General features: G+C 31.9%; 5 protein-coding genes, 1 long non-coding RNA gene and 1 pseudogene across 14 annotated transcripts; 2 read left to right on the forward strand and 5 right to left on the reverse strand.

Annotated features, from left to right (window-relative positions):
• Nucleotides 1-13,225: 13,225 nt before the first annotated feature.
• LOC137837325 (NAC domain-containing protein 2) lies at nucleotides 13,226-15,472 on the reverse strand. The gene is made up of 3 exons (XM_068646304.2): nucleotides 15,167-15,472; nucleotides 14,549-14,844; nucleotides 13,226-14,253 (listed from the first exon to the last, which is right to left on the reverse strand). The coding sequence occupies exons 1-3, from the start codon at nucleotides 15,330-15,332 to the stop codon at nucleotides 13,684-13,686; spliced, it is 1,032 nt and encodes a 343-aa protein (XP_068502405.1). The 5' UTR covers nucleotides 15,333-15,472; the 3' UTR covers nucleotides 13,226-13,683.
• Nucleotides 15,473-37,280: 21,808 nt separating this feature from the next.
• On the reverse strand, nucleotides 37,281-39,917 carry LOC137807807 (uncharacterized). Its single transcript, XR_011080602.2, has 4 exons — nucleotides 39,522-39,917; nucleotides 39,107-39,183; nucleotides 37,735-37,780; nucleotides 37,281-37,643 (listed from the first exon to the last, which is right to left on the reverse strand). It is a non-coding gene; the product is annotated as an uncharacterized LOC137807807 (long non-coding RNA).
• A 6,204-nt stretch (nucleotides 39,918-46,121) lies between these two features.
• On the reverse strand, nucleotides 46,122-61,107 carry LOC137837326 (apyrase 2). Of its 5 annotated transcripts, none has more exons than XR_016520499.1 (9): nucleotides 60,317-61,107; nucleotides 56,244-56,372; nucleotides 56,115-56,171; nucleotides 55,931-56,009; nucleotides 47,497-47,702; nucleotides 47,269-47,381; nucleotides 46,974-47,191; nucleotides 46,685-46,874; nucleotides 46,122-46,539 (listed from the first exon to the last, which is right to left on the reverse strand). XR_016520499.1 is itself a non-coding variant. In XM_068646305.2 (9 exons), the coding sequence occupies exons 1-9, from the start codon at nucleotides 60,629-60,631 to the stop codon at nucleotides 46,424-46,426; spliced, it is 1,416 nt and encodes a 471-aa protein (XP_068502406.2). In that variant the 5' UTR covers nucleotides 60,632-61,107; the 3' UTR covers nucleotides 46,122-46,423. The 5 variants fall into 5 exon arrangements, 2 of the variants coding, with proteins under 2 accessions (XP_068502406.2, XP_090157665.1); XR_016520497.1 differs by having other exon boundaries at nucleotides 55,917-56,009; XM_068646305.2 differs by having other exon boundaries at nucleotides 47,269-47,360; nucleotides 55,917-56,009.
• Nucleotides 61,108-64,430: 3,323 nt separating this feature from the next.
• On the reverse strand, nucleotides 64,431-64,536 carry LOC137838950 (small nucleolar RNA R71; annotated as a pseudogene).
• Nucleotides 64,537-74,637: 10,101 nt separating this feature from the next.
• LOC137837327 (aquaporin SIP1-1) lies at nucleotides 74,638-79,840 on the reverse strand. 2 transcript variants are annotated; one of them, XM_068646307.2, is made up of 4 exons: nucleotides 79,324-79,802; nucleotides 78,637-78,709; nucleotides 77,873-78,145; nucleotides 74,638-74,910 (listed from the first exon to the last, which is right to left on the reverse strand). In XM_068646307.2, the coding sequence occupies exons 1-4, from the start codon at nucleotides 79,518-79,520 to the stop codon at nucleotides 74,755-74,757; spliced, it is 699 nt and encodes a 232-aa protein (XP_068502408.2). In that variant the 5' UTR covers nucleotides 79,521-79,802; the 3' UTR covers nucleotides 74,638-74,754. The 2 variants fall into 2 exon arrangements, with proteins under 2 accessions (XP_068502408.2, XP_068502407.2); XM_068646306.2 differs by lacking the exon at nucleotides 78,637-78,709 and having other exon boundaries at nucleotides 79,324-79,840.
• Nucleotides 79,841-93,182: 13,342 nt separating this feature from the next.
• SYP111 (syntaxin of plants 111) lies at nucleotides 93,183-95,006 on the forward strand. Its single transcript, XM_068646308.2, has 2 exons — nucleotides 93,183-93,867; nucleotides 94,293-95,006. Exons 1-2 carry the CDS (start codon nucleotides 93,341-93,343, stop codon nucleotides 94,717-94,719), a joined length of 954 nt encoding a protein of 317 aa, XP_068502409.2. The 5' UTR covers nucleotides 93,183-93,340; the 3' UTR covers nucleotides 94,720-95,006.
• Nucleotides 95,007-106,946: 11,940 nt separating this feature from the next.
• Nucleotides 106,947-126,595, forward strand: LOC137837329 (TatD related DNase). Of its 4 annotated transcripts, XM_090301376.1 has the most exons (8): nucleotides 107,007-107,283; nucleotides 107,380-107,461; nucleotides 111,494-111,557; nucleotides 122,795-122,845; nucleotides 123,667-123,767; nucleotides 125,214-125,367; nucleotides 125,464-125,700; nucleotides 126,276-126,595. In XM_090301376.1, exons 5-8 carry the CDS (start codon nucleotides 123,763-123,765, stop codon nucleotides 126,390-126,392), a joined length of 513 nt encoding a protein of 170 aa, XP_090157502.1. In that variant the 5' UTR covers nucleotides 107,007-107,283; nucleotides 107,380-107,461; nucleotides 111,494-111,557; nucleotides 122,795-122,845; nucleotides 123,667-123,762; the 3' UTR covers nucleotides 126,393-126,595. The 4 variants fall into 4 exon arrangements, 3 of the variants coding, with proteins under 3 accessions (XP_068502410.2, XP_090157502.1, XP_090157503.1); XM_068646309.2 differs by lacking the exon at nucleotides 111,494-111,557 and having other exon boundaries at nucleotides 106,947-107,283; XR_016520442.1 differs by lacking the exons at nucleotides 111,494-111,557; nucleotides 125,214-125,367 and having other exon boundaries at nucleotides 106,968-107,283.
• Nucleotides 126,596-144,179: the final 17,584 nt, after the last annotated feature.

Raw genomic sequence — 144,179 nt, forward strand, 5'->3', positions numbered from 1 at the left:
CCCAAAGTAATGATTTCATCCTAGCATTATTGCTACCTCATTTGACAAGTCGAAGTCATACACCTGCATGATCCGTGTTATCAAAATTGCATACAGCAAAGGCATGTTATTATCCCGGCATTTAATCATGTGTTGCATGATGTAATGAGGCAAATTAATCATTATATTATTTTTTATGCACCACTTCATGAAAATATCTTCATTCAATAGTTGTGCGAAGTTGCTCCCACGAGGGCACAACATGTGCACCCATGTGTAATGTAATAGTTGGTCATTCATTTTCAGACTATCGGCATTTCTAATATTTTGACCTTGAACATCTTCACGAATCATGGACGATAATGCTAGTGCTCGATCAAAATTTACTTTCTCAGGGATCGTCATAGGGGTTAACTTAACACCGTCATACCTAAGATTTGCAATGTTCATCCAATACATTTAATTAATGTGTATTCGCTTTGAGCAGATCTTAATAGAAAGGTCACCAATAGGTGTGATCTTTATATTTGTATAAAATAGTCTGACAAAGTCCTCATAATACGAAAGTTTCATTCCAAGGAAAGGTTGTAAACCTTGGAAATTCATAAGGTTTTGGAATTGAAACCCCGGTGCAAAAAAAAACGAAGAATGAATAGCTTTTGGTGATAAGTCTGGTCTGCTGTGAAACATTTTTTCAAACACCATCATTTGACGTTTTGTACTGAAGTATCTTGAATAATCAAGAACTTCTTCAATCCCCGTTCCTTGGGTAGGAGCTTTACCCTTACGGGTTTTGTGGCGTTTCTGGGATGATGATGCCATGGATAATGCAATTATAACCTTGTATAAAAAGAATGAAATGTTCATTATTGAACTTAAAGCTTTGATGTCTCCAAATCCATGAAGATTGCTTGAAGACTAGGTTGTTGCTAGTGGGCATGGATCTGGGTAGATTAGAATTTGTCAATCCACTCTTAGCTTAATCCAAAACTGAATCACTCAAGTTCTTTCAAAAGAAAAGTGTTTTTTCAAAGTAGTGAAAAACAACTTGTTGATTTATCATTTCACTTTGGAGGTCCAAATAGAAGAATAAGCTAAATTAGGGTGTACTCAGTATAAATTGGGCTTGTGCCAAAGCCCACCTTAACCTAGCTTCTAGAAACATACTCATTTGCCACCCATGTGCTCACCTTTGACCTAGATTCTATAAGACTCCCCCATGTGCTCACATTTGACCTAGTTTCTAGAAGCTTGTAGTCATTTACACCCCTACCCTTCCCCTCTTCCTCTCTAAGGCACTCATCTCTCTATATATAGTGATGGGTTGATACCAAAAGATGGGTTGTTCTTCTTGGAGATTTGAAAAGGGTGGCAGAAGCAATGGATGTGATGGATCAAGGAGGGCTCATATAGAGCTATGGCTTCCTTGTAGGTGCATGAAAGGTATGGAGAGTGATTGGTTGGGCCATATCACTTGGAGAAAGGTGGAGGTGAAGATCAAAGTGTCTAACCTAGAGAGACTAGACAAGGGAGTAGAAGCTTGCAATATTTGGGAGCAATTTACTCATAAAATTGATCTTACAAAACATGAGCCAAGCACCCCATTATATAGGTGCAAGTGCCTTGGAGAATAAGGAGTAAGGATAGGAAGGGGAATACATAAAAGAGCGGCTGCTAGGGTTTTGACTAAAGTCAATGCCGCACCCTAGGATGAAACTTCTAAAAGCTAGGTTAACTTTTTACCCTAAAAGGCTTTACTCAAGCTACAATGATAAGCACACCCCCCCCCCCCCCCATTATGCTAAAGGAACCCTAATCTACTAAGATTACAAATAAAGAAACTAGCTTTCATGGCTTGGGCTTTACTTCTCGTGGTCCTCTTTGAACATATGAAGAAACATTTCTCTGCCATCAGTAGTAGAGTCCCAATCTTCTTGAATCCTCTTTGCCATGGACCTAGTTGTTGGGCTTGAACTAGGGCCCAAGGTTGGGCCTCTTCCATCATATAGGGTGCCTCCCCTTTTGTAAATCACACATTGAATTTTGAATAGAAAAGAAACTCCACGGGAGTGTTTAGTGAGCTTTGTCTCCTAAAAATTGGTTCTTATCTTGGGTGTTTGTGCACTTCAAGTGGCAGCTCTTCACCACACTTCTTGGAGTCTTCTCCCCCTCGAAGTGGCGTGATTCCTTATTCCATAAGCATCTCTTAATCTCTTCATCTTTTTGTTTTTCTTTCCTTTTCCTTACGTCATTCTTCCATACTTTTATTCCTTTATGTTCATGTGTTCATCTTTGTCTATTCAGTTTCCATATTCTTTCTTTCCCTTATATGCTCTTTAATTTCACACCTTTTCATCATCAACAATATATAATTGTGTTTTCTCTTTGCCCTTTAAAAGGAAACCTTCACACTTACTTAACGTCGTTCATGCCAATTTAACATAAGAGACCAAATTGCATACTTTTAAAAAAAAAACTTGGGACCAAATTGATTTTTTTAAAAACCATTATAGTAAATCGAATATTAAACCTTAAATAATTTAAGTCTTTGCAAGGTAAACGCTCAACTCTATCTCTTATCTCAAGGCTCAATCAACTTAAGAACCTAGAGATGGTGGTATTTGTTGAACAAGGTGATAAGTTTATCTTTTATTTTTATTTTTTTTTAGTTTTATTATTTTATTCTAAGTATTTTTTTTAACTTTTTTTTTATTCTTAGTTTTTCTTTTACGTAGCTTTTTGTTTTTTGTTATATATTTCTTATTTTTTTTTTGAATTTTTTTCTCTTATTTTTTATTTTTCTCTTTTTATTTTTCTTTTTAGTTTTATTTAGTTAACTTTAATCATACACTTCTTGTTTTGTTTTTCTTTTTTCTTTTTTTTATTATTATTATTATTTAAAATAGTTATTTTTTCTTTATTTTAAATTTTCTGTTTTTTGTTTATTTTTTATATAATATTTTTTTTATATAATATATTTTTTATTTGCTTTTTGTGTTATTTGAATTTTTATATGATATATGATATTAAGAGGACATGTTTCTAGAGATTAATTGCAGTTAAATATAGGAATTGAAAATACAACTAAGAAGAATAGAAGTAAGAAAAGTAAAGTATGAGGAAGTTAGAAAAGAATTTTCAACCATGTCTACCTCTCACATTGAGATAATTCAAGAAGAAAGTAACATGAATGAGGAAGGACAACCACCACCTAGAAGAACACTTGTTAAATCCTATGTAGCAGTGAAGTTGGAGGACCCAGTGTCACACAAAAGTTGGGTAGTCAATGGTCAAAGGTCGAAGCCTTATTTAGGGGGCAAAATTGAAAGGATCATCACAGTGGTTTTGTTGTGGGAGTTATAAAGAAACAGACCTCAAGCTATATGACGTTAAACAAGCGTTTGGTTGGAGGCAACCCAATATTTTAACTATTATGTTTTATTTTTGTGTTTTGTTTAGTTTTTGTTTAAGTTGTGTGTTATATAGGGAAACTAGGTTTGATGACCCCATAACAGTTCGAATCGTATGTTGCATGACATAAGGACATATATTATTTTTCTATAGGGGAAAGTCCAGCAGATGAAGCAAGACCATCCACATCTATGGATGAGGATTTTAACACTGAGTTTGATGAGTTGTGAAGAAGAGATGATTAAACACAAAATATGGTTTTATCATTCTAGTTATTTCCTTTCAATTTGTTTAATTTGTTTTTTTAGTTGTTTAATTTGCTTATATTTTTAGTTTTATTTCATTTGTTGAGTTGTCTTTTCTAGTTTATTTTGTTTTTAAATATTATTGTGAGAATTGGAATATTAATTTGAATTGTGGAGAAATTATTAATCAAACTTTGTGTTTAAAGATTAGAATAGTGATATGATATAAACACGGGTTGGAAAAGAAATTATTTTGAATCCATTTTCAAATTTAGTTGAGATTGTGGTACATGAAAATTTAACAAGATGATTAGTTGGAACTGAAAATGACAAGCAATAAGGAATCTTAAACAATTTGAGAGTTTCACTCATCAATTGAAAGTTGTGGTTGCTTGATTTTTTATTTTATGTTACATCATGAAAGAGCAACATGAAAATGATTAAGGCATTTATATTACTTCAAAATCCAAGGCCAAATAGTTAACCTTTATTTAAATTAATTATATCTTTGTGATAGTCCTTTCTGAGCCAAGAATATTTTTGTTATTATTATTGCATCCTCAACCTTAACTAATATATTTTCCTACCTATTGGTATGTTTAAGGAAGGAAAACATAGATGCAATTTATATATAGGGATTGTTGGCTTTGATTGTTTTAAAGTTTAAATAATTTATTTGGTTGGAAATAGGAATAATATATTTCTATTATCATTTATTGAAAAAAAATATAAAAAAAAAATAAAGTAAAAAATAAGAAAAAAGTTCATGTTGAAATCATGAATAAGTAAAGAAAATGGGCAAAAGTATGAAAGTCAAAGAAATTGGTGATTGGATAACACATTGTAGGTATGTTCTTCTTCTTTTAAATGTGTATTTTGTTATCTGAAAAATCAATATATCTTTGGAAGCTCAACCTCATTATAACCCTACAAAAGACCTTAAGATTCACGTTTCTAATGTGATTGTGATATGAAGATGAAATGAAAAGCAATTATGATTTGTTAGGATTCAATGGAAATAGAGAGAAACACTTACTTGTGAGAATATGAGAAGAAATTCCTTGATAAATTGTCATTTCATTGTTTCAGTTGTTATCCTGGAAGTTGATTGTATCTATATCTTGTTATATTTGAAGTTGGAAACACCATAAGTTTCTAATTTAATCTGTTGTTTAGTAAATAAAGTTGTTTTGATATTTGGACTCAAATATGATTTATTTATATTCATTTACTTTGCTTGAGGACAAGCAAGATTCTAAGTTGGGGGAGTTGATAAATGCCATAATTCAGTAATATTTCATACAAAAATATAGACATTATGGACTTTAATTGATAAAATAATTATATTTCAACTTTTAATTTAGGAATTTGAACATTTTTACATATTTTGGGATTATGAGATGAATAAGAATGATTTATTCCCAATTTTGTGTTATTTTCAGGAATTTAAGGAGAGATGAAGCAAAATGATATATTATGCCTAAATATGTCATTTAGCCCAAACCCAATTAGGTTAAATAGAAGACGTGAGGCATAACCCTAAACATCATTAGGAGGAAGCAAAGGAAGAAAACTCTAAAGGAGGTAGACATCATGGAGAAACGCTCTGGATCTTCTTTTCTTATTGTCCATGCTTGTAATAGCCACCATGAGTAGTTAATTCTTTTCTTTGAGATTGAGAATAATTTGTTCAAACTCTTATATATTGAGATGATATTTATCTATAATATTCATTTCTTGATTGATGATTGATATTATCATTTTATTCTCAAAGCTTGCGCTATTAATAATGTTTCTTATTTGTAGTTATCTATGCTTGTGCAAATAATCAATCAACTAGAAGCATACTAGATTATATTGTTCTAGTTATGTTTCTATAAACAACTTAAAATAAAATCGATTATTTGTTAACATAAGTTATTAAGTCATACACAAAATGTATACTGTAAAGTGTTTTCAATGCTTGGAAGAGTTCATATTACTTTCAAATTTATTACTTACAAATATTCTAGAAACTATATAAGAAATTCTAATATATGTGAAAACATTACTCTTATTATAAGATAAAATCCAAGGTCTTTTTGATGATATTTTTGTTTTCCTATTCATGGATTATAATTTTGTGATGTATAACTATCAAACAATAACTTTCGTAAACTTTGTGATTTTTGTAATACATTTGCTTGGTGTAGAGTGCATATGCATTCTTGTTATTTCTCTCAAGGTTGTTCAAGGGATTCTAGGTGAATTACTTTTAGTGTGGCTGTAATCTAAATATTTCATGATAGTGGAAATAATCACTTTAAGGTTAAGTTGAATGATACCAGATGCAAAATCAATTTATTCAAACTGGTTATTTTAAGCAAACTTTCTATATTTATCTCTCTTATACTTGAATATAGGTTTTTGCTTTATTTTTTGTAAGAATCCTAACTTTAACTTTTGAATCAAGTGCTTCAAGAAAATATTTTTTTTATAATATGTTAATTGAAAAAAAGGTTTCTAAAAACACCAATTCACCCCCTCATGGTATTGAACAACTTATTTTTATTTACAACAACAATACTCTAGAATGACAGGTTAAATAGAGTCTTAAGACTTTTTGCACTAGACATAGAACTCTTAAATGGTTCTCATTAAAAAGAATGTGTATGTGGTGGTATTTTTTTTTTTTGTGTATAAAGTGATGTTTATAAACGTCACAATATACGTGTGTGGCAGTTCTGTGTACCCCACACATCTATCCGCCACAAAGTATAATGTGGGTGTCTATTGCGAACCGCCACAACACACCATATAATACCTTGTATAAAGTGGCATTTTTAAGCTTGTAATTTATGTTAGTTATAAATGTCGTAATTTTCTAACTGGTAAAACAATTTCAGCATAAATAATGATGGTTTTAAACGCCACTTTATACTTTATAGTACGACGTTTGTAATCGTCATTATTATATTAAATTGTGAATTATTTTACGTTAGTTACAACTGTCGTAATTCGAGTATTAAATATTTTAATTTAATATTATAGTTTTTAAAATTTTATTGAATTCTATTTTTGTAATTTAATTTCTTAATATACTTAAACTTCATAGTATAATTAAACTTTATAACAGATTAATTTCATAATAGAATTAATTTTTTTTATAAAGTTTTCATGTTAGGTATCACTATGCAACTTCAAATCTTAGCTAGGCTGACACTTCAAGTAACAACAATCATCTATCATCACGTGAAAGAAAAAGAAAAAAGAAAGAAAATACAAAAAAAAAATATGGGGAACTAGACCAAAACTCATATGTTAACGAAAACGATACATAGGTAGACTATACCTATTCATAAATAATTCTAAAAAGAGACTAGATGGAAGCTTATTATACCAATGAAACGATTCTCTACGAATAAATCCTAAATTAGCCAACTTATCAGCACATGCATTCCTTTCACGAAAAATATGAGTAACCATAAACTTGATTTTCCCACAGTAATTAAGACAAGTATTCCATCGACTACAAAACATTCACGTAAAATTAGTCCTAGTAATAAAAACAGCACAAATCAAAGTAGAAATACATTCAAGTCATACATTAGTAAGCCCCATCTTTTGAGCTTCCTCCATAGCATGTATAACTCCATAAAACTCACAACTAAAGTAGTCTGAACGTCAAGAAACATAGAGAAACCATCAATAACTACCTCATACTCCCACAAAAAATACCTCCACAAGTAGCAAGACCAGGATAACCCCTAGCCGCCTCATCAGTGTTAATTTTAACCCAGCCTGGTGAAGGGAACTCTCATCTAACAGGAAAAAGGACGAAGAACTTTACCAGTACGAGTATTAATACCAAAAAATTTAATGACGTTGAAATCCAACGTATCATTCTTCATTGAAGCTTTAGACGAATTTCCCACGAGATAGGTTAAATCTTTAATTACCGAAATAGCCCTAGAAACATCAATCTTATTCTAAAATCTAGCATAATTCCTCATACGCCATATCATCCAAATAGAAAAGGTTATCACAACAAGCTTAAGCAATTTAACCAAAGGACTACCATCTGTCACACATATCCCAAATTTGTTTTGCATACCAACAATTAAAGAATAAGTGACTTATAAATTCATCTTAATTAGCACACAAAACACAAGAAAGATTAGAAATGGAAATGTGTCTCTTAAAGAGACTGTCTAATGTTGCTATTTTATTTTGTAGCAACCTCGAAACAAACATTTGAGTAGAAGGTAGAACTTTAGAATTCCATAAGCTAACAAAAAAGTTCTCATCTCCCCCAGAGATATGGTTTTGTAACACCTTATAAGTAGATTTTACAGTGAAACAATCTTTGTCATCCTCTTTCCAGGACCAAACATGTGTTGTTGGTTAGTTAAAAGGACTAATATAAGGTGTTAGTCGAATTCATCGACTAGTGTTTTCTCCTATTCAAATCATTGTCTCCTCCATCTGAAAACCCAAGACCAAAAATTACCGTGACAGCTCCCCAGATCCCCTATATTGAGCCCTTTTCGTTCAGAGTTATTATATATTCTTAGATATTTGACTCTTAAAGGAGTATCTTCTAACCACACATCATCCCAGAACAGAATCCTTTTACCATCCCCTACTCACCATAGGATATTATCCATGAACCAATTTCCATTTTCCTTACAACCACAAACTTTCTTAAGATCTCTCCAGCATATAGATTCACCCATGTTATCTTTATTTTCCATTAAAGAACGCCAATAATCATATTTTGATTTTATAATATCGACCCACAATCCACTGGCTTCTTTTCCCAATCTCCAAGCCCACTTTCCTAATAAAGCTTTGTTGAAGCAGCTCAGTTCTTTAATACCTAGACCACCAACATGTTTCTGTTTACAAAAGGAATTCCAACTAATCCATGATATTTTCCTGCCCTGATGACCCCAACCCCAAAGAAAATCTCTCTGAATGCAAACAATTTCATTTGAAAGAGTCTTAGGCATTTCAAACACCGAAAGATAGTAAAAAGGTATAGCAGATAACACAGATTTTATCAGGGTGACTCTTCCTGCAAACGAAATATGTTTTCCTTTCCATTTGGCTAGTCTTTTTTTTTTTCAATCATATCCTTCCATAAAGCTCTCCTTTTGTGGTTTCCTCCAATTGGCATACCAAGATAAATAAAAGGAATAAACATTGTGCGATAATTTAGGATCTTAGAAAATCTAAGCATATTTGTATGGTCCACTCCCAACCCACCTATTTCATTCTTGAGGAAATTAACCTTTAAACTAGACACTAATTCAAAACATCTAAGAATTTTTTTAATCACCAAAATGTTTTCAAAGAGAGACTTACAAAAAAGCAAAGTGTCATCAAAAAATTGTAACATATTGACTTTGACATCCTTGTGACCTACACATATACCTTATTGTAACATCTTTTTATTCTTAGTCTATCTCATAGCCCATGCTAAACCTCTGCGACAATTGGGAATAAAAAAGGAGCCAACAAATCCCTTGTCTTAAACCCTTTTCTAACTTGAATTCTTCCATGGTGTTAGAATGTATGGCTTTAAACTAGAGGGGGGGTGAATGGTTTAAAGAGAGTTTTCGCAAACATTTTAAGATAGAATGAAATTCTTTGCAAGAAACCAAATTTAGGAATTCAGTTTGCCAAGAACAAAGCTCAAAACAAAAAAACACCAGAAAAACAATCGGTTGTTTATACCAGTAAAAATAACAACTGAAATTAAAGAGATTAAGGAAGAGAGAAATGCACAAATAGTTTATACTGGTTCACTCTTAACCCAAGAGCTACATCCAGTTTCCCACAAACCACTAGGGAATCCACTAGGTAATCAAATCCAAATTACATGCATACACCACCAAAGAAGTGACCTTGATCCCCTCAAGACACACACTTCCTTTGGCTCATCACATACACACCAAAAATGTTGATCTTGACAACCTCAAGACACACACTTCCTTTGGCTCAGCACATACACACCAAAAATGTTGATCTTGACAACCTCAAGAGCACACAACCCTTCTTGGATTTACAACACCAGAATGTACACAAATCACAGAACGAATTACACTGTTACAAAATCAAATGAAATCAATACAGAGTAATCCTATTCCACTTCTCTCTTGAATAACCAAAGGTCAAAGTGAAAACTCAAATGCTTAAAAACTCTATGAAAAAATCAAATCTGTTTTTCTTTCTTGTTGTTTGTTATAAAACAGTAACAAACTATTTATAGTATTCAAATCTTGGTCAAAGCATTTAAAGCAATAGCGTATTCAGTTATGAAATCAATTAAAGCTCTTTTAACAAACATAATTGTTTCTGTTAGGATTTCAAACAAACAATTGGTTGAAATAGCGAATCAATCGGTTGTTTTGGTTTGACAGCAAGTCAACCATCCAAAACAGTTTTCAAACTTTTTCAAAAAGACCTAAGTATAAAACAATCGATTGTTTCAACAAAACAACAGGTTGTTTTTCACTTAGTTTGAAAAACACTTTGAACTTAAAAGATTTGAAAACACTTAAGCTTTAGATTCAACAAAGAGTGGATTACATATATAATCTACCCCAGATCCTATTCTAAAGCACCTCAGCAACATCAAGCACCTCCAGCCTTCCATCAAACGCTTAGGATTTGGATTCTTCAAAGCTTGAACACACTTGATTCAACACATAGGACTACCATTCACGAGAATAGAAACAGTTGAAGACTCAAGACAACCTTTTATCCACATAATCCACTTATTACTAAAGCCTAATCTTCCCATCATATTAGTTAAAAAATTCCAATTTACAGAGTCATAAGCCTTTTCAAAGTCTATTTTCAAGACAATACATTCTGTTTTCCTTTTTTTTACATCATCAATAGTTTCATTGGCCAGAATTACACTATCTAAAAGTCATTTTCTTTATAGAAAGTTTGATTGCTTAAAATCTATGACTTTATGAAGAACCTTTTGTAATCTTTTCGTGAGGATTTTAGGCACATTTTCCAATTTTTGTGAATTATCAATTTTAGGAATGAGGCTTATGAAAAAACATTAGTTCCTTTTGACCACTTACCTAAGTAGAAACATTTAATAACTTTTTTTTATGTCCTGATGAAGGGTAAGCCAGTTCTTCTTGATAAAGTTAAAATTGTACCCATTTGGACCTAGAATTTTTGTCCATCACAATTCCAAAATGTGTCCTTAATCATCTCCTTGTTTATGATCTAAACAGTTAGACAATCATTATCTTCTTGAGATAGGGTGGGGAAATCGACATTATCCAATCTAATGTTAATGTTATCTTGTTTGGAAAATCTGGACTTAAACTATTAAAGACTTTTTTCTTAATTGTTTCTTCACACCATTCACCATCAATGATAATTCCTTTAAACATGTTTTGTACCCTCCTCCATTTAATGCTACTATGATTTTTTTTTATCTAAGTCCCCCTTCCACAAGCCAATTCATCCTTTTGCTTTTCTAAATTCTCTTGTTTAAACACCAATTTGTTTAGATCTGCAAGAATTTATTTCCTATTGTTCGTGTCTCCTTCCTCCAAACCATATTCTTCATCTTTCAAGTCTAACTCTTTTAAATTATGAATAAGTCTTTCCTTATTTTTATGAAGATTACCAAAAACTGTTATGCATTCTTTAATGCTTATCTTGATAGATAAATATTTTCTTTGACAATCAAAGCTAGCCCGATTTCTTTTTTACCATTTCAGAGAGGTCTATAAGAGAATTCCACACGTAAAAGGATCTAAAAGGACTTGGCTCCAATCAACTAGGTTATTTTTAAGGACTAACTGACAGTAATAAGAGATAGATCTATCTAACACATACTATTTTCTATCAGCCCAATAATTTAACCATTCTTGAGAAACCATAATTCTATCAATTCTATTTTTTCGGAACCATTTGTTATATAACATATCATATGTTTATGGATGGTTTATTCTTGATTTTTTTGAGAGAGAAATAAAAATAAATAAATTTAACTTCATAAATTAAAATTAACTTATGTACAAGTTAAAAAAATAGAAAAAAAATAGAAAAGAGAGATGATACAATTTAACACATGCATAAATTAATTTCAATTCATGAAAAAAAAAAGTAATTTCAATATGTTTTTTTCTTTCCTAAGAGAAACTTTTTGGAGAATTTCATTAAAAACAAGTTTTTACAGCAACTACAAAATATATATATATATATATATATATATATATATATTATTTACTAAAGCTCTCTATACAAATATTTGCAAACTAAAATTAGTCTTTCAATAAATTGAAATTAATTTAGTTATGAGTTAATTTATACAATTTCTCTCATAAATGAAATCAACTTCTTTAAAAGCTTAATTTTAACTTCAAAATTTTGTATATCACTCTTTGAAATTTTGTTATGGAAAAGAAATTATTTAAATGGAGTCCGTATAATGAAACGATGTTTTCTACTTGATACACAACAATCTATAAAAAGGAAAAAAAGAAAGAAAATTGTGTTTACCGTATAGAAAAGATACTACATATAAAGTAGATATTATTTACCTATATATTTGAATACATAAAAAATTAAATATACGTGTACTGGACCAAACCTCTGACATCGGCGTCGGCATCAGACATCGGCACCTGTGGAGTAGGTTGTGTCGCGTTAATGGGCCACGTATGTGGGCCCCCAGAGATGCGTGTGTTGAAGCCCGTATATACGAAAGGCCTAGTCAGCAAAAAAGCGCATGCATGTGGTGTGTATAGTACATTTGGGTCTAGAACAAGTAAATATTCCTTGAAGGCACCAAGGCCCAAGAGCGTTAGGGTTTTTCGGGAAAGCTGCATGCATTATACGTGAAGGACTAGGGCACCTACAAAACATATGAGGCCGTAACGCTGGTACATGAGTTGGTACCCTGACGGTCATGCTGTTAAGATTATGCACTCCAAAGAGGAAGATTTTGTGCGGTTGTTGTGCTAAGATTGGGTAACAACATAACAAAATGTTCTCCCAGTAAACCTAATTTCATTAGAGATAAGGCTCTGGTGAGAGGGGGTTGTTACAATGAGATAACCTAAAAGCAGCCTATAAAAAGTAGTTGAGATATCTAGTAAAGGTACACCGCTTGCCTTTGAAGTCAACCAGCGACTAGGACCGAAGAGGACAATACGAAAATGAAAGATTCATATTTTTTATTTAATTTTTTTTTAAAGAAAAAGAAGTTATCCCAAAAAAGTTACACAAATCTTATAAAAATACTAACTAAATCAACCACAACTGAAAAATATATATGCCTTCGGAATAATGCATAATTGTACTTTTTTTAAAAAGTAAGATAAACTTTGTATATAAAGAATACATAGAAACTTTAATTTTATATTGCTCTTTTCTAATATTTAGATATTTGGCTATTTTTTTAACTTTTGATATTGACTCCAATTGAAGATAAACTTAAACAGATAAAGTCTTACAAAATAAAAAAAATTGGATCTAAAATCTTACAAAATGGGAAGCTGAAGATAAAACTTAAACACAAAATATATACAAAATTACAAATGGTGATAATGCAATAGTCCAAAAGAAAATTTAAAACATTTCCGAAAAAAGAATATAATAATATCACAATCCAACCAATACAAAGTCTACAAAGTACACGTAATCAAAACTAATTTGCCAACCCAACACGTACAAATGAACATTTTGTACATAAATTGAGGGTCATTTTTTACCGTTCAATACTGAAACCTAACCTTCTTGTTCCGTATCTAACTATTCTCTGTTTTTTTTTTCCATGAACACGTTACCAAGACTTCCTCTTAGACGAATATACTTCGAATAAAAATAAAATCATTTTTTCCATATTTTCAACAAAAGAAAAAAAAAAGCAAAAGAAATAAATATTTTCCCCTGTGCTAATCCTTACGTAGTGAACAGGTTTACATGTGGCAGATATTTTACTCTATTTTTTTTTTTTAATTTTGTCCCCTATTTTTCTAATTTTTTTGTGACTCGCATGATGTTTTTTTTTTTTGTTTTGCTATTTTCACTGAAATTGAAGATATTGAGGACCCGGAAGTAGCTGGTGATTCATGTGAGGCTGCTTGAACATGAAGTTCCATTGGGGGTTCTGATTTTGGAGGGTGGTGTTTGGAAAATTGCAAGAGGAACCATGGTGTTGCTTTGAAGGGTGCATGATGTCCTCATCTATGTTTGAAAGGTGGTGTTTGGGCAATATGTGGGTAATCAGTGAAGGGTTCTTCTGAACATTATTAAAACTATTGTTGTTGGTGTAGTAGTTTTGTGGGGTTTCATGATCCAGATTCTCACAACCGAACAAAGGTTCATTTGTGTTTGGGTAATTGGAGTACTGGTTCTCAGATAAGATGGTGCTAAGCATGGAAAAGTCTGTGGCATCCAAGAGGTTAGAGAATGATAGAGATTTTTGAGATATGAGTGTGGCCTGTGGAGGAGGGACAAGAGTTGTTGTAGTGTTGGAGATTGGTAAAAGGGTGTCTTTGATTTGTTCCTCAAGAGTTGTCTGTGCTGCCTCTGTGATTGAAGATAGACTGTGTTTGGACTTTTTGTATATCCGGCATAGAACCCAGTCATCCAACTAACAAACAAAACAAAATTATCAGTTAATTAGTTATTAATAGTAAAACTAATATCCCTTCTAAATCAAATGAAATAAAGTATTTTACTCATTAGAAATTTTGATTGACCATATTTAGTAATTTTTTTAATCAATTTTTAATCAAAAAAATTGTAAAAGTCAAACTTTTATTTAAAGGGTCAAGATCTTTTGAGAGATGAAGAATACACATTATAGAAATTATTAAAGTAATAAGTTTTGATGATCCATGGTTTATATCTTGAATGTTATTATGATAAAAATGCATGGGACTCACTCTCATGGAAGTGTCTTTGATCCTAACAGGTTTATTGGTGTCAACAAGGCGATATTCATGCATGATCCAATTGGTCTTGACACCCTTTGGGGGTCTTCCTTTGTAGAAAACCAAAGCCTTCTTCACACCAAAATGTTCTCTCACTCCTCCTGCCAATGATGCTACTATGTTCTTATCAGTGCCTGTTGCCTTCCAATACCCTGAAGCAGCTGCCCTGTTTGGCCTCGCTCCATTTGGGTACTTCCGATCTCTTGGACTGAAAAAGTACCACTCTTTCTCCCCAAACGCGGCCTTAGCTGTTAAACAAATCAAAACCAAAACAATCTCTCCCATCACATACTAACAAAAACAAGAGAAAAAAAAAAAGTCCAACCAGACTTCCATGCTAGATATACACCTTAATCATCTTTATAAATCAACAACAAAAACTAAAAACTTTAAGTCATGAATATTTTTTTCACTCCTCACGTTAAAAAAAATTTATCACGTAAAAGATACTGTTAAAACTATTGATAGTTTTAAAACATCTAAGAATAAGGATGAAAATTAATTTCATATTGTAATAAAAGAATGTAAAATATATTTTAAAAAAATATGGTAATAGAAAAGGTGAGAAACCTGGTAACTCCCATGGATCACACTTGTAGATATCAACCTCAGCAATGATGGAAACTGCCAAAGGAATAGAGGCGACCTTTTTCCTTAGGTAGTGAAGAATGAGCTCTTCATCTGTAGGGTGGAATCTAAACCCTGGTGGCAAGTTGTTGGATTGTGGGGTTCCCATGACCCTAATTCAACTAAATAACAAAGAAAATATATGTAAGGAGAAAGAATGTTTGTGTGTAAGGTTGGGTGGGTTTAAAGAAAATGAACAGAGAAAGAGAAGCTAATGTTGAGATATGATTGAAATTTTTGGGGTTTGAAGAGGTGAAGGCCTTTTATGGGTGTGGAAATTTGTGGTGATGTGGGGGAAGAGATTAGGCCAAGGCACAAAGGGGGATGAAGGTTCAAAGTTTTCCAAAGTAGGGACCATTTCTAGAGAGAGAAAGCAATGTGGTGGATGGGCAAAGTTGGAGAGAGAAGGAGGGACACTTTGGCACACCAAGGAAGTCACACTTCTGTTTTGTCGTTTGTAGGAAATCTATGACCTTGAAAGGAGGGTCGTGATAGTGGCAGGTAAGTGACTTAATCATCATTGAGATAAGCTTGTGCCACACGTGTCCACCAAAATCAAGCTACAATCATTGCTGGGTAACATTGTTTTGGAATAATTTTCATTCTTTTTTTTCCAAATATACCATACATGTGTTCTTGTTTCTCCCACGTAATATATTGTGTTTTGTATTTACATAGATAATATAGTTTTCTCAGGTTAGGATTCAATCTTGGAAAGTCGAATGATCTTGGATTGGTTGAGTTGGTATCGAAAAACAGTCAAAGTTTGAGAAGATATTTCAATTTATTTTTTTATTATTAAATAATTAATTGGAAGAGTAAATTTAGGACAAAATTATAAAAATAATTAATTAAATAGAATTATTTGGGAAAAATCATTGAAATTAATTTTTAAAATAATAGTAATAATAACTAATTATATTTAGTGAGCTTCCAGGATTTAATTATTTAGAGAAATAAAAAAAATTAGATAAAGCAGTATTTAAAAATAGATATTTTTAAAACGTAGATTGAATTTTTAAAGAAGAGAAATTTTCTTGAAAAAAAATAAAGGATTGTGAGAAAATAATGAAATGTTTGTGATATAATTAAATTCAGTGAGTCGTGTAAAATATATTAATTTTAAGAAATAAGTTTATGTTATGCAACATATAAATTTAGAGAAATAATTTTTTTCATAAATAAGGAATTTAAAGTACACATATTTTAAGGAAATGTAAATTTAAAAAATATGTAAAGAAGTAAAATTTATGAATAGTACGTACTTGTAAAAAATATTATTGAAAAGTTTTTCATGTATTTGAAATTACTGAGTTGTGTATAATCAATATTTCAAAAAAAATTGATGAATTGAAAAATATTTTAAAAATATTGATAGAAAGAAAAATAAAAACGTATAGAAATAAATTTTCCAAGTATAATACTGATAAATATAAACAAGTTGATGGGATTTTGATCATGATGGGATTATTTTTTTTTCTTTTTACCAAAAATGGGGTTCGTTTAAAAAAATCAAATTTAGGCAAGTCTTGCCAATTCGGCACGACTTAATATGCACAAATCGTCCCAATTAAACACGACTCTGTCATGTTATAATGAAATCGTGCCAACTTAGCACGACTTCTGCCACGTCATATATATATATTTTAAAAAAAAATTATTGTTTATATATTAGGTACTAAGTTATGTAATGTTAAAAATTAATTTCATACATAATTTTCTAAGAGTGTTAGTTAATCACATTCTTTTTTAAAAAATTTCATCAAAAAAATATACCTAGATAAGGAACAAAAAATTGGATAATCGTGTATGGATCATGTTTGGATAATCAGCTTATTCAAACTTTAAGCCATTAACTTTTGAGGACATTGCCAACAGACATGGTTTCCCACTAGTCAAAAAGTATATTTTGATATTTAATATCTAATGTATGCAATATTTTTGATATTTTGATATTTAATGGGGTCGGACATGATCCATACACGATTATTCAATTTTTTGTTCCTTAAAACTAACACTCTTAGAAAGTTATGTATCAAATTAATTTTTAACATTACATAACTTACTACCCAATATATAAACAATAAAATCAAAAATATATATATATATATATATATATATATATATATATAACACGACTTCAGTATGACATGGCAAAAGTCGTGCCAAGTTGGCACGACTTCAGTTTGACAGGGCAGAAGTCGTGCCAAGTTGACACGACTTCAGTATGACATGGCAAAGTCATACCAAATTAGAACGATTTGTACATATGAAGTCGTGCCGAATTGACACGACTTGCCTAAATTTGTAATTTTTTTCAAACGGACCCCATTTTGGTAAAAAGCAAAAAAAAAATAACCTCATCATGGTCAAAAACCCACAAGTTGACATTTGTATAATCAATAAATTGAAAATTGGGTTGAAAAAATGTATTATGGGTTATACATGTTATGGAGAAAGCTTAAAAGATGTGGCTTACTAATGTCTAGCTGGAATATGATTCTGCTTTAGTTTGTGTTGCGTTTACAGTTAATACAATTAATGTCACCCCGAAGTAATACAGTTAATGTCTCCCCGAAGTAAAGTATTGCTTACATAGAAGTGATGATGTTAGGATTTCTGGAAAAGGTTGGAATTGGTAGGTTTAAAAGTGTCATAATTTGTTCTATAGATCTTGTGAACTTGGCTTACAATTCAATGAACGTACTCAAAGGAAAATAAAAGTTACAAGCTATCATTTGTACATGGACATTTGTTGAAATCTGAGTACCAAACATGGTTGGTCTAGTATTTGGTGCTCCATCCATTCTTAGCTCAACTGAAGCCCTTCATCTTGTAGGATTATTGTTCATTCTCCAATTGAGAAATGAAATGTGTGTGTCTCTGGTCTCGACCTTTCTACCAAACATGTCACCAAACCATGATCAACCTTTAGATGCCTCAGTTTTGCGATCTCATTAAACCTTGCTTGCTCTAGAATGGCAACTACTAAAGAGTATGGATCAGGCATTGAATATCAGTAAGACGATATAATGCTTCCTTCTGGATCCTAATTATGCAAAGAAAATTAGCCAAACTTTAAATGTCAAACTATTGAACAACTAAGCCAATGACATATAAATTAAGTTACCATGAAACTAATCTAGGCAGATCTATGTTCGTGTTGCTTCCACAACAACATATTACGGTGGTTGAAGGAACTTACAAACAATGAAGTTGATGTATGAAATTTAGGTTTGCTTGTAATGTCTCGATTATGAAGTTAAGAGGGTGTAACATGAACATTGGACCTATATATAGAAGAATGCGGAAGTAAGTGGTCTAGATTTATAAGTTGAATACTATACATTCAATCCTATGTGTTCATCTGAAGGCACATTTAATCTAGACCATCCATTAAAAGGTGACGCACTAATTGTTAGAAAAGATGGCTTTAAACTAGAGGGGGGGTGAATTGTTTAAAAGGGTTTTCGCAAATATTTCAAAAACTAGAATGAATTTATCTCAGGAACCAAATGATTCAGCAATTCAGTTAGCCAAAACAGCAAGCAAAAGATATAGACCAGAAAAACAATCGGTTGTTTCGTAGAAACAATCGGTTGTTTATACCAGTAAACAACAAACAAACTGAATTTAAAGAGTTAGAGGTAGAGAGATTGTACACAGTTGTTTATACTGGTTCACTCCAAATCCAGAGCTACATCCAGTCTTCTCAGAAACCCTGAGGATATCCACTAAGCAATCACCACTTGATCACTTACACAACAACCAAGAGAATGACCTTGAACACCTCAAGAAACACACTCTCCTTGGCCAACACTAAGATTGCTGATCTTGAACACCTCAAGAACACACAACCAATCTTAGCAAACACAGAAACGAAATTGTTCAACAGAGTACAAGGATTACACTTGTTACAGAAGATAATCTGAAATCAATACAAGCAGAATCCTATTCCAGCACTTTGATCAATCATAAACAACTTAGCAATCTCAACACTTTAAAAAACTCTCTTAGGAAAACTTTGTCAAAGATTCTTAATTCTTAAATCTGTTTTTCTGAATATATTCAAAGATGTAGTTTGTTATCAAATCTTAACAAACTCTTAAATTGCATTAAAAGATTGGTCAAAGCATTTAATGACTGGAGCGTAAACAGTTAAATCATTTAAAGCTCAGTCAAAGAAAACAGTTTTTCTGTTATGGTCCCAAAACAAACAATCGGTTGTTTCCTCGAATCAATCGGTTGTTTTGGTACTTAACAGTTTAACCATTCAAAACAGTTTTCAAACTTTTTCTCAAAACACCTAAGTACAAACAATCGGTTGTTTCGACAAAACAATCGGTTGTTTTTACTTAGTTTGAAATCATTTTGTTTTTACAAAGATTAAGAATGTTAATGCTTTAGATTTAATCATAGGGTGGATTACAACATATAAACTACCCCATAACAAAGCTTAAACCAACACAACAACATCAAGCACAGCAGAGGCTTCAACATCCTTCAAAGGATTTTGGATTCTTCAAAGCTTGAACATCACTTGGTTCAACACTAATATATGCACTATGTGACTCTGAAAAAGTTTGAAAAGGTCATAAATGTTTCTCAAGTCTTGTTCAGTGTGATGTTCAATTTTGTGTGTTCATTTGAATGCCCATTTAATATGGACCATCTTTTAAAAGATTGTGCACTAATATAAGCAATGTGACTTTGAAAAAGCATGAAAAGGTCATAAATGTGTTTCGGGTCTCGTTCATTGTGATCTTCAATTTTGAGCATTCATTTGAAGACCCATTTAATCTTAACCATTCATTAAAAGGTGGTGTACTGATCTATGCACTTTGTGACTTTGAGAAAGCCTGAAAAGGTTATAAATATGTCTTAAGTCCCATTCAATGTGATGGTCAATCCTATGTGTATTTGAAGGCCCATTTAATCTTGACCATCCATTAAAAGGTGATGCACTGATTTATGCGTTGTGTCACTCTCATAAAACCTTAAAGGATTATCAATAAAACCTTAAAGGATTATCGATGAAGTGTCAAATGTCATATGTTAAAAATCATGGTCTATAAATTTACCACCTCTTAAGTTAATGTTAGTCATCCTTAAGTGAAAAAATAGTTAATACAGTTATTCCGTTGTACCTTCACATTATACATGGCAATGTTAAATACTTCTTTGGACAATATCAACAACTTAAGTGTACCAGTTTTCCATTTCAATGGTCATTTTGCATCCACACAGAAGGGATTATGCTTCAAATATTGTACTCCTAAAGTTATGAGGATTTGATATGATTGTTCCCTTTGTACTTTGATTCAATCAGTGTGCAATGCATTTGGAGTTCATTGTGATTCCCAGCTACTTAATTATATTACTGCCAACCATAGTTCATAGATGCAGATACTTTTTCATACGACGTTACTAAAATACTAATTGATGAAGACTTATTCAACATGATTAAATGAAGAATAAATCCAATTGCAATAGTTTTATGAAATTAAACACAACATTTACAAGGTATGTTGATGAAATAATGTTCCTTTTGCATCCGCCAATGAACGAAATATCAATGACTCCATGAAATGTCAATATTTTTTATATACTATTTTGCATATGCCATTGTTATTTGTTTGATTATTCAGCTTTAACACAAGTTGTTATTGTGCTTGTGTATAATAGATCATAGTAATGAATAAGATAGTTGTCAATATTCCAATCCAATCAACTAACTCAACACCTAAATAGACATGACTTCTACAATTTTTACTGCATTGGTATATTACAACGACAACATCATTACAAACGATAAGTACTCTGCCCGCTATGTCAATTCACACAAAGCTTGGATTAGTATAAAAAACGTAATGACAATGTTCGAGATGAAGCAAGTGTATGTTGTGACTTGCAATATAGGTATCCGATCTAAGTCTCTAACACCATATGATCATATCATTCATGTAAGATTTTTGAAGATGAGGATGTAGAACATTTGTTCTTTATGGCAACAAAACAGACTTCCCAAGTTCAGGTCGAGATAATGACACATATTTGTGAACACAACCCACACCTAACCTCTTTTATGTCTTTCTATGAAATGGAAAAGAAGTTAAATGATTCTCTGATGTTAAAGTGATGTTGTCGTGAATAAAAATGTACTATGGACTTTAAATTGGTGTTTAACTTATCTTTATTACGAACATTATTTTGTCTTTAATATTGAAGAGCAATGTTTATTAATGACCACCATTTTCTATGTGAAGTATCATGACCATCTATCACATCAACGTTAGCTCTATACTAACATTTTCAGTCTTTGTCAATGTACCAGCCTTTAACGCACTGTCACCATTACCACTTGTGTCATCATTTACATGTGTTGCAAACCTTGCCTTATCAGTCATTGGTGTTATGAGTGCCCCCATTAATTATCACTCGACTCACATGATTGACTCACTCACATGTCCACATAAAATCTTGCACAACTCACATGATTGTCTAAAGGTTTGTGCTTCATCACATGACCACTAAAATTCTCGTGTCACTTACATAACTACCTAATCTTGTGCCACTGACATGACTACCTAAACTCTTGTGCCACTCAAGTGATTGTCTAAACTCTCTTACCATCCTCGTGATTATCTAAACTCTTGTGTCATTCACATAATTATCTAAACTCGCGTGACACTTACATGATTGTTTAAACTCTGTCACTCACATGACTACCTAAACTCTTATGTCACTCTCATGCTCACATAAACAAACATATCATCATAAGTCTTACCACAACTTTCCACACCAATTCCTCCTCACTTCATACTTTCTTCTTCTTTCTAATATTTTAGGATTACTTTCTCAATCTTATCTCTATCATTTGAGAGTTCCACAGATTATCTTTCTTTTTATTTTATTTAAGATGACTTTAATAATTTGAGCAATCATCTATCATAATTGTCAAAAGGTTGAACAAATAAACGTGATAATTATTATAATTTTTATATTTATCCCTGTTGTTTAAATTGTTAAAGTGTTCCACAATTTAATTTATTTAAACTTCCTATCCAACTTTCTTTCCATTAAAACTGACGCACGTAAATGTTGCATTTATATTTATCAAAGTACTATGTTACCAAATTAGAGTTCATAGCGTGAATGAATTCATTTAAGATTAAATTAAAAATAAATTTAGTGAATACACATAAAAATTGTGTACTTTTGGTAATATTAGAGGGTGGTAACTAATGCAATATTATTCAAGGATTTTCTTTTTTAAGTTTCTTAAAAGATATTTCCGTTTTGGAAACTGTAATTATTTTACTGCTGGAATTTTCAATATTTTATAAATATTTCATGAAATTCTATAGAATTCATAGAAAATTCATTTTCTCCATATTTTATATAAAAAAACTAATAGAAAAGGTTTTACAACAATATGAAAAATTTAATAATGTTTTTTTATTAAAGATAAATCTAGTCAAGATATATAATATTACCCTAAATAATAATAAAAATATGAATATTTAAGGCATTTTCATATCTAATATCCAGATTTAAAACTCTACAAAAATATGTTATTATTTTCATATTAAAATTGAATATTAGTTTATTTGAAGTTCTACCTAAGCTATTGTTTTCAAAAAAAAAAATTGTTGCAATAATTGTATTATTGTATTCAAATTTAAATAATACTTTTATATTTTTATATTAATTTAGGAGTGAATACAAGTTTAAATAATATTTAAGACATTACTCAGAATTGCCTGCGATTTTAAATACTCAAAAATTAGTTAAAAATATTACAAATCTCAAAAGAACTGAACATAATTTATTTTAATAAACAAACATATAAAAGGTATTGTGTATTTTGATCATTTCCTTTACCTCTTTATTTTTTATGGTATTATCATATGTGCTAACTTAAAGAAAAAAAATCACTATATCTAATTAAATCTAAAAAAAAAGATTTTTAAACAAGTAAATACTTTAAGGTACAAAGTCGTGTTTATCGGATTCTATCATGCTAAATAAAGGATAAAGAGACTTCAACATATTGTTTGATATATAAAACTATGGAATGAATAACCAATATTTACAATTTTTTTTTTAAATGATACTAAAAGCAGAGTTAAACACTTCCTTTTTATATTTTGAGTTATATATATATATATATATATATATATATATATAAACAAACTTCTTTAATTTTATAATTTTTTATGAATATTTTTGTTTAAATGCTTTATTTGCAAAAGGGCATTCTTCTAACTTTTGATATATCCGTTTTTATTATTAAATAATTGGGATTAAGAAAGTTATAGAAAATGGAAACATACCAGATCAAGATTTTTTTTCATATATTTTTTGACCATTGACCAACTCGCAGTTTTTTTTTGCTCGACCTTCAAGTATTGTGAAAGTGTTTTTCAATAATTTGATAACGTTAATATTGGCTATGTTTGCAGCATTACTCATTCTCATCACGCAAAAATCTTCACAGAATGAGACGCAATAAAAGAAGATATTTTCTAACAAAATCTTAAAACAAAAAGCGACATTCTTCAAAAGAATTGGTCCACATGTCGTTCATGAAACTAAAGTGGTATAATCCAATTTTGTGAGTGCTATATTGTTACATAATATCGAAAATATATGAAAGTGCTTTCATGTGGTCTAAAATAACTGCTTATTTGACTGTTCAATACTTTGCTTAATTGGAAAGAAAAGTTTTATTATTGCTCAAAATATCATCATGCACACAAAACTTACAAATATATCACGTGTGGAAAATTTAAAGTTAATTATGTCTATTTCTATACTTTTTTTTCCCCTAATTGTCAAATAGAAATTTGGCTTGGATTTTTCAAATCTAGGATTTGAATATAATTTATTTACATGGTATAGGTTATGTTTTGCAAAAAGTACCTAAAATATAAGCTTATTACATGGTATAGGTTATGTTTTGCAAAAAGTACCTAAAATATAAGCTTAAAACTATAAAGTTTGCTAAAACTTGAAAGTGTGGTTAATAGTTGTTGAAGATCCCACATTGACGAGAGATAAGGACATTTCATTGTATATAAGTTGGTGCAAACCTCACCCCATTGAGCCGGTTTTATGGGATTGAGTTAGGCCTAAAGTCCATAATAATAGTCAAAAAAATTTAAGTTACTCTTTAACATTATAAAATCTAATAAAGTTTTGATAAAAACTACTATATGTTGAAATAGTTAGCAAATATAAAAGGGTAAATATAGCCGTGTTTGAATAATATTTTTATGTGAATTTTAACTCTCTTTTTTTACTTATAAAATATATTCTAGTTTTATATCTACTGAAATTTTTTATTTGGGTTAATTATTTCAATGATATTGTTTTTTTAATTTCAATTTGTTTTATATTATGTATTTTATTATTAATTCTAATATTACACCTTAACATTTTCAATTAAGCTTAAAATAAAGTAAATGTTTAACTATGTTTTTAATCCGTATAAAATTTACTAGTTTTTATTTTATTTTTGTTACTATAAAACTCTTTCATTGCTTTTTTTATTCATGTAGAATTTGAAACATGTGTTTAGTTTCTGTTTTAACCCTATAAAGTATTTTTATTTTTTTTTATTTTCATTTATCTAAAATTTTAACTCACTATTTTTAATTTGTAATATTTATTTTAAGATAGATAAATAACATGTTTTTTTATCTATTTTTAAAAGTCACAAGTTGATAATATATTACGATAATACACTACAAAGAAAATCATCAAATAGAAACCAATTTTTAGAGACCAAAATAATTAGTTGTAATAGTAACTAAATTAGAGATCATTTTAGAAACTAAAACAAAAATTGGTTTCTAAATTAGTTTCTATTATTTTCTATTTTTGTTAAATAGTTTCTAAATTGGTATCTAATTAGCAACCAATGTTTTATCTACCAATTATTTAGTTTCTAAATTTAGTCTCTAAAACCTTGGTTGCTAATTAGAGATCAATTTAGAAACTATTTAACAATAATAGAAAATAATAGAAACTAATTTAGAAACCAATTTTTGTTTTAGTTTTCCAAAATGGTCTATAATTTAGTTACTATTGCAACTAATTATTTTGGTCTCTAAAAATTGGTTTCTATTTCTTGATTTTCTTGTAGTGATAGTGAATCATTTGGAATTAGGGATGTCAAAAAAATATTTGAATTGTTTATCAAATTGACAATAATTCAAAACATTCATATAATTAAAGTAATTTATAATAATTTAATTTAGTTTAATTTATTCAAATCACAATACAATTTAGTTTAATCACTATATAACAATCCAGTTCAGTTTTTTTTCTTCTCAAAATTACTTTTAAAGTTTAGTTTAATTGTATGGTAATTCACTTTAATTTAGACATTTTTATTCAACACTTAGATTAAAAATAATAATTTTTAATTTTAAAGGAACTAAAAACAAAAACAAAAATTATATAGTCTAAAATCAAAATTCAATCATTTTACATAAACTAAAAATATATTTTAATCTAAAGTTCATCAACATATATTTATAAAGTAAATTAACATAAATTTAAGTACAAGTATATCTTTCTTGTATGTTTGATTTACAACATCTTTAAAGTATAATGTTTCAACAATATGAAAAATATTATAAATTAAACACTTCCATAAAAATTATTTCATTTACTATAAACATAATATTGAGTTTTTATAGAGCATATAGGTTTTCAAAATACAATTTAAATATTTACAATATATATATATATATATATATTTTTTGACAATAGGAGAGTCAAAAGAAAATCTTTAGTCTAGATAAAATCTTTACTCTTTTCTAAATATAGATAAAAAAAATGAAAAAAAAATGTATATAAAAGGAAACATTTTAATTAACAATCAACAAAAAATGAATTTCAATCAAAATGTGAACATAAAAAAGACATATAAATCACTATATATCAAATGGAAACGTCTTCCAGAAAACTCATTAAGTATGTCCCATCAAAAACTAACATCTGTTAATGGATCTGAATAAGTTCATTACCACACAAGTCATACATCTAGACATATCTCGTGTGAAACTCCTCATTTAGCTTCTCATCACCTAATATCTTACTTTATGTCACTTAAATTATTAGTTCAATAAGAGAATCTTTGTTAAAATATAGGTGTAATTATTTAATACATAATTCAAATAATGGTTCACATATCATTCTAGATTTATGACTTCAAATTCACACAATCGACAACTATTTTCATACAATATAATTCTTTTAAATATAATTATAAATTAATTAATATACAAATTAATATTAATTTTTACATTTATAATAAACATTCACATTCAAATCATTCAAATCATTCAAATCATTAAAGATACTAAAAGAAAAGAAGGATTTGTGAGGAGAACAAAAATATGTTTAAACAACACACAACCTACGTAAATGGAAACTATATTGAATTTGCACCATGTGAGAAAACTTATTAGGAAAATGGAAACCACAATAAGAAGAGGAAAATTAGCATTGAACTGGAAAAAAATGTAATGGGACAAAATAAATAAATTATGTAAAAAGAGAAAAAATAAAATAAAATACAATATTAGCTTTTATTAAAAATAATAATAAATAATTTAAGGGTAAAAAGGAGAATACCATATATCTATAAACTATAAAACTGTTATTTAAAAAAACACTAATATAAATAGCTTCTCGACAAGTTACTTCAATTAGTTTCTATTTTCTTTATTAATTAGAAAACTGGTCTGACCTTAATAGTGTAAAATTTGTAACATTTTTTAATATTTACTCACTTTTCATTGTTAAATTGTTTATTAATTAAGCTTCTCTTTTAATTTTTTATATAAGGTAATATTTTAGTGTATATGTATATATTTTTCTTTTCTTTTCTTCACCTAGGATATTAGTAAATTTTATTTTTATTTTTTACCTTTTCATTAAAAACAAGTTCCTAATTAGAATAACATATAAAAAAAAATGAAACATTAACATCAGTTACATTCACTTCTCACCTAAATAAATTATTATTTTATTATAATATAATATTTTATTTTAAAAGGTAGTTGTAAAATAATTGTTTTTATTATTTTCAGTGTCAAACGAACTTTTATTCTATAATAATTGTTTGTTACCAAATTTGTAAGAGAAAACTCTCTTTTTAACTAGAAAAATGTGCACTTGAAAATATCCGCAAACAAAATTATATATGTAATTTCAATAGTTTATAGTCCAAAAATATAAATCCAAATACTTTTAACTTCAAATATATTTATAAGGTTATGTAGCTCCTATTAAACTCAAAGTTTATGGACAATTTTATGGGTGATGTTGGTTTTATAAATACTCATCTAAAAATAAATAATTTGACTTTTAGACTTTATTTAGTTTATTCTAATATAGATATTATAAAAAATTATTAAATAAAAATTAGTTTTAGAGATAAAAAATAATTAATCACTATAGTCAATAATTGATAATATAAATCATTAATAGATAAGCATTAAGTGTTTTCAACTAGTTGATAAGATAAATCAATTTGTCAAAAATACTTACTATAGTCAAAAAACTTGAATATAAATAATTTCAACTAATTAAAACATGAATCAACTAATTAAAAAATATACAGATTTAGAAAATAAAACTTTTCAAGAAGATTACTTTCAAATAAGTTGGATCATAATGTAATACAAAGTTATATAACAAGATCTACTTAATTAAACACACACAACTTTAAGTCTTTAAGATAGATTGGATTCATCAAAATTAATTGGTAAATATACTTAATAAGTGGTATTAGGAAGAACAAATTTGGGGAGCTGATTTGGTAATGATGAGGGGTTTGGGGAGCACTAGAAATTTGGAGAACACGAAGGTAAGATAGATAATTAGGATAGAGAAAAATAAAATTTATAAACATGTGTAATTTCAAATGTGATAATCTTTTGTTTTATTTTTTTTTTCATTAAACCACTATGTGTCTGCTAAGCAGACACACTAATCCTATTCACCACTGCATGCTAAAATTGACACTAATCTGCACTAACAATTATTTCTTTACCTCAATTTAAGTGACACATAAGTATAGCGTCTTTTAATGTGTATTTAGCCCATGCTAATATTTTATAGTTCAACTAACATCTCTTTAGTCAACGTAAATAAAGTTAGTTTTTATAACCACACTAATTTATGACAACTAATCTTCGATGTTCTTATAGTACAAGTTATAACTTAATTTCATTATTATAACAAGCTACGAGTAAAAAAAATAGCTCCCTACGGTTTATACAAATAAAATAATACATTAAAAAACTTAATCTAACTTATTCAGTCAATAAATAAGTAATATAGTCAAATTTAATGCATGAGCTAGTTTCTTTATATAAACTAGTTTAAGATTAAGATATGGTTGGACGAGTTTCTTTATAAATAGTTTTATGAAGAAAAAAGTAACTTTAAATAAGTTAGTTTGTAAAAAATTTATTATAATTTTTTCTAAATTTCTATTTTAAACTTGTGTATAGTCCGAAATAATTAGTTTATAAAAAAATTATTTTTTAAAAATATTTATGAAGAACGTTGTATAAACTCTTGATTAATTGTCTTCTATCTATATCTTCTTTAGTGTCATTGGCGAATCTTCAGTATGATTAATTATTATGTACTATTTGTTGGTTTCATTAAAACCTCAGACGCGACAGACCAAATTTGTGTTGGATGCATGCATGCTTCTTGTAGTTGGCATTCATGCAATGACCCAAATTGTCTGAACGTGTTCCTAACGTGTTTTAGTTGTCCAGGTTTATTTCCATGGTGGGTGACAGACATTACTTCTCACATGTGAAATCAATCTTACACATGTCGTTTTTTTCTCCCTCCAATTTAACAGATACCAAATGTACTTGCTATGTTGGTGGTAGAAATTTAACTAACTCAACTCATGATTTGTTACTCAGTTAAAACTCAAGTCAGTCTATTTTTTGCGAGTAAAATTTTCTGTAATCAGTTCAACCCACCAACTCATGGTAGATTAAATGAATTGACTCATTTAAGAGTATTTTGGCTTTTTAATTTGTTTCATGTATTTACTGTAAATAGCATTAAAATGGATTGACTTGATCTACTAGTTGTTGTAGTTGGTGGAAGAACTCAAACTCAAATCCCTTAGAATGGCGAATAAACTTTCACCACAACACTTGACAATTTTTATGTTATATTATCTATATTATTATATTAATATTTTAATATTATTAATTTTATAATGTTAATAGTATGTATACTTATTAACTTTAATCCGTAGATAATATTTATTAACCCATATTCATGGGTAATACTCACTAACGCTAGTCTGTACTTACTAATTCTAGTTCATAAGTTTATTTTTTCTAGTTCATAGGTAATGTTCACTAACTCTAATAATACCCACCAAATTTAGTCGGTAAGTATTACCTATCCATTGGGGTTCGTAAGTAATATCCATCAATTTGAGTTAGTAGGTAATACTCACCAACTTGAGTTAGTAGGTAATACCCACCAACTTGAGTTAGTTTTTTTTTTTATCAGCAAAAAACAAAATGAATGAATAGAGGTATTTCAGGGATACCTCAACCCGTATACAACAGACCTACTTAACGCTCAAATTACTGACACCTACGCTTAAGAAATAAAATTCCTAGAAAAATTAACAGACACCATACAAACCATTGAATTTACCTACTGATTCATATTTGTGGATAATGTCCGTAGATAATAAAAAGATTTATTTATAGATTTAGATACGTGAATAATAATTTGTCGACAAATCTGATTATTTTTATAGTGTTGGTTTAACCCTAAACCCTAAATTAAGTGAGTAAAATTGAATTTGATTCATATTTTAAAAATTATTTTTTTAATCCAACCTAATTCAATATAATATTATATCACAATATATATATATATGAATGAATGAATTGATTATATTAATTGGTTCTACTCTACCATGTTTAAATACTGTTATTAATTTTATTCAATCCTTTTAATTAAGTTTCTCTCTCAAATTCTGAAGTATCAGGTAAGTTTAAGGTTTGGTTTTACAAGACTAGTCTTCCATTTTGGACTTAATTAAGTCTAAAAAGTTGACTATTTCTTCTTAATGATATATTATAAAAATTGAACTCAAGTCTTTCCAATTTTGGTAATAAATTTTAAAGTTATATTAAAGAGTAAAAATACAAACTTTTTGAAATTTATATAGTTATATATAAAAAAAAGTTAAATTTAACATTTGAGGTAATATTTTTATCACACTATCTAATATATGACTACCTTTAATAAAATTCTTTCTTACATATGGTATATCATACAATTCAAATTTTAATTAGAAATAATCTATGGTTTGTTTTAATTATATTATTATTCTAATTGGCTTATTTTAGTGGAGACGTCAAAAGGAGTGAATAAAGTAGGACTAATGTCTTTTTTATTTTCCTATATAATAATTACAATAAAGAAAGAAATTAACACTTTTGAAAATTGTAATAATTTTTTGATGTCTTTTTTTTCTAGAAAAATGTTCATAGTTATCCATCCACAACAACTCTTTGACTGACCAATAATTATTCTTCAAAGATGCTTTCATTCGAACTAAGCCATCTTCATACTATTTTCGGTATTTTTGAATGCACACGTTTGCTTCAATATTGGGTTATAGGTCAGCCATGAGGTCAGAAGAGGTACTCAATGCTTGATTTTGATTTGTAAAAGGACCATTCCTTTTATTAACATAAAAGAGTATCCTTAACCATATGTTCAATTCATATTGCATTTTATACAGACTTTATATTATTTTAATATTTTTCATAGAAACTTATCATAAAATAGATCTTAGAGTTGTTGCTTCAAATTTATTTCAAAATTTCTTCTAGAGTGTGAAGAAGTTCTACATGTATTAAAAGTTGTGGGTAATAATATTTTATTAAAACTCTCAATTCTTAATCCTACAAAAATGAGTTTTTGAATTTAAATGATGACACTAACTATATTAATAACTTTAAAGTATATTAAGAATATCACATTACTTAATGAAGACTAATAAATAATTTATAGATATCATTCTTATTAATTAGGTTTAATAGTACTTTTTTTTCTTATTTTTGTTCCTATATTTTTGTTCTTTAGTTTTTAATTTGTTCAATCTAATCTCAATTACTTTTGAATAATGATTCAATGTGGTCTTTTATGTTAGATTGTTTTTTACCGTATTAAGTGGGTGATAACTTGACACACAACTTGATACACATGAAATTTCATATTTGAAATACTTGTATAGTGACAAAATTATTGGAGTGGTATTTGTCTCTTTTTATGTAGTTGTTACTCTCTTCTTTTAAGTGTGTTCTTCTTCTCTTTTGTTGGGTTGAGGGTTTTACTTCAATATTCTTTGAATTGGTGAAGAATGTAGTCACAATGTTTTGGGGTATTGTTACTAGAAACCCCTTCATAGTAAGATTATTATGTGAGTTGCGACATTACTACGTATAGCACCACACTAGTTGAAATGCTACCATTTTGTTGTTTTGGTTTGTTCCTTCCCCTTTTTAGTGGAAAAGGTAGTACCTTTATGGATGGAATTTTGATGGGTTTCTCTTGTTTTACTTGTGTGGAGTGGGAGAAACTGGGGTTATTTTGTGTTTTCTTTGTTGTGTTTTACTTGTGTAGAATGGGAGAACCTAAGGTTCTTTTATTTTTTGTTTTTTGTTCGTGTGGTAAGTAGTAATATGTTGCAGTGTATGGACCAATTTGTGTTACTTCCTTAATGTTTGTTGCCATAAAAATTGTTTTTTTTGTGATTCAAGGTTGAAGATTGGTATCTAACTATTCTCTCAATCAAGTAGAAGAGAAGAAGAACACACTCAAAATAAAGGAAGATGACCTAGACAACCACATAAAAGGGACAAATTATTTTTCCGTGGTAAGGGTGTTCTAAATGAAATTTCATGTGTATCACTATGTGTGCCAAGTGACACCTACTTAATGTCATCAAACACAATCTAAGATAAATGATTATGTTGAGTCATTTCAAAATTTGTTGAAACCATATTAAGCCATAAACTCTAACCTTCATTTAAGGGTATCTTCCACTTTTCAAAGAATTCAAGCGTAGACAAAAGTAATAAAACATTTACATTATTTATTTATTTTTTCATCACATGTTTTTTTTTTATCTATTTTTCTTCTCCACACTTATTTAACACTCTATGATGGGATGTGAGAAAATTTTGTCTAATTTTAATGCTATGGATACTTTAAAAACTTTATGTTAAATAACTATACAAGTTTGATAAGTCTAGGATTCCAATACATTCTGGTATCCTGGTTTGTTTGTTTCTGTTCAAATTTATTAGATTGATGTATCTGTAATTAGATGTTAGGATTTTGTATAAAAGTTGGAAGACCACAATATTATCCACAGTATGTTTACCATTTAACTGAAGATGAAAAATTCGAGTATGGTCTTTTACATTGAAGTTCCCAAGGTTCTTCATGCGTTTTTTGGTATATTTTTTTTTTTATAATAAAATTTCATGCCTGTGTTTGCTAGAATGCATGTTAACAAATTATTTGGGTATTAATTATTTTCTTTTTAGTCCCTTTAAGTTTTTAATACACATAATAATTAATCATTTTAGAAAATATTAGATAGAGATTCAAATCAATCGGTTTACAAGGAAATAAATATCTTAAAGACTAAAAATAATAACAAAAAAATTGTAGAAACAAATTCAAAATAAAAGCAAAACAATGTTATATTTCATAAATCAACCATATAATTAGGTTTTTTATTTTTCTAAAATTTATACTACATCTAACCAAGTAAATTTAAATAAAATCCTATGTTAGAGATCTCACATGAAGACATTTTCTAGTATATGAATAAGTATAAACATCACCTTATAAGTCAATTTTGTCAGATTGAGTTAAACTTAAATTCACTTCTTAATATGATATTAAATTTATTTAGAGTCTATTATAATGATAGTTTGTTAAATTTATCATGTCACATGTTGACTAAAAATAAATACATTTAACAGTATTTAAATTCATACAAACATGCTGATTTTAAATCCACTTCTTATTAGACTATTATCACCCTCGTTAACTTAAAAACTTACTAGAAGAAGTTATGAATTTTTTTATATATTAATTTGTAGAGTTTTCTATTCAATATGAAATATTCCAACTCAAGTTGAATTACTAAAGCATAACATGAAAATTGGAGTGGATAGGAGTGATTAAATGTGAGGATGTAGGACCATTGTAAAGTAAAAAGTTTGTGGAGAATAATATAACATGCGAATGAGATTTGCTTGAAATGCTTCTGAGATGTTAGTCGCTTTCGTGACTCTCCACGTTGGCTTCTAAAGTTGCAATCCAATTCATAAATGGACGAGAACAAAAGACAACTCATTGAATGCACAGAAAGACTGAATCAATTATTATTTCTCTTTTTTTTGTCTATTTATTTTTAGAACATGTATTTACTTAGCATGCTTGAGTTACTTTTAGAACATGTATTTAAAATTTTTATTAATAGTATTTTTATGAGCTTTTAAATTAAAAATAAAGGATATTCTAAAAGACAACTACAACAATAAAGCTCATACCTCACATAATAAGATCGCACTGCACTGTTGAATTTGGCAAAATCAACTTTTTAGAGATAATCTTAGGAAAATAAATAAAAACAATAATAAAAGGGTTCGACGACTAAATTATAATATATTTTTATTTTTTTTTAATTTTGATTCATATTTTGGTGGTCTTTTTTCTTTTGTCCTTTTGTCATTACATTTTTAAAAAGAAATCTGAAGTTTTGGTTCAAACTTCAACTTTAGACATGCTTTATTTCATTTTGATTAACTATATTATTTCATTACTTATAATTAGGTCTAAGATTCAATAGTCTAAATATAAAAAAAAAAACATGAAAAAAAATTGATAATTAGATCAAATTATGATTTTTAAAATATATAAATACTAAAATGACAGAAAAAGTTAGGAGAATCAAAATTGCGGATAAAAATTAAAGAGGGTCGAAATTATAACTTAACAAAAAAAAAATACAAATTATAAAGTATAAATGAAATGGTTGATTTTAATATATTTTGAAATTTTTTATTACAAAGTGAACTTTAAACCTAAATCAATTCCATAAAATCAACTTTTGGAATTAGATTTGCACTTATTTATATATAATGAAATGCCTTAATTTCCAGTCGAAGTGGGATCTTCAACCTTCTTAATAACATAATCATTGTAATTTATCAAATCTAGTCTTGAGAATAAATTAAAAAAAAAGTACATCTTTATAAATGGGATCTTTATAAATGGGAGTGATTAAGTGAATATGAATTAATATCTGTATTAGACTGAATCCTTATCAATGTATGAATGGACTGAAATAATAAAAAGGAAAATGAGACTTAATTAAAATTTGAGATATGGATTAAAGGCAACACTCAATAAAAACCTGATTCCTTGAGTTGTGTTCCTTGTTTTGGATGTGTGCAGGACTTAGGGCAAGTTGAAGAGAATTCATTGGATGTAATGACAGTGAGTTTGTTAGAAAGTTTGACTGAAAATTATGTGCTCCAAAGTGGTGAAGGAGATGGCCACCACCATTCCAATATGAATGAAATTCAGAGAATTTGGTTGGTCTCATCTGCCATACAAATATCTTCACTTACCTTGCCACTAATGTAGTTTTCCACGTGCACTTTACCTAATTCAAACAAAGAATCAATTGCACTTATCCATTCTCAAAGATACCACTCTTCTTTCTTCTTACTTTCTCATTTCTAATTCCTCAAAAACTTATGTAAGTCTTATTTCTTCTGTTCATAATTTTAATTTTGATTTTGTAATAATGAACTATGGAGTAAATTGTAATGACATTCTTTATTTTTTTTTTTAAAAAAATTACTAATGACTAAACATTTTGAAAAACTTTCAACTTGTACTTGGATTTTTAATAATTTCTCCTTTGTTAGAATTTTTTGAGGGATACCTATTGGTTATTTTAAAAGTTAAAGAAAACTAATTCTAAAAAAATAAATTTGGATAATTAGAATCCTAGTATTAATAACATAATAATATTATAAGGGTAAAATGAGAAGCTTATCAAATTAGAATACACTTATTCTTTTTCATCATTAAGCTGGTATTTTTTTTTTTTATCTTAGGGTAGATGCATATATAATATTTTTAAAACTTATGAGTGTGTATATGTAATATGAAAGAGTATCAATATAATATTTTAAAATAAAAGGAAGGCTTGTGAATTTGAAAAAATCTTGGTTTAATTTGAGAAAATCTCATACAATTATAGTATTTAAAAGTCTCCTAGAGTTAAAAGGAATAATAATTTATATTTATATTTTTTTTTTCTTTTTCAATCTTTCCTATGTTTTAAGAAAAAAATATGATAAAGTTAACAAATGCTAATGTTTTTTTTATAATATTTCGGATGTAATTACATTATTATAAGGCAAATCTCTAAATATCAAGAAAATCATGCAGGTTGAGGTTTTTGTAATTTTCTTAATATGTATTCAATTATTAAGGATAAAATAAATTATTAAATCTAACTAAAAAGCTGAGATAAAAAAAATTATGATTCCGTGTTCAAAAAAATTCTTATGGATTTTCATATATTATAATAATAATGATAATAATAATAATAATAATAATAATAATAATAAAACTGTGTAATAAAAAAATTTAAATTGTCTGACGTAACTCTTACATAAGGAAAATTAAGTAACAATTACGTAGCATCTATTTAGCTGGATTTAAAATTTTGAAAAATGTTAATTGGTTGTAAAACAAGAGCTTAGATAATTCTTTGAGAATATGCTATCGCTGTAATGAATAATGCATTGTGCCTAACCTCAAACTATTGAACTATAACTTTATTCTTCGATCTGCACACGAGCAACGAATTTTCTTTATTAGGTACAAGAAATAAGTCAGTAAAAGTTAGGAGATAATAGTATACCACTATATGTGATATATAATAGAATTTATGTTTTAAAGAGTACAGTATATAATATAACGTTGGGAAAATTATAAATAATTATATCTTTTTATACAAATGGACATTTGTGAAAACAACAAGTAAATAATAGAAAAATAGAATAATGACATCGAAATTTTTTAATGTGGGAAAACTTTCTCAACTTGAGAAATAAAAACCCACAATACGTATTCCAAAAAAATGTTTCTACTATGAAAGTAGGATTACAATATTTGTTTCTCTCACTCTGTGAGAATAATACATCTCACCCAACAAGGATGGAATACAATGTCTCTCTAGCCTTTAACTAAGATTTCTAATATCACACTATCACTACAAAAAAACGTGTATGTGGTGGCGGTTATTTTCGTAAATACTGGCATTTTTAACCGTCACATTATACATCAGTGGCGGTACCGCGTACTGCCAGAATTCTTGCCGCCACAAAGTTTAATATGGCGGTCAATTGAGAACCGTTGTAGCGGACGCCATATTATGCATTGTATAAAGTGACGGTTTTAAGCGTGTAATTTACGTCAGTTATAAATGTCATAATGTTAAAATTGGTTAAACTAATTCTAGAGTAAATAGTGGCAGTTCTAACCGCCACTTAATACAGTATAGTATGGCATTTATAATACCCTTTATAACTGTCATAATTCGAATATTAAATATTTAATTTTATTTATTTTTAATATTTATAATAATTTATTTAATTCTATTATATAATTTAATTTCATAATATTATTTAATTTCATATCATAATTAAACTTTAATTTAATTTCATAATATTATTTAATTTGATATCATAATTAAATTCATTTCGTGAATATAATACATATACATTAATTCAGAGTTATTTTCTTGAGATTTTTCTATAGCCAAATTACCCAATTTCATGTCTAATTTATTCAATTAATTTAGTTTCAAACTTTTCCAATTCATCCATCACCAATCCAATTTCACAATAAACAATAAGCTCAAGAAATAATAATTAAATAATTAATTTTCATATCCATCATTGTCAAACAAGAAGGCGAATTAAGGAAACAAGTTATAAGCACTAGCTTAAAACAATAATCCAATTTCCTTTCGATAAGGAGTTTTCTAGTTTCATATATATGCATATTTATGGTAAGAAAATAAAACCATTATTAGTTTTATACAATTATAATTCTTCAAACATCATGTACTTAGAACAATTTAAAACTTTGCAGTAGGTCGATTCTCCATAAATGCACTCAAGAACTGCGATGACTCCAAAAACAAAGGTTTGATCCATCCAGGTTTCACCACCACATTACACAAAACCTTGCTTTCCATCAATATCTCCACTTCTTTATTCACCACAACCTATATATAAATGGACCAAACACATATTTATTATTGTCATGTTATATATAATTTACAGAAAAAAAACCTTAAGACTTGAAAGATAGCGTACCTAGGCAATTACTGGGCAACATCAGCTATAGCCTCTACTTCTCCCACTGTTTCACCAGTTAGTTGCAAAAGGAACATTGCACAGGGAATGGAGCAGTTTATAAGATCAACAATGTAAAGAAAAGTAAAGAGAAAAGGAGCAACTAAGCAATTATGAGAGTTGAAGGGTTGTTTATTTCATGCTTTACCTAGCTATATAAACATCAATAATTTATAATCCAAGGGATTGAAACTAAAAACCAAAAATAAAACCAACAGAAAAAAAAAATTCTAGCTAATGAAAGAAAACCTGCAGAGGGAAAAGATGTTGAGAAAGATATCACTTGCAAAATAAAAATACAGAGATACCTAAACATTGGCCAAAAAAAACTTTGAACAGAATTGAGATACACCAGGCTTTGAAATTGGCAATAAACATATATGAAGACCTTACTGAAAACAAAAGAAACTACAAAACATAGAAAATATAAATTGTGGAGAATGGGGATACGTAACTAAAATATATAATATAACCAATGAGGAAAATGGAGAAAGAAAATAAAAGAGTAGAACCTGTTTGATACAAATATAGAAAGGTTATACAGAATGCAGTACTTTCCATGTAAGCTAATATCATCCATGTAGAATGCAGTACTTTTCATGATGAAGAAATTGTACCCAAAATGCATTATTACTTTACACCAAAATAACTAGGCACAAGGTAGTAAACCTAACATCCCTATGTAGCTAACAATCAAAACAAAAAACTACACCCTAAAAATGATGCAGTAGCACTTGCGGTAGCTTCAAAGAACTAACTGCACCAACAACTTCTAAAGCAAAATAGAAACTATACTAATCCAAAAACACTACAACACTACAACCAAACTAGCTAAATGGAAAATGCAACAACCAAATGAAAAGAGATAACTTACTATACCCACACCCTTTCACCAAAAAAACCAGCGAAACCCAAAACAAAACAAAAATGTTGCAGTAATACCAGTTGGTTTGGAACTCCACATACTGCCATTTTTTTCTTCCTTTTTCACTAATACCAGTTGGGAGAAATATTTCTTAGGTTCTCAATGGCCTAGTGGGTGGCACATTTAATTTTTTGAATAATATTAGACATATATTGTTCAGAACTAGTTTCCAACAATTTAAAGTAACTTAGGCAATATAGTCCTAATCAAATGTGAATAAAATGGTTATTACAAGTTCCAAGCACTTAGGCTTGACAATATTTAGCAGTGGTAAAATATACAATACCACAAACAAGAATTATCCACTTTTTCTTGACCTAGAAAATTTGAAGACAAATACAAAGGACAGTAGGCACATCAAGGTGAATATTTAACAAAATAAAAATATTTTAAAAATTAATTATTTACCTAGAACCAACACCCAGTTCCAATAGCAATAAAATCACCAGGACGCACTTGAGTTGCATAAGCCATAACACCGTAAGCTGTAAAAACAACAAATCCGACCATGAGTTGAATTTATCAAAAACACAAGCAATACATAACAAGAACACATAGTTTAAGGAACAAAAATCACAACAAATTAAGTTATAAGTTCATTTGATTGAAACTAAAACAACTTATTTATTTTAAAACCCTATTTACACCTTTTTCGCATTATCAAATTTGAAGAGAAACTACTTGCACTTTCAATCAATTAAAAACAGAGTATATAAAAGGGTAAAACACGAATTAGGGTAGGGATAAGAGAAAAAAGAGGAACGACAAAAAGACATCAAAAGCTAAGAGAAAATGGAGTGTGGGTTGAGGAAGTGAAGAATACCCTCTTCAATTATTTTCTCGCAAAGTTCCTTTCGATAAGCATTGGTGGGGTTCATGACCTTACCACCCTTCGTCGTCTTCATTGTGGAAGAGTGAACCCTCTCTTTCACAAGCTCCTTAGTATTAATATTCCTCTTCTGAAATCGAAATCATTTCCCCCTTTCCTTATTTCTCTTTCGATTCACAAATGGAAGGGTTTGGGAAATGATAGTCACCGAGTGACTTTAGGGGAGGAGTGTGGAGAAAGAGTTGGAAAGAATGCTCTATGTGAGGAGGGGTGGGAGGGTTTGCGGTAATGAGAGTGAGAAGATTTAGGGTTTAGTGAGAGGGTTCGAAAGACTGTTCTTTGTGAGGTGTGAATAGGTCAGGTTTCCAAAGAGGTAAAAGTGAGGTTTTCAAAGGGTCAAAAGAAAAAAAAAATTGAAAAAAAAAGGAATGGTATGGAGGGAAGAAAATGCGGGAGAGTGAATATTTCGAAGGAAAATTGTGGTGGTTCTAAATGACACAGTTTGACGGAGAATTCTGGCAGTTATTAAACTGTCGTATTATACAGAAAATTGTGGCAGTGTTTAGTAACCGCCATATTAAAATCGCCATTATATACACGTTTTTTTGTAGTGTATGGTGGATATCAACTCTCTCTTTTACTTTCTATGTTGCTATTCTCACTTGCTTGCATTTCTCTTCCTCAGAAGTTCCTTTTATATAAAGAATGAGAGGAAGACTTCTTCACAAATAGATAGTGGAAATTAATGCTCATTACATTTTCAAACTAGTTGTCCTGTGTATGAGCCTTCTCTAGTTGCAACTCTTCATCCTCCAAAGCATTTCGTATCCAATGATAACAATAATCAATGTGCTTTGTCCGAGAATGAAATGTAGGATTCTTAGCTAGGTGGATTGCACTTTGGTTGTCACAATGGAGAACATATCTTTCTTGAACATGACCCAATTCATGTAAGAGATTTTTCATATATTTTACCTCTTTGCCAGCTTTAGATACGACAATGTACTCTGCTTCAGTTGTTGATAAAGCAACACATCTTTGTAAATTGGATTGCCAAGATACAACTCCCCTTGCAAAACTAGTTAAATATCCTGATGTGGATTTTATGGAATCTACATCTTCAGCCATGTCTGCATCTGTGTATCCTACCAACATAGGATCCTACCAACATAGGATCTTCATTACCAAAACATAAACATTTTTCAAGATTGGACAAGAATCGACTCACAACACCAACTGCATGGGCAATATCTGGTCTTGTGCAAATCATGGCATACATTAGGCTTCCTATCACAAAAGAATAGGGCACTTTGCTCATCTCTTTCTTTTTTTCTTCACTAGTCGGACATTGCATTGTGCTTAACTTGAAATGTTTGGCAAGTGGAACACTGATAGATTATGCCTTATTCATGTTGAATCTCTTGAGAACTTTCTCAATGTACTTCTCTTGTGATAGCCATATCAACTTCTAGGAGCAATCTCTGATCACCTTCATCCCAAAGATTTTCTTTGCAGGACCTAAGTCTTTCATGGAAAAAGACTTGCTTAAAGCATTCTTCAAACCAACAATCTTGGTTTTACTTTGTCTAATGATCAACATATCATTGACATATAATAGTAGGATAATAAATTTTCCATCTTCATACCTCTTGATGAACACACAATGATCAAGATTTGTCTTCTTGAAACTGTGTTTGGTCATGAAGGATTCAAACTTCTTATACCATTGTCTGGGTGCTTGTTTCAGACCATAAAAAACTCTTCTTCAGATGACACATTAAGTGTTCCTTTTCTGGTTCTTCATAGCCTTCGGGCTGCTCCATATAGATTTCTTCTTTGATGTCTCCATGTAGGAAAGTTGTTTTGACATCAAGTTGTTCAACTTCAAGGTCTAGGCTAGCTGTTATACCTAATGCTACTCTTATGGAGGAATACTTCACCACTGGTGAGAATATCTCATCAAAATCAACTCCTTTCTTTTGATTGCACCCTTTCACAACAATTCGAGCTTTATACCTTGGTCTTGAGCTTCCTTCAATTTTAAGCTTATACACCCATTTGTTTTTCAAGGCTTTTCTTCCTTTAGGTAGCTCCACCAGATCATAAGTATGGTTCTCATGTAAAGAGTTAATCTCTTATTCCATGACTTTGATCCACTCCCCTTTCTCAATTGACTCCATAGCCTTTGAGAAGTTTTAAGGTTCACCATTATTTTTCAAAGTAATATAATCTTCTTCAGGATACTTTGATGATGACTTTCTTCTTCTTTCAGAGCATCTCAATTCAACTTGCATTTGTTGCTCAAAGGCTAAGGTTCTTGTTGTATTTGAGGGTTTAACATTATTTGATCATGATGTGGTTGTTCATCAGTCTGGTCAGGAACTGGGTGAGCAGGATTTGTTTGTTGGTCTATTTGATCAGGATCTATCTGTTGAGGAGTCTCTCCCCCTGAATCAATGCGATCTCTGGACTTGCATTAATTTTTCCCTTAACTATCTTTGATTGTTTGATCCTCAAAGAACACAACATCTCTGCTTCTAACAATTTTCTTCTTTATAGGATCCCACAATCTGTACCCAAATTCATCCTTTGAGGACCCAAGGGTATATGCACTCATTAGCCTTAACATCTTGCTTTTTTATTTCATCCTTTGGAATATGAACAAAGGCTCCGCATCCAAATACTCCCAGAAGAATGCCTTCTTCTCGTACCACATTTCCTCTGGAATCTTTCCATCTAGAGGTTTTGAAGGTGTCAGGTTTATGAGATCAATGTAGTCTTTATTGCTTCACCCCAGAAAGACTTGGGGGTGGTTAACACATTGTAACATGCATATGACTTTCTCTTCAATAGTACGATGCCTTTTTTCGGCTACTCCATTTAGTTGAGGAGTCTTTGGTGGTGTCTTTATCATTTTAATGCCATACATCTTGCAATAGGCTTCAAAAGGACCACGATACTCTCCACCATTGTCGTCTTTCAGACACTGAAGCTTTTTCCTAGTTTCACGCTCTACAAGAGCATGAAATTCTTTAAATGTTGATAATACCCGATCTTTGGTTTTCAACAAGTAAACCCATACTCTTCTTGAGTGATCATCAATAAATGTGACAAAGTGGTAGGCTCCATCAAGAGATTTTTAAGATGGTGCACAAACATCTGCATGTACAAGTTCAATTACCTCTTGTCTCCTTGAGGGATCACCTGATCTCTGAAAATCGACTCTGCGCTATTTACCATAAATGCAATCAGTACAGGATTCCAAGATTTGACCCTTTATATTTGACAAGTGGTTTTTGGTGAGCATGTGGAGTGCTTTCTCCCTCATATGCCCCAATCGTCTGTGCCAAACATCTTTGGAGTGTGTAGCAACATTTGCTTCTCTAAAACAAATTCTTCCTTGCATAATGTAAAGGGATCCTTCCTTTAAACCTCTGGCAATGACAAGGTTCCCTTTTTCTAGTTTCCACTTTTCAGTACTAAAGTGGCTTATAAAACTAGCATCATCCAACTTACCCGTTGAGACAAGGTTAAAACGCATTTCTGGAACATGCCTCACTTCCTTCATTCAAGCTTGTTTCATGTGTCTGTTAGTAACACGATATCACCAATGCCTATAATCTTGCTTGTAACATGGTTTCCCATTTTCACAGTACCATAGTCACCTTTCTTGTAATTTGAAAAGAAATCTTCATGTAGACTTACATGGAAAGAGGCACTAGAATCAACAATCCAAGAGCAATCACCATATGAAACATTTAGGTAATTGTCTTCTCCAATAAGAAAAACATTATCGTCAACAACGACGAATGTGGTTGGAGTACAATCCTTCTTCTTTGGATCAACTAAGTTCGGATGGACACTTCCGACTTTCTGATCTTTCTTCAAAAATCAACATTCAAATCTCTTATGACCTTCTTCGCTACAATAATAACATATTGTTCTTGTGCGAGATTGAGAACGACCTTTAGCTTTGCTTTTGTTTCTTCCACGGGATTCATTTTTCCCACGGGTTTCACCTCTTCCTCGATTCTTAATAACATTTGCTTCATATTGAAAATTTGTACCTCTTTCTTTCCTTCTAGATTCTTTATTCAATAGATTGTCTGAAACAGTGTCCATTGAGATCTTCCCATCAGGGATTGAGTTGTTGAGCGTGACTAATGGTGTCTCCCAACTCTCGCGCAACGAAATGAGTAGAAAAAGTGCCTGAAACTCATCATCAATCTTCATATCCATCTTTGTCAATTGATTGACAAGTCCCTTGAAGGAATTTAAGTGCTCCATCATACTTTGACCATCCGTGTAGTCAAGTTTTACCAGTCTTCTAACAAGATATGCTTTATTTCTTAGAGTTTTCTTTTGAATCATAGATTCAAGTTTGGACCATAACTCATACACATTTGTGTATGTGGACATATGCTCAAACAAACTTCTATCAATATACTTTCGAATCATTGTAACAATTTTTCGATTCAAAAGTTCCCAATTTTTATCACTCTTACCTTCTGGCTTGTCTATGTAAGAAATTGACTCATGCATATCCTTACAGTATAAGTGATCCTCCATCATGGGCTTCCAATAGGAATAGGTCTTCGTTGTCAACTTGAACATGTCTCCATCATAAATGGTTCCTTCCATCTTGTATTAGAGCCAAGCTATGATACCACTGTTGGGAAAATTAGAATTAATTCTCCCTCTTTGGTGTAGATACAAAATGTGCACTTGCGGAAGCAATAAGCAAATAATAGAAAAATAGAGAAAAAAATAGAATAATGACACAAAAAATTATAACGTGGGAAAACTTCTTCAACTTGAGAAATAAAAACCCAAAATGAACAACAACTTAGACAAACCAAAAGCATGTGAAAGCTCATAAGACAATCACTAAAGTTTGCACATGACAGACGATCACTAAAGTTTGCACATGACAGACGATCATCTCCTCTTCTGCACATCAGGCGGTCTACTATATCAAGGGGAGTCCATACTTGACTTTTACATTCTTAGAATATTTTATAACACTTCTTATATATATGTTTTTCAATCTTATTTGACATTCTTAACTCATATAAAACACATTTTTCAAATAAGATTAATGGTTAAATAATTTTTTGAAAGTTTTCTTGTTTGAGAATGTAATATAAAGCACACTAAAAATCTCAAACATTATGTGCTTCATGTTGATATTCAAGATTGCATTGAGTTATATTAAATCATGGAGGATGAAGATTGTGGTTGTCTTAACATGTGTATTGATTTAATTTTGATGTAATTTGTATGTTTCTTAAATAATTCATTAGGATCCAAGAACAAAGATTTTAAATTGTTTTTTAACTTTCCAGAACCTACTATTAGTGTTAAGGAAATTTCCTTGAAATTCTATTTTAATATGTTAAAATTACTTAAAACCTTCAAAAGTTTTGAAGAGATGTTTAATTTATTAAAACCTATTACTTGTTATGTGTTTAAAATATTTTCGTTTTTAAGACGTTGTTACTTGTTATGTGTTTAAAATATCAAAGACTTGAATTAATATACTATTTTCACTTAAGTGAAATCAATTAGTTGAATCAATTTTTTAATCCACTAAAAATGATAGAGCAATTGATAATCTACTTTGAGGTTTATAAAAATATATTTTGAAAATCTTTATGAGAAGAATTCTTACAATTTTGAAGAGAGAGTTAAGTGATTTTTTTAGAGCACTTTTACTTTGAATAAATACTTTTAATTCTTGGAGCATTCTTGAATTACATATCTTGATTGAAGAAGTTCTTCCTGAATTTCCAGGACCTAGTTGTTTTTGCTATAATTCAGGTGTAGTTGTTTCTTGATTCTTTTGTTTCTAAGGTCCTTGTATAGAAATTGGATAAGATTTTTTATTTCTTTAAAGGAATAGGGTCTTGCTTGTGATATAGATCATTCTTGTAGGGTTCAAGAGTGATTGTATTGTGAGTCTTGTTCGTAAAAATTCTTTGATATAATGTTCTCTTAATTGGTATGGCTGAAAAATTGGATGTACCTCTTGAGAAAGAGGGAACAAGTGTAAAAAATTATATATGATTTTTTTTTATCTCTTTATATTTTTGTAATATGATTTTAAGTGTTTCTTGTGTGTTAAAAAATTGAACTAGTTAATTGTGTGATCTTGCATAAATTAACTAATTAGATGTATTGACACTATTAGATGCCACTATTGGATAATTTGTAGTTCTTTTTAATAATGTGTTAACTAAACGTAGTAGATATAAATAACTTATCATCATTAAAATAATAATTTTACTATTTCATCAATTAAAATATTTCTTTTATCTATCACACTCATTAAATCACTAAGAAACTTTCTTTCATCTTCTTTCACTTTTCACTTTATTTTTATCCAAACAATCTTACTTTTCCCTTATTTCCATCATTTTTCGAATTCACTCTTTTTTTAAAACAAAAGAAGCATTAGGGCTCTTATACTCTCTCTAGTTTACTCTTTTATTTCTTGAAGTGTCTCCACTTTTTAAGTTAAACTTTTATTGCAACCTAAATAAGATCCAATAAATACGCTTTTCCAAGAGCATGTGAAGTCTGGTCAAGAAATAAGAAACAGTGGCGGAATGAATAAAAAATGAATGCTACCATCATTACCTTTTTGTTCATCTCTAAAACATCTCCAAAAGACTAAAAAAATAGATGAACAAAAATGAATTGAATCTGTCTAGTTACAACTGAAAAATAATGAAGCTATCTTCTACTTATTCTTGAAATGTAGCTCCTTATCTACTCTTAATTTGACCTGATAAAGCCATTTCTGATCATCATGAATTGAGGCAGCTTCACCTAAAAAAACTTGTGACAACTCATCTCGCGAGATTTCGGGTGAGTAAATAATTATTATACTCGTGTCAGTATGTAGATGATACAGCTTCTATGGCGCTGCCTAAGGGCCATGCAGCTTCAACAAGAGCATCGTGGTATTTAACTTTCTTCACTAACGTGATCTGTTGCCATGGATCTAGGCCTGCCAAAACAAGAATCCAGTCAGTGCAGGAAGATAACAATATTCTCAAGATTTTGCAGAAAGATTGACCAAAAAAAAACGAAAAAGATTTCGCAGAAACCATCATTATCATGAATAACTGTTCCAACACCATTACAAAACCTACCGAATCCATCAACAAGCAATGCATACTGGTATAAGAGATCCATGCATAAATATGGACGGTTCCCTTCCTCAACACGTGGATAAAAGGATTTGACATCTTCAATCTTTGTTCGACAAGCTTGCTTAGATGCAGCCTCGAAATCCACCGGACGAACCTTCACAACGGGTGACTTTGGGTCGGCAAAACCAGCCTAAGAATAAATAAAATTATTAGCATGGCAAAGTTGCATTAAATGAAGGGATTAATATCAGTATTTGGTCCAAGGGTGAATAAAGTAATGAATATATACCTCAGCTGCTCGGTCAAAGAAAAATGAGGCAACAAAAAGATTTTTCTGTCCATCACCCCCACCACCATTCCATATCCCAGCAAAAGTGCACTTCATATGTGCACATTTTGACTGGTTAACCTTGAAAGCATTAAGAGCTATGTTTTTGCATTCATTCAAGCTTGCACCAGAAGGATAGGATGAAGCCTTAAACGACTTTCCTCCATAATTGTAAGACCCTGAGGATGTTATAAATAGAACTTATTATTGGCATAAAAATAGAACCAAGCATGCAGAAAACCGAGATAATATTCACCGTTAAAGCCATCTAAGATGCAAGGGTTTCCAAAATCATCTGAAAACTTTAAAATCTTCGCACGAGCTGCTAGCAAACCATAGCCCAAGTAACTGAAAGCAAAATGCTAAAACCTATTGACCATGAAGATGGAATTGTATTACGGAATATCTATCTATCTGAAAATCACTGCCAGATCCCGTAAAATATAACTTCTCAAAATGGCATGTCATGAGCAAGGAGGAAAACCTGTGAACATAGAGGTAATATTTCCTTCCCCTAAGGAACATCTCCTTGACATATGGGTCCTCTCCAACTGATACATTTGGAGCCTCGGCAGCATTTGTTTCTGAGATGGCATATGCCATCTGAACAGATCCACCTCCAAGATCAACTACCCCAACTGTCTCTGAATAATCTCTTCCTAAGTTTCCCAGTAGATAGTTGATAGTCACCTAAATAAAACAAAATGCATGACCATGACTAATAAAATACTGTAGAGGAGAGTGTACACAACATCTTAACTTAATTTCCATTCTGCTTACACTTGATCTTAAAAATTTTAGTCACTTTTGAACCATGCAAATGATTTCTAGCAGTGTATAATTTTAGTTTCTATGAAATGGAATCTAAGCAGATATCATATACCAAGAACTTGAAATAACAGGTTAGAACTCAAGCTTTCCAGGATCCCAAAATTAGCATTCACCAAGTAATCTATATTGTATTTCCAACATGTCTGATATATCCAATCATTGCTCCCATTACTCTTCAAATAAAGAAAAAAACTATTAATAAAAAAAATTGTATTAAGCAGTTGACAGCCAATGTTGAACTTTGTCAAATCTTTACGATACAGACAGATGATGTGATGTGATTATGCATACGATGGGTCATTATACAAGAATAACATGTATGGTGTATAGTGTCAATTGCAAGGCAACCACTTCATTGGCCTCCCAGTGTAGTTTAAAATAAGCAAGGATTTGCCCATCTTTGTGAACATGCATGGCAAAGAAGCTAGTTTATAATATTGATTCATTTAGATCTTAGAAATTAGAATAGCACTTCCAGGAAAATGAATAGAAATAGATAGCACCATGATTAGGAGGAAAATTAACTTTTAGTGCTTAAAAGAATATGTAGGAGAAAAGGCTAGGGAATCGGATACTATGTTTTAAGCTTTGGTACAAAAGCAAAGTAAGATCCAGAAATGTTATATTATAAAGCATTTGATTATAATATAAAGTGCATGCATAAAAGAAAAGAACTCACTTATTACGAAGAATCCAAGGAACATTAGTCATAGTAGTAAATGCAGCACAATCACATTAACCAGAGAGACCCATCTTTTTAGCTTCTTTAGTGGCATATATAACTTCATAAAAATCAGCAACCAAAGCATTCTGAATATCAGGGAAAGCAGAGAAACCACCAATGAATTCCCCATACTCCCACAAAAAATACCACCACAAGCAGCAAGACCAGGAAAACCCCTAGCAGCACCATCAGTACTAGAGGTGCGATAGCTAGGGCTTCTTAGCTGTTGAACGTTGTTGCCTTCGTTGGGCAAGCGGATTGGTCTTGTGCGTGGGGGCAAGCATTGTGCATCACGTGGCTACTTCCAAGAGGTGCAGTGGTGTGTGCAGTTTGAAGATTGAAGAAATTCTACGTTGTAGTGCTTGGTTGCAGTGCTACATTGTCTACGTTGAGGTTCTTGATCTTGCATTGGTACGTGAAGTGGGTCTTCGTGGAGGGCAAGTGCTGCGATAGTGGGTTGGGGGGAGTTGTTGGTGCAGGTTTCTTGCACGCTAACGGGGCAGGGCTCTCCAAAGAGGCTCATCGTTAGAATGCAAGGGGTTTCGTGGCCAAATCTAGGAGGGTGAGTGCGGGTGCAGTCTTGTTGCATTTGTCTACGTGGAGGGCCTAAGGTGTGCAATGTCGACGTGTGGAGCGGGGCAGGAAGCACCTTTTGGTGCAATGCAAAGGTGCAATTCTCCTTGGTGGTTCTTGGCGTTGGACGTTTCCAAGTGTGGGAGTCTTGGAAGTTCAAGAATGGCAGAGGCCTTTGCAGGTTTCTTGATACCTTGGGGTTGTTTGTAAGAGCAAGAAGTGGTTTCAATTAAGAAGTCATATGCTTCACAAGCGCAAAGGAAAACCTTTGGCCAGGCCTTGGACAATACATGTGACATCTCATTGTCCCAATTGTCTACACCTTGTATCAAGGGAGACATGGTTGTTGTTCGGGTTCAAGAGGAAAATTACTTGTCGGGTCTTAAAGACTGCAAGAATTACCTACATGGGAGAACTTTTTAACTAAGGGTGATCATACCCTCCCACACCTTGAACTGATGAAAAACTTGCAGCTTGTGTGGAAAGTTCTCGGACCATGGAAAGCTATACGCTTTGGTAAGGGTTTTTATGAGTTCGAGTTTTCATCTTTAGAGGACATGAGGAGGGTTCTAGGGGTTGGTTCATGGCAGTTATCTCTTGGCTTATTGAGGTCGTTTGCCTGGACAAAAGATTTTGTCCCATCTACTATGAAAACACTAAAACCCAGGCCTGGGTTCGAATTTACAATTTGCTTCTAGAATATTGGAAACCGAGGGCTATATTTTCTATTACTAGAGGAATTGGTACCTCTTTAACTTTGGATGAGCATACTATGTGTTGCATAATTAGGAGATAATTATTTCGTAATTAAGTGCAGATTTCATTCTCTATTTATTAAGACAGATTTGATATCTTTTAGTGATTTGATTTGATTTGTATAACTTTAATTACCTATTATTTCTTGTTTTCATTACCTATTATTTCTTTTCTTAATTAGGTTGTAAATAGTCTATAAATTGAGACTGTAATCACATTTGTAAACACATCTCAGAAATACATTTCATCTATTTCTTTCAACTTGGTATCAGAGCTCCTGACCTAGGAGACTTTGCTTCTGCAATCTTTTTTTTTAGTAGCCTTCATTGTTGCAATTATTTTTATTTTTCTAGGTAGTCTTCACTGCTGCAACTTTTTTTTCTCTCCGTTGACCACCACTCTGTGTCGTTGACTGCCACTACCACCGTTGGCCGCCAACCACAGTCGTTGACTGCCGCAGCCGAAAAAAAAATCCGGCGATTATTTTCCAACCAGGACCACCACCAGTTTTTTTCCGATCTGCAAAGCCCAATCTGTTTTGTCTTATTGTTGTCAACTCTTACTGATATCGGCTAAAAATACAACCCTTCTTAGCTCCAATGATCTGCAGGTGTTGCAAAGCAACTATCGTCTTGATGGAAGCAACTGCCTATAATGGGCCCAGTTGGTTCGTGCTACCCTCAAGGGAAGGAAGAAATTGAATCACCTGTGTCGGAAACCCTCCAGCCAATACCGATCCTAAATATGAAGATTGGGACGATGAAGACTCTCTTATCATGACCTGGTTATGGAATTCTATGACACCAAAGATTAGCCGAAATTGTATGTTCTTCTCCACTGCTAAGGAGATTTGGAAAAATCTTTGTCAGATGTGCTCTATGAAGAAGGATACTACAACATGTTACGAGATAGAAAACAAGATCTTCAACATCAACCAAGGGAGCCTTTCAGTAACAAACTACTATGGTATGTTGAATGGTTAATGGATTGAGTTAGATCAATATCAAAATGTGAAAATGAAGTGCACAAATGACTCTATTACACTAGCACAATTCCTTGAAAGGGTACGAATATTTAAATTTCTTTCTAGATTGAACTCTGAATTTGATCCAATTCGGATTCAGATTTTGGGTAAGGAAAACCTCCCTTCTCTCTCATAAGTTTTTCACATTGTACTAGGGGAAGAAACTCGGAGGTTAGTAATGTTGGATGGGGGCAACTCCGTTGATAGTTTAGCTCTGGTTGTTGGCAACTCTGTTAATAGTTCAACTTTGGCTACTAGCAAGGGCCCTATAAGAGGTTCATTCCCTTCATTTGAAAAGCCTCCTACAAAGGCTAATCGTGATGATCATTGGTGCAGCTATTGTAAGAAGACAAGTTATACTAAAGAAAGGTGCTTCAAACTTCATGGAAAGGAGAAGGTTTTGGAACATACTGGAGGATTTCATTCTTAGGGAAAATGATACAGACCCTGCACCAGCATCATTACCAGAGAAGAAGAATAAGGACAAATATTTTGGGAAACAATATCAGCGAAGGCAACAAGAACTCTAGATGATTTACCTAATGCCTTGAGAAAAGAAAGAAGATCTTGTGTCAAATATCTTATATCCCAATTTGTGTCTACAGAAAAATTTTCCATGCAGCACCGGAGTTTTCTTTTAGCTATTGATTCTATCAGAATCCCTACATCAGTACAAGAAGTCTTAAAAGACAAGAACTGTATTTGAGCCATGAATGAAGAAATAAATGCATTAGAAAGGAATGAGACTTGGGAGATTGTAGAGAGACCAAAAAATAAGAAGGCAATGGGTTGTAGATGGATTTATACACAGTTAAATATTAGTCTGATGAATTTATACCAAAATATTTTAATATGAAATTAAACTCCTACGAGTTTACGAGTCGAGTCTACGGAGCTCTCACGAGTCTACGTAGACTCGCGAGTTTGACAACCTTGTGTTTTAGCATTGCAGGGGTATATGGAGCTATGATTGTTGTACTGGACCAAAACGCTTAGAGCTCAGTGCTTGCTGGTTGGAGCCCAACATTTGAATCAGACAGGTCAGCTCGATTTTGGGCCATGTGATTGGGCCCTAGATACGTGTTAACTCTTTTTTGTATACTTAACGTAACCCTTCGTGCGCAAGGCCTAGGCGGTCAGCAAGGGATAGTAATGGACCTAGGGGTGATTATATTTTGGATTTTTATAGAAACTTTTGTGCTGATTCTAAACCTAATGCTCACACTATTGGTAATACCGAAGATTTTATTGGTACTTATATTCTTGTCATGGTTTCCTCTAAGGAAAATATTATGTTGATTAAATGTCCTGATTATTGGAAATAAAAAAATGTTGTTTTTAATCTTAATGGTAATAGTATTCGTGGTCCTGATGGTTTTTGTGGTGTTTTCTGTCATTCTTACTGGGAGATTATTACGACAGATGTTTGCAAAGTTGTTTAGCAATTTTTTAAACAAAATTGGATTCTTCCATGAGATAAATAGTAATGTGGTCTCCCTCATTCCTAAGATTCAAGGTGTTAATTGCATTAAAGATTTCAAACCTATTGTTGTCAACTTCAAATGTAAGATCATTTTTAAAATACTGGCAGATGGCTTGCTATGGTGACTTTGAGAATCATTTCTCCTAATCAAAATGGGTTTGTGTAAGGCAAACAGATTCATGATTGTATTGGTATTGCTTCTGGGGCTATTACATGTTTTCTAAAAAGGTTAGAGGAGGTAATGTGGCTTATAAAGTTGATATTCATAAAACATTTGACATTCTGAATAGGAATTTCTAATTGTTGGTTTTGAAACATTTGTCAGTTGAATTAATACAATTCTTCTATCAACTATGTTTTCTATTAGAATAAATGGAAGTTCTACTAGGATAAATGGAAGTTCTATGGGTTGTTTTCCTTGTAGTAGAGGTGTGAGACAAGGTGATCATTTATCTTCCTTGCTTTTTTGTCTTGCGGAGTATATATAAGCTTGTGAATGATAAGAGGATTTTGTATATGGCTAGTCCTAAAGGTTATATCACTCCTTATCACATTTTATATGTTGATGATATATTTGTTTTTTTGTAGCGACGGATAATAAGTCTCTTCAAAATTTGAGTATTTTTCTTCAAAAATATGTTCATTTTTCTGGCCAATATGTTAAGAATTCTAAAAGTAGTTTCATCACCATGGATAATTCTACAAGATTCATTATAAAAATTCAAAGACATCTTTCTAGTAGTCACGGTCTTTTACCTTTTAACTATTTAAGGGTGCCTATTTTTCTTGATTCTCCCAAGCTCAGATTTCTTCAACCTTCGGTTGATAAAGTCAAACTGAAGCTTGCATCTTGGAAAGGGAAATCTCTTGCTTATAGTTTTAATGTGTATAAATGACCTGCTTCTCTTCTTAAGCAAATGGAGCAGTGGAGCAGAAATTTTATTTGGACTAGTGATATTATGAAGAAAGGCATATTTATGGTTAATTGGGCTAAGATCTGTTCTCTTTTTGAGAATGGAGGATTGAAGATTAATAACCTCCAGTACGAAAATAATGTTTACCTTCTCAAGCTTACTTGGAACTTTGCTTATAGTAATAAGCCTTGGTCTCTTCTCCTGAAAGTCAAAGTTCTTAAATCTAAGTACCAACTCAGATTGACTTATAGATCCTTTTTTATTTGGCTGGGATTAAACAGTTTTATGACACTATTCTTGAACATACCTCTTGGACTGTAGGTACATGTACTGATATTAATTTCTGGAATGATAAATGGTGTTCTTCTACTTGTTTATCAAACATTGCAGGGACACCTGATGGTTCTAGAACCTTGGTGACTATAGTTTCGCAAGTCTGGAATGGTAGTGATTGGATTATTCCCTTGACTCTGCAACAAGTAAATCATTTTTTTGAACATATCATGATTAGGCAGGAACATGATACTCCCAATTGGATTTTGGAAGACTCTAGTCATTTCACTCTAAAATCTGGTAGAAAGTTTTTCTTGGATCCAGGAGTTCCTTGTGGTTAGGATAAGATCATTTGGTCTCAATATATTCCTCCTTCCAAAAATCTAGTACTTTAGAAAAGTTTATCATGGGTGGCTTCCTACGGATCAACACATTCAGCATAAAGGTTTGCATATATGTTCTATGTGTACTCTTTGTGAAAAGCAAGAAGAATCTATTCAACACTTATTTTTTGAATGTCTTAATGCTTTGTATATTTGGAGTTGGGTTCAGCAAATTTTTCTTAATTCTCATTTCTCTAATGTGGATGATCTCCTTTCTTTTCTTAAAAGCGATAATAGTCATTTGGTTAATTTGATTAAACTTGTTGTGATTACTGTGGAAAAATTAGGTTTAAGATTTCTCACATTTTTTGTGAAGACAATGCATGTGCTGACAAGCTTGCTAACTTATGGTTTATTCATAGAGATCAATTTCATTTGTATAATAGGTTTCCATCTAGTCTATTCTTAAAATTCTTTATTAATGGGTATAGATTATCTAAGTATCGTTTTTCTTAGGTTTTTTATATGTGAGTTTTGGCCTAGTCCCCCATATTTGCTTGTATTTCCTTTCTTTCTTTCTTTTTTCTTTTTTTAATATTTTTTTCATGTTGTGACAATTGATTGTTGATACTTGAGATGTCATCCTAGCTGAGATATCAAGTTTCATAGTGATGCCTACCACTAAGAAAAGTATCAATGCTTTCGACTGCGACGGTCAACAATCCAAGAGAGTCATATGTCTCTTGTGTAAAGTGCAGGTATATCTCTCGACTCAATTAATAGTATATAACAAACCAATAAAAATAAATTTAGCATTTCTAGTTAACTTGTCTCAACCATTGCATCATATCATCACTCCATTACTGATATAATAGTCAGAGCACATTCGTCCCACTGCTTATACAGTTCACACCCAAACTCATTTGTACACTATAATAACCCGTAAATCAAGTATACTAAATAAGGGACAATATTAACTATGGATATGTTTGGACAGGATTCTCCATAAGTTTTTCCAGGAGGGAAAAGATGAAATACATTTTTCTATAAACTAAATTTAGCTTATACACAAATTAAAAAAAGAAATTAGAAATGTTATGAGAAAACTTTTATAAATTAACTTATGCACAAACTAATTTTTAGTTTATGGAGAAATTCTTTCTATTTTTCTTCTACTTATTTTTCTCACCTAAAAGTACTTCTAGAAAAGTTTGTCCAAACAGGCACAATGTCATCCAACTAAAATAGAGCTACTAACAGAATCTTTGACCAAAAAAATAGATACAATACTAAATTCAATAAAAACAGCACATTGAAGGCTTGCAAACTTTGTTTTTAAGACATCTAATCAAAAGATGTATATTCTATAGATTAAAAATTGGAGAAATTATTATCTTAGTTCCTACTCTCTTAGTTTGCTTTATATTTCTTATTTGACTGATGAATATTCATTTTCAGAAGGTGATATGTAGTCCCTCATTGGTAGTCACCTTCACAGCCTTTTAAAATTAACCGATGTGGCATGACTTATTGACAGAATCCTCCACAATAAAAGTATTATAATTACTCTAACTAAAAGTACTGATTGTATGTCTAACTGCCACATCACTAATGGCCAAATCAGTGATTAAATCCAACTCTCCATAAATTAAAGGGCAATGTCACATTACAACAACGGAGCATTATCCAACTAGATTGAAATTTAAATTTTTACAAACCTAAGAGTTACATTGTCAATGACTTAAGCATTTATGCTAACTTACGAATTTCCCCCACCTTTCATCGTATAGACTACAGATTTCTCTTTTTAATATATCTGTCAGTGACTATAAATGGTTTTTATAGTGACTGGTTACTACATATTTTCAGAGATTAAAGTGCTCTTTAGAGCAAATGTATTGTAACTATCAATACGATGTCACTAAAGCATGTAATTTGCATATTCTCCTCTAGTCTAAATTTGTTCAGCAGTTAGAAACGTTGACTAAGATTATATAGCATACCCATTGAAAAGCACCTTCTTGTGTTCCATCCAGCACTGTTACCGAATCAGACTCAGATTTTAGAGTGCTTCTTTGCTTAAGCAAATCCCGAACCTTGTATTCACAAATAGTGGAAGCAACATAAGTTTAAAAGGTTAAGTATGCTACTACATCCAAATAATATCAAACATGAGACAAGATGCAGCAAGCAACGTTTACCGCTTGCAAAATCCTGTCAGAGGCATCCCCTTCCAAAGCCCTCAACCCTGCAGTTGCCTGCATTAGCATATAAAAAGTTTCAGATACCCCAAATGAATCTGAATAAAAATAAAATATAACAACACACACCCCAACTCTGACAGGTGTCTTTGGCCGAAACTCCCGGGGAATTACACTCTCAGCTTTATCCAATAGAGTAATCAAAGATTCAGCTGCCTGTTCAGGATTCTGTGCATAAGCACTCAAACCAGGTTTGATCTGCAACATCATAAAAAGGTTACCACCACGCCAAGGTTATAAAAAAGGTTCGTGATCGTGTTTTTATCACAACACCAAGGCTTTTCGGAGTGTCTGCAACTACATTGGGCCTCTTTTGTTTGAAATTTAAGAATATATTTCTTTTGGAATTTAAAATCTTGACATCAATTTTTAAAAATTCAAGGAAACTGTTGAAGTAGATACATTAATATTATATTTGTAAAAAAAAACAAACAATTGATATAAGTAAAACTAAACAAAAGGTTATAATTACAAACTAAATATCAAAAGTAAAACATATTGAAAATAATAAATAACAAAACAATAAGCATGCTTTATAATAAAACTAAATTGGTCGTGTTAGGCCAGGTTTCGGGCTTAACATACATAACTTATCACTTTACTCATAGGAGATTGAATCAATTTGGGTTGGTCTGGGTTGTAAAAAAACTCAACCCAATCTCTTTGGGATGGATTATGTTGTTGAGTTATCCAATCCAACCCAATAAGCATCCCTATAGGAAAGGTAGTGAAGTATAATATAAGTTGCCTAACAATTAAGAGATAAAATATAAGTAGCTAGCTTATAGTAAAATATGTTTTTAGTCCCTCTAAAATTCTCAAAGTTCAGTATTAGTCCCTTTAAAATTTTATTCATTTTTAGTTCTTCTAACTTTTAAACGTATCACTTTTAGTCCTCCAAGTGGTTTAGATAGCAATTTATAAAAGAATACAAAGTGATTTAGGATAATGCTTTTAGAGTTAAAAGTGGGGCGTTTCAAGAGTAGAGAAAGCAAAATCATATTTTAGAGAGACTAAAACTGAACTTTTAAGTTTTCAGAGAAACCAAAATCATATTTTATCCGTAATTTATTTTATGGGTCTATTTTAACTAGTTTATTATGAGAGAAAAATAAAAAAAATAATTAAATAAATTTTTCCATAAGTTAAAATTAGCTTATACCAAATTAAAAATAAGGATTTAGCGAAAGTTTATGAAAGATTTTGTACAAATTAACTTATGCGTAAAGTAATTTTACTTCACAAAGAAACTTAATTAATTTTTGCTTCTTTATTTTCTCTCCTAAAAGTATTTATGGAGAAATTTGTCTAAACAAACCTAACTCAATTCAATATTTGTATGTTTGGACTAAAATATGTTTTTCTATTGTGAAACTTGTTGAGATTAAAGATCCAAGCAAAACTTGAAGTGATTTGATTTGATGCTCTCAACGATTTGATGATTGAAGTGATGAAGCGTTGATCTTGGAGTTGAAATTGTTAGAGTTGTAATTTTTGTGGTTTTAGAATTGTAATTAAGTTTACATCTTTGATCTCGGTTAAAATTGATGAATTGGTTTATAGAAGTGTTAAGATCCTTTATTATAATGCTTAGTTTTGTTTTAGTTTATTAAAAAGAGTTTTAGTAAACTAAAATGTTAAACTTGCTATTTTTGCAATTTAGAACATCTTAGTCAACTAAATTCTCAAATTAATCAACTCAAATCACTTTAGCAATTTAATGAGAAGTTGACTATGTTTTAGTCTATTAAACCAAACATTTAATCAACTAAAATCATTAAGTGATTTTGACTAAAATCTTATTTTAGCCGGAAAACAAGTCGTGCAACTTCATTTGTCTCTGTTTTACTTACTAAAATGAGCTTTAGTTGGCTAAAACTACCTGATCTACAAAGTTATAGTTCCTACTCTTCTTAAATATGAAATAACTCAAAATCTAATCGATAAATACGAACACCTGAAATTTTTGAAAAATAAGGAGTAAGATTTTTGCATTTTGGAAAACACTTTTTTGGAGCTATTCATCAAGAATTATTGAATCAAGATCATAGATGAATCACCTTACTTTGAAGATCACCATTCTTTCTTTGTTTCTTGGTTTGAGTTGAAATTTTTCCAAGTGATCTTGTTGCATAATCTTTTCCATATTTTGAGTTGTATTGTTCTTAATTAGGGTGGTCAAGATAGTTTGATTGTTGTACTGACCAGTCCTCGAACATCGACGTCAGGGATCGACATCGGGCATCGTCAACAGAGGGAGAGATCGGACGTCGGTGGTCTGAACAGCTATAGTGGGCCACGTAAGGTGGACCCCAGAATTACACTAGTTACCAGTTAAAAACATTAGATACAAGAGGAAGCCCTAAGGCACGAGAGATCCATGCATGTGGTGTGTATAGCGCATTCAGGCGCGGCACGAGTAAATAGTCCTTGGAGGCTCTAAGGCCCGTTAGAGTTAGGGTTCCCAAGGAAAGTTGCATGCATGGCACGTGAATACTTAGGGCACCCACATAACAGATGGCCTCAGAGACTTTGTGCATGAGTTGGTACCCAGGCGGTCATTTTGTTAGTCGTTGCACTCCAGTTAAGGGAAGTCATATGTGCCAGATTACGCTAAGATTATGTAATAGCAACGCAGGGACGTTCTCCAAGGAACCCTAAACATGGGTAACAGAACAAAGGTAAACCTTAGTTTCAACCTATATAAAGGGTGCTAAGAACCCTAGCAAGGTACACAGTTTCTAAGACTGAAACTACTTTATACACTCATTGTTTCATTGCCCTAATACTGACTTCAACGTCGGAGTGCAAACGACCGTCAAGGCGCCCTTTGTCTTTGCAGGTGAGGGATTCTTCAACCAAGGAAGTTCAATTCTCAGGCGGAGATAGGAGGGTCAGAGACTGCCGTTCGAGTCAACCGGCGAGCGAGTCAATCGGCGAGAACAATTGTGATAGAGTTTCACAAGTGATGTTGTAGGATTCAAGATCTTTTGTTGTTGTATATTTTCTTTTTTTCTTGATAAGATCTCATAAACCTTGAAAATTTAGTACATTGGCTTAATCAAGTGATTAAGCAATAGGATATAGATCTCTTCTAAGGGTGAACCAATTCTCGTATTTTTCTCTTAGTCTTGTCTCGTACAACTCTTAATTTCATTGATTTGCTATTATATGCTTTCTAATTTTAAAGAATATAGAATGTAGCATTGCCAATGATTTAATATGAGATTTTATCAAGAATTGATTGATTCAAAGATTGATATTTATTCATTTGCAAAAAAATTGAGATTTGTAAAAAGTGAGATTTATAAAAAGTTTAATTTCTTCTCTTGAACTCAATCTAATGCTAACAAAACCCTTGAGAAAATTTCTTAAAAACATGAGTTAAAAATTAGAGTCATTACTCTTTTTTTCTATCTCATTTTCACTTCATTTCTTTGTTATCTCTTCTACCACTCCAAATCTACCCCAAATGTAAAAGGCTTTTACATTTAACTTTCCTAAAAATTAAAAATTAAAATGAATAAGTGAATTTTAGCTTATATAACAAATTCGATTTTTTTTAACTTTTATCTTTACAAGAACTTACTGACCAGTTTATGTCACATTTCCCTTCTTTATTAACCGAGCATGCAAAATTCAAGGAAGTGATTATCACATTGAATAAATCATCAATTTCATCCACAAAAAGTATTATTATCTCTCCTATGTAGTCTCTAAAATAAATAAATTATATAAGTAAACCTTCAAGCATTAAAAATTATTTTAACCAGTACTTGAAGTATTAAAAAATAACTGTAACTTAGCCTATTTATAAATACATTAATGGGGACTAAATGGGTGGATTCTTTTACATCTTATACTTCACCTTACACCTAACTAAATATTTTAATCATTTTTAATTTTTTAATTTTAAAATTTTAACATTGGCTATATTTTTATTAAAGAGATTTTTTTTATTTTTTTAAATACTTTTTATTACAAAATATTATTAATATTTTGTTGTGAGTAAGTTAAAGAAAGTATCAAAATATCATTCGAGATAGATAGTGGAATACTTATGAATTAAATTATTGATTTACTCTTACTAAATTAGAGTAAATAATTTTGAAGTAAAACGCAAATCCACGATTTTCACTCACCTGAACGAAAAGCTCGAGGTCATTCCCGACGGGAACGAGATCCAAGTTCTGGTCGAAACGGAAGACGTGGACACGGCTGCCTGAGCTTCCAGCGTCGAAGATGACGGCGAAGGCGGTTTTCCGATCGGGGGCGACCTTCCGGTGCGTGAGGGCGTAGTCTTCGATGGACTCATTGGAGGAGGCGGAAGGCAAGGCGTAGAGCACGAGCGTGACGAGGAGGAGCGGAACCGCCACCATGAGGAACGCTCCCCGGAAGTGGTAGATCTTGTCTACTATCGACTCCGGCGGCGGCGACCGCCCGGAGCGCTTGATCATTTTTGTTGTTTCGAGCTCCAGCTCGGCGTCGAGGAGTTCGGCGGAGGACGAGGAGCGGAAGCGGATCTGGGAGGCGGAGGGCGAGGGCGAGGGCGAGGGCGGCTTCAACAGCACGTGGAGCGACTCCAGTGCTGGATTCGAATCGGATTTGAAGGATGAGAGGCTCTGGGAAACGACAGCGTTTGGGGAAAGGGGAATGCGGGTGGGTGTGTCGGTGTGAGTGGGGATGAAGAGGGAAATGATTGATGGTATGGGAATGAAATGGGAGAAGAAAAGGGAAGAGATGAAAGAAAGTGACAGTGTCTCTGTGTGTGTGTGTTCGATTTGGGAGGGGGAGTGGTGGAGAGTGTGTCAGTGCGCGTGTTTTGTCTGGGAGCGGTGTTTTCGCGAGAATGTGTTTTCGTTGTAACGGTATTTTGTGTGTGAAAGGGAAATGGAAGTAGAATTACTACCAACTGCATCCGAGTTCAACTCACAATGGAATTCTGTAAAAACCTTAATTTCTTTTCTTCTATTTATGTAATTTATTTTATTTCATACCGTACTATTAATTATTCAAATTTTGTGCCTATATTTTTAAATTAGCATAATTTTGGTCACTTCGTAATTGGAACAAGTGACGTTATAGTATGACATAAAGGATTAAATTAACATTTTGATTTAAAAATTTAAAGGCTTAATTATAATTTTATAGAGACTAAATTAAATATATTATATAAATGTAAGACCGAAATAAATAAATTATAAATGCTTGAACTAAAGACTTAATAAATTATATAGTTAATTGTTTATTAAAATATTTACACTGCCTTTATATTTATTGAAATAATATATGAACAGAAAATAAAAGAGATTAAAAAAAATCATCATTGAACTTATCTTTTTATTGTTGAGAATAGTGCATCATGAGAATATACAGGATGTCATGTAACACTTCATAAATGAAAAACTAATATCTGAAAAGAAATTAATATAAAATAGACAAAAATTATTATCACATAAATTCAAGGTGATTGACAACTTTGTGTTTATATAGTAAATTCAAAAAAATTGTTTAAGGGAGTGGCTTGGTTAAAATATTTGCCTATAATTAAGGATACAATATTGCATAAATTAGTTGTTTGGGTAACACTTTTTTATGAACAAGAAAAATATATTTATTTTTATGTGTTCGGTTCTAGTTATGTAGTGGAATATTATGAATAGTAGCTACAACACTTTGATTATCACAATACACATTCGAAGTGTGAAAGGAAACTCCAATTGCAGTGAAAAGAGTTTAAATTCATTATAGTTCATATGTTATTTAAGTTAGACTACGATATTCAGTCTTATTAATTGACCTACCAAGAGTGTATTGTTTTCTATACCACCAAGATACAAGATTAGGACAAAGAAACAATGTTGTACCAAGAGTGGATCTCATATCATCCAAAACAGTTGTTTAATCAGCTTCACAAAAAGTCTAGAGAGAAAAATTTGTTATTTATCTTGTAGGTTTAACATTATTGCATAGTGTGTTTAAGATATCTAAGTATCCTCTTGACAATTAACAAATGAGAGTCAAATGGATTTTGTAGAAATTGACAAACTTTTGTTGATAGCAAAACTTTCTTGATAGCTAAGTTCTTGTGATGGTGACATAAAGGGTGCTCCAACAAAATATATGTACAAATTGGATAAGTTATAATGGCAACCTTTGTTTGTTTTAGTAAGTTTACAATTAGTCATCTAAATCTTGAATGTATTTGTTTTTTTTAAGTGCTTAATTTTAGTAATATTTCATATTAAAATATAGGCACTTATGAGAATTCATTGCTAACTTACATATGAAATAATTCATAATTTATGAATTTATACATTTTTACATTTTTTATCATCTTTATTTAAATAAGAGCATTATATTCTCAGATTTGGTGTCAATTGCAAATTTCTAGGGAAGATTGGAGACTTGAATTAAAGAGGAATGATTTGAGCTAAAAAAAGAAAGCTGAAGGTCCCAGAATGGAGAAAAGTGCTGAAAAAGCCAATTTTACAACAAGAGATTCTCGCTCAAGCAAGATATTCTCGCTCAAGTGAGAATGCTCCATAATAGTTTTCGAAAATCGACGTCTTTCTCGCTCAAGCGAGAGAATGCGTCAGAAATATTGGGCATTTTTTATGTTTTATTGCTTAGCCCATCGGCGCGACACAGGAAGCGACCTAACCCTAAAAAATTAGGTTAAATAGGGGGTTAGAGGTTCTTGTGTACGATATTGAGAGAAAAACACCATTGAGTGAATTGTAACTCAATTGGGAGAATGAAAGGTGCTAGAAGTATGCGTGGCTAACTCTATCCTTTGGGATTGGGAGTAATATGGTCGAACTCTTATGTATTGAGGTAATATCTTATATATTAATATTTAGTTCTTATTGATTATTGGTATTGTTGTTTTACTTCTAAATTTCCATGACAAATTGAGAATTTTAAATCTGACTGGAAAATATTTTTAGGGTTCTGACCTAAACAATAATACTTAACATATTTGAGTGTTAGGAATAGACTTGAAATGTTAATTGCTATTAACGTCTGAGCTTCGTTCTAAGTTGTTCTTATAATTATGCGAGGGATTGATAGTTAGAGAACATTCTTAAGGATTTTATATGCGAGGAATCGATATAAATGAATTTTATACGGGCATCAATTTCAATCAAAGAACTTAATATTAACATGCTAATTAAAATACATGAGAGTGAGAGAGATAAAACCTAATCCCTATTTTTCCAACTTGAAGCAACTAATTATTTTTCTGTTTTCTGATTAATCATTACCAACACAATCACTTCAACACTCTTTTTAATTGTTTTGTTTCATATTTAGATATTATTGTACTCGATAATTTATTATTCCTTATGGGATCTATATATGTCACTAGAGACAATTATTATTTCTGACAACGCGATGCATTTGTCGTAAAAAATCATCAAGTTTTTGACGCCGTTGTCGGGGAACAACTTGATTTTTGAGTATGAATTCATAAATATTGTAAATATTCTATCTGTTTTTATTTTTGTTAATAGTTCTTACTTTTTATTTATATTTCTTTATGGTGTTTATATTAGTGATTGTTTTTATTTTGCTTTATTTATATAATTGTTTTATTTTGTTTATTTTATTTTATTACTGATTTGATTTTTTATTTTATGTTAATTTGCATATTTGCTTTTATTGTGTTAATCTTTATTTTGGAATTATTTGTTTTTAATTGTTCTTAATTTATTTTTAGATTTTTGAATTTATTTGTTTTTATTTATTTTCAGATTTAGTTTGAATTGATATTTTTATTTGTTTTTAATTTAATTTTTTTGTTTTTTAGAAAAAAAATATTTTTGTTTTTTTTACTAATATCTTTTAGCAAGAAAGCAACATGGCAGAAGAACAAGCATCATCTCCTAGGGGGACACTTGGAGATTATGTCATGTACCAAAGATCAAGACATTTTTCTAGTATTGTAATATCTGTTACCGCCAAGGCCTTGGAAATAAATCCGATTTTCTTACTCTCATCAGTGCCTATCAATTTATAGCAATGGAACCTGAGGATCCATATTCACATTTGGATTACATTTTATGAATTGGTGGAAGCAATGGACTTTAAATCAAATGATGTTGATCATGTTTGTATGCACTTATTTCCTTTCTCATTGGCAGGTAAAGCTAAAGAGTGACTCAAATCACCTCCAAATAAGAGCCTCACTAGCTGGGAAGAGGTAGGGGAAAAATTTCTGCAAAGATTTTTTCCAATCTCTCGCTACATCAAAGCCTAGTCTAAAATCTCTATGTTCAGAAAAAGGGGCGGATGAAGTCTTCTGTGAGACATGAGAAAGATTTAAAAAGATATTGAGAAAATGCCCAAATCATGGGTTTAAAGATATTGCTCAACTGAGAATATTTCTCAATTGTCTCAAATCTGACATAAAGATGCTCTTAGATGTTGCAGTTGGTGGCACAATGATGGCTCTTGGTGTAGAACAAGCGACAAGGATTATTGATTCATTGACACCAACTGATTATCAAGTCCAACATGGTGGACAAGGTCTTCAGAATAAAAGGTTGATAGAAGATGCACTCTTGGCCAAAAATAAAATTCTGACACAGCAGATTGAAAAACTAACCGCACAAATGGCTAAATTGCCCAAAAAAATTATATGTTGTTCATTCATCTCAAAACCAAAGCCAACCAATCAGGTGTGATTTTTGTGGAGGTGATAATCCTAATGGTCACTGTTTTTAATCAGAACAATTCACCTGAAGCTGAAGATACATCTATTCTTAAAAGAATGAGTAAAGTTGAAGACGCCCTAGCAAAGATTGTGATTGCGCAGGAAAAAAGCATGGCCACGATTAGGAGTGTAGAGATCCAGACGGGACAAATGACCAAACAAATTGCACAAATTACAAAGGGACTAAATGACAAATTCTCAACCAACACCATTACCAACCCAAAAGAACATCGTAATAATGTAGTAATTGAAAAAGAAGAAAAAAATGAGATTGGGGGGAAAGAGAAGAAAGAGAAAATAAAAGAAGTGAGGAGGAAAAAATAAAGGAAATAAATGAAAATAAGGAGAAAGGTGTTATTGAAAAAGATTTATCATATCCTCATGCTCCTTCAAAAAAAGAGAAGGGAAGAAATTTTTGTTAGACTGCTCCCTAAAAATTATTTTGCAGAAAATTGAAAGCAAGATTCAACACTTGAGAGATTTCAGAAGAATATGAGCTATATTGAAGAAAGAAATATAGAGATGGAGGCTAGATATAAAGCAATTGTTTAGAAAGGCTTGCCTAAAAAATCCAAGGACCTAGGGAGTTTTAATCTTTCTGTGTCTATAGGTTCTTTATCGGTGGACAATGCTATTATCAGATGTTGGGGGGGGGGCATTTGGGTAGGTATTGTAAGTGAAATTTGAAATCATAGGAATAGGGTTGTGTTTTGAGAATGAGCGGGTAGATCTAGTGGAGGTCTTTATTGTGGTGCAAAGGAAGACTTGGTCTTAGGTCATGGTAAAAGAAAGATTGGTTGTTTTCTCTTACTCAGACTGGTGTTTGGAACTTCAATGTTGTATGAGGTATTTGAAAGATTGATATTTGGTGTTTCTTATTTAATGTTTTTGCCCAGGTTTGAAAGTTGTGATGTGTTTTATGCAGATATCCTTGGCTTTTTCTACCTGGCAGGGTTGGATTGATGTGTTTGCCTTGGGTTGCGATTGGAAGTTGTTTGTGTTTTGTGCAGGTTTTTCTAGTTTATGTTTCCTTCTCACGAGATCAATTGTTGTTTTTGGCAATTAGTTATTTGACGTAGGTTAGACGGTTGGCAAAGACCTTGTTTAATTGTTGAATTTTGTGTCCTGTCCTGAGGGTGTGTTTCTCTGGTGGGTTGATGTAAGTGGAGATTTTGTATCTTGTTCTGGTATGTGATTTTGGGTAATGTTCTTGGATCCTTAAGTGATTGGGTTCAAGAAAACTTGTTTTAGTTTTTTACATAAGGATTGATACACCCATGAAGTGCCTCATTTTATTTTATTTATTCTTTACTGATAAAAAAATTATTATTACTTCTAATAATATATCAATATTCACACAAGACGTGCAAGACACATGAACATGCTTAGATGGATGTCTTTCACACAATCAAATTATTATGACACAAAAAAAAGACGTATTCCCATAAAATTCTACTTTTCTCAACATGGAACTTTTTTTTAGGGAGATTTACACTTCCCTTCTACCAAATAAATACTTTATTCTCTCTCTTCATTTCTCTCTCACTCTACTTGTACTGTGTCAAGCACACTGGTAAGGTGTTCCATCTTTTATAATTTCAAGTATGTTGCCATGTCTCCTATTGTCCAGTCATCTTGCCTTTCTGTTTTTTTTTTTACATCTTTTAAGGCAAGAGAGTAAGTGATCTTCAATTTGTCTTTTCTGCTATTTACGAAGCTAAAAAGCTTTTCTCTTATCTGGTATATCAGAGTGTATCCTTTATGAAGATTTTGACACATGAAGTTTAAAATTTGATATTTCCCTTTAAGATGATTTGTACAATAAGAGATTATTAGTCTTATCATAAATATCTAGTCTTATATTTTATATATTGTTATTTATACTAATGATTGCTTGATGTTAGATCTAACAATAATCTGAAACTTTAGACAGTACATTATTTTTATCCTCATATCATACGTGGTATAAAAATCTCTGTTTTTGTTTAGGGTCTCGATTTTTGGACAACTCTAAATGAGTTGCTCCACCATACAACTGCCAACGTGGTACAAAAATATATTATTTTATTTGAATTTTGAGGCCAGGAAAAATCTGAACATTTAGTGTTTAGGGTGCAATAGAATGTGAAATTAGGTTTTATGAAAGGGGCTAAGTTTAGGATTCTTCTTCTCCACCACATCGTCTTCCAGTTCTAGGTTTTAAGAAAGGGGCTGAGTTTAGGTTTATTCTTCTCCACCACATCATCTTCCAATTCATCGCAAGCTATTTGTTCGAAGTTGTCCGCAACCTTTATGTGCAGCGGCGTTTGTCGTCTCCTAGGTGCATGTGTTTTGAGGGTGGTTTGGCGATGGTGTCGTCTTCGACATCCTCCTTTCATGGTGTTTGGGTGGCGGTGTCGTCTTCAGCATCGTGTTTTCATGATGGTTGGGTGGCGTTCTCCTCTTGGACATCCCCTTTCAAAGGTAATACATTTATTTTTTTCATTTGTTTATTAAGTGAAACCTTAATGTTGTGTGACTTTTGTTGTTGGGTCATTCCTGTTATTTGTCCTGTGGTGACCCTTGTATGAGCTAAAGCTGATTTTATCCACAGACTATTAAGATAAATGTATATTCGTATTTCATGTTGGGTTTACTTTGTGGGTCTGTATTTCACTATTATTGTAGTATTTTATTTCATAGTAGAATGTTAGGATACACAAAGAAAAGGGATTGGTGGAGAAACTCAGTTAAAGTTGTCCAAAAATCGTGACCCATTTTTCTGGAGTATGACTTGATTTTTTGTGAAAAATATTGTTGTTGGAAATATGTGTCTTGGTGTATAAATAATGCAGAGTGATTGTTTGGAATGTTAGGTTCATGAGGAACCAAAATTTTAAGAAAATTATGTAATGTTGACATGGATAAAAAAGGTTAAAAGAGAGTGTTAGTGTTATTGTTGATGTTGGTTGGGGAGGGATGCGAGGTGTGGAGAAAGTGGGTTAAATCAGTTTTTTATAGGCCATCAAAGTAAGATAGTGTGAAGTAACCACAATGTTCACTGAATTTAGAGGGTTGCAGTATGTGGTGACCCTAGTAGGAGTATGTGGTGACCCACATTACAATTCCTGCACAGACCTAAAGGGGAACTTTTTTTTCAAATGTCAATTATGTTCGTGTTGGTTAGGAAGGGACACGAGGTGGGGAGAAAGTGGGTTAAATGAGTTATTTAGAAGCTGTGAGAGTAGGACCTTGTGAATTAACCACAAAATTTAGTCAAGTTAAAGAGTGACAGTATGTGGTGACCCACTTTACACTTCCTGCACAAACCCTGTGAAACTTGTTATGGAAATATGAAGTGAGTGTTCATGTTTGTTGGGATAGGCATGATGTGGGGAGAAAGTGTGTCAGATCATAACTTTAGAGGGCATGAGTGTAAGGCAGTGTGAAGTGAGCATAAATCCAGTAAACTTAGAGGGTTGTAGTATGTGGTGACCCACATTACACTTCCTGCACAAACCTAACAGAGGAACTTTTTCTTGAAATGTCAATTGTGTTCGTGTTGGTTAGGGAGGGACACAAGGTGGGGAGAAAGTGGGTTAAATGAGTAATTTAGAGGCTGAGAGTAGGATCCTGTGAATTAACCACAAAATTCAGTCAGTTAGAGAGTGACAATATGTAGTGACCCTTCAGGGAATATGTGGTGACCCACTTTACACTTCATGTACAAACTTAGTGAAACTTGTTATGGAAATATGAAGTGAGTGTTCATGTTTGTTCGGATGGGCATGATGAGTGGAAACTTTTTCTGAAAATGGAAAGTGAGTGTTCATGTTGGTTGTAGTGGGGCATGAGGTTGGGACTAGATAGTAATTTGAATATTTGACACCACTGAAATGCGCATCAGGTCATTTGGTTATTTGTACTATAACTTATTCTAATGTGTTATTCAGTAAATTTGTTATACATGAAGATGTTTTGAAGTCATGTTTATTATTTCGTTGCAGGTAAGAAACAACACACTCATTAAATTTTGACGGATGGGACAATGTATTAAGGATGAAGTTTATGAATGACACATGTACAGTTTTGTTATGTAATCTTGAACAATTGTGGTAGATGTTCAACCACCCACATGCAATGAGTGGTTGTATATGTTTGTATGAATTTTTTTTTACCATATTCAAAATATTTTGTAAGATTACAGTGTACATAGTTATCCCCAAAATGCGGTAAATTTATCGTAAATCAATGTATTATGTCTGTAGTCTTAGCAGTGATGCATTTTCCCTTGAGACACCTAATTTGAGTCTACCCAAAGGCAAACATTACTTGTATTTAAGCACTAATGTTTTTTGGCATGCACTAAATAATTTGGATTAAGCAAAAATGGTCCAGTGCTGAAGGGGTCCAATTTAGCTTGCACGAAAATATTTGGATTAAGCGAAAACGGTCAAGTGTTGAAGAGGTCCAATTTAGCTTACACGAAATAATTTGGATTAAGCGAAAACGTTTCAGTGCTGAAGGGGTCCAATTTAGCTTGCACGAAATAATTTGGATTAAGCGAAAACGGTTCAGTGTTGAAGGGGTCCAATTTAGCTTGCACGAAATAATTTAGATTAAGCGAAAATTGTCCAGTGCTGAAAAGGTCCAATTTAGCTTGCACGAAATAATTTGGATTAAGCGAAAACGGTCCAGTGCTGAAGGGGTCCAGTTTAGCTTGCACGAAATAATTTGGATTAAGCGAAAACGGTCAAGTGCTGAAGGCGTCCAATTTAGCTTGCACGAAATAATTTGGATTAAGCGAAAACGGTTCAGTGCTGAAGATGTCCAATTTAGCTTGCACGAAATAATTTGGATTAAGCGAAAACGGTCTAGTGTTGAAGAGGTCCAATTTAGCTTGCACGAAATAATTTGGATTAAGCGAAAATGGTCCGGTGCTGAAGAGGTCCAATTTAGCTTGCACGAAATAATTTAGACTAAGCGAAAACGGTCCAGTGCTGAAGGGGTCTAATTTAGGTTGCACGAAAAAATTTGGATTAAGCGAAAATGGTCCAGTGCTGAAGAGGTCCAATTTAGCTTGCACGAAATAATTTTGATTACTTCACACTCACATCATGCTCATGCATCACCCTTCTCAAGCACTGCACTTTTCACAGTACATCAAAATACGGAAATGTAGTGTGTGTGCAGAAACCATGTCACAGGTCAACACATTTTCCTTCAGAGGTCACCACTTATTTCCTTCCAGGTCAACACCAAGTCTGACATGAGCCAAGTCCATCTGTGATTGCACTTCTTCACATTCATATAGGTGGCCCCATCCTCCCTCATTTCACACCCACATCGTGTGCATGCATCGCCCTTCTAAAGTATTCCACTTTTCACAATGGGTCAAAAAACGAAAATGTAGTGTGTGTGCAGAAACATTGTGACATGTCACCACATTTTCCTTCAGAGGTCACCACTTATTTCCTACCAGGTCACCACCATGTCTGACATGAGCCAAGTCCATTTGTGATTGCACTTCTTCACATCCATATGTGGGCCCATCCTCCCTCACTTTACACCCACATCATGTTCATGCATCACCCTTCTAAAGCACTCCATTTTTCACAGTGGGTCAAAATACAAAAATATAGTGTGTGTGCAGAAACTTTGTCACAGGTGACCAGATTTTCCTTCCTAGGTCACCACTTATTTCCTACCAAGTCACCACCAAGTCTAACATGAGCCAAGTTTATCTGTGATTTTAATTGTTCACATCCATATAGGTGGCCCACTCCTCCCTCACTTGACACCCACATCATGCTCATGCTTCGCCCTTTTCAAGCACTACACTTTTGACAATGGGTCAAAAAACGAAAATGTAGTGTGCAGAAACATTGTGACATGTCACCACATTTTCCTTCAGAGGTCACCACTAATTTCCTACCACTTGACAACAATTTAGTTCTGTTTGTTATTTTAAATTGTAAATATGATTAATTTTTCATAAACATTAAGTTCAACTTTTGGATCCAATGTTGCTTATGCATAGTATCATTAACTTTTTTCTTCCTCGCTTGGATCCTTGTTGTATATATCTTAGCCAAAGAGTTGGTAAAAAAGGGACCAAATTTTCTACCTTAACTTAATATTCTTCATTTTACAATTATTTTAGTGCACCAAAATGGGGAAATGTAAATATTTATAAGATTCTTTTCACTCAGTCCAATGAAGTCAGAACCAAGACATCCTTCATCAGGGACGGTCATAGTAGTTACCTTCCAAAGTATATGACACCTGTTAATGCACCCTTTGGGTTCAATACAAATAAAACCACTTTTGGAAAACCATGTCATCATAATTGAAAATGATGGAAAGTAATATTAACTGTAATTAGAAGCCCTGCTGCATGTGATGCTACAACAATATTGGTCTTCATTTTTGGCATTAAAAATTTGTAACATTGTTCAAATGAATGCAAGTCTATATAAGACATTGTGTTTGTACATTTCTGAATGCTCATGGGACCCTTACTACATCTTTTAATATGTACTTCATACAACATTTACAAAAATTCATTGAACAATTGCATACACATTTCATTACAAAGTACATGTAAGAACTTGTTAACATCCTCTAAGACATCTAACAAATAAGTACACAATTGCACGACATGAAACTTCAGATCCAGCGGACTCTGAACCATCATCATTTTGAACTACCACGAAAGTTGAATTACTTCAAGACACTTTCGCGTTCTGCATTACGTGCATCTAGCACCCAATTGCAAACCATTTCCTAATGGAATTGTTGAAGTTCGTCCTGAAAAATTATCAAAATAAATTTTCAATTAACAATAAAACTAACAACTTTTAGTCCAATAGTAAAGGGAACAAATACGTATAGTGCTGTATTCAGGCATCATCTTCCCCTGATAGTCAAGCATACCATTCTAAAGCTCAATATATTTCAAGATCAAAACTCCACAATCATAAATGCATAAATGAAGCACATGAAAATAAATTACATATTCATATGCATCAAAATAAGAATAGTTTTCATTGAAATACTAACCCGTTTGGCTGCATAGGAACTTTTTCTTTCACTACTTTTATAGGTGCACTATTTATTTCACCGAACTTCTAAAGAGTTTTGTATAAATGGTCAACTTGAACAGCTTGCAGCATACAATACAAGAACATTACAAAGGAAATATCAAATTTATGGATTCATTGTTTACTAAACATCATGCTCTAGTCCATAAGAATATCTAACTTTATGTCGTCTCCTCCAAACACCTTATTCACCAACCCACCATCATCATCCTCCAAAGATAATTGTTGACCCACCACTGGCAACCCCACAACGAAACACACATCAAGAACCTTAAAAGGCACTAAATGTTGTCTTATCCTAAAACAGTTATCACTGACACTCCACCTACTAATAAGTTCCTGAAGAACGGGACTTGATATGTCCAACTCTTCTTGTAACTGCAACATCCACTTAAAAGGGGTTACCTCTATTCTTTGGCACTGCAACGATGTCAAATTTCTATTGATTTGAACAATATGTTCAGTCTGCACTTTGTGCCTTACTCGAATCTACAAAATAACCATGAAAGGGAAATGTTTAAATTGAATATAATTTCATATTTTCAAAATTAAATATTAGCAACATAGTAATAATATAAATGAAACCTTCATTCTTCTTCCTTCATGATCAAACCTTTGACTGTCATACTTTCCCATCGAACCGGAAGAAGCCATTTCAAAATTGTCCAAAACAAAATATATCAACCAATTCATCGAATACAACAACAATTCACTAACTTCTTTTCAACCATAAACCATGAAAAAAATAAACTAATGAAGAAAGAATGTATTATGTAAATGTGTGTGCAGGAACACCTGATTTAACTCACTTTCTCCCCACCTCATGCCTCACCCCAACCAACACAAAAACTCACTTCAAATTTCGAAAAAAAGTTTCCCTACCTCTATGAAGGAAGTCTAATGTGGGTCACCACATACTGCTACTCTCTAAGTTGAGTGAATTTTGTGCCCACTTGACAGTGCCTTACACTCATGGCCTCTAAAGACCTGATCTAACACATTTTCTCCCCACATCATGCCCAACGCAAACACTCACTTCAGATTTTCACAAAAAGTTTCACTGGTATGTACAGGAAGTGTAATGGCCCAAGGATGAATTTATTGTTTTATGGCCCAATTAGTCGCAAAAGCATACACTAATTATATGGTCTTCGATTATCACATACATTTTCCCTTTTACCTAAGATTAATTTTGATGACCTCTTCCTTGACATGGTTATTTTGGCCTCATCATCAATTACACACTAAAAGTGTCTATCTTCACAATGAGTTGGACAATGACATTTAGATGGACCAAACTCCCAATTGAGACAACATTTATTCAATCTCTCTTAGACCAAGGATATTTGCTATATAAAATACTTCCTCGAAATAGAGGTGGCTTAATCCAAGAAAAAAATTGAGAACTTATACCTTCGATATCCTAGAAAAAAACAAGCTTAATGGATTGTAAGCTCATTGACTCATTGACAACCACATGGGTCCAAATCAAAAGTTAACAAAGCAAGGTCAGACAAATTCAAATCCTAAAATGTATTGGGAAACGATTGGAATACTCATTTGCCTTAACAATTACCAAGAATTACCAAACTCCTTTGTTCAACGCTTAGAGCATACAATTTATATGCTCGAGCTTCAGGAGTGTCAAATAAATATATCAATTTTATATCAACCTATCTAGTAATGGACCAGTATTTCTTTTTCTCTTCATTTTGTGGTCGTTTCATGTAAAAATTCAGATTTAAGTGTAAACATTGGGTGAAATAACCACAATATCAACACCTCAACATTGATGGGAGAAAAGGTTCAAACTTTCTTGAAGAGGAAACTCGAGCTAAAACTGAATCGTGAAAGCATACTACATGTTACTGTCTCTATAACATTTGGTGTAACAATCGTGAAAGCATACTACATGGTCTAATTCATTTTTCTCGTGCACTGACAAACCAACTCTTCGCAAGGAATTTTTAGAACATGACAATACTACTTAACGGTCTACACCACCGTCAAAATAGCACAAATAACAGAAAATCACACAAGATCATCACACAACATCAATGTTTCACTTTATAAACCAATGAATAAAAACTGTATTACCTTTATCACCCAACCACCGTGGACAGGTCTCCTTGCAAACACCGACGACGACATTGGAGAACTTGAGGAGAGCACCAAGGTACTAACTAAACGACAACACCAAGCCACTGGAGAACTCAAGAAGAAGAGCACGGAAGCACGGGACCGGCAATCGGAAAGTGAAAGAGGAAAGTGAAAGATGAAAGTGAAAGAACACAATTGTAAACCTAATCTCCCAATCGTAAAAAGTTTTAAACCTTTGAAAATGTTTCCTAGGCCCACATGACAAATATAATATTAATATTTTTGTCAACTGTATCAGTTTTATCCTGGAGCAACATGAGCACTGGTTGTTCAACCAACATTTTCCTTTTGTTTAAGTTCAGCACCAAAAATACATGACAGATTTAAGTAAACTTCATCCATTACCTCCAAATTTCAGACACCTTTAATGATGAATAATTTTGTTTACCTCATACTTTAGCTGGACAGATTTTTTTTTACAAATTATAATGCCAAACATGTTTTCAATTTATATTATTCATAAAAACAAATGTTCTACTATCGGCTTCATAATAGAGGAGAATGAACAAGAAATTATAAAAGATGAATATAAAAGGGTCTACGCCAAAAAAAAAAATAAAGATATAAAAACAGGAAAGAAGTTTTAAATGTACTACAAATGGAGCTTAATGTAAACTCTTCAGGCTTTCTTCTGCTTTACCACTGGTGGTGGTGGGGGAAAGACAATACGGAACAACCATGCTGCCAGTATTGATCCAACGAATGGGCAGATCCAGTATACATAGAAGTGGTCCCATTTGTCGTGCCATTTCCCAAAGTAAGCCCAACCAAATGCCTGAAAATAACACCGATCAGAGTTATTTCTTATGCATATTCTATGACTCAACATAAAGCAACTGAAACTAACATCATGTGTTACTCACCCAAAGAAAAAATGGTCAGAAAGATCATGGGTTTTACAAAATCAACATGAAAGGATGCAATTGCAACAAGCTCATGCATCTGAAAATTACTGCTTTCTTTTGTTTCAAAATTTGAACGGTAAACACAATTGAACCATTTGCTGTTAATCCATGTTTCATATATAACAGTGTGTTTGTTTTTAGTTTCAAATGTTTTATTCAATACAGATACCAACAAACAACACCTTATCTAAGAGAGTGAAACAACAGTGATGTTTGTTTGAACAAAGCACACATTTTAATGAAGCAGCCTAGCATGAAACATAATATTTCCAACTTGGTCTCTGAACATCGACAGGGGTTTGATCAGAAAGGTAAAAAAGAAATCTAAGAAAATGTTGACAGTGCAGCTATTCAAGCTACAGTTTCAACAGTGACCAACCATATCGACTACAGTGAGTCAAATGATTGGAAGTTCTGGACTTGCAAGCAATTAGATGTTTACTGAGCAACTAATCACAACCAAATGAAAATGAAGGGGAGTAAGAATTCCTGACATCCCAGTGTACTAGGAAGGAAAAAAAGAAAAGAAGGTTGACACTTTATACTTGATATGTTAGCATTGATAGCACGTCAACTTATGATTATTTAGGTGCCGGAATGGGCCATAGATTACAAACTCACGGAGTACCATATTCATATTTGTCAACAAAAAGAGGACAAAGTGAGAAATTGTCGTAGGTACCAAACTTCAATGAACGAAAAGTACATATAGAGCCAAACTAGAATGGATGAGTTCCCTTAAAGACAAAAGAACTGGTGTATTAAGGTCAGATAAATATACAAGAAAATAAAATGAAAAAATGAAATTAAAGTCAATAAACTCTGAACTAATCATCACACAGTAACTCCAAATAAGTTCAAATCTCATGAAAGCATATCATGTTTTCACTGCTAGGAATTATTTGACTCCACCTTGCAATACAGCGTGTATTAAGTGGAAAATTAAGGGGGTGAAGTGGTAGTCTGTTTTAAGAACTTGACTACTGTATCTAATCTAAATAATTTATATCAATGTCAATGGATAACAGCTACACAAATCCTTATCATACAAAAGGGCAACTATTCGTATGGTAGAGTTGATATTAAATTCTGTTTTCTTTTTTCTAAGTTTTTTAGTGTCATTCTCCATCATTTATTTAAGATATAGATCTCTACTTGCAAACACACAGGAATCTTTTATCACCCATGACAGCTACTCCCAATAATCTTTTATCACCCATGTCAGCTATGTAGGGTGCATCAATTGTCCTGTGACAGAGACCAGGTAGATCAAGTCACGATCGAATCATGATGTTTGGACAGCTATGCTCTTACGTAGAAAGGATTGTACCCTGATTAAGCTATAACTTTTAGCCTAGTAGTAAGCATTCGATTCAACAATTAGTATTAGAATCACAAGTTTGATTACCAAAATGACAATTGTTTAGGAAAAAATGTTGTAGGTTGCATAATTATCCTGTGACGTACGCTAGATGGGCTGAGTCACAAATCGAAGAGTTTGATTTCGAATGGGACGGAAGCTAGATGCCAAGTCACAATTGAATCGTGGTATTTGAACTACTGAATAGAAGAGTTGCATGGCCTAGTAGAAACGTTTAATCCAACATCAACTACTCCTATGTGATTTCCTTGTGAATAATATGATCTGAAAATTTAGTTCTTGCCCCTTTTTGTCATCCCTAAGAGATACTTGATTAAGGTTAGCTACCCTTAACTTAATTATCTCCTGAATCTCCATACCTTAAATTGATAAGCAAGGGAAGGATGATTAAGGAAAACTGTCAAAGGAAGCTATTTCATATAAATTTGGTTGGCTTTCACACCGAGGAAATCAGAGTCCAACAACAGTTAACGTGAAAAATACATTAAAAAAATATGAAAAATACGAAAAAGTAATTTGCACATAAATCACATCTGATGAGAAGGGATTATAAACTATGCACACAATCTTCCAGCAAGAGTGCACACACCATACCACATAATAGTAGTATACCATAACATAAGGTAAGATTAAATTCTACAAGCGCCCAATTTTTCTGAAAAATATTAATTACACAAAATTCAAACTTAAGGTGCATATCAGAAAGTACTGAAAAAGGTATTAAAGAAATAAGAGAAATCAGGCATCCTTGAAGGTTTAGATGAGATAGTATACTAAAACTTGTGCAAACAACACCTATAATTAAGACAAGCAAATCAGTGATAATAAATGTCAGTGGCAACAAAGTAATTGCTGATATACACCACAATCAACTTTATTTATACTAATCATAATCTTCACTAATTAGGGAAACACAATAGGTAATCCTATGAGACAGAGGAAATAAGGAAACTAATCCTAAGAGGTATGAGGAAATTCGGAAACTAATTTTCTCAAGATAAAAATTACTAAACTATAGGCTTGTTACAAACAAAATGACACAACCAAAGATTAATAGAAGGTGGAGTGGGAAACAGTAGCTGAAAAATTGTCTGAAACATGATGTCTGGTAGTAAGATGGAGAAAGAGGTGATCAAAATGAAGAAAAAGGCTGGAAGAAGGCAAACTCACAGGAAGGTATTATACAATTGAAGGGAGCTAAAAGCCCAGAAGATGTCATAAGGTCGAAAGCATGAAAGACAATTAATTTGAGGGAGAAATCATAAAATTAAAGTAGAACTCTGAATTTAAAGGAGTTTGACCGTAGAATAGTAACAGGACAGGTCAGAGAGGATTTACATGTGTCACTTTAATAATAGCATGGTGAGTTAGGTACAGAGGAGAGCAAAGAGATGAAGCACTATTAAACACCAATTTGTAATCAATTGAGGTACAAAGTAATAATCACTCACAAAGGCAGGGTTCATAGCTGGTCCCGTGTAACTAGCACCAACAGTGATCAAAACCACAGTTGAGATTGCCATCAACAAAGTCTTTGCAGAGGCACTGCGAGGACCCTTGATCATGATGAGGAGAACAAAAAATGTGATCACAAATGTCAGCACCCCTTCTGCTAGAGCTCCAGTATGCAAGCTAACCTTCAAAGAAGGCCCTTCAATCAAGTGTCTGTATTTCTGTGGCATATACTCCATAACAGCCAGAACACCACCCACTGAACCCAGTACCTGTATAACACCACCACCACAAACCCTTATTAAATTACCTCAATCCAAAAATGCTCTCATAAAATTGTTTTGGCACAACAAGAACCATATCATGACACAGGTTTTAAGATTTAGGTCTGCAATGCAGCCACAATTTTGACCTTAACCGCAATTATTATCACATCAGTAACACTCGTCAGCAACAAGTTTTTAAGAAAAGTCTGCAACAGTAAATTCGGCCATCCGAGTGGCCAGTGCAATCCCTATTGTAACTGCATCCACCACATCTGTCCACAATTTCCTAAAATACTTAAGAACATGACAATAACAGAACCTCTGCATGAACTGTAACTGCAATTTAAAACCTGGTCTGATCTGCAGTATCTCACAAATATTTTAAATTGCAGTCACGATGGCAGAAAATTGCTGACAAAATGCGACCAATGGTGTCAAATTAACTCCAGAAAGGTGACAACTACTACAATTTAAAACCTTCAACATAACTAGCAAACCTTGACGTTGCAGGTCTCCAAAACCACAACACATGCACCACCATGGCCACATTTACCAGCAATGTCCCACAACCTGATGAAACCGCACAATTTAAAACCTCAATCACAATGTCAAACATGTTTTAAATTGAAGTCAGTTGAGATTTCATAGCGATCTCTGATCTTGCAAGAAAAAGCAAACAAATGTTGCCAATGTAACACTGGTAACTCCAAAAACCTTGTCACTACAATCAAAACTACAGTCGCAAACTGTTTTTTAAAGGACAAAATTCAGGTACAGTACCTAAACTTTTGTTTTTTTGCCTTTCTCTAATCACAAAAAGAGTTTTACCGTAATAATCTACGTAATCCTTGATTAAGATAAAACATCAATTCTGATAGGAGAACCATACAAACAATCAAAACCAGGATTGTTATTTCTTAGAACCTCCAAGGATAAAACCAGTGAACAATGACCATAATTTAAAAAGCAAATTACATTGACATTTTTTTCTCAAATTACACTTCCACTCTAGCTTTTTCAAAACCCATGTAAGCCACTCCTCTGCTTTAAAAACATTATTATATTGTCATCACTTTTACATTACACATGCACCACTTGGATAAAAAAAATTATAATTTAAGAAAAATTCCGGAAATGCTATCGTGATTTACTCTAATTTAAAACCTTGAACGTAACTAACAAACCTGAGCAGGGAAGCGGAGAGCCATTGAGAAAAGAGTGTCATCGCCAACACCAGCGGCGTAGGATGAAGCATTACCGGTGGGGTTGAAGCTGGCACCGCCCAAGGCATTACCAATGAAGGTGAAGATGGTAACAAGGATAAAGATGAGCGAAGTGATGATGACAGCGCCAGCGTAATCAAAACCATTGTAAGACGCATGACGAAGATCAAGAGCTGTTTTTATGACATCGGTGGCCAAACCCAACATGGAGGAAAACACGACCCACAAGAAGGTCAACACCAAATCTCCAATGGCTGCTTTTATTACACTAACCATCTTTTCAGGCCAAGCTTTTCACCCTTTGGATCGCGCAACAGTGTTGCAGCAGAGTTTCTTTTCTTGCCTTCTACTTGTTTTCGATAAGAAAACGAAGTGGGCAATGAAGCCAAGTGGTTGTGTTATGGATCGAGGTGATGGGAGCAATAAAAAACTGTCTCGATACGCTCAAAGATTATTATCATGTTTGTTTATCACTCCCGTAAACAGAAAACAAGAGCCGTTGTAAACTCGAGTGTCAATTATTGAGAAGGGAAATTATTTTATTATACAAATTTAAAATTATTTTACTTGATACAAACTAAAATCAATATAATATATTTTTTAAATATAGTAAAGTATAAATTATTAGATTATTCGATTTTAATAAAATTTAATGATAAATTTAATTTATCAATTTAATTGATAAAATTTAATTTTATACGAAATTGTTTAAAGAATTAAATATAAAAATTTGTTATGGTTGGATAAAATTGTAACTATCTTTAGCAAACATTCCCCTTTTATAAAATCTCCTCTTTCATCTATTTTCCACCATCATTCAGCTGTTGTTTGTTTTTGTTCATTCTGATTCCGTTATTATTTAGCTTGAATTAAGTATTTCTTATAAAACTTGATTTAATTTTCTTGTGCAAACTGTAAACCCGGTATTAGAAAAAAAAAAAAGCAATCCCTCATATCCCTTATAGTGTATAATATGACGGTTATTTTCGTATAAATTAACATTTATAAACCTCACACTATACGCGTGTGACGGTTTTTCAAAACCGTCATAGAACAGACTGTCACAAAGTTTAGTGTGACGATCTTACACTACCCGCCGCAACACTGGTCACTCTAACACTTTGTATAAAGTGGTGGTTTTTATATGTAAGTGGTGTCGCTCATAATTGTCACAATTTTTTACTGTTAGTATTATAATAAAATTATAAAAATAATACGTCGATTTCAACTGACATAATTTAAATTCTAAACAAATGAAATTTAGCCACTACTTTTTTATAATCTGGTTTACACAATTAATCTAAACATAATATATTTTCATAATAAAAAATAAAATACTAATAAAATGAAATAATGTATAAAATTATAAGCATCCATTCATTGCATTGAAAATTAAAGCACACATAATATTGTTTAAAAATTCATACATAATTAAAAATTAAAACACAAATAATTGTTCAAAAATTGATACATAATTTGAAATTAAAACACACATAATTGTTCAAAAGTTCATACATAATTTAAAATTAAAACACACATCCTAATCAGTTTTGCTTCCAGCACTTGATCCTATTATTTGATTAGGTGATGAAGCACCACTTCCAGTATCTGATGCCTGAAATAAATAATTTTAAATTAATGAATTTGAATGTTTACAATTATAAAATAAAAGACACCAATAAATATTTAAATACCTCATTGATGGATGCATAAACCAAATTAGCTGCCATTGCAGCAAAATGTTCAGGAAGCATAGTTCATACCACTGAGCCTTGTTGTGGATCCTTTGAAAGCAAGGCTAGGACAAGTTTCATATGATAGCCCTCTAACTCGACTTGAATTCTCCTTACCAAATATGACACCAATTGGATTTTCTGGAGATATATCTGAAGTAGCTTTTGGATTTGTCAAGATTAGCTCATTAATTTTTTTCCTTATAGTTCTAGGAATGATGATTAAAATTAAGATTGGCATAACTTAAGTGTTATCTAGCTGCAACTCACCATGGAAATTTTCAGTTTAGAACCTCATACAGATAGACACATAGAACTATATCTTGTAATCATATGATGAGATTATACCAGGTTGCTGGAAAACTGATCCCACAAATCAGAAATATATCTATCAAATGCTGGAACAATCAAGTACAACAACAATATCGATTCCAAACAGCATAAGCATTTTGCAATGAAAGGTGTTGAAGAGTTGCAGCTAATCAGAATTCTTACTCAGGAGGAAGATTTGATCAAGATATATATGCAACTTAACTAAAAATATAGTTAATTGGGTCGTAAAAAATAGTTTATTTAAACAGGTAAGTAATAAATAGTTAAATAAAAAACAAACTTACTCCAATATGGTTGTGAAAACTGAATTGAATTAGCTGCTAGATGATTGTGAAGCTGAAAATATCCATTAAACATACCAAAGATAGACGTTATTATTATATTACTTCACCGATAAAGAAGAAAAAACACACTGTTTCAGAACTGTAAAACGTTTCAGAACTGTAAAACTGTAAAATGTCATATATATTGACTGCGCCTACTGCATTTGAGTGCCAGATTACCACTTGATATCAATGTTGTTTATTTTGTTCCATTTCAAAATTTACTACCTAAATATGGATTGATTCATATATATTACACCCATAAGTTATTAATCATTAGTAGACTTTCTAAGCATTTACTACCCTAACCTGTTTTTATTTACAAGTCTAAATTAATTTTTAAAATAAATAATGAAATTATTATATAACAAAATAAATTATAAATACTGAGAAGGAAAGGTATTCAAGCAATAATATTTTATAAATTTTTTTAATAAAATTGAATTCGTGGAAGTGAAAAGAATTAATGACAATTTAAATTAATTTTTAAAAGGAAAAATTAAATGCTTAAATATTATTTAAAGCAATTAAATAAAATAAAATATTAATACATTTAAACGTTGTTATGTTATTTTATAGCAATTAATGTATATTTGAATAACAACGAATAAATGTGTTCTGTTCTTCGATTTTTAGTAACAATATTATTATAGGAGATATTCATAATTATTTTTATTATAATAAGAAATATTTAACTTTATTTTCAAGTATTTAAAAAGTTAAAATTCAATTTAGTAAAAAAATGAAAATACTAAATATGACTTAATTTTTAGACTCAATTCCTCATATAACACTATTTATATTTTCATTTCCTCGTCTATATTTTCATTTCCTCGTCTAGTATTCTTTTATTTTTATTTCCATATCTAACATCTTTTTGTTTTTATTTCCCTATCTAACACCATTTCAAAAGTAAAAAAAAAATAATAAATTAATAATTTTAATTTTGAATGCATTAAAAAAGTAAATATTTTTAATGTTTAAAATAGTTATTAATGAATAAAGAAATGAGTTTTTACAAAAAAAAAAAGTAATAAATTAAAAATATTTAGTTTAATTTTTTTTTTAAGAATGAAGAAATAAAAAATTAAACCCTACAACAACATAAAAGTTGAATCTATAAACATAAATTAGTATTTATTTTTATTATTATTGATGATGTAATCATGTTAATTTCAAATAAAAAATACAGAACATAATTATAAAAAAAATCAAATTCAATTAGTATTAATTAGTTGTAGACACACAAATAATATTGAAGTGTCTACCCTAAATGCAAAATCTTAAAAAAAACTAATGCAAATGCTTCACTTAATGCTTAAAAATGAGAAGAAAAAAATGTAAAAATAAATAAATATAGAAAATAAAAAAGCAATAATAAAAATAAAAACAGAAACAGAAATAAATTAAGAATGACAAAAAAAATAATAACTAAAAACATAAAAGATATAAAATAAAGAAAAAATAAAATAAGAGGAAAATAAAAAAGATAAAAAAAAAAAATCTAAACAAGATAAAGATAAGAGATATAAGGTGATACTAAATAAGTATGTCACACCCAACCTTTTTTATTTCTCCATCTTTTCTTTTGTATTACGCACCCAACATTTTGTTTGTTGTCAACAAATGGCTTCATTATATGTTATTGTTCACTATGATGGATCAATGAAAGAATGTCTCGTTGAAGGATGTACATTTAGTTTTATGATACCAAAAGTTGTTGCTATCAAAAGGGGAATGACTCTACAAAGAATGAAAGAAGGCATCGAATGATTGCACAAAAAATTCATGAAATCATCCAAGTTGACCCTTCCACACTAGTGTCAACCATAATAATGCACATGAAGTCATCCTTGGGGTATACAATCACATATAAAAAAGCATGGTTAGGAAAACAACTGGCCATAGAAAATGTATATGGCAATTGGGAAGAGTCATACCAAAAATTGGCAGCACTTCTAAATGCAATGCAACTTTACGTTCCAAGGTTTATATTGAAAATAAAGACCCAACCTGCTTATGAAGGAAACCAATTGGACGCGGACCATATAATTTTCAAGAGGGTATTTTGGACATTCAAACCATGCATTGATGATTTCAAATTTTTCAAGTCGGTGGTCCAAGTTGATGAAACTTTCTTATATGGGAAATATAGAGGAACGCCATTGGTCGCAGTTGCGCAAGATGACCGGAACAACATATTACCAATTGTCTTCGCCATCGTAGAGGGAGAAACTGCTGATGCTTGTTTTTTTTTTTTTCTTGTGAAACCTACGAAGATATGTCACTCCGCAAGATGGTCTCTGTCTCGTTTCTGACCGCCACAAATCAATAATTAAAGAGTGCATACTCTAGAGACGGTAATGGTTGAAATACATAAATTCATGATGGTTTAGAAATACACACTAAAAAGAAAGATGTTCTCAACATGGGTAATTGTCCTCATACATTAAGTTAATCAACTTTTTTAAATTATACATATTGTCTTTGTCAATTTTAATTACTAACTACATTTACAACAACAATAATAAAAATAAATACTAATTTTTGTTTATAAATTCAACTTTTATATTGTTGTAGGGTTTAATTTTTTATTTTCTTCATTTAAAAAAAAATAAACTAAATATTTTTAATTTATTATTTTTTTATTTTTATTTTGTAAAAACTTATTTCTTTATTCATTAATTATATTTCTAACTATTTTAAACATTAGAAATATTTATTTTTTAATACATTCAAAATTAAAATTATCAAATTTTTTTAATTTATTAATTTTTTTTTTTACTTTTAAAAATTGTGTTAGATAGAAAAATAAAAACAAAAGAATGATAGATGGAGAAATAAAAACAAAAGGGTGCTAGATAGAAAAATAAAAATAAAAATAAAAATAATGTTAATCTAATTTTTACTTCATAGGTAAATATTTGAAAAAAAGTGATAGATAACAGAAAAAGACGTGGAGAGAGTTATTAAGCATATAAGAAAAGGTTAATTAATAGTTAAAATGCTTACCTATAAAATGCTTTCCAAATAATCTGGAAACTAATGAACTGTCTGAAACTAGTATGACACTTAAGCAGTGTTATGTGACATAGAAAGTTAACAAAAATAAATTATAAATACTGGTAAGAAAAATTTATTCAAGTAATAATATTTCATAATTTTTCTGTAGTATGACACTTGTCTGAAGCAGTGTTATGTGACATAGAAAGTTAAGCCTAATTAGAATAAAATTGTCTATTAAAATAAAAACTAATTAGACATAGGAAAGGTGTTAATGATATCTGTTACGAAGGCAATTATCTTTAACAAATTGAATAAATTATTTATAAATTTATTAAATAGTTATCTTACTTTAAAATAATTATGACAATCTTTAATATATCATGAATAATAGTAAATATAGGGAATGCTAATATAGCAGAAGTGTATCACAATGAATGAGAATGATACGTGGAAAGTTGTTGACGGACAAAACAAAATGCTGGAGCAGTCAAATACTCCATAATTTCAACTCTAACTTTTTGAGAAAAATATCATATTACTTATATTCTAAAAAAACGTTAAATTATAATAAAATATTTGAATTCATATTAACATACTAGAATATTAGAATATCATAACATATATATCCTAGAAACTAAACAAAAAGTAGAGAATGAAAAAAAGAATACAAAGAAGTGTGATGGGAAATCACTGGAAAAAAATTAGTTATATGATTGCTAAAGTTCAACTTTACCCGTGATTGGCATCAACATTCTCTATTTTACATCAAAATGACTGAAAAAAAAACTTCAGTAAAGGATACAAGAATTACAGGAATTTGAGATCCTGATCTCTCCCTTACAACCCAATCATAAGTCCATTTGTCCCCGCCCTATTTCTCCTCCTCCTTATTCTTATATGCAAATGACTTTACTCATTATTGAACTTTGGACCTCTTATATAAACTCACCTAATAGGAGGTTTGTTACTAACACAAACTTAACATTACTTGGAAAAAGAAATCTCCTAATTCCTTCAAAAATTATTCCATCCATATATGCATGTTATACAGTAGTGTTCTTATAAGGTTGGGTTCCTCCTATAGTGACTTCAATATCTTCGTCTTCTCATCCTCGCGACTCCTATTGCTTGGTGTTTTCCTTTCCTTCTCCAAGATGAGTGGGGTGGGGTACCTGCGAAGGCGCTCCGACGCTTAAGTCAGTCCGAGTGTAATATGCAGGTGAGTTAGGGATCAGAAAAATTACCTCTAACATTGGGTCCCCTTTGATATTTATAGCCTTGTGTTGGGCTTCAGTTGTCATGGACCCTCTTTTGGGTTCAAGCGAAGGTCCATTTGTGCTTTAATCATGATTTATGATTAAACTGGCTTAATTATGGTTAATCGCGATTTATCGTCTTCTTCCAAGTTCGTTCGGTCTTATCGTCTATTCGACCTTTCGGCCTCCGACAGTACAAGTAGTAATTATAAGTCAATTTAAATTAGATAAAACAAGAGATGTGTTGAATATTAAGGGAAAATCAAAATCAATAAAACACATATGAAACATTTGTATACCTTACAAATGCACATCAGTATTTCCACAATGCTACCTAAATATCCAACATTGAAAACAGGAAGGGCAAGGTTTAAGTATCCATAGTGCCCCGGACATGCACAGTCATGAAAATTCCCATGGCATGTAGCACAGCCAAGACTCTGAATTACACACACCAAAAAAAAATATTTTAGCATTTTGCGCATGAAAATAGCAGAAACAAGAACAGTAGGGGGAATATACATATATACACATAGATGATCAAACAGATTGAAAGGCCTAACAAGTAATATCATCCAAGTTCATCTAACTACTGTTGCAATCTGAATTCTTCAACATATTCTATAAAAATAGGTTTGTTGACACCTCTTCTTCTTATAGAGGCTTAAAGGCAAGCCTTCTTAACAATAAAAAACAATTAAATAGATTTTTTGTCAATCATTAATCAATATTAGTATTTAAGAAAATGTAGGAAATAAAATCAGAAAAGAGAAGGATGAATACAAATATAAGGATGAATACAAATACATAAGTATATTAAAGCCATAGATAAATATATGCAGAGACAGTTTTCCAAGTCCAAACTACATATCAACATTTAAGACCTAATACACATAGGATTTTAGCAATTTCCATAAATTTTATGTAAGCATTAAAGATTAGAAATAATAGTAAAGATAAAAAGGGTTTGAGATCGTTGTGCAGAATATTAAGATAGATGATTAATAAATAGTAAAGAAAGCAAGTTGACTCTCAAATTCATCCAATAGTGAATTCGTCATTGATTATCTTAAGATTTTCACTCTTTCAATTCTCACACAGATGTCAAACTTAACCAAATAAGCGTCAATCAAGTTCAACAAAAACTTATCATCAGAATAAACATCTACTAATGTATTAAGTATCTCACTTGTGTCCAAGCATATACTTGTGAAATGTTTATCTTTTACCCCCTTGAACTAAGTGCACAAGATATCGATTAGAACTAAGTTAACTAACCAAGAATTTCAATTAAAGAAAAGAACTAAATTATCAACAAACGTTCAAAAACAATTCCTCAACAAAAACCACAATTCAAAAAAATCAGACCTCGTAATACAAACTGCTATAGAAAATTTAAGAATAAAACTTTATTGAACGTAAACCTCAGAATTCATCGCGAAATCACAAGAGAATCAACCCAAAGGAATTTAACCTTACATGTCGAGACAAAATAAAAAGATTACAAAGGAGTAAATAAGAAAAATAAGAAAATCGTAATGCTCTATTTTTCTAACGTTGTTTTGAAGCTTCCTCTTTTTTCCTTGAAGCTTGTATATTTTTATAGGTATTTTTCATCCAAGGATCTCAAAATAGATTTTTTCTTAACTGTTTACAATTTTTTTAGTCTTAAACTTTCCAGAAAATTCATATTTTGTTCCAATTTTGTTGTGATTGTGTTCCTTCATTGATTTGCTTCCAACACTTTTTATGAGATATTGTATATTTTATTATCTAATAATTTAACTAAGATATTTTTTTTTTATTCAGAGAAGCTACTTGGACTTTGATGTGATTTCACCCACTCGTAGTGGTAGAAACTTCATTCAGATCGTCTAGTAAGATAATCTATTAAGATCATCTACTCTAAGAAATATTAGATCGTCTACCATGACTAAAACACAAGATTAGCAAAAATAGCAATTTAGACCCAAATGAACCTAGTCAGATGAATCCTATTTAAAATAGTTGATTTATACATGATTTTAGTCTAAGAGAACTATGATTAAATGTATTAAGTATGAGTAAAAATATGCTCATCAAAGGGTTATCCCAAACATAGTACTTGACATCACTTTTAAGTTTATCTCATTTAGATCTAGTGGCCAATAGTGGAAAAATAGAACCAACAAGGTAGTTAACAATATCAATAAACCACAAAGTGAAAGCAAGAGAAATTGATGATTTGTTAGACGATCTTCCTAGACTGTCTACTGGGTCTTAGACTGACCATTAGACTCAGCTAAAACAAAAATATGTTCATCCAAGAAGTCACCCCAAATAGGAAATACATCTTGCTCTCTCTCAATGTTGCTTACATGCCCACAACGAGACTACATCCACCACTCTTATCATGTATGGCTAAATCAAACTCTTGGAGTAGCAACATGCATTTGATTAGTTTGGGCTTTGAATATGTTTTCTTCAATAAATACTTCAGAGTAGCATGCTCAGTAAAAATAACTACCTAAGAACCTAAAAGATACAATTTGAATTTATCTAAGGCAAAGACAATGGCTGGTAGTTCTTTCTTAATGGTAGTATAATTGACCTGAGTTGCATCTAAAGTTCTAGACGAATAATAAATCATATTAGACAGTCCATTAACCTTTTGTGATAACACAACTCCCAAAACGTAATTTGATGCATCTCACATGAGCTCAAATGGAAGCTTCCAGTCAAGTGGTTGAATGATAGAATGAGTGATAAAAGTTGTCTTGAGGCAGTCAAAATGCCTCTTTGCATTGTTCTTCAAATTCAAATGAACATTCCTTTGTAGCAAGTTGGAAAAGAGAAGGGCAATCCTACTGAAATTCAGGATGAACCATCTATAAAACACTATATTTCTAAGAAAAGATCTAACATCTCGTATAGAAGAGGGGTCAAGTAACTGCGATATAACATTTAATTTATAAAAGTCTACTTGTATGCCTTTTCTAGAGATTATGTGGCCTAAGACGGTGCGTTGTGCAACCATAACATGACATTTTTCATAGTTCAAAACAGGTTTAGTTTCTATGCACCTATCAAGCACCTTAGTGAGACATTCATCAAAATAATAGGCATAAATACTAAAATTACATGTGAACATTTCTATCAAATGCTCAATCAAGTAAGAAAAAAATACTCATCAGGCATCACTAAAAGATTTCAAGGGCGTTGCTTAGACCAAAAGGCATCCTTCTATATGCAAACGTTCCAAAAAATCATGTAAAGGTAGTCTTGTGTTGGTCTCCTAGAGCAATACAAATATGAAAATAACTACAAAAACCATCCAAGAAACGGTAATGGGTCTAAGCTTTCTCATCGCACCAAGTTTACCAAACAAAAACTAAGTTCCCTTTTTATTATAATATAGAGGCTAACCTAGGTTGAATCCTGAGAGCACATGTTGATTGAATCCATTGTTTGATATTCTTCCTTTCGCAAATTAAGATTGAGGGTTCAAATGAAGTTTAGAATAAAAAATAGATAACAAAAAAACAAAAAATGAAAAACTGGGTAATGAAGTAGACTGTCCAATGAAAATTGTTCTCGTCGGTTGACCTCTGACAGATTGAATGGGCAAGCTCCTCTTCTGATTTATCTCCAATTAGTGTTTCGATATACTTGGTGCTCCATTGGGACAAAGGGGGCTCTACCTATTGATCACACTCTGGCGATCAAGTCAATGAGAGCATTAAAAAATATCAAATCAGTTTCAGTCTCAAGTATTCAGAAACAACATACCTTTACTCGGGGTCTCAAGCCCCTTTTATAGATATCCCTTCAACAATTTTCTCCAATCTTAACATAGCAAGATTCTCAACAGGGAGAATATAATCTCAACAAGCATATAATCATAACAGAAAAACATATTGCTTATGTGCACCTTTATTCTCGGGTGCTAACCACATTATTTCCAACAACTTTTATTTGTATTTAATTAACATATGTATTGTAAGCAAAATAAATGTTATCATCTATTTTAATTATCTTTTTCGGGCTGACCACCAGTGTTTGGGCCGAGCTCATGATCCGCCTTTTGGACCCATTCTTGCCCAAAATCGAGATGACCATACCTAGCGCTTGGACCGAGGTCCCAAGCACTCCTAGCCAATACAAAAATCATCTATTAGACCGTCAACCAACAAATTAAAATATGGAAACTGAAAATCAAATGAAGTTGTGCAAGAGAATTAAATGAAAAATAGAAACGTAAATAAAAAACTAGAACTTTATAAACAAAAACTAAAATTACAATGATGAAAAAAAAACAAAGCATGTATTAGATGATTAAAACAAAACAATACTAGACTATTCAAGTAATACATGAATGTAAAGTGAATTAAAATTACAATCTAAATTTAAAGCAAAAGGTAAAAAACACATATGGATTCGTGAGGTGTGGAAACAAGTGCAACTATTAGACCGTCCAGTCTTACTAATGAAAAATATGAGTGTCTAATGAAATCGTAAACAACCAAAATTTAAAAATGCAGAAATGTAAACGAAAGAAATTGTAATCAATAGAAATGGATTACTATCGTTTATTAGTCAAATTAAGTTCAATGTACACTGTCTAATGCAGTGCTAGACCGACTAACACCAAAGAGATGATAGTACAAATATGGTCAGATGACCTTAAGTCATATCCCAACAAACTCAATAGCGTTGAACATGGTGTTTTGATGTCTCCAAATACAAGAGGAATGCTTGAAGACCTTGTTGCTGGTTGTGTATGTGTGTATAAAAGTATTTGAATTTGTTAATCCACTCTTTATGATGATCCAAGGTTAATTTTGAATCTTAATCCTTTTGAAAAAGATGTCTTTTCTAAAGAGTGTGAAAATTCAACCTTCTGAAATGTCGATTCAACCGATTGTTTTACACTTAGTGGATTTTGAAAAGAATTTGAAAAACTTGATTTTGTTTGACTTTGCTGTCAAACCAATTCAATCGGTTGTTTCGAGAATTCAACTGGTTGTTTTTCTAAAAACCTTAACAAAATTTTGTTAAGTTGTACCAATCTGTTTTAAATAATTCCAACTGCTTTTGGTTCTTGAATTAAATGTTTTGACCATTTGGAGTATAAAAATGTTGTTTTACACTCCTGATCATTAACTAAGAAAGAGAGTTTTAATCAAAATCAGTTTTCAAGATTTAAAAGAGCTTTTGGATCATTCTCAAGTGTGGAATACGATTCTTTGTACTTTAATGTTTGATTGTATCCAGGTGTATTATATTCCTTTCTTCCTTAATCACCATATTTCTGTGTGACTTGGTGTTGTGCAATTTTAGAGGGTTGTTCTGGAAACTTTTTTCTAATTGGTTGAACAGTTTTCTAATTGATTGATTCCTTATTCTTTTTCACTCTACCTTCAATACTTACGAAAATCTTTCAAAAACAATTCATCTTCCTCTTGTTTAAGGCCTATAATTCTAACAAATAGTAACTCCATAAATAGTCAAAACTTATCTAGAAGCAAAGGTTAGAAATAACCATAAAGATAAAAAAAGGAGTTTAAAGATTTTTCATAGAAAAGTAAAGTAGACGATTGAAAATATAAAAGAAAAGTTTAAGTCTCAAGCTCTTTTAGCAATGAATATTTCATCAGTTTATAAAAATGTATCATTCATTCAACCATCCAACCATGACCGAATGGACTAAACATGCGTAAGCCAAAACAATGGAATCTAATTATTGAAACATGTATCCGCTAATTCATTTAGTACCTTACTCATCTTCATGCTAATTCATTCAGTATCTTACTCGTCTATTCATAAGGTTTTTAATCTTTCACGTCTTGAATTATGCGTCCAAGAGATTGTTCATAATAATGCAAACTAAACAATAGTTTCAATTAAAGATAGAATTGAATCATCAACATGCCTACAAACACATTTTTCAAACAAAAATTAAAACTCAAAAAAATCAGAATGTCTATCATAGTCGAAGAACAAAACTTTAATGTGTATTTTTTTTTGAATTAAATCCATTTATTATCAAAATTTTGGGAGCTTGAGTAATAACTAAATCTTTAGATTCCAGAACTTTTGATTTAATTGTCCAGGACTTAAATATATCCAACAAATAATAAGAATGAAAAAAAAATACTCATAAATATGACATGTCTTAAATAGAAAATGAAACATGATTTTACTTGCTTAAGGTCATTTACTTTTAATCAGAACAATAAATATTTAATATGAGTGATTTATATTTTTTCTCAACTTCTTATATGTTTTAATTTATGTTTATTTCTAAACTAGATTTTAATAATTTTAAAAGAAATTATTAATAACTGAAAAAGAAATATAGGATTCAATAGAATAAAAAAATTATATTTTCTAAAATAGAGACCAATTGTTCTTATTTTAAAATAGGGGGGAAATTTACGAATTAAGCGGAAGATCAAAATGATATCCAAGTTAAATTATTATTTATTATAAATTTTATTTAAATAAAATAATATTTATGTTGTATAATGCAAATAAAAAAATGCACAGATCGAGATAAAATATTTTATTTGAAAATCAATCAACAAATCTTACTCGCTAAAAACAAATATCCAATCAACTTGATAAATTCTAATGAATAAAAAAAAGGCAAATAACTAATTTGGTTTTTAAAATTATTACACGTTCTCAATTTTGTCATTAAGAAGAGAAATACTTATTTTAGTTCCTAGGTAAAAGGTTCTACGATTATATTTTATATTGTTAAGTTTTTTAAAATTACTTTATCAAATAATTATATTTTTAATGACCAATTCTGACAAAAATTAAAAATAACTACTTTATTACTAAATATAATATCATGGATACATTTAAACTTTTATATATTTAGTCTAGAAAGTAAATTAGATTTTTATTTTTTCAAAAAATAAATTATTCACTCCCCTTTTTTTATCAGTATTACTACATTCTTTTATTCGTCTCAACGTCTTCCGAGATTCAATCTGTACGTAATTAACTGTTAAAAAAACTCAAATAATCCCCAATTTTCTAACCTAAACAAAATACAATTAAAAAAGTAATTTAACATTATCACTAAATGATCGAATTGAAAAAATAGCCGTTGGGACTTGGGTGATGGAACCTCCAACGGCTACTTACTCATAAAAAAAAAGTATCCGTTACCCTTTCAGAACTCATAAAACTCCACAAACTTCCTTCTAATGTTTCATCACACTCCCTTTCTATTATCGTCTTCAATCATCATCTTTTTCCTCCTTCTGGTTTTGCTATCGCGCATCAAAATCAATCTCTGATTCCATTATTACATTATCAATCCAAAGTTCCCAAAATGAACGATCTAATGACCAAGTCCTTCACCAGCTACGTGGATTTAAAGAAAGCCGCAATGAAAGACGTTGATTTGGAAGCGGGTATGGCTGTTCCTCCCGATGTGGAACTAACCTCTTCCATAACCCACTTGGACACTGACATGGGTCTCTTCTTGGAAGAGGCTGAGAAGGTGAAGACGGAAATGGGGTCCCTCAGAGACATCCTCGGCAGCTTGCAGCAGGCCAACGAGGAGAGCAAGTCTCTGCACAAGGCCGAGGCGCTCAAGGCTCTCAGGGGCAGGATCAATGCCGACATTGTAGCAGTCCTAAAGAAGGCCAGGGTAATCCGGACCCAGCTCGAGGAGATGGACCGGGCCAACGCCGCCAACCGGAGGCTCTCTGGTCTCAAGGACGGCACGCCGGCCATCTACCGGACCCGGATCGCCGTTACCAATGGGCTGAGGAAGAAACTGAAGGAGCTGATGATGGAGTTTCAGGGGTTGAGACAGAGGATGATGAGTGAGTACAAGGATACTGTGGGGCGAAGGTAATGATCTACATATTCTTGGAAACTTTAATATTTATGAATTTGTGAAAGTTATGACAAATTACTATTATTGGATAATTCTTCTATTCATTCAATCCAACTGCATACCAGATATTGATACAGATACCAGAGATAGAACCAAAAGAGGAATATTGATTCAAATAAAGAATAAAATTGATTCTGTAATTATATATTTGTTATGTTGTATAAATTTGTTTTATGACTGTCAAACTAAGTTTATTCGTACACAAATGGAATATTTAGGTTAAATTAATTACGAAGTCCATGAACTATTTGATAATTTTTAGTAAAATCTGGTGTATCTGTGCATTTGAAAGGTCACAGTGACTTAATTTGTAGTTTGAAATAATTCATGAGGTGCATGACAGTGACCTAATTTGGTTGTATTTTGTAAAATCCATTAGGTACTTCACAGTGACTGGGGAGCACCCAGATGAGGAGGTGATTGAGAAGATCATTGCCAATGGTAATGAGGAAGAGGTTTTGGGGAAGGCGATTCAGGAACATGGGAGAGGGAAGGTTCTGGAAACGGTGGTGGAGATTCAGGACAGGCATGATGCTGCTAAGGAAGTGGAAAAGAGTTTGCTGGAGCTGCACCAGGTGTTTCTGGACATGGCTGTGATGGTTGAGGCACAGGGTGAGAAAATGGATGACATTGAGCATCACGTGCTGCACGCTTCACACTATGTTAAGGATGGGAACAAGAATCTACAGAATGCAAAGCATTACCAGAAGAGTAGCAGGAAGTGGATGTGTATTGGGATCATACTGCTGCTCATTCTTATTCTGGTTATTGTTATTCCTGTGGCCACCAGTTTAAGCAGTTCTTGACTGTTTTGAGGATGGATTTGGAGTTTGAATGATGATTCTTCTTGACTCATCAGTTTGTACGAGGTCCCATGTTTGTGCTGTTTTGTAAATTTTGTTTGCTTTATTAGTACTATCATTCATCTTATTTTTCCGCAAAATTGTTTTAGCTGTAGTGAAGGTTTACCTTAACATTGCGATTTTTCGCAAAATTGCCAAATCATGTTATGCTGCCTTCATTCAGAACTTTATATAATTCAATTGTATACTGCATCTTTAATTATCCAATATGGTACAATTTTTTTAAACAATTATTAAAATATTAATTCTTATAATCATAACACGAATGTTATATTGAGACAACTTTTCTATTTCTATATTTGTAAGTTTTTTTAATTTATTTTGATAACTAAAAGATAAAATTATAATATATTAATAAAATTATAATATCTTAATATATGAAGTCGTTCTTTATGTTTTGACAAATTATTTTGGAGTCCTTATCTCAGATAATAGTTTATTATCAGAACTCAACAAATTCGTGTAATGAAAGGTATCTTAATGCTATGAAAAACATATTCGAAAATTAACATATTCCAATAACAAATTCTAAAATTAATTTGAAGCTAATAAAGATAAAATGAAATATTATATTGTTTTTTTTAAGTTATTATTGGAAATATCAAATATTATTTTATGCATTAAAGAAATTTTGTTAGACAGCAATCAGTTTATATTGTTAATTTATTGTTGAACCTAAAGAACATTAATGAGCATTCTAATCTACTAAAAATAATGTATTAATTATTAAATTAAATAATTTTATTTAACGGGTAAATTGATTTTCTTATAAATAAATATTATTGTATTTTTTTCTAACAAATTATTAATAAATATTCAATTTAGATAGAGAAATTAACTTTTTGTTTTCAATTTTAAAATGTTTAATTGAAAAAGGAAATGAATTAAAAACTAATAATTTTAACTCGGTCAAAATATCATAAGGAAGAGAAAGAAATTGTTATCATTCTTGTTATTTAAGAAAAATAAAAACCTTTTTGAAAATAAATATATTGCTGATATCATTTTGATGTTAGGCACTTATTGCTAGTTGGTTATAATTTATTGTTTTATAAAAAACAATCAAATGCATAGAGTTATCACAAAATTCAAGATTTTTTTTCATTTATATTTTATTAAATAAGAGTTTATTGTCAAAATGTTGATGAGTAGAGATTAATGTAATAATATGGGATCTTCAAAGTTCTCACTGAAAAAAGTTTTAAGCTTTTAGGAATTTTACATGGTAATAATTTTGATACAAACATATTTTATTATGTTATAAACAACATCATTTTATTAAGGACTATTTTTTTAAAAAAAAATTGGTTTTTTAGAATGATTCTCTTAACTCAAATAAGTAATTAATACAAGATGTTATAAATTTGTTGTTGCTAAACGAGTTTCTTCTAGGTCTATTTCTTAGAATTTGGTCTTAGAAAATTGTTTTGTGTATCTTTCTGGTGGTGAACAAGAGGCTCATGAGTAATGTCCAACCATTTTGACAGAGGATATAATTGAATCTATCTCGGATGGTATTTTCTTAGAAGAAGCCAACTTGGTCTCCATGTTCTGACTAAAAGTATGGATAAGGAAGAATCATCAAGTGAAGACGATGAACCAATTCAAACTTCAAGAACACTAGGATGTTCTCCTAAAGCTATAGTAAAAGTCAATAAGAAGACCTCTGAGGCAGGTTAACCCAAGAAAAAGTAATAGTAGTGACATGCATGAATATAAAAGGATTTTATTACCACTATTGAATGCAATCGAGGATCATAGAATCAATTGTTCCTATTTGTTATCCTTATAGGAACTCCTATTTAGAAAAGGTTCTTGTGCTTGTCTTCTTGTCCTAATTTAGTTTTTTCTATTTTTGGCTTAAACTCCCAATGTAGTTGTTGAGGCAACTCTTAGGAGTTTCTTTGTTTTTTGTTTTTCTTTGCATGGATTTGGTCTAATCCCTTAAGTTTGTTTGTTTTCTCTTCTATTTTTTGGTTTTATGTTATTTTTCATGTGATGGCACGTACAATCTATTAGTTTTTGATTGTGAAGTGTTAGAAAATCGGGAAAGACTATTAATGACATACGATATTGTTGTCATGCTTTCATGTATTATTGTGCGATTAAATTTATTTTTCCTTGTTGTAAGTAGTTGTTAGTCTAGTATTTTTTTTTTATTACTAGCATTATGTATGGATATCAACATATTTTATAGATTAACCATATATGAGATTTGAAAATCGCTTTGTATGGTAAAGAACTACCATGTCATTAGTATTTAATGACGAGTCAATCAATTTTTTTCTCTCAAATAGGTAGGAGTGTTTCTCGGGTTACCCAATAACCAAATTTATGCTAGATTGAACTTTTTTTGCCAACTCAAATTAAATCACCTTTATACTTATTTTACACTTAATTGTTGTAATTGGCATAATCCTAAATAAACCTAAAACTTTAGTATTGGTGGTCTGTTTTCTTCTATTTCATTTATGTCATTCGCTTGTGGTGTTCATCTCGTGGCGATTCATTTTCTTCTTTGTACTAACTCTAGCATTCTCGTCTATGACATTCACCTCCACCACATCTCAATCTTCGCATTGGACAAACAATCCAAAACATTGTTGCGTTACATCTTTTTTTATCATCAACCCTAACACTTTTTCCTTTGTCATTCTTCTCCACTACTCACCTATGTTATTTGCCTCCACCTTTTTTCGCTTTGCCTTTTGTTGTTTGTCTTTGTTGTTCTCCTATGTCATCTCTTCTCCAACACAATATCATCTTTGACCTCTGTTTTAGGTAAAATATTTTTCATTTTAATTTTCCATTCTTTTAAATAAAAACATTATCTTCCTTTTAAAATACCCTTTATCTCCCTATACCTTATTTATTTGCAGGAACACAAGCTCTTTCTTACAGGAAAAAAGCACACCAATAACATGTGTTATGTGATTCTACTATGTTTTTCACACTTGATTGGGTAGACATGGTGGGTGGATAGTGACAATGTTCATTTGTATATGTTCTTTTCTTGACTACTACTTAATATTCTTATATGAAACAAACTGTTGATTATTATTGAAATGCTTTTGTAATAATTTGTAATTGTTATAGTGTCCAAACAAATATAAAAGATCAATTGTATTGGGTATACCACTAGCACTAAAAGTATGGATGTTGCAAGTCCTATGCCACTAATATATCTTCCAAAGGTCTTACTTGTTGAATAGAGCACTTGCCACTAAGCCAAAAATTATAGTTGATAGTCAGGATAAAACTCTTTTTACTTAAGAGTGTAACAATCCAAACACCACGATATGACTGTGACTTAATCCACCTGACATTTGCCATAGCATAATTAATGTCACTTGCGACAATCTCCTTCTCATAAATTGTCTTGAAAATCAAACTTGTGATCTTGACTCAATACAAATTTGTGTATTAAGCACTTACCTCTAGGCCAAAAGTTTTAGCTTATAGTGGATAAGTGCCCAATTATAGCAAAATTTCATAGTAAAAAGACATGCAAAATAGAAAGAATGAGCACGATTATCATCAAGGAGCATGTCATAACACTTCAACCAAGTGTTGCATATGAAGAACATCAAGTAAAGAAGGAAAGCAATGAGATTGTGTAGAAAAGTGCAAAACAACAAGAAATCAAGGATGCGCATCAGAAGTCAATTCACCCAACGCATAGAAAAGAGCCCAGCAAAATGAAAAATACCAAAACGTTGAGCAAATTGAGGCCAAAACAATTGAAGATTCCAAATACTGAAGCGTTGAGCAAATGACAAAGGCGTAAGTGGATCAAGTACTTAACCATGAAGAAAGCTCAGATTCGCTCATGAAGGGCTTAAGCCTAAGAGTACCAAAGTTGGGACTTAGAAGATTTAGCTTGGATCTGATGTCAATCCAACTTTAACTCATAACCAAGATTTGATAGAGATTGGAAGGATCTGAAGCTAATCCCTAACAAATCCCTAACTTTGGAATCCTTAGAAGCCCAAAGATTAAGGATTGAAGCCAAAAGGGATTGCTTAATTCAAAGTCTCTCTAGAATTTCTTTTTTCTTATAATTTTTATGAATCTCATTTCATTTCACTTAAAGCATCTTCTACTGCGTATTACATATTCAATTCCAAAGATTTCATCTTGAGAAGCTTCTAATCAAGTAAGTAAAAAACCCTTCCAAGAATCATTCTTGTCAATTCTAAATTCGCTTGAGGATGTACTTAGCACACTTTTTGTCATAATTGAGGTTCTTCACATGCATGTTGATTTCATCCCTTACATTTGAAATATTGTGTTATCTCCATTATTATCAACTTTTGAGTTTGCATGAAAATTTCAAACGTGGATAACACGGAGTTCAAGAATTTGTTTTATAGAAAAATGGCACTAATGACCTAGATGATTCAACCACACATGCATATGAATTTGATGTTCAGTAGGAAAGTAAAAATGTTATTTTTTATTTCTAAAAATTTTGTTAAGAATGTGCATATGAGTATCCATAAAGATTCACTCATAATATCCCAACTTCAAGAAAGAGAAAGGAGATTGCTTCTTCATTTGGAAATGCCTGTTCATTCTACATCTTTTAGAGAAATAAATGAAGCAGGAAGAAGTGATGAGGGAATGGAACAATGGGATAAATCAAGATTCTTGACTAGAAGTAAACAAAAGGATAGAATTACAGCCTGGTGAATTTGAGAAGTTTAAGGTAGAAATCCAGGGAAGGCAATGGGAGAAATTGATCACTCCATGTCTCTACTTTCAGGAGGATACAATTAGAGAATTTTATACAAATGCTTACCCTGTTAGAATTAGTGAAACAACTAAATTTTTTGGATAAGAAGATTGCATGTTTGTTTTGATGATGTAGTTATAAGAAGACACATTCACATTAATCTGAAGTTAACTGAAAAAAAGAAGAAGAATTGAGCTTAATCGAGAAAGGAAAGATATTTATTTGTCCATGACAATAGAGAGTCTTTGCATTCCTGGACAAACATTTGTGAGAAGAAGGACTGGTCATCCAAGAAAGATATATAGATCAAGCATGAGTACATTGACACAAATTTGGACAAGCTTGATGTTTGCCAATATCTCTCCCATGACCCATGTCTCTGATATGAATTTGGATAAAGCTCAATTACTTTACTGCATCTTTCAAGGAATCACAATGGATGTGGCTGAACTAATTTTAGATGAAATTCATATATTTGTGATATCACAAATAATTGCTAAAGGTACTGCAAAACCTTTAGGTTTTTCCTGTTTGATTTCTGAATCATGTAAAAAATATAAAGTGTGAGTGCCAAGTTACCATGTCTGCATGATTAGACCTCCCATGAATAAGTCCTATATCGTGACTCATTGCACTAACCCAAATGATCAACATCAGGTGCCATTAAGAAGAATAGTTTCACCAAGGAGATCAAAATCTGCAGTTGAGCAAATCACACCAAAAACTGTCTAGCCTCAATCAAGATTACAAGCTACATTAGAACACATACAACAACAACAACTGGCTACAAATCATAAGGCTTATGCTGTGATTTTTAAAACCTTTTTGTATTCTCAGTATCAATAACAACACCAACCAATGGTCCATTTTCCTTTTATGATATCTAACGAGTTCAGGAGGTTTGTATCCTGGTCTGGAGACTCCACTAACTTCCAAAGGAGAGACAACTTTGTTGCATAACCAAGATACAATGTGACCGTGAGAGTTGAAGTTGAAGATCCAAAATACACTGCAAATGTTATGACAAATACTGAAGAAATGCAGCCACAACAATCTGCACAACTTTAGGGAGTTGAACATACTAATCAACCACCGACTACAATTGAACCGGAGGAAGCTAACTCCTATATGGCAAACAATGAAGAATTTGTGAGCGGTATCCTTGAAAACCTAAAAACACCTAAAGAAGTTGAAGATTAAAGCAAAGAAGAAGATGATTATAACTTTTTGTTAAAATTGTAACTAATTTTAATTGTTATGACTATGCATGGTATAGTAATAGACTTAAATATATTGGTAGTATAAAAATTAGCCTAACATGCTTGAATGAAGAGTCACAAGGAGATGAGCTGATATGAAACAAGATATTAGAAGCACAATCAAAGATAACAAGTATATACATCATGAAGTCACCCAAGCTTTATATATGGCACAAAGTGAGCATCCCTCTAACGAGCTGAGAGAGCCACCAAAGAAAATGCACTAATTGGTAAGTGATTTCCAACTCTTGAACAAGTTTTGTGTTGATTTTTTAAATTCATAGGTTAACACAGATATTTTAGATACGACTTTAAAAAAAAACATAATAATGAGATAAAATATCATAAATGTTTTTTAGTGAATATAATTTATAAATATTTCATGGATTGAAAGTGGAGAAAAAATTGATTGGAGACTAATTGTAAAGTTTGTAACTCAAACACTACAAATATATTTAAGTATAACTTTATTGTCAAATCAGTATAAACAACTTAATAAAATTATTTGATATTAAATATTATTTGTTTTTCTTGTAACCTATCCAAAACTAGGTTTCTAGAATTTGGCAATGTTGTACCTCATACACTTGTGGAAAATCATGCATTTGTTGTAGCACGTTCTCTCCAAATCCCACACGAAACTCTTTATCATGCTTTTGTTAATTTTTCTCTGACATGCTTTCATTCTTCCCATTCACTCATCTATATCTATTTATTCATCTCCCATTCTTCTTTTCTCCATTTTCTCAACCAAAATCACCACACCCCTCAATGTATACATCCTCAAACCAAAACTTTCATCCATCCGAAAGAAGAAAAACACATCAATGGTGGCGACATTGTGTTCTTTGGCAAATTGGTTGGGGCCAATGGAGTCTATCTTGGAAGAAAGGTAGGATTTTTATGAATTTAGGTTATTTTTGTCGTGCATTTTACATTATTATGGTTGACATTGATGGTGTGGTTGTGGTTTGACCTGATTTTTTGTGGTGCGGTTGGTGGGTTTCTTTTAGTTTTGTTTTGGTGGAGTTAGTTCTTCTTCTTTTCTTGTGATGAACCTGCAAAGAAACCTTCACAAACACAATGGATGTCACCATCATGAACATGCATGCCACCCAATTGGGTTGGGGTAATTACTCCATGTTGCATCTCTTCGGCACCACCACCGTGTCAGAGACCTTTTTCCCGTAATCTCAGTACAACTCTCTCCCTCAAAACCCGTTGTCTTGGAATTCGACTATAATGCTCTATGCCATAAGAAATTTGTTTTTGTTCCCAGAAAATGTTTCAGAGATTCCAACCACGACAATGATTTCTCTTTTGATTCCTACCCTCAGAAGAAAACTGATTCTTTCTCCTTCTTCCTCTACTGTATAGTCTTTGTAAACAAAATAGGATAATAAGTGAACACGAACGTGAACACATATATATTTCAATATAGTTCCAAAATTGGCTCGAAATTTGAAATTTGAAATTTTGAAATAGGAATAAGCGTTAGTTTGTCAAACACCATTTCAGAAAGCGAAAAAGCTATTATGTTATTGTGAGATAGAGAACAACTTTAAACTCCAATTTATAGTATTTTGAAAACCTCAAATACCAAATAGAGTGATGTGTTATTCTCACAATGTGTCACATGTCGTGTTTTTCTTTTATACTTTTGGTAAACTTTTCAATTTTGTTTTTATTTTGTGTGAAATCTTTGTGCTGACATGGCAAAACTTTCCCCATTTATTTGTATAATTTATAGAAAAATTATTCTTATACAATTGGGGTTTGGCTAGCGCCAAAATACAACTAATGAGGTGGAGAGAGATATTTACGTGGCAGAAACAGGTTTGTCAAGTGGCCAAAACAAAGAAGGAGAAAATTGAAAATCGTGATATGATAGGGAATTAAGGTGGTCAAAAATAAATTTTTAAAGTTAAAAATGTATTCTTTCAGGTTTTAAAAAAATCATTTCAATAATTTTCTTTTAATAATATAATAAAATATATCATATTTAAATTTAAACAATTTAAAAATATAATTAAAATTTTGATATTATTAATTTTTAATAAATTTTTTTAAATTATTAAAGTCTATCTATTCAATTTAGACGAGACAAATGTTTGATAAAAAATATTCAAGATATTCTCATATTTGCAATTTTCAAATAAATTTATTTTATGATTCTCAGAAAATCATTTCCATAGAATATATGAAAATTTATTTTTTCTCAAAATAAAATAAAAATTTGAATAATAAAAGTCATATGTTATTATCAATAATATTTTTATCAATGCAACAAATTTATTTATTTATAACATTTATAATTTATGAGATTCATAATTTTCAAGCATAAAAAAATTTGCTTACCTAATGTCTCTTTAAAATGATCTAAAAATTTAAAACCTTGAACATGAAAGTTATAAACTTGCGAAATAGTTATATTATTAATATAGTAAAACTTAATAATATTTTTTATTGATCATTTACATCCTTATTTATTTCTTGTTGTGATGTTAATAGGCATTCTTTAGAAGCTTTTCCTAAATTATTGCGAGAAATCCATATAAAGTTTGACCTCGTAAACTGATTAATAAAGTACATACTCATAATAATATACATTGATTACGTGCAATATAGCAAAATACTATCATAAAAAGAATCACAAAATTTACAAAAATAAAAGAAGTATTAAAAAAAAATAACAAAATGTCCCCACTTACTGTGATTAACTACATCCACACTGAGATTAGAGAACTTGACCTTGGTGTCCTCCACTAAGGTCACTTTATACACACCTCATGCACCACCCTACCAAATAACAAAACAAAGTTTAAAACTTCCAATGGAGAAAAGTGGTAACAGGTCACAATTTATTGCTACACAAGTCATCACTTATTGTGACTAACTACATTGAAGTTGAGATAAAAGAACTTGACCTTGGTGTCCTCCACTGAGATTAGTTTACACACACATCATGCACTACCCAAGAACAAAACAAAGTTTAAAATTTCTAAAATTATTTAACTGTACAAAAACTTAGTAGTGGGTCACCACTTAATGTGACTATGACTAACTACATTAACAGTGACATTAGATAACTTGACCTTCGTGTCCTTCACTGGGGTGACTTTAGACACATCTCATGCACTACACCGCCCCACCCAAGAATAAAACAAAGCTCAAAATTTCTAAAATTACTTTGTTGTGTAGAAAGTTGGTTGCTGGGTACCACTTATTCATACATAGGTCACCACTTACACTTATTAATTGACACTAGGATTAGATAATTGTACCTTGGTGTCTTCCATTGAGGTCACTTCACACGCACCTCATGCATCACCTCACACAAGAACAACACAAAGCTTAAAAATTCTAAAATTACTTAACTGTGTAGAAACTTGGTAGTAGGTCACCACTTATTCCTAAACAGGTCACTACTTAATACGTTTGTCTCTAACTACATTAATAGTCATATTAGAGATTAAACATTTTTTCCTCCACTGGGGTTACTTTACACATACCCATGCACTACACCACCTTACACAAGAACAGCACAAACCTCAAAATGTTTAAAATTATTTAACTGTACAGAAAGTTGGTAGCAGGGGTCACCACTTATTCCTACACACGTCACCACTTTTATTAACTACATTAACATTGAGATTAGATGATTATACATTGGTATCCTCCATTGAGGTCACATTACACACACCTCAAGCACCACTCTGCCTAAGAACAACACAAACCTCAAATGTTTACATAAGTGGTAGCCCTTTTATAGGGTTTTACCTTATTGATGAGATCGTTGAAACACGGAACACCCATATATGGTTGGTTAAATTTGCTTGGAGTAGAATTGACTATATATAACTTAGATTTAGCTAAAATGGGTTTGTGATGGTGCTGAAAATGACAACCCTGCAAAAGGGTTGTTAAATACAAATGAATTCACACAGACCTTTTCGAAATAAATGATTTTGAAATTCGTAATTCATATCATCATTTTGTTCTTGTTTTAATACTTTTTTTTTTTTATAAATTATAGGATTCTTTTGATAATAGTATTTTGTTATATTTCATGTAATCAGTGTATATTATCATGAGTATATACTTCATTAATCCGATAATGAGGTCAAACTTTTTGTATTTCTCGCAATAATTTAGGAAAAGCTTATAAATGCATATTAACATTCTAACAAGAAAGAAATAAGGATGTAAATGATTAATAAAAAAGACTATTAAGTTTTACTATATTAATAATGTAACTATTTCGAAAGTTTATAACTTTCACGTTCAAAGTTTTAAATTTTCGAATAATTTTAAAGAGACATTAGGTATGCGATTTTTTTTATGTTTGAAGATTATGTATCTCATAAATTATAAATAAATAAATTTGTTGAATTGATAAAATATATTATTCATAATAACATATGAATTTTATTATTTAAATTTTCATTTTATTTTGAGAAAAATAGATTTTTATATTTTTGATATAAATTATTTTTTTAGAAATCATAACATAAATTTGTTAAACGTTAGTTTTTGAAAATGTTACGCAAGTATGAGCTTTTTTTTAATTTTAATTTTAATTTTTTGAATTTTTTTATCAAACATTTGTCTTGTTTAAATTGAATAGATAGATTTTAATATTTTAAAAAATTAATTACTTAACAATTAATAATATCAATATTTTAATTATATTTTTTAACTTTTTAAATTTAAATATGATATATTTTATTATATTATTAAAATAAAATTCTTAATCAATTTTTTTAAAACGTAAAGAATAAACTTTTAACTTTTATATTTTATCATATTAATTCTCGGTCACATTATAATTTTCAATTTTCTCCTTCACTTGACAAAATTACCCTACCTAAGAATCATTTTTCTTAATGTTTTTTGTTACGTTTCTTAATTTTCTCATATTTTCTCTGTCTTATTGGTTGTAATTTGACGCAAGCCAAAAACTGGTTGTCTAAGAATATTTTTCAAAATATTAATATCTTTTGCTACATTAGTAATAATATATATCGGCACATCTATTACACAATTGTCCATATATCACCATCCTTATTTATAGATATGCAACTAGCCCCCTCTTTTATGTGATGCCCTCTCTTATTTTTCCGACGACTCCAGTTCGCCTTTTTCAACATTTGTAGGAGAGTTTTATTATTATTTTTTTTATAATTATCTTATTTGTCTTTACATTTTGGGGCAATATTTAATTTAGTATAGTGATGTTTAAAAAAATTAATTTGGTATCTATATTTTTCAAAAATGTTTCTAAAATGAGTCTTTATGTTAAGTCGCACCAAACAACGCCAACTAGTGCTTCTGTGGCAGAGACAGGTGGGATTGAGTTTAGTGTGAGGTCTGAGGTGTCAAATGACGTGGATGGTTAGATTAATTTAATAAAAAATGAATTGGAGGTTAGAATTTCTAAAATATGAATTGAAGATTACGAATTTTTAATTGTAAACAGGTTAAATTTATATATATATATATAATTTGATATTTAAAAAATATGAATATATATATATATATATAGTTGATTTAAATAAGTATAAATATATATAATAATAATAAAAATAAAGAATACGGAACAAGAAGAAGGGTGTGTATTTGTATTTTTTATTAGCAATCGTTAATTAATTTTAATATAAGTGTAGTTTGGTTACTTTTTAAATATATGAATTAATTTTTTATTTCATTTTATCGCATAAATAAAATATTTACATCACTAATTTTTTCTTCATCCTCCATCTCTTTTCATCAATTCAAAGAAGATATTTTTTCCTTCCTTTCTTTCACTGTTCTATTTCCTCCGTTTCTTTCCTTAAAACAATTTTAAATTTTAATTAAAAAATTACAAATAAAAAAAATATGAATGTATATAAAGTTACACATTATAAAATAATTTTATAGATTAATTATTAAAATAAATAAAATTTTAAAAAGTTATTGAAATAGTTAAATTATGACACAATTTTCTTATAATTAAATTTCAGTTATTTACTGATTTTTTTAATTAAAAATTCTGATTAAAAAAAATTGTGTAATTTAAATATATTAAAATTACTTTTTCTTGACATAACTTTTACACAATAAAATCATATTAACTTTACAATATTTGCCTATTTTAATAGTTTTTTAAAACTTTATAATTTATCTATGGAATTATCCTTTGCTAAAAGAAAAAAGATATACCATTTCACTCTCCCCCTCCTTCCTGATTCCATATACTGGAGTATTTGTGTTTTGGCCTTGTTATGATCCCTGAACTAACCTCACACAGGGTTTTCAGATTGCGAAATAGATTATGAGACTATTCGATGCGCACTGTCACTTGCAGGACCCGAGAATCTTCACCAAGGCACAACACCTCATCAAAACCACACAAGACACGGGCGTTGTGTACTTTGTCGTTAATGGGGTCTGCGAACAGGATTGGCACTCTGTGAAGCACATGGCCGAAACTTTCCCTTGCGTCATACCTTCCTTCGGAGTCCATCCATGGTGAAGTCCAACTGTTTGTGTTTTTGTTTCTCTTTCTGGATTAGTTCAATTGGCATTCTGTTGATGGGTTTTAGGTCCAATGTTATGCGTTTACAGGTATGTGAAAGAACGGAGTCCCAGTTGGTTTAAAACGTTGAGAGAGTATTTTGATTCTACACCATCGGCTGCAGTTGGAGAGGTAATTGTATGGTTCTATGACCAAAGGGGTGCATCAAAACTGAAAAAAAATGAAACCTCTTTCCCCTTTTTGTTACTTTTTTTTTATCATTAGGAATTGAACATATGTGAGAGCACCTGTTCAACCAATTATGATCATCAACAATCATGAGGAAGAATTTATGATCATGAACTTAATTAACAGAATATGGAGCCCGTATGTCCATATTCAGCAGATAAAAAACATCCAAAGAACAAGTATTGCTGATAGGAAAAATATTATTTATCTTATGTGTAGTAAAGTGGCAATCATCACATTATCTAGGTTTTCTTACAGGTAGATTAATAGGGGAAACAACAACCAATAATTAAAAGTATCAAAGTACGCAGCAAAAATAATTCTCCCAACTTGCAAGAACCAACAAGGAACAACAACAGAAAAATGACAACAATATTCAGAGAGAGACACAAATTTGTCATGAGGGGAAAACCTCTCAATTGAGAAGTAAATACCCCCACACACAAGCCTGTCAAACAAGTTCCTATCAAATAGGGGTACAAGAGAGTCAAATTAATTTCATAAACTAGTGCTTACAACTAGCCAATACATCAAAGCAACAAAGCTTAGAAAGAAAAGAAACCAGACAAAGCAAAGCAACTGTATGAAATCGATTTCTCCAACCAAAGGCTTCCACTCCACGATCCCAATGGTCAAACTGAAGAGCAACGTGTCATGAACCTGCTGTCCAATTTTTAGCCCGAACTGACGGTGAATGAAGTGGTAATCACAATTTTACTAAAGCTGATCAAGAATGAGTGAACCAGTTTTTCTTTTCTCTTTCTCTCTCCTTCTCTCCCCCAAAGTCTACCAAATACACACTCTTTTATTGACCTAGAAAACCCCTCTCCACTTTGATTTATTGAGACAAATGGGCTTAACAAGTTTGGGATTTTTGTTTTGGACACATAGTCCAACCCAATACATCTCTTCCCTCACAACTATGTGGAGGTGGCCGTCAATTTGGCTATCTCACAACAAGTTTCAAACTTCTACTTGGTAGTGCCTTAGTCATCATATCAACATCATTGTCATTGGTAAGAACTTTAGCCAACAACTTTGCATCAAAAGCATTACGTTATCATTAATATGTTTGGACCTATAATGCAAAGTTGGATTCTTTGATTGTTCACAAGTAATAGATAGTTCACAAAACCAAACTCCTTTAAGAATTTCATAAACCATACCAATTCCTTGCATGCTTCAAGAATTTAAATCAACTCCTAAACTCGTTCATGTTTACATTTCCACACCCTCTGACCTAGTTAACTCGCACAAAGAGTCGTTTTTTAGTAGGCTCATGTAAACTTGAGCAAACTTAGTTAAACTAGTGTAAAATCGCAACTTTTGAGGCAATTCAGCGAGCTCAGTTTGACGTTAGAAAAAAGCAAAAACAACATTGGATTTTTTTATTTATAAAATTTATGTTAGACATCACAATGAAACCTGACATCTCAGCTAGGTTGACACCCCCATGTTTCAACTATCATATGCCATCACATAAAAGATAACATAAACAGAAAAAAAAAGATACAAACACAAGGGTCTAGGCCAAAACCTATGCTGAAAAACAAGAAACTCCCAAAAACTATACAAAGCGAAACATGAGAGTTTAAACCTGTTAAGAAAGAAGTCTAAAGAAATGCTGAGACGCAAACTACTATGCTGGTCTTTTATATGGTTGTCCTCACTTTTCATTGGTGCTGAATCTCCCCAGTATCTCTCCTTAAAAGAACCCAACATATATAAGGTACAGTTTTGACAATTTTTCCAATTGCATAAAAGAAGCATGTCCTAGCCTAAATTGCCAAGGAGATGGTTCTGGTACATTAACCACAGTACAATGATTACTATTACTATATATTACATTGGAAAAGACTATTTGTTCATGAAAGTTCTTATCTGGAGTCAAATTTAGATGGTAGAGGCCTTCAACCATTTAAGAAACTAAAAGCAATTGTCTTCTTGCATGAATCCTGATTGCGACAAGTGTTCCTAGAGAAAAAAAATGAATAGCTCATTGATAATGTCAATTTAGATATAGAAATCAGGTTGAATGCAATGAGAGGTAAATATAAAACATTTTTAAACAGAATAGATTTGTTGAAAGATGAATTATTCCAAAATATTTTAGCCTTTGCAATGCTACCTTTAGACAATTACATTGAAACTGGTTTAATATTTTGGAACTGAACAAATCATTTCATATCAGAGTATATATGATCAGATGCTCCCAAATCAATTATCCACTCATCTTTATTCTTTACCACTTAGAATTAGATATACCTTCATTTAAATTGTTGTGCTCACTAACTGCTTGATTGATGTGAGAAGGTTGTGACTCAGAACTCAGACTGCAAGGAATTTGAATGACAAAATTGCCTTTCACTCTTCTGGGAGGAGGGAGAAAAATTATTAACATTTTTCTTTAATGTGACATTTTAATCTTTTTTAGAATCTGAGTCATCAATGCTCTCAATAGAATTCACTGTAACATTACCATTGTTTCCCCCTTTCCACTTAAATCAGGGGGAAACCCACACTACTTGTAACATGTATCAATTGTATGTCCTGTTTCCCTGCAATAAGTACAAACTTTGTTGTAGTAGTGACCTGTTCATCTTTCATACAATTGATACATGTTACAAGTAGTGTGGGTTTCCCCCTTTCCACTTAAATCAGGGGGAAACCCACACTACTTGTAACATGTATCAATTGTATGTCCTGTTTCCCTGCAATAAGTACAAACTTTGTTGTAGTAGTGACCTGTTCATCTTTCACAACTCTTTCTACTGGCTACTGCATCATATTACCTTCTCCACTAGGAGCAAGACCATTTTTGTCTCTCATACTGTAACACCATTGAGAAGACTCAATTCATTGTAGGTAAAGGCTCCATCAAAAGAATGAGATCTCACTTGAGTAAAATTATCATTCAATCCCATAAGGAAGCAAATAATATAATCCTGATTGTTGTACCTTTTAGACAACCTTGTTGCTTCACAATTGCATTTTGTTGGCCAGTTACAAGGTGGCAGGCAGAGGCTTGAAGTTGTCAAGTTCCTCCATAACACCTTTCAATTCAGTGTAGAAATTCATGACTAACTTGGATCCTTGCTTAAAACAAAATAATTCTGGGTTAATTCGGCTACACAAGCCACATCACCTTGAGAGAAATGCTCTTTGAGGTTTAGAAATGCTCTTTGAGATCCTTCCAAACCTCTGCAACTACTTGCTCATATATGATGTTTTGCAAGATAGATGACACAAAATTTATGATCAAAGAGTCGACCGAACTTGTTTTGAGGAGGAATCGATCCATCACTGAACTTGAATTTGTTTTTTGAGATCAAATCCTTCTTCATCAACCTTGCCTAGACATGATAACTATTGTCATTGAGTGGTGGAGAACTTAACGCAGTGTTCAGATTTTCAGTGAGATGTATGTAATATGGACTTGCTTGATTTTGTGAGGGATACAAAACGATTTGTGACACCAGAGTTAGAACTTGAATTTCTTGGCATGATAGATTTGAAAATGAAGCATTGCTAATTTTTCTTGAGGTTCTTCATATACACAAGGCCAGTTTATATAAAAGGATACTGAAATAAAGTAAAAGAAACGAGAGATAGTTGTGGACCAACTCAGCCACTACTTACAAACCTTACGAGTGTTAAACATGTGGTCACTAATTTGCTTATTTAATGCCCTTAACCTTTTTGTCTAGGTTTAATTATTCTATGGGTTCTTATACTTAAAAAACTTTTTTTTCTTAATTTTTACACTTACAATTATCCCTCTTTAGTTCTTAGATATATACTTTTTAATCCCCTTTAGTCTCTCTTGCAAGGATTAAAAGAGATTAAAATGATGTGTAGGGATTAAAAAGAATTAAAAATGATATATGTAGGGACTAAAAGGATTTAATATATTAAACTTTAGTCCTTATAAAGATTTAATACCTTATCCATCACTATATTTTAACTGAAACACAGGTTTCTAAGGGAAGGAGGAAAGGAATAAACAACGTTACTTTTGATAAATGAGGAGACTAAAAAGGTATTTAATTTTTGTAGGCACTAAAACTGAATTTCAAGATATTTTGAAGGATAAAAATATTTTATCTTTGATTATTTGGTGTTTAAGACTTGCCCTTTAATTGGTTCATTCCATGTGCCTTTTCTTTCCATGTCTGATGCTGGAATTTTCATCATTTTTTTGTGTGGTTTTCTTTGACTATTGATTTTGTAAATCATCCAGTCTTAAAGATACTTGAACACTGATGTCACAAACAGTAGTTCATATAGTTTGAAAGTTAATAGTGTATATTACATTAAGATGCTGGATAGGACAAGCATTATAGGTAGAGGGAGACCAAGATAGACTATAGGCGATATAGTTAGGAAGGATTTAGAGGTTAATAGTTTGTCTATAGACATGATTTACGGTAGAATAATATGGCACATTTTAACCCATGTAGACAATTCCACCTAGTTGGAAAAACAGTTTTGTTATTTATTTGAATATGGAAGTAAAATAAAGGATAAGAAGAGTATCAATCTCGTAGTCCACAATATCAGTTACTAGATTTTGTTTCAGCAATGAATGAGTCCTATTTTCATTTCTATATAAAAGCCTTATGAGACTTTTGGCCTATGTAGCACAAACACTAGATACTGGTACGACATGGACACTGTCAAAACTGTTTAGGAAGTTTTATATTTTATATTAAAGGAAAAGAAAGAATAGGGTAAATCCCTTGTGTATATTGAACACATAGGGTTATGTTTATATAGGAAAAAGAAACATATGGGCTAAGCCCATTACATAAATATGAGATATCTAACAATATCTATAATATCTCATAATATCAAATAATATCTAATTATATCTAATAATATCTAATTATATCTAATAATATCTAACACTCCCCCTCAAGCTGGTGCATATAGATCATATGTACCCAGCTTGTTACAAATGTAATCAATCCTAGGTCCTCGTAAGGGTTTAGTAAAAATATCTGCTAATTGATTATTTGAATTAACAAACTCAGTCTTGATATCTCCTGATATAATCTTTTCTCGAATGAAATGACAATCAATCTCAATATGTTTTGTCCTTTCATGAAAAACTGGATTTGAGCTAATATGAAGAGCAGCCTGATTATCACATATCAGTGTCATTTGAGTAACCTCTCCAAATTGCAATTCTTTAAGTAACTGTTTAAGCCAAATAAGCTCACAAGTAGCCGAGGCCATAGCTCTATATTCTGCTTCTGCACTAGATCTTGCCACAACACTTTGTTTCTTGCTCTTCCAAGAGATCAAGTTATCACCAATGGAGACACAATAACCAGAAGTTGACCTTCTATCAGATGGAGATCCTGCCCAATCAGCATCTGAATAACAAACGACTTTAGTATGGTTATTATGACCATATAACAAACCTTTTCCAGGAGAGCCTTTAATGTACTTCACTATACGAATGACTGCATTCCAATGATCTTCACATGGAGAATTAAGAAATTGACTCACCACACTGACTGCAAAGGAAATATCAGGACGAGTAACAGTGAGATAGTTCAATCTTCCAACTAATCTCCTGTACTTCTCAGGATCTGAAAGAGGCTCCCCCTGATTGGGTAGAAGCTTGACGTTGGGATCCATGGGAGTATCAACAGATTTCGAATTCATCAACCCAATTTCCTCCAAAATATCTAATGCGTATTTTCTTTGAGAGATAACAATACCAGTATTGGATTGTGCTACCTCAATCCCCAAGAAATATCTGAGTTTGCCAAGATCTTTGGTCTGAAAGTGTTGACAAAGGTGTTGTTTTACTTGTGAGATGCCATGGTGATCACTGCCTGTAAGAACAATGTCATCAACATATACTACAAGATAGATACACCCAGCACTCGAGTGACGATAAAAAACTGAATGATCGCCTTCACTGCGAGTCATACCAAATTGTTGAACAACATTGCTAAATTTTCCAAACCAAGCCCTAGGAGACTGCTTGAGGCCATATAAGGATTTGCGAAGACGACATACCAATCCAGAAGACTCCCCCTGAGCAACAAAACCGGGAGGTTGCTCCATATAAATTTCTTCCTGCAAATCCCCATTAAGAAAAGCATTTTTAACATCCAGTTGATAAAGAGGCCATTGTTGAAGAGCAGCCATAGCTATGAATAAGCGAACAGAGGCCATCTTTGCTACTGGAGAAAAAGTATCACCATAGTCTAAACCAAAAATTTGGGTATAACCCTTAGCCACAAGACGAGCTTTGAGACGATCAATAGTACCATCAGGACCAACTTTGATAGCAAAAATCCACCTGCAACCAACAACTGATTTCCTAGATGGTAAAGGAACAAGTTCCCAAGTTCCATTATTTTGAAGCGCATTCATTTCATCAAGCATGGCCTGACGCCAACCAGGATGGGCTAAGGCATCACCTACAGATTTTGGAATGGATACAGAAGAAATAGACGAAAGGCAGGTATAAAAGGGTTGAGATAGTCTATGGTAACTCAAAGCAGTATAATGTGGAGAGGGATTACGAGTAGAACGTATACCTTTACGGATAGCAATAGGAAGATCAGGTTCAACAGTCGGAGGTTCAACTATAGGAGCCGGAGGGGGATGAGGTGTTGGCACCAGAATAGAGTCTGCTGATGGACGATGAGACGGTTGACGACGACTATACACCTGAAGAGTTGGCGGCGGTGGTGAATTGTTAGGTGCACTAGGCACAACAAGAGGAATATTAACTTGATTAGATGAAGAAATTGAAGGAGAAGGACAAGACTTAAAGTAAAGGGAAGATTCACTGAAGGTGACATCTGCTGAAATAAAATAACGGTTTAAAGACGGTGAGAAACATTTATATCCTTTTTGTGATCTAGTGAACCCTAAAAAGACACATTTGTGTGACTTAGGAAATAATTTATCAAGACCAGGACTAAAATTATGAACAAAACATGTGGTGGACCCAAAAACTTTGGGAGGTAAAGAGTGGAGAGGGTCATGTGGAAATAAAATAGAATGAGGAATTTTGTTATCTAAAACTGAAGATGGCATGCGATTAATGAGATAACATGCACTAAGAACAACATCACCCCAAAAACGCTGAGGAACATCACCATGGATTAAAATAGTACGAGTTGTTTCAACAAGATGTCTATTCTTGCGCTCAGCTACCCCATTTTGTTGAGGTGTATAAGCACATGAAGTTTGATGAAGAATACCATGAGAAGCCATAAAATTTTTAAAAGAATGAGAAAGATACTCACGTCCATTATCACTGCGCAAAATTCGGATGGAAATTCCAAATTGATTTTTAATTTCATTGTAAAATATTTGAAATATAGAAAACAACTCAGAACGGTTTTTCATTAAAAATACCCAAGTACATCTTGAATAATCATCAATAAAAGTAACAAAATACTGAAATCCTAAATTAGACTTAATACGACTTGGTCCCCAAATGTCAGAGTGAACTAAGGCAAAAGGAGATGAAGCACGTTGTGAGACACTACGAGGAAAAGAACTACGAATGTGTTTCCCTAACTGACACGACTCACACGATAAAGTAGACACATTAGACAAACTTGGAACAAGCTGTTGCATCTTGGCAAGACTAGGATGACCCAACCGAGCATGAATGAGAGATGGAGAATCCATAATTGCGCCAACATGTGCAGAGATCTGTAGTTGATAAAGTCCATGAGACTCACATCCGTGCCAATCATCCGTCCCGAACTCCGGTCCTGTAAAGTAACAAAATCTTTGGTAAAAGAAATAACACAGTCAAGGGAACGAGTGAGACGACTAATGGATAATAAGTTAAATGGAGACCCAGGGACATAAAGAACATTATCAATAGATAAAGATGAAAAAAGATTAATAGTACCAACACCATGTGATGGTACCCTATATCCATTGGCCATGGTAACTGAAGGTAAATAACCCGTAGTAGATAGGGAAGAGAAAAAAGATTTATTACCAGTAATGTGATCAGTGGCACCTGAATCTAGAACCCAAGGGCCATGGGAAGTGGAGTGAGTGAGGCCAACAAAAGATGTACCTGAATGTGCAACAGAAGCCATGGAACTAGGGTTCTGACGATCCTCATACCATTTAAGAAATTCATTGAAAATAGCAGGCTGGCTTGGGGTATCAATTGAAGTATGGTCCATGGTAGAAGGTTGCACAGGGGCAATTTGAGCAACCGCAACAGATCTAGGAGGACGACCATGTAAGGCATAACATCTGTCAATTTTGTGGCCAAGTTTGCCACAATGGTCACACGTGTGACGCCCTTTGCCCGGCTTGTGAGGGCGAGTACGATCATTATGCTGAGATACTAAAGCAGAAGAGTCATCAACATGAGACGTTATATCAGCGGTGTGTTTACCTGGCACGCGCAAAAGGGTAGAACAAGTGGAAGTAAAATTGGGCACAATAGGAGATCCCAAAATTTGATCACGAACGTGAGAATAATCATCAGGAAGACCATGTAAACCCAATAACATGAAGAACTTGGATCTTTGTTCTAGTTCTTGAGAAGGAGTAGAGGCAGGAGGTAATAACTCATTAAAATCATGAAGAAGAGCATGAAGTTTACCTAGATATTCTGCCATTGTACCATCAAGACGTTTGGGAGCAACAATTGTGAGAAGATTTTGACACACACCATAAAGACGTTGAGTATCATTGGTGTATAATAATTTTGCTTATTCCCAAACTTCTGAACATGTTTCATAGGTACGAAAAATTTGTTTTAAAGATGAGTGAATGGTCGATTTGATAACAATGCATAATTGAGCATCAATTTTCGACCAACGAACAACCTCATTTTCAGGAAGAGTAGGATGAGTAAGATGATCAACATAACCTTGACTCTTAAGCCATAATTTAATATCTGATGCCCAAGTGTCATAATTGGTTCCATCCAATTTGTCAATGGAAAGATGAACATTGACGTAATTAGTATAAATAGATGAATCCGGCATAATGACTGAAGAAGAAGCCATAGTGGCAGCGGAAGCGGAAGAAGCCATAAAAGATAAGGACAAATCCAGTCACCGGTTAATTGGCGGGAGCAACAAAGATGAAGGCTCCGACAGCGATTCCGGCGACGTCTCCGGCGAAGGTCCGGCGAAGTTCCGGCGAAGGTCCGGCGAAGGTCCGGCGGAGGTCCGGTGAAGGTCCGGCAAAGGTCCGGCAAAGGTCCGACGAAGGTCCGACGAAGGTCCGACGAGACAGTGGGGGTGGTGGCTGGAAAATTCCAGTGAATAGTGGATTCACCAATAAAAATTGAACCCTAAACCCTAAACTCTAACCTTATGCTCTAGATACCATATTAAAGGAAAAGAAAGAATAGGGTAAATCCCTTGTGTATATTGAACACATAGGGTTATGTTTATATAGGAAAAAGAAACATATGGGCTAAGCCCATTACATAAATATGAGATATCTAACAATATCTATAATATCTCATAATATCAAATTATATCTAATAATATCTAATTATATCTAATAATATCTAATAATATCTAACAATCCTTATTATATTTTTATTTTGTATCACAGCTGTATCTTACTATTAATATTAGGATTATGTATTTAGAAACAATCCCACAATCATAGGGATTTGTTTCTCTAGAATTAGTTGTCCATATTTCCTAAAATAACTAGCAAGCTCTCATGTATATATAGGTCTAATGACCTCATAATTTAAATAGAAGAAAATATTATTCCTTCTAAACTTGATATGGTATCAGAGCTCCTGATCTTTAGGAGTCTCTGACCGTGCCTGAAAACCCTAAGTTGCAGCCGTCATTGCTGCACAACATTGAGCCTTGCTGCAGCCTTCATTGCTGCACAACCTTGGTCTAATCGCAGCCTTCATTGCTGTGTAGCCTTCACCGCGGCTACTGTTCACCGCGGCTACTGTTCACCGCGGTTACTGTTCACCACGCACTGTTCATCACGGTTACTGTTCACCGCCGCTACTGTTCATCACTGTGATGGCTGAGATCACTGAGATCGTGAATCCTATTGGGGACAGATCCCAAACTGCTGGAGAATTGCAGAATGTTCATTCTGCTTATAGATTAAATGGAAAAAATTATCTCAAATGGTCTCAACTCATTAGAACCATCTTGAAAGGAAAAGGAAAGGTCAGTCACCTGACTGATATGGCCCCTGATGAACAGGATGCCAAGTTCAAATCATGGGATGAAGAAGACTCCATGATCATGGCATGGCTGTGGAATTCAATGGTCCCAGAAATCAGTGATACCTGCATGTTCCTTAAATCAGCAAAGGAAATTTGGGAGGCAGTAGAACAAACCTATTCTAAGGCCAAGGATGCTACTCAAATATATGATGTAAAAGTGAAAACCGTGGCTGCCAAGCAGGGAAACAAATCTGTTACAGAATATGCCAATCAACTCAAGTCCCTATGGATGGAATTGGATCACTACCGAGTTATAAAAGCAAAATGTTCAGAAGACTCAGCAATCCTTAAGGAGTATATTGAACAAGATAGAGTCTATGATTTCTTGGTAGGCCTGAATCCTGAATATGATCAGGTTCGAATCCAAATCTTGGGAAAAGAGAAAGTCCCAGGGCTTAATGAAGTGGTAGCCATTATTCGAAGTGAAGAAAGCAGGAGAGGACTGATGTTGGAGACCCCAACTACTGAAAGCTCAGCAATGAAAGCTGAAGGAGGAACAGCCATGCTAACTAACCAGAAGAAAAGCGGGTTTTCCAATATAGAGAAAAAACAGGAGGAAGTCTGGTGTACCTATTGCAACAAGCCGCGCCACACAAGGGAAAAGTGCTGGAAATTACATGGAAAACCCCCAAGCAGAGAATGGGGCCAGAAAGGAGGCCCTCCAAAAAGGGAAGGACAAAGACAAGCACACATTGTTAATGGACAAGGAGAAGAATCTGTCCAGCTGAATCATGAAGAGATAGAAAGGGTAAGGTCCTTCCTTAGTAAATTGGAGAAGCCCTCAGGTATGTGCTCCTTAACATATTCTGGTAAGTTTCCATTTTCTTTTGGACTTACTGCTTCAGATACACCCTTTACTCATTTCTGGATACTAGATTCAGGTGCTACTGACCATATGACCCCTCTACCTAAATACTTCTCCACATATATCCCATGTCCTAGCAACAAGAAAATTTCCACAGCAGATGGAACATGTATAACTGCCGCAGGTCAAGGAGAAGTCCAAATAAGCCCATCTATAACATTAAAACATGTCCTTCATGTCCCTAAATTGTCCACCAATCTGATTTCTGTACAGAAACTCACAAAAGATCTCTCTTGTAACGTTGTTTTTCATAACAACTATTGTGTATTTCAGGACAAAAACTCAGGGAGGACGATTGGACATGCTAGAGAATGGAATGGCCTATACTACATGGAGGATCCTAATCTTGGTATCAATAGTCACTCTCTCATATCTGAATCCACCATGACCAGTAAAGAGAAAGCTCAACTATATCATTGTCGGCTAGGACACCCTTCATTTCAAGTTGTAAAAGTGCTCTTCCCTTCCTTGTTTCAGAATTTAAATGTGGAGAGTCTCCATTGTGAGGTGTGTGAGCTTGCGAAACACAAGCGTGTACCTTTTCCCATTAGTAATAAAATGAGTCCTTTCCCTTTTTTTCTTATCCATACTGATGTCTGGGGTCCTGCTAATATTCCTAATATCTCAGGTGCTAAGTGGTTTTTAACCTTCATAGATGATTGTACACGGGTGACTTGGGTTTTCCTATTGAAACATAAATCTGAGGTTAGCTCCATTTTTGTTCAGTTTGTGTCTATGATTAAAAATCAATTTGGAGTTAATATCAAGAGAATTAGGTCTGATAATGCCAAGGACTACTTTAACCTGGTGCTAAACTCTTTTTGCCAAAAGGAAGGGATAATTCATGAGTCTTCATGTGTTAACACACCCCAACAGAATGGGATTGCAGAAAGAAAAAATGGGCACTTATTAGACCAAACTAGAGCTCTACTTTTTCAAAATCATGTCCCTAAGAAATTTTGGGGGGAAGCCCTTCTTACGGCCACCTACCTAATCAATAGGTTACCCTCTAAAATCTTAGCATAAAAAAGCCCCATGGAAGTCCTATCCTCCTTCTACCCACACCTAAACCCTACAAATAAACTCCAACCTAGAATATTTGGGTGTGTATCCTTTGTGCATGTTCATAGTAATGAAAGGGGAAAGTTGGACCCTAGGGCTGTCAAATGTGTATTCTTAGGGTACTCAACCACACAAAAAGGATACAAGTGTTTTCACCCCCCGTCAAAGAGATTCTTTGTGTCAAGGGATGTCACATTCAACGAACAAGAGAGCTACTTCCAGCCTCATCTTCAAGGGGAGAATGTAAGAGAGGAAGATGAGCCTCTCATGCTTCCAAATATGGCATTTGGACCTGAAATTGGGACAAATAGCATTGCTGTCCCTGAAACTGAGACAAGAACAAAACAAGCACCTGAACCAGCAGCAAGACCTGAATCAGCTCCTGAACAGGCACGTGAATCAGCAGCTGAATCTGCACCTAATGGTGGTGGGAAATTCGGAAAAAATCTGGTATATTCAAGAAGAGGAAAGGTCATTCCAGAATCTATCCATGTCCAAGAATCCAACCTACCATCTTTACATGAGGTAACAGTTTCTAATCCTAGAAATTCCAATAATTCTAATGAGTTTATTTTGGAAAATTCTGAAGCACAGGAGGATCAAAACCTGGATCTTCCTATTGCCCTTAGAAAGGGAACCAGAACCTGCACCCAACAGCCACTTTACCCTCTATCAAATTTCCTATCCTTTGAAAAATTCTCTCCTACCCATAAAACCTTTCTCACAAACTTAAACTCTACACCCACACCTTCCTCTGTATCTGAAGCATTATCTGACAAGAAATGGAAACAAGCTATGGATGTGGAAATGGAGGCACTAAACAAGAACAGGACCTAGGAGCTTGTCACCTTACCAACTGGAAAAAAACCAGTAGGGTGTAAGTGGGTATACGCTGTAAAGTATCGGGCTGATGGGACTATTGAGCGTTACAAGGCAAGGTTAGTAGCCAAAGGATTCACTCAAACCTATGGAGTGGATTACTTGGAGACATTTGCTCCGGTTGCTAAGATGAACACGGTCAGAGTAATATTGTCATTAGCAGCAAATCATGATTGGGATATGCAGTAGTTCGATGTGAAGAATGCATTCCTACATGGAGACCTTGAAGAAGAAATATACATGGAGTTGCCCCCTGGCTATGATGGACAGGTTGCTGCTGGAACCGTTTGTAAGCTAAAAAAGGCTCTATATGGGCTGAAACAATCCCCAAGAGCATGGTTTGGAAGATTCACCAAAGTTTTGACAAGTTTGGGCTACAAACAGAGCCAAGGAGATCACACTTTATTTATTAAACATTCAGTTTCAGGAGGAGTAACAATATTATTGGTGTATGTAGATGATATTATAATAACTGGAGATGACAAAGAGGAGCAGCAAACGTTAAGTCAATGTCTTGCCACGGAATTTGAAATTAAGACATTAGGGAGACTTAAATATTTTTTGGGAATTGAAGTGGCCCATTCCAAGAAAGGAATCTTCATATCTCAACAAAAATATATTACTGACTTGCTTAGAGAAACAGGAAAGACAGCCTGCAAACCAGCAAGTACTCCAGTTGATCCAAATATAAAGTTGGGAAGTGCAGAGGAGGATAATGCCGTGGACAAGGAAATGTACCAAAGACTCGTGGGCAGGCTTATTTACTTATCTCACACTAGGCCAGACATTGCTTTTGCTGTGAGTCTAGTCAGTCAATTTATGCACCAACCAAAGGAGGCACATTTGCAAGCTGCCCTTAGAATTGTGTAGTATTTAAAAGGGACTCTAGGAAGAGGGATTTTGTTCAAACGAAACAAAAGTGTTCGTCTTGAAGCATACACGGATGCAGATTATGCAGAGTCAGTTGTGGATAGGAGATCAACTACTGGATACTGCACCTTCCTTGGTGGAAATCTAGTGACTTGGAAGAGTAAAAAACAAAGTGTAGTAGCTAGATCAAGTGCTGAAGCAGAATTTCGAGCAATGGCCCAAGGAATATGTGAACTTCTATGGCTGAAGATTATATTGGAAGACTTGAAGATAAGATGGGATGAACCTATGAGGTTATATTGCGACAATAAATCTGCAATTAGCATAGCCCACAACCCAGTACAGCATGATAGAACTAAACATATCGAGGTGGACAAACATTTTATCAAGGAAAAGTTAGACAGTGGCTTGATTTGCACCCCATATGTGTCCACTCAGAGTCAACTTGCAGACATACTCACCAAAGGACTGAACTGCAGTAACTTTGAAAGAATTATATCCAAGCTGGGAATGGAGAACATCTATTCACCAGCTTGAGGGGGAGTGTCAAAACTGTTTAGGAAGTTTTATATTTTATCCTTATTATATTTTTATTTTGTATCACAGCTGTATCTTACTATTAATATTAGGATTATGTATTTAGAAACAATCCCACAATCATAGGGATTTGTTTCTCTAGAATTAGTTGTCCATATTTCCTAAAATAACTAGCAAGCTCTCATGTATATATAGGTCTAATGACCTCATAATTTAAATAGAAGAAAATATTATTCCTTCTAAACTTGATAGACACGAACACTTTGACACGTATAATCTCCAAAATGTAGGATACGGGGACACGGATCTATATATTATATAATTATGAATTATATAAATTGACAATAAGGATTTATGTGCATAAATATGTCTGCGTTTTTATTTGTGGCAGAAAGATATTTCCTATGATTAGTTCAAAAAGATTTGTTCCTTATTTTTATAATCATAATGAAAACTTATACAACAAGTTTGAGTTTTTAGAAAATTAATGTATTTGTCCTTTTTAAAATTGTGTTGGAACAATGCTAAAATTGTCACTTCACCGATACGTGTTGTATGCGTGTCGGTGTCCGATACGTGTCTCCGACACGGACACACCATTTAAGAGGGGTGTCCGAGCCTCTGGCTCATGCCTAATTTTTATGCTTGTTCAGTTTCTGTTTTCCTCTCTTTAGATGCCGTAGGGTAGCAAAATTCATCTAGGTGGCTTTAATTTTTATGTACAGATTTGCATATTCGACCATTTTTAATAAAATTTTTAATGAAATTTCTTTTGGTCTTTTCATTCATCTTTAAGTTACCATTTGATGTGATTGAGCTTTTGACTTCTTCTCAGATTGGCTTGGACAAAGGATCACATGGAAGGAAGATTGACTTTTCTGAGCAGGTTTTAGCTTGTCATTTTGTTTTTGGCCTATGTGTGTATTTTTCTGTTATAATTCTGAAGCTCTAATAACTTCTGGTGGAGCGTAAGTATATATGTGTATATCTTCTATTCTGCATGTAATTATGGGGTTGTAGGTGTAGAGGGAGCGAATAAGGAGAAAAGAGACTCTGAATGATATTCTATTGCGTATCGTGTTGTATTACAATATGATGCTTTTCTTGATTAAACCTAGTTCATTAAACCTTGTTTGTACTAGTAATAATAACTAATGCATGTCCATACAGGCACATTCACATATTTGCATTAATTTTCAGGAAACCTTAGGGTATATTTTATTTAGGAATATTAATGGTTGATGACATTTTTGTTAATATCTGCGGCTTTGCTGCCTAAAGGACAAAGTGATTTTCAAAAGACTATGAAGCATAGTGTTTAGGTTGCAAAATGGGTCAAACTACAATTAACTTTTATTGATATAATTTATAGAGTTATCATAATCAAAATTTTGTTAAGTTAACTTTTGTTGAAATATTCTGGAGTCATAATCAAAATTTTGTTGTTTGTAATGCTATCTCTTTGAAAGGGTGCTTACTTGGGTCTAGTGTCCTTAAAGTTAAGAATGTCATTTCATTTATCAAATAGAGTTCTAGCCTTCTACAAATTGTGGAAAAGTGGATCTACTGAAAAGAAAATGGCATTAAACGTTAACTTTAATATGAAACACATTGATCAATCACATCTAGGACGGAAGATGTACTTTTCTGCAGAAGAATGTTACCTAGATTGTTGGCTGCTAATGCATTAGGACGACATCTGTGCAGGTTGAAGTATTCAGGCAGCAGCTTGAACTTGCAAAAGAGTTGAACAAGCCAGCATCTATTCATTGTGTTCGTGCTTTTGGTGATCTTTTTGAGCTAATGAAGTATGAATATCTGTTCCTTCTTTAGTTTCAATTGCTATTGTTAAACTATAGGAAAGAGAGAAACATTGATCAGAAACCTTGTTTCAAAGACATAAAAAATGCTTTATTTATATTTAGAAAAAGATATTAATATAATAAATACAAGAGATTTGATACCCTCTAAGAATAAATATATGATAAGGGAATAAATTAAAACATTCATAATAGTACATATATAATCTAAATATTCTTGATTATATAGGATTTGCTCCTTATTTCTATAATTATAACACTCCCCTCAAGTTGGAGCATATAAGTCATGTGTTATTAAGATAAAAGAGAGGGAGGTATATATTGAATCCCTTGTGTGTATTAAGCACATAGGGTTATGAATTTATAAATAAGAAAATACAAAGATATGGGCCAAAGTTCGTTATATCTAACACTCCCCCTCAAGATGGTGTATATAAATTGTTTGTACCAAACTTGTTACAAATATAATTAATTCTAGGATTTATGACAATCCTAGAATTAGTGAAAATATGTTAGTTGATAATTCAAATTAACAAATTCATTATTGACATCTCCAAATGCAATATTTTCTTGGATAAATGACAATCAATCTCAATATGTTTGATCCTTTCATGAAAGACAGGATTTGAGCTAATATGAAGAGCATCTTGATTTTCATATAAGTGTCATTTGAGTGACCTCTCCAAATTGAAATTCTTTAAGTAACTGTTTAAGCCAAATAAGCTCACAAGTAGTTGAGGCCATAACTCTATATTCTGCTTCCGTACTAGATCTTACCATAACGTTTTATTTCTTACTCTTCCAAGAGATCAAATTATCACTGATAGAGATACAATATCTGGTAGTGGATCTCTTGTCAAAAGGTGGTCCTGCCCAATCAGCATATGAATAACATACAACTTTAGTATGATTATTGTGTTCATACGATTCTTTCCTAGGAGAACCTTTAATGTACTTCAATTCAATATACGAATGACTGACGAACCTTTCGCGGGAGAAACTTTAGTGTACTTCAATATACGAATGGTTACATTCCAATGATCTGCACATGGAGAATTAAGAAATTGACTCACCACACAAAATGCAAAGGGAATGTTAGGACGAGTAATTGTAAGATACTTCAATTTTCCAACTAATATTGTATGCTTTTCAAGATATAAGAGAAGCTCCCCCCTTAATAGGTAGGAGTTTGGCATTGGGATCCATGGTTGTGGCAACAGACTTTGAAATCATTAGCCTAGTTTCCTCCAAAATGTCAATGCAAGCTTCCTTTGAGAGAAAACAATTCCATTATTGGATTGTGCTACCTCAATCCCCAAGAAATATGAGTTTGTCAAGGTCTTTGGTTTGAATTAATGTTTTAGTGTTGTTCTCACTTATCATTGTGAAGTGGCATCTTTGAAAATTCTGTCTCCCAAATTTCAATATTTCCAGGTCTATGGGGCCTTTTCCTGCTGGGGTTATTCTTCATTCTTACCTAGGTTCTGCAGAGATGGTTCCTGAATTTTCCAAACTTGGTGCTTATTTTTCCTTCTCTGGGTTCCTTATGTCGCTAAAAGCAAATAAAGCAAAGAAAATGCTAAAGATGGTGATTTTTATCACTTCCTATATATGATTAACGTTGAATATAATTTGTACTATAAATTTTAAAAACAGTGACATTCTTATTTTCTGTTCTATTTAGGTCCCTTTTGATAGGATTTTATTGGAGACAGATGCACCTGATGCACTACCAATGTCAAACATAGATTCTCTTCATTTTGTTGAAGGAGATGCTTCTCTCACTGAAGAGCTTCTTCATGCCCAAATAACAACATCGCCTCCAAATTGTGGTTCTTCCCTCGGTGACTCATCTCATGTCTTGGCAGATGCTTCGAAGTTGCCAAAGGATACGCTCAATCATCCGGCAAATATTCATATTGTATGTATCTCAAGTAACTGTCACCTTGGGTTTTTAGTTATATATATATATATATACTTTATAAGAAAAACAACAAACAACAATAACATTTTTTCTGGTAATTAAGAATGCATGAATAAATTGTATGGACCTACCTTGTTGCTTTCAAATCCTATCTCAACTATCTCTAGCTTCAATTCATACAGAAATTTGTATAGGTTTCTTTTAACTGAAGGGAGGTCGTTGTATAGTATAATTCAAATGAGAGGGGCGTACCTTAGTCCTGCAATATACATTTTTATTATGCAGATTACCAGGTTAATTTCAATTTTGATAGCATATCAACAAAGAGATTAGTTAAAGAATTGTATCCAAGTTTTCTTTTACATGTATGAGGGTTTCCCTTCAAACATTGCATTCGTGAGGATGACAACCTCAAACTAAACGAGCAGGAACAGTTGTTATTAGTGTGAAGAAATATCAATAGGAATAAAGTACTGAATTTTAAGTATTGTAGAATGCATATAATGAATGTTTTTATGTTTACTGGGACCTGTTTTTTTAGATTTACATTTTTCAATTCATTATACTCGCAGGTACTTGATTACGTTGCATCTATGCTAGAAATTACGAAAGAAGAACTTGCTGAATTAAGTTACCAGAATGCAGTCCGGTTATTATCCTACGAGGGTTCCAAAGTACTTCTAAAGTAGACAAAACACAGGTTCTTGTAAGAAACGAATCTTAGCTTGGAAAGTTTTGCTTTTGGAAGTTCCAACTAGATTTCATCAAAGTACGAGCACAGATAGATTACATGTATGATATATACGCTGTACGCTTGCAAAAGTTTATTACGCCTGCCAGAATTTATTACATTCGAGATATCTAATTTAAAGGTTCTAAGTTTTGGAAATAATTTTACTATGTCTTAGCATGAAAGCTTTTAATTATGTATGACTTCAGCACTGAGATGTTAGGTATCATAGATAATTTTTAAATTTGTATCTAATTAACTACTAAGATTTTAGCTAGCAAATTTAGATTTTAAATAATTGGTAGATAATTAAATACCAATTTAGAATTTTTTTTGTCACTAATAGAAACTAATTTAGATATCAATAATTATTTTAGTCTCTAAAGTAGTATCTAATTTAGTAAATATAATAATTAATTATTTTTTTTTATTTTAAAATTGGTTTCTATTTAATGATTTTCTAGTAGTGATCTAGGTTTTTGCTCTTCTCCCTCTACACGTTTGGTGTTATGGTTTTGGTGGCTATCATGTACAATTTGTGTCTATTTTGATTGGTTTGAGGAATTGTGAATGTGGTTGGTGAATTGCGGTGCATTTTCGGTTGTCTTCCTATGCTTCTTCGGAGTGTTTTCATGTGTGACTCAGTGGGGAGGAGGAGGTAAATGGTAAGAACTAAAGGAGGAGATTCTCAGGCTGACTGTGTATGACCAATTGCATCAATTAGAAGAAGACAATGTGGTACTCCTATTAATATTGTGGAAGGTGATGAAGGTGAAGAAATGTTATCACATGTGGAGGATGAAGGCTAATGGATAATAATTGTTTAGTTATGAGGACCATGTGGCAAGATAGTTATGGAATGATGTGGTAAGTAATGATGTTGTTATAAAATAGGGGATTTTAGTGTTATTTATTATACTGCAAATCTAAAATGATTCATTGGTTATTGTAGGATCATGATGGGCTTAAATTGGTTTTTCATGGGAGAAAGATGAATAAGTTAGGGGTACCACATAAGCACATAAATGTTGTAGTATAGTTGTCGAGCTCAGGTGGTCTTATTCGTGCTAGTTATGACAAGACAAACAAAGGATTATTGTGTGCCTTTGTAGAGAGATGACATGCAGATACAAATACATTTCATCTGTCTATTGGGGAGATGACCATCTTATTAAATGTGTCAAATTAGTTGCATCTCCTCATTGTTGGGCAATTCTACACCTACCCGACCTTAGATGTAGTTCGAGTGACGAAGCTGTTTGTAGAGGCGCTTTGGGGTTACTGTGTAGTTGTAGCTTCATAGATTAAGCATTTCTGGGGTGGTCATGTGTGACTAAGTTGGTTGAGAGAGATGTATGAGGACCCATGCATAAACGACAATGGATAATAGCTGTTAAAGCGTATTTGCTTCACCTTGTTGGTTGCATCATCTTCACAGATAAGAATGCTACTTCAATCAGTATTTCCTACCTGGGGTTTTTCTTAGATTTGAGGCTGACTAGGGAATATGTGTGCGTGAAAACTGCTTTGACCCACATATAGAAGCAGTTGGGAGATTTAGCTATGCAAATACGAGACAACTAGCTGGGTATGCAACTTTGTTTCAAACTTGGATATACAAGCATTTTCCATCCATAAATGTTAGATGTGTGTGGACTGACTATGGTAAGGATGATCCTTGGTGCATGTGTTATGATGTTGGCAAATTGTCATCACTTGCAGTTGTCTAATTGTAGTTAGATACCATTGGATTAGTTGTAGTGCGATTTAGCCCTTACGATGAGCACATGACATATCGTCCTTTTGATTGGATATTTATTTTTGGGGTAATTCAGTTGGGCACATGTAGACAATTTCACTTACATGAATGTGTCCTCCAACAGTATGGATATGTGTAAACTATCCCTTAACACCCATCTATCATCATAGATGGCAATCCCTTTACAAATGAAATGGATCATTTGTAGACGATGGTTTCATTTTAATGATTATGTCGTCCAAGATGTCGCCTTTGCACCCCGTGTCAGAGCCTGCATGCTAAGATATATAAAGTGGTATTGATGTGTATCACATCCATATATAATCCAAATGGGTGAGGATGACTATCCTGCGGTGATACCCTTGATATAGGTGCACATATCGTAGGTGTTGGGTCAACTGATGATGCTTAGATTGAGCATCTCGTTGTGGTATGAATTCGTCATTTCTTATTTACATTAAATATGTTGATTTGACTTTAATATAATTCATTTTAATGTTGTAGGGTATATGTTGTAGAATTGCATATATGTTGCAACTCATGGTAGATGAAGTTCATGTCGTGGAGGGTACACCTACGTGGGAAGGAACACACACAACCCTCACACTAGCTCGAGGAGTGAAAAAGGAAAAAAGTTGTGTACGTCAGGAGGCATCGACATACTCGCCATTGATTGTAGTGGATGAGCCATTTATGTAGTTTTTTTTTTCATTTATGCATTTTTTTAATATACATTACGTTAACTTTAATGAAAATGAAATGATTTCGTATGGACAAAAATTGACTAAATGATTAGTGAATTCAATGTTTACATATTCTATAATTATAAACTGAAATACGAAGTGTGAGCCACGAATGTTGTCGACATTATCTGCATCTAACTAGTGTAATATGATGACCAAGCTTGGGCGGTTGGATATATACCACAATATATATGTTGCTAGAATCGGACAATATTCTTGGAGCGTAACCTGTAATAGGAATTAACAATATAAGTTAAATACTAGTTAACAATATAAGTTAAATACTAGTTAACAGCGTAAGTTAAATACGAACTTATAGTTCATAAGTTTAGTATACTTGAACAAAATGATTTCCATAAATGTGTCAAATTACAATAATTCGATGGTGACTCAAATCAAACGGTGGTTAGGTTCTTAAAGGGAAAGTAGTGATTAATTGTTTCAAAGATAAACATACAAGAGTGACATTTTAGCGATTGACAATAACATATTCCATATCCGAAATTGTCATCCACTTATCTATACCTCCTTACAAATAAAACAAAAAGAAATTAACTTAAATCATATGACAATTACTTTCAAAATAAAGTACATGAAATTTCATTATCGGGTGGTACCATTGACATACAATTAACAAGAATGGAGTTTTTCAAATATTCATGTTGTTGATCACCACCAAACAAATTAACATATTCTTTTTGCTACTGACTAAGTTCTTTTAGAAAGTGTATGTGAACAACAACTTATGACTCCTCTCCTATACCTAAAAGGGCAACAACAACACGATAACTACAATGCCTGTTAGTCTTATCATCAACAAAATAACAATGTATGGATGGAAACCTACAGGAAATTAATGTAGCGAAGAGATAAGTTTAGTTGCAAGTCTTTGATGAATTCCTTGCTAAATTTTATTGTTGAACAACTATCATGCTGTAAATGTAAGGCATCCACATGTTCAAAATAAGAAGGAATTCACTTAGTTGATCTTGCAAATTTAGTAGCACGACCATTTTCAGCATCTTTCATTTTGACCTTCTTTTATGGTGCACACAAATATGTCTTATTTGGATATGCAATTTTACGCAATTTAATATTGATGTTAACCTTACTAGCAATGTCAACCTCTTTAAAGTGATCCATGATGATATAAAACTTCTGTTGTATTGACAATTCTGTTCAACAATCATTGCTTGAAATATATGAAAAACTTATTTTTGTCCATATGACATGAACTGATTATAGTGGTATGCTACCCACACTAAAGGAAGGCAAGCATAAGGAAAACCATGAGTATATTTAAGGGGTACATCCACAACGACCTTTATCTAATCGAACATATTTAACTCTATCATTCTCTTTCGCGATATGTTGTAAAGCATATTTAAACATAAACTCCAACAATTTTTTGTATGTTGTCATGTTAAAAAAATGTCTCACCACATGAAGACTCTTTTGAAATGAAGCTTTAATTGCAATATATTGGAAGATAATAATTTTTTTTTCATGGAATCCCAAAAAAGAATAAGTCTCCCATGGATGTATGAAACATTCTTATTAGATTCCAATGTGCAGTCACAACTCCACAAAGAAAAACAAATGTTATGCTTGTAAATCCAATATACATCCTCAACCCTATAAATGGAAATAAAGACATGCAACAAATGTACATAATCATTAGTTGTTGTATTGCCTAAGTGCATCACCTTATTCGTCCATGCCTTAACAAATTTTTTCTTACGTGGTTGTAACCACATATTCAAAAAATATAGGCCGTGGAGAACAAACAACTTCAAATGTCTAGACATGATGTTCAAATGCTTTTACATTATCACAATCTACAACAAACCCCCAAGCTTGCATCACTTGATCCCATACCGATGCATTAGCATTTTACACTTTGCTTTGACCTTTTTATCATTGTGAAATCGACATAGGAGATTATAAGGTTAGGGAAATACAACATTTATTGCGTTCATTCTAGCAATATATCTATCACTGATCACGACCTTAGGGTATGTATTAACTCTAAAATACAACCATTTAAGTCTCTCAAGGGCCCATACAAAGTTACTTTCACGTTTAGATGCTAGTAAAACAAATGTAGTAATACCAATAACCTCAACTAAGGACATCCTATACCTATTATTTTTATAGGTATTATCCATCATTTATACAATGTTAAAGGAATGCAATAGCTTCACTGAATTAGGTGTGCTCAAAATATATCTTACACGACATTTGATCCCTCATCAAACCTACACCAATGAACATACATGTCTCGCTTAAGTAACATCATCAATTGCTGCCTTTCAGTTTTGTGACCTCGTTTTAATCTTCAATACACAATCATGACATTATAAACTTCTTTATGGTGGTTACATTCTTCTCATTATGCTATTTCATCGTTAGTAAAATATTTTTAGGCTTCACTGAATTCTTTGTCATATCCACAAGCATATATTTCTCTTCAACCCAGACAACAACAATATCTCCCTTAATACAAGGAATAGGTACCTGGGACAAAGGAATGTCGCATGTATTTCCTAAAGATTGAGCAAATGTTTTCCTTGGTTCTGTCATTGCTTTTTTATTAGGAGTCACATCTCTATCTTTCAAACAGCCCTATGGGATGAGGAAACCCATAAAGCCCTCTGCCATTCTCAAAGGCGACTAAGTTTCCCTAAAGCGGACAACTCGCACCTCCGCATTGCAACGAAAACCTGCCGCACCTCCTCACCGCAGCAAAATTGCTGCACCTCCTCACCGCAACGACTGCCACACCCGTCCAGTACCCCACCGTCATCAGGGGAAGCGCTCGCAGACCTGCCGCATGCGCAACCACTGCGTTGCCACCAACACGTGCGCAACCACCACGTACATCACCGTGCGCAACTACCATGTTTGTGCAACCGCCCATTTCTTTATTTGTATTCTGTTTAAGCAAATTGAAATAGGGTTTCTGAATTTCTGTTGTCTGGTTAACAATGTATGTTCTTGTAGGGTTCAAGATCTATACACTTGATTTTATGTTTTGTAAACTTTGTGTTTGGTTTAGTGGATTCTTAGTGGTTTTACTGAGGACTAGATGTAGCTCTAGGTGTAAGAGTGAACCAATATAAATCATTTGTACAAATATCTCTCTCTCTCTCTCACAAGTGCCTTATTTGGTGTTTTCCAATTTTTGCCTTTATTTCAAATCGGTTAAATAAACATAAAATTTGGTTTATATTATATGTATATGTTTTTTATTCTTTTATAATTGGTTGAAAAAAGAAATCAATCTATTGATTTTATTAAATTTTCAGTCTGACTTCATCTTTTGCGAAATTTTTTTGAAAAAAAATTCACCCCCTCTTGTTTTAGGCCAACAATTCTAACAAAATACCTCCATACCATGAAAGAATACTAAAGTCTTGGTCAGAGGGTATAAGAATATTGTAATTGAGCTGACTTCAACAAGACCAAGTCAATATCCTTTAAGGCCATGCTTTAGTTTAAGTAATTGTATAAAGTAGTTTAGGATTTTATTTGAGACATGTATTAGGCCTTGGTTTAATTTTGGATCTTCTATTTAGGCTAATAAAAGAGTGGGTGTATTGTAAAGTGAGTCACCACTTGGCATGGGAAGCATAGGTGTGGCATGAGAAGCATGAACGTTCATATGACTCTTCCTGAATGGAGAGGATCTCCACCAATTAAGAGGTGAAATTTATCCACCTCTCATTTAAGAGGATCATGACCATGCAACATGTGACGCCACTTGTCACCTTGCCAATGGAGATTTTTTACGTTAAAATTCTTATTTTTGACATCCAAGTCTCCTATAAATAGAAGTGCACCTTTATTGTATTTTTTTAACTTCGAATTAGTAAGGAAATGATATCCATTTTTTTCCATTCTACTTGTTCCTAAGTTCTTCCTAGGTTAGTCTCCTTCAAGACTTAGCCTAGACTCTTTCTAGTGAGTTGATCTAACCTCTCACTCTTAAAAATTTCTAACTCCACTTCAAACCACCTATTGAGTTTCTAAGAATGCTTCTGCTCCTCAAATCTCCTTTATCTTCCATCCAAAGAAGAAATTGTTGAACAAATTGGCTTTGATGATTTTGAAATCTATCATGAAGATTTGTTATGTGTGTGTGTCTAGTTAGGTAGATTTTGTATTGTTAATTTGCATCAAGTTATGATCCAAATTTTATTTTTCAAATTTGTGTTAATTTAAATTAGTTGATTTGTATTTTAAATCAATTAAAATAGCTTTTGTTTAAGTCTAATGACTATAATAAGTATTTTAATAGAGTGATTTATCGTATCAATCGGTTGAAAATACTTAAAGGTTTTTAAAGGATTTAAAAATTATTTGCTTTATTTTATTTTTTTGTTAAGTAAAATCAATCAGTTATTTCGATAAATGATCTAGTTTTTTATGTGGTGATTTCAACAGAAAATGAAAATAACCAGTTTGTTTTAAAAATATTCAAATGATTTTAACATAATGTTGTTATGATTTTCAAAGTGTTTTTAATTGATTTAAACATATTTCATTAAATGATCAAACTATTTTAACAATCTTTCAAAGTCTATATAAAGATAGTTTTTTGATCATTTTACACAAGAGATTACAAAATACTTCTCAAGAGAGAAAATCAATGAGCTTTAGAATCATTCTTGAAATCTTGGATCATTGCTACGGTGTGAAATAGGTTCGGGGTTATCTCTTGTACTGTTTTTCAATTGTGTAAAACCCAGATGTATTCTAAATTAATTCTGTAATATTGTATTATGTTGTAAACCTATTCAGATAGGGTTTCAGAAAATATGTGTTTAGTTATGATTGGTGTGTGTTCTTGAAGGGTTCAAGATCAATACTCTTGGTTGTTTTCGTAATCTGGTTTGATTGCATTAATGAATTCTCAGTGGTGCTCTTAAGACTGGATGTAACTCTTGGTTAAGAGTGAAACAATATAATTCTTTTGTGTTAATTCTCTCTTTCCTACTATGATATTTATGATATATATATATATATATATATATATATATATATTCTTTTCAATGTTTTGCGCATAAAATAATCAATTGATTTCTAAAATCAACAAGTTTATTTTTTGGTTATTTAATGTTAATCTATTTATAATAAGTTGAACATATTAATCAATTGGTTAATCTAATTGAAGTTTTCAATCTAACACCAATATTTGTGAAAAGCTTGCGAAAAAAAAATTCACCCTCCTTTGTTTCAAGCCAAACATTCTAACATAAATCACAAAATCACTACTAAAAAGAAGCGACTTGCATCATTTGGTATTAGAGCTTCGGTTGCATCAAAATAGATAAGTTCTTCGGTTCTTTTTGTTGTTCTTGTGTGTTTTGAAATGTTCCTTACTGTTTTCACCGTTTAATTTTATTTTCACCTTTAATTTTATTTTAACACCATTTAATTGTCTTGCATTCACATTTATTTGGTTCAAATTACTTACCAAAAACAACCAAGTCAAATAAGTTCTACATATTATAAGTGTTGACATCATGTGTTGATGTGTATTCTTAAGTTTTAGTCAATTTTAATCAATTAAAATTGTGTAAAATTGTTTCCTTTTCAGTTTTTTAACTTGCATGTTGTGTTTAATGTGTTGTTTCTCCTTAATTGTCATTGATCCATGAGTTCAGCTCAATTCCAGTCTTCTTGTAGTCCTCTAACCAAGGCTTTAGTATTCTTTCATGGTTTGGAGGTTTTCTCTGATATGCTTTGTACATTCCTTCCTCCTAGAGATGTCCTTTTTATTGGGCTTACAAAAGATAGACAAAAGCACAATTAGGCCATTTATGCTAACAATTCTATGAACAAAGCTCTATCCTCCTTATTTTGTGGATGTTGTGGCTGGACGATTTCCATCACCCCCTCCCTTTTGAGAAAGATCTTTGCTCAGAGATTTGCATTGTTGTTTCAAGACAACAACCTTATTATTGTTGGAGGCTAATGTTTTTTCCTTCAGGATCAAACACCAAAGTGTCATATGCACAGAAAAATCAAGAAGAACAAGGTTCTTCACGACACAATGTTCTCTTTCTGTTTCTTATTTTTTATTTATTTGTTCTTAGTTCTTTACCACTTGTGAATATGATAAATAACTATGTACAAACTTTTTATTATAAGTGAAAGTTATTTTATTAGTACTACCTTCATGAATGGTTTTAGGATCACATTTTCGAGATCGTTCTAACAAAATATCACATGCTTCCATTTCCACTTGATCACATAAAACTTTTTCCTCAAAGTACCCTATGGAAAACTTTACTTGCACATGTTGCTTGACTAACATATTCTCATCTCTAATAATCCGAGGAAGTTTAAAAGTTTATGATGAGAGATGGTAGTTAAGTTTAATGTTTGAGCCAACCTAGTAATACGAAGATTGTAGCACTATCCACAATGAGAGGAAGAGTTTGATAAGTTTCAAAAATATTCTCTGGTTAGGATGTACTAAATTGATCAAGAACTTCTTTCCAAAGAAGAAGTTCATCAGAACAAATATGAGCAACCTCAATATGGGAAATATTTGGTCTACGATTTTCTTCCATTCTAGGGGGAGGTTCATAATGTTCATTTAGCCTAAGACTACTCTCTTTTGCTTGGGTATCCCTTAATGTAATTTCTGGAGTAAAATTCCTCTTGCCTTTTACACATTTTAAGTGATTTAAGTTATTTAGATGAATATTTAAAACTTTTTGGTGAATAACTTAAGTCACTTACACTTTGATGAGAACTGTACTTAAACATCTTAAGTGTCATATTTTAAATATTTTTCTCGAGAAGAAAAATAGGTTTAGTATACAGTTCCCAGGAAAGAGAGGTGGATCAGTGTGGATCTCTTAAGTACCAAGGTCTTTCCTATTCAAAACTTTTCCAAATGCAATGCACAAACCTCCTTCTAAAGAAACTTCTTCAGCACAAACAAAGATTTCTAAAGAAAGAAACTAAAAGAAAATCTTGAAAATAATTTTAAATTTAAAAAATTAAACTATACGAACTCCTAATGGTGGGGCTTGTTTGCACTAGTGAGTCTTCAAGGCACACCCACCGTCTAAAATCATTTTATAAAGAAAGTGATTAAAGTAAACAAATGGCAGATTACAACATTTGAAATAGCACAAAAGAAAATTAAAAAAATCTTCAAAGTTTCTCTTCTCTTCTCTCACAAGTATTTTCTCTCTAAGCCTCTACTTGTTTTTCCTCCAAAGTTGAGTACTTCTTACAAAGTTCTTTGCCTTCTCTCAGGATGCTACATAGAAGATAGTTCAATTCTCACAAACAACAAATTGTCAAATTGTATTCCACTTCAAGAGGTCAATAATAGAAGTAATAAAAACTCAAATTGGAAAGCAAAAACCAAAAGAGATTAGAGTTTTGATAAGGCACATATTAACCAAAAATTAATACAAGAAAGAAATTAAAGGTAATAAAAGAAATTAGCCACTAAAAAGAAATACCTAAAGATAGACACTAGATTGGATTACAAAAAACAAAAACAAAGCTAGAGCAGAATTGTCACTAATGTGTCCAGGATTTATGTAATTTTTTTCAATTGCATTTTTCTCCCAAATTTTAACCATGGATTTCTAACACAATAGGTAATCTTCCCATAGAACTTCAGATGAAATATATGAACTAAATCAATTGCAGTAAATAAAAAACCGGGTGCAATTTTCACAGTTCTTTTAAACTTTTTCAGTACTGACATCCATGCTTTTAACATTTATCATGTTGTTTCTACTGTAAATTTGGATGTTCCTTTTTTACCAAAAGATCATCAAAATATTGAAGTTCTCACATATAAAATTTCACACCATTTGAACATGTATATAACTTGCAATAAAGTTTCCAACCAATACCAAAATCTAGTAAACAACAAAGAGAAGAAAACCTATGGAATTTCAAGAAGATTATGATGAGCTTAAGACACAAAGGAATCATAACTCTAAGGAAGTTATCAATGGTGTAATAAAAAAAATAAAAGAACTCAAATACAGAAAATTATAAGCATAGAAAAGCACCAAATCACTGCAGTTCCATGGACACAAAAGCAAGAAAACAAAATTGAACAAAACTATGACCAAAATTTTATGATATTTATGGATTCACATGACTTTGACAACATGGACAAATTTATAAAACAAGACTTGAGAGAAAAAAAAACACACAATTTTAAAAAATAGAGCACATAACATATAGATGGTTCAATAAGGAACAAGTGATTCAAACCAAAAAAATTGAACAAAACAATAAATTAATCGGTGGAATGAAACTAAAACATGTTCAAGACAATCAAAATACATAAGAGTGATGGAAAAATTCTAGAAGAAGAACTACTTATTTCAACATAACGATAACTCTAGATACCAAATGATTGGAAAAATGTTATTCTTGTAGTAGTCATCTTCTTGATTGCTTTCACTCCTCAAATCTCCTTCATCATCCATTAAAAAAAAAAAAAATGACTACTAGTAGAAGAAGAACATTTTTCCATCACAATATACCATATAAAAATATATTATTCTAAATGTGACTGTGGTATATAGGAGACAAATTATGGGCGAGGTCCACCCTAACCATAGTTTGAAAGAAAAACCCACGTAACAAAATTAAGAAAGATGCATTATTTTCTCCAATAAAACTACTTTGACACCCTTCAAGTCCTTTTCCCCTGTCTCCATTGATCTTTAACAAGAACCAAACTAAATACTTTTCACCTAATAATATTTCAAAAATTTTAAAGACCAAAATAAAATAAACTCTACAAGACCAAAACCAAATTCAAAACAATATTTCCTAGATTAGAAAAAAAAATCTATCCCTTTATGGCTCTTTTATTGCTTCATGCACTTTTCATGTCACAAAGATTCCACCTGAAAACAATGAACCAACAAAGATATGAGGTGCAAAGCACTGAACTAAATTGTCAAGAAGAATATCACTTGCACTCAGGGAGGATTATAGGGGGATGCTATGACCCCGCAAAATTTTTAGAATTCTCTTTATATAATAATGAAAATTAAATTAGGAAAATTTTCAATTTATTTTATAACACATACTATTTAATTTCAATAAATATTAATACATAAAATTAATTATAATAAAAAATATAAAATTGGTAAAATAGACAGGAAGAAAAAATTAAGATAATTTTTATATTCTATCCTGAACTGTTCAATTCATCCTATTGAAAGTAGAAGATAAACTCATTTTTTTCTTCTTATCTGCCACATGTTCTGTTCCATGAAGAAAAAAAAAATTAACACACAAACTTATTATTTCTACTAATTTTTCACTTGTTCTACTCTATTTTTTATTTCTTGACATCCTAAATCCTAAAAATATTAGTTTCAGATTATAATATTTATTATATATTTTCTTATATTTGTTTCTTATTTATTATATATTTCTCTTTAATTGTAATCTCTCAAAATTTTAATTTTAATTATTAATGAGTTCAAAAATTTAAAAGAACAAAGAAAAAATTTAAATGTGTAATTTTTTATAGTTACATTTATATTATTAAATTATGTATTTATTTTTGTTGTATCAGTGATAATAAATACAAATATATATATATATATATATATAAATTATTGATAAGATCCATCACTGAATAGTTGCATTTCCACCATCAAATTTTTTGTTGGCATTCCTTCTTCTCTTCTTTGTGTATTTTGACCCTTAAAAGAATCTTTTGTGGCTTGCATATATCTGTAAACTCTATCACTTTTGTTGATGTTGGGAGCATGGTATCTATGCCTCATCACTTTTTGTATATGTGGAATCATATTCTAAACTTTGAAGTGCCATGTTCTCTCATAAGTGTTCTTGATAACAAACCTAAAATTTAAGTCCTGTTAGAGAACTATCCCTTTCAAATCCATATATAACATTAATTTGGTGCATCATCTTTTGTATTGAATTATGGAATAAGGCATGTTTACAGACAAGATATCTTAGAGAATAGCACGTTTAGTTAAGGAAAAAAAATTGGTTTTAATCTTTATATATTGTGTTCAATTTGATTTTAGTTTATATGTCTTTGAATCAATTGATAAAATCAGTCTCTAAACCTTTTAAGATGTATAATAATGTTGTTTCACTCTACTTATTAGTGATAAAATCACATATTGAAGGTGTAATTTAAGAATGTCAATTTGTGATTTAATGTTTTATTTATTTAAAAAAATGGACTAAAACTAAATTTAATAGAAAGAATAGGATCTAAAAATAGATTTTTGTCCTTTAATTAAATTGCTTTTGAGTGAATTAAGGGAGGGTAGTGGAATAGAATACCTTTAACTATCTACTTGTGGCATGATATTTATTTATATATTCTAGTTGATTAAAGGAACATATGCATATTCATAACTGTCAAACCAGTGTCAAGAATAATGCCAACTTCTATTTTTAAAAATCAATAGATTTGGATGATCAACATGTGAGATTAAAAAGGAGAAAGGGACACTTTTATTAAACATATTATAGTAGGTTATATAATTAACCAATATTGTACAGGTCCTTATTTAATAATAAAAATACAACTTTTGTTTTCCTCTTCATTTTTATACAGTGGTAGTACTGAATTAGAACTTACAAGATTTTTCCTTTTTCTTTTTAATGACATTATATAATAAAGTTTAACAGTTAATTATATAGAGTACATTTTTTTTTACACAACAATGATAATGCTTATGAGGAAATTTACTTATGCAATTAAATACAGCATTAAACTTATTGACACAAAACATATTGATGAGAATTTATATGAACGGTAAAATGGTTGAATAATTATTTAATCATATGACGCAAAAAAATATTTTTATAATATTAATATAAACTATGTAATACTTTTTAAATGTGAAAATACATAGAAGACAATTATATATGTATATATGTACATGTATACATATTGAACTTTTTTTTTTATATGAAATTGTATTTCATGAAAAATGTTATGATACATTTCTTCTATGAGGATGTTGTAGACTATTTTTGGTTTTTGTTAAAAATATTTTCGAATCTAGTAAAGATTTAAAGATTCTAATTTTGAAAGAAAACAAATTAAGTATCTTTTGTAAAATAGTGTGGTGTAAGAGGTTATTTATTATTTAGATATAATAAAATTATTATTAACAAAATAAGTTTAATAGTTATTACCTAACAGGACCTAAAATTATATACAAAGTTATCATGAAATGATTATGCTTTATGATGATACATATATATCATGTAGGTGTTGAAAATGAAGCATCAATATATCTATAATAAGTAAAGAATAAGGTGGGTGGGAATTGGGAATCCATTGTTTGTGGCTTCTAATAGAGAATCATTAAGTTCTTTGACTTCAAAATCATACCTCTACTGTAATATCATTTCAAAATATCATTTCAAAATCCCATTCTTTCTCCAAAACCCTTTTTTTCTGCTTAAACATTCTTCTTCTGTCTTAACTATAATTATTTTTTTTAAGAAAAACACACTACAAGAAAATCATGAAATAGAAACCAATTTTAGAAACAAAAAATAATTAGTTGTTATAAAGACTATTTTAAATACTAAACAAATTTTGATTTCTAAATTAATTTATATTATTGTTAAATGATTTCTAAATTGGTATCTAATTAGCAACCAAGGTTTTTGCTATCAAATTTAAAATCTAAATATTTGGTAGTTAAAACCTTGATAGCTAATTACATACCAATTTAGAAACTATTTAAAAATAATAGAAACTAATTTAGAAACTAAATATTTTTTTAGTTTCTAAAATAATATTTAATTTAGTATAGTGATTAATTATTTTTTCTATAAAATTAGTTTTTATTTGGTGATTTTTTTTTCACAGTTTGTAAATGATTCTTATAATCAAATTCACTTTGTGTTTACAGCTTTTATATCAAGTGGACTTTGTCTTTTTTATTTTCGGTCAGCATATAATAATATTGCATCAATTATTTAACTACATATCAACAACAGATTATTAATCAACAAATTAGTTACTCTATTTAAAATTTTTAATAAATAATTATATATTATATATATGTAATCAATCATGGAAAATTTTACTTAAGATTGACAAAAAGGAAATTTATTATTTGGACTAAATATAAAAGCTTTCATAGTATTTAGAAAAAAAAATTATTTATCATAAACAAATTATATGTGATTTTGTCTTGTTGATGTACGACTTAATACTTTGAAAAGGAATCAATTAACAATAACTTTACTACAACTTTGATTTTTTCCGTATCACATTCAAGTTTCATATCCGTACAATATTATATGCCCTTAAATATGTCAATTTCACGACAAAATTTATCCTTAAATTTGATTAACTTCCAAAGAAACACTAATTTGTCTCACATGCAAGCTTTTAAAAACCAAATCAGCACATTTTTGTTCTTTTATACAAAAAAATACGTATTTAATTATATTATATAGATAAATAAAAATATAAACCTAATATCTCTTATAAAGATGAGAAAGTTTATCTCTTGAGATATTTCTGGGAAATATCATAGATATCGGTTTCCTTTTGGGTCTAGTGTTACAATAATCATAATCATTAATGAAAATATTTTCTTCATGAACCTTACCTTAAGATATGAATCTTAAACTAAAAATGGAAAAATACTTCATCTTAACACAAATCATAGAATGACCTACCTGCATAGTACATAGGCTCCCAGACTCTAAGCTTGAGAAATAAAATAGTTTATTGTAAAATATTTTGTGTGATTAAGCTTGATCATGTTTTAAAATTATACTATTTCACTACAAGAAAATCATCAAATAGAAATCCATTTTTAGAAACCAAAATAATTAGTTGCAATGGTAACTAAATTAGAGACCATTTTATAAACTAAACAAAATATTGATTTCTAAACTAGTTTCTATTATTGTTAAATAATTTTTAAATTGGTATCTAATTATCAAGGTTTTAACTATCAATTATTTAGATTCTAAATTTGGTAGAAAAACCTTGGTTGCTAATTAGATATCAATTTAGAAATCATTTAATAATAATAAAAACTAATTTAGAAATCAAAATTTTATTTAGTCCATAAAATGGTCTTTAATTTAGTGAGTATAACAACTAATTATTATTTTTTTAAATTTGGTTTCTAAATTTGGTTTTTATTTTATAATTTTTTTTGTAGTGTTTTCGATAAGTATTTAATCGCTTTTAGATTAAACTTTACTTTTTATGTTTAAACTTGGACTTTGAGAAAGGAGTTTAGACACACCTCATTTTAAGTTTAGATTTGATCTTTTATGATAGTTGGCATAGATTCACTTATATATTAAAATTTAAACTAAACCTAAACTCAACCATGAATTCGAACTTGACTGTTACACGTTGTTGACCTATATATGTATTTAATATTAATTATAAGAAACTCATTTTAATTTTAAAAATATTTATGAAAATTTTACCATACGTAGCGTTGTGACCAAAACTATCACTTTCAGAGGTTCTCATGCAGTACTTCTTTTATGATACCCCTGGACTCTGATATCAATGTTGATCTACTACTTTTGCAGGGCTCTTTTTATCTGCATGAAGACAATGTATTCGGGAATCATGCTTTAGCACTTATCATGCCTTTTGCAAATTCTTCCTAAACACAATATCAACTATTAAATCCAAATTAATCAATTCATCTTCCACATATCGACTTTATACCATGATTGGAAACTATTAAGTTTAGGCAAGGCAAACTTGAAGTAAAAACCTTTTTGGAAATTAATCCCATCAAGGTATTTTCTTACACACTTTAGTGCAGGGTGGTGTATGTTAACCCTTAAATATGTTTTTTTTTCTCTTGTACTATAACACGAAATTGGTTTTCTTTCTTAGTTCAAATTTTAGATTATCCATATACTTTTAGTATGAAAATAATTGGAATGAGTCATTTTGAATATGAAATGATTTTTAAAAAAAAAATTGTTATTAGTTTTTTTTTTCAAAATTCGTTGTTGTTTTTATTGCACATGGTGATACCCACTATAACTACTTTCAATGGGTTGATGAAGTGGAACCTCAAATTGATCAATTTCATATACAAAAGAACCTATTCCAATTATTTTTATACTACAAACACCTAAATAGTTTAAAGTTTGGAATAGGGACGAAAACCAATTTCTAATTATAGTACAAGAACAAAAAATATATTTAACCATAATATATATGAAGATTGATTTACTAGTTAAGGTTTTTAAACTGTCTAACTCTACTAGCTAGATTGTCTAGTAGAAGAAGTAACTTCTAGCATATGTGGTGAATAGTATCAGTAGGTCTAATCTCTTAGTTTCCACTGATACTACTACCATATGGAGAAACTGCCTAAGTGACGTTTCACTTCAATAACGAGAAGTATTGTTCTGGTATCTTTTTCATTAGTTTATATGTGCTTTAGAGAAGTTAGTCATAACAATTTGTTGTGTAAATAACATTTATCGATGATTATTGTTAATTGAGAGTTGTTGTTCAATTGTATAATAGAAAATTGAGTGTTGAGTGAGAATTAACTAAGAGAGAAACTTTGATTTGTAATCTATAATCATAATATATTCTATCAGGGACATGCATGGATTGAATATTATTAGCACTTTAATTGAACCATGTTTTTTTGTGTAATTTTTTCTTATTCCTCCTTAATTAACCTTCTACCATTTACATTTATGGATTCTCTTTGTTATCAGTTTATTATTTGTGTGGTAGACTCTTTTGTTATGCGTTTGATTTGAGCTATTCCACAAAAAACTGGTGCGATGAATGTGGATTCAATTATCATGACTTCCACAAAGTATGAGGTCGATAAATTCACTAGTTTGAATGATATTAGATTGTGGCGGTTGAAGATCTGTGCTCTTCTAGTTCAACAAGGCCTCCTTGAAGCTCTAGAAGGTAAATGTAGGCTTGATGTCGCAATGGAGAAGATGGACAAGAAAACGTTGTTGGAGAAGGGTCACATTATCGATGTGTGATTCTTCATTGTTCTTTCTTACTTAACCTTCTACCATTTACATTTCTGGATTCTTTCTGATATCGATTTATCATTTGTGTGGCAAACACTTTTGTTGTGAGTTTGATTTTTTGTTATTCCACAACAAACTGGTGCGGTGAAAGTGGATTCAATCATCATGACTTCCACAAAGTATGAGGTTGAGAAATTCACTAGTTTGAATACTTTTAGATTGTGGC

This window comes from Phaseolus vulgaris, chromosome 4, assembly GCF_051622355.1.
Source record: "Phaseolus vulgaris cultivar YP4 chromosome 4, ASM5162235v1, whole genome shotgun sequence".
Taxonomy (NCBI): domain Eukaryota; kingdom Viridiplantae; phylum Streptophyta; class Magnoliopsida; order Fabales; family Fabaceae; genus Phaseolus; species Phaseolus vulgaris.

Excerpts from the sequence above, each read along its gene's own strand:
- LOC137837325 (XM_068646304.2), bottom strand. The coding sequence starts at position 15,332 with ATGGGAACCCCACAATCCAACAACTTGCCACCAGGGTTTAGATTCCAC. Across the intron at positions 14,845-15,166 it reads TGATCCATGGGAGTTACCAG|CTAAGGCCGCGTTTGGGGAG; the intron begins GTTTCTCACCTT and ends TTTGTTTAACAG. Across the intron at positions 14,254-14,548 it reads TCAAAGACACTTCCATGAGA|TTGGATGACTGGGTTCTATG; the intron begins GTGAGTCCCATG and ends TTTGTTTGTTAG.
- LOC137837326 (XM_068646305.2), bottom strand. The coding sequence starts at position 60,631 with ATGATCAAGCGCTCCGGGCGGTCGCCGCCGCCGGAGTCGATAGTAGAC. Across the intron at positions 56,172-56,243 it reads AGACACCTGTCAGAGTTGGG|GCAACTGCAGGGTTGAGGGC; the intron begins GTGTGTGTTGTT and ends ATGCTAATGCAG. Across the intron at positions 56,010-56,114 it reads CTGACAGGATTTTGCAAGCG|GTTCGGGATTTGCTTAAGCA; the intron begins GTAAACGTTGCT and ends TGTGAATACAAG.
- SYP111 (XM_068646308.2), top strand. The coding sequence starts at position 93,341 with ATGAACGATCTAATGACCAAGTCCTTCACCAGCTACGTGGATTTAAAG. Across the intron at positions 93,868-94,292 it reads AAGGATACTGTGGGGCGAAG|GTACTTCACAGTGACTGGGG; the intron begins GTAATGATCTAC and ends AAAATCCATTAG.
- LOC137837327 (XM_068646306.2), bottom strand. The coding sequence starts at position 79,638 with ATGGTTAGTGTAATAAAAGCAGCCATTGGAGATTTGGTGTTGACCTTC. Across the intron at positions 78,146-79,323 it reads CTCTCCGCTTCCCTGCTCAG|GTACTGGGTTCAGTGGGTGG; the intron begins GTTTGTTAGTTA and ends GGTGTTATACAG. Across the intron at positions 74,911-77,872 it reads CAGCTATGAACCCTGCCTTT|GCATTTGGTTGGGCTTACTT; the intron begins GTGAGTGATTAT and ends TGTTATTTTCAG.
- LOC137837329 (XM_068646309.2), top strand. The coding sequence starts at position 107,087 with ATGAGACTATTCGATGCGCACTGTCACTTGCAGGACCCGAGAATCTTC. Across the intron at positions 125,368-125,463 it reads CAAAGAAAATGCTAAAGATG|GTCCCTTTTGATAGGATTTT; the intron begins GTGATTTTTATC and ends TGTTCTATTTAG. Across the intron at positions 125,701-126,275 it reads ATCCGGCAAATATTCATATT|GTACTTGATTACGTTGCATC; the intron begins GTATGTATCTCA and ends TTATACTCGCAG.